Source organism: Arachis hypogaea, chromosome 6 (genome assembly GCF_003086295.3).
Source record: "Arachis hypogaea cultivar Tifrunner chromosome 6, arahy.Tifrunner.gnm2.J5K5, whole genome shotgun sequence".
NCBI lineage: Eukaryota > Viridiplantae > Streptophyta > Magnoliopsida > Fabales > Fabaceae > Arachis > Arachis hypogaea.
Window position 1 is genome coordinate 112,220,035 of NC_092041.1, and position 140,747 is coordinate 112,360,781.

A 140,747-nucleotide genomic window follows, 5' to 3' on the forward strand; every position below is an offset into this window, starting at 1 on the left:
TGATGTATTCAAAGATACCGCAGTTCAAGTTTCACGGCATGGGGCACTAAAGACAAGTCATTATCCACAATTTTCTCCATACTCACATGAGAGAATCAAAATGATTGCGACCACATAGATTTCATATTTTTCCTTCGAGAAAACAGGGGACCTAATGTGCCCTTTTTCCATTTTTCAGAAAAAAAAATCCTTCAAAACTTTAGGTTAAAAAGAGTAATGATAAAATAAACTGCTTTCTGGTTAAAAAAATATTGACCTTTAGATTTTAATATTTATATATATTACAGTTAGAAATTAAATTAATTAAGGCTAGTAGCTAATAGCAATATTTTTTTTTTTCTATTGCGGGTATTTAAAATGATGGCCAAATAATAGTTTTCGAAAAATAGACATATCTGAAAATATTTAGTAGTAAGTAGAATAAACCAAAAGACATGTGAATTGTCCATTGAAATACCTATTTCATAGTTGCAACTTGCGATATAGACAAAATTATAGTTCATAGCCAAAGAAAAACAATAGAAGGTAGGCAAATTTGCATGAGCATATAAAAGGTTTACATTTTTTTTTTATTTACGTTCAATCTTAAATAAATTTCTACAATTAATTATACACATAAGTTAATAAATAACTAGAAATATCTTAATATTAGATTGTAAAAAAATATCCTTATTAATTATTATTCTTTCCTATATTTTACTTTTTTATCCAATTATTCTCTCTCTTTTTTAAAAATAATAATATGGTTATTTAAGTTATCTAAGTTTTTAAATAAGCATTTAGTTAGAAATGAATGGTCTTTATAAATTTTTTTACGAGGAATATCATATGACTGATAGAATTTATTACATTTTGTTTTTGTTAGCAATTAGTCATCAATATTAAAATATGTGAGTTAAAAGTATATTATTAGATTACTAAACTAAAAAAATTAGATTATTAATAGCTAAAAATACTAAGAAAAAAATAATAAATTTTACTGAGTCTTACATTTTTTTCTTTATTTTTTAAATGTTTTTCTGATACACTATTGATTATGCAATATTTTTTTTTTGTTGCGAGTTATCTGTTTTCTTGCTATGATGACCCATGTGATCCACAATGTAATTCTCTTATGGAATCATAATACCTTTGTAAAAAAATTTAAAAAAAGAATTATTTAAAATTGAATGTAGTACCTAAACTTAAAATGCCATTTACTAAATGAGCACGAAAATATATGGAATCAAGTTCTCTAAAATAAAAAATTAATAAAATAATAGAATAATTAAATTAAAATAGTAAAATCTACATATAATAAAAATTATAAATTTAATAATAATTAACTCTTTCCTTTATCATTTTATTAATTTTCTCATTCCAGAGAATCTTCACTCAAATATACGAGAGTGACACTAGATTACCGCAAAAAAAAAAAAAATTGTCCATAATTTGAGGCTGGCTAAGATTTGAAGGAAAGGAAAAAAGAAATATCTTAGATGTTAAAATTGTTGTGGGCCCATGTGCATAACTGGTTGCCAGGTTGTTTAGAAAAAGAGTGGCTTGTCTTTGATCCAAAACTCCAACTACAAAAACCCAACCCTTCCATTTCACTCTCACACACACACTCACTCATAAACACACCATTTTTTCATTCTCCCCAAAAATCACAAACATGGCAAGATCACAACAGAGATACCGAGGTGTGAGACAAAGGCATTGGGGTTCTTGGGTCTCTGAAATTCGCCACCCCATTTTGTAAGTGCACTTTAGTTAACTTGCATAATATCCCATGCAATTCTAAATTCCAAATTTTTATGTTTTTAGAATATATTAAGAGAAAAAATCTAGAGAGTCAGCAACTTTTGTGTTTTCTGATCAACACTTAACCATCAAAATAAAAGTGAGTGATTTTTATCATTAGATGTAACTCACACTATTAAAAATACTATTGATGACTAATTGATGGTTACAAAATATCAAAATTGCTGGTCTCTTAGCATTCCTCTGTATTAAGATTATTAATTAATTTTTTTATAAAAAATATAAAATTTAAATTTTACTACTAATAACTTTAACGTGTGTTAGCTAAACTCTCATTTTCATTGTCTTTATTTTTTATCTATTAGCACCGAATTAGTTGAATATAAATAAACTTGTCTATTTTTCAGTAGAATTTTGGGAACTTTAAAAAAAATGAAAAAAGTTCATGCAAGTAATATATTTTTTTCCCTTTAAATGGGAATTCTAAAAGAAAAAAATGATTATTTATAATTAATTTGCAGGAAGACAAGGATATGGCTTGGAACATTTGAAACAGCAGAGGATGCTGCTAGAGCCTATGATGAAGCAGCTAGGCTTATGTGTGGTGCAAGAGCAAGAACCAATTTCCCTTTCAATCCTAACACTACCAACAACAATGTCTCTCAATCTTCTTCTTCAAAGCTTCTCTCACCAACTTTGACCGCAAAATTGCACAGATGCTACATGGCTTCTTTGCAATTAACTCGGCAACAAGATCCTCAAAGGGTAAATGATAATCATAATAATAGTAACTACTCCAAAGAACAAGTTAGTGAAAAGGGTGATTCAATTGTGTCATCAAAAAAGAGAACACATGATGAGGAGGAAGAGGTGAAACAAGATTCAGAGGCCAATTGGGTTGTCAAGAAAGTTAAGGGTATGGACCAAATTGGTCCACAGTTCAAGCCACTTGAAGAACATCACATTGACCAAATGATTGAGGAGCTTCTTCATTATGGCTCTATTGAACTTTGTTCTGTTTTTCCACACCAAGATATTTAATTTAGTAATCACTAATCAACCTGTGTTTTTTCTATTTATTTTATCTCGTATATTAAATTCATATATTTTTATATCACTGAGTGATATATGGGATTTGTATAGTGTAAATTTTATATTTCATTCGGTAATATAAAAATATTTATTAAATTAATATACGCCATAAAATAAATACATAAAAAATATTCTTAGTAGATAAAACAATTGAGTATGATTTGCATTCTGCTATAATCCCAAATCCCAAATCATGTTGCAATCTGTAAAATTTTTTATGTTTTTCTCTTGCCCTGTGTTTCTATATGATCATGACATGTTCAATTTGTTTAAGCAAGGAGCATTTGTTTGTCAAAGGGGCACGAGTTTTTAGAAAACTTGCTCTGCCCTTTATGTCAAAGATTGTAGAATTTTATGCCCTCAAATCTCTCTTGATTCTGACACAACTGTTTCTTAGTCCTTATAATGTCTTTTTAATACTACTTTAACATGCATATTAAAAAAGGTTATACTACGTGTACATCAAAATTAGTTACCAAAATTAGCTACCAGTATAAAATACATGTTAAAATATAAATACACATTGAAAATAAATTAAATCACACATGTATTTATATATAAATACATTGATGACTGATTTTAGTGACTAATTTTAGTGTATAAATAACATTTTTTTATAAAAAATTCGTTAGAGTTGCATCATTTTACAAGTTATCTGTTGTGAAAGGGGAAAAAAACTCTACTTAATACATTATAAGTTGATAGAAATTATTAAATAAAGGTAAAGTTAATAAAAATCTAATTAATATTATATTGAAACTAGAAAAAGAAAGAGATTGTTTTTTCCAAAGTTAGAAGTGAGATTTAAACTCGGACCTCTAAATAAGTATGGAGAGATTATGTCATTTGAATTATAGCTCTTCCGCGCGCTCACCCATTCCCAAGCACCCAACTTCGCTTCCGTCCTCATAGTCGCCTTCTGCGAATTGGGTCATGTCCAAGAAGCTCTTTCGGTGTATAGAAACGTCTCTTCTTTGCCTCTCTTGAAGGCTCGCAACGTGCTTCTTCACGCCCTCGTCAACACCCACAGATTTGATTCACTGTCGGAGGTCTATGGGGACATAGTGTCGCGTGGATTCTCCCCTACCGTTGTGAGCTACGGCATTTTGATGCAGTGCTGTTGCAGCCAAGTTGATTCTGTTGGTGCACGCAAGCTATTTGATGAAATGCGCCACCGCAAAATTGAACCAACCGTTGTGGTTTACATTATTATGATCTGTGTTCTTTGCAACGAGGGTCGAATGGGAGATGCCGAGGGCGTCTTCCGTTTGATGAGGGAATTCGGAGTGGCGCCTAATTTGAAATTTGGTGGCTGGTAGCAGTAGAGGAAGACGAAGGATGAGGGTTGTGAAATTTGGAATTTGGGGAAGAAGATAGAAGGGGTAATTTGGAAATTTTATTAAAAAGTCAACGAAAAATCACGGTTTGGGTACTATTGTCACACGAAATTCATCTTTCATGGGTACAACGTTAATTTTCTTGTTTGATGGGTACTTTTGTCAGCGTTCGCAAAATTCATGGGTACAAATGGTAGTTTTTCCTTTTAATTACAATAGCTACTTTTGCAAAAATGTTTTTATGTGAAAATAGTAGTATAAATAATTAAACGATTTCGTTAGGTAACTAACTCCGAGTGTAATTAATTAGAGTCAACTAATTGAAAAAACAGAAGGTCTGTTATAAAAAAAAAAAAAAACAATTCTCTAGTTACTATCCTAATTTTTCGAATTTCAAAACTAGAAATACAAAGAATTGAGTTGAGTTGGCTTGTGTTGTAGTTGGTTCTCTAAATTTTTTCATAATTAAATAATTCAATAAAATATATTAAGTTAAATATATAAAATTATTTAACAGCTTATAATACAATTTTCATTTCTATCCTAAGAGACTTTCAATATTTATCTTCATGACTCAGTATGTATAGTTCCATTTCTTTTCCCTTTTAAATTATTTTATTTTATTTATTTACTTTTTAACCAAGTCTCACTTCTTTGTGGATCTCACTTGCTTTTCATATTTTTCCTTCCTCACTAATGTGAATAGTTTAACACTTATATTTCTTTTCATATCTAAACCTAGTTATTATCTTTACAAAACACCATGCATTAATAAATAAAAATTTGTTACTTATTAAAATGTTTAAAATTTCAAATTACACATAATGTATATTTCCCTAATTATTACCATCACTATTCATCATTTTTCTTGAAATATTCTGTGGTTGGTAGCGTACAATTATGCACTATATGACTATATGTACATAGAAATTATTCTCATTACCTAAAAATTTAAGAGAATAATTGTTTTAGTTTTTTTCGGTCGTCTTTCGAGTCAGTTGACGAGCCTTCATTAATTGTCAACAAAATTATATAAAAAATAAATTCAACTTTTAGTGTTTTAAAAAGACAAAAATATCCGATTATTATAATTTTTTTTTCCCTCAAAATTTCAACTTCTAAAAATTACCATAATTTTGCTATAAATGTTCGTTATAATTTTAAGTGTATCAGTACTTATTATTTAAACTGAGTTTATTATTTTAAATTATTTTCATTATAAAGTACAGTTTTTCTTGTGTGAGAAAATACACACGATAAAATTGGAAGAGTCATTATTAACATCGCTATCATCGTTTGTTTGCTCAAAACGGGTATATCCCTTTTTTCTCCATGCTTAGGTAATTATATCCGTTTAAGATCTAATAGTTATAATATGCGTTTTAGAAGTGAATATGTCGTTTTCATGCTAATTAGTAATTATTACAAGGTTACCTAGCTAGTGCTATAACTTTCATATTTTTATTCTATAAATTTAAGTTATGTATATATATATATATAAATGTTAGTGTACGTAATGATTTCGTTTTTTAATCTTCCATTTAATTTGGTGCATGATCTACGTAGATGAAAATGATTAATCTTTTGAGATGGTAGTGTTGTGTATGCATGAAAGTTAATTATTTTTGTCCAAGAGATACCAGTTTATTGCATGTCACAATGCACATAAAAGTTAAACTAACTATTTATTTATTTATTTATTGTTTACCATTTCAATTTCGTACTATTTCAGTGTTTTGTTCAAAAATCCCCTTGCATGGAACTTTTTTGACTAATTTAGTTTAGTTGAATGACATTAATTAGTTCAAAGTTTGTTGGTTTCCTAGTCATTATCGATAAATCACATTATTTAATGGATTCCGCTAGGAAGACAATGGACTATTTGTATAATGTGTATTGAGTTACAAAATGAACATCTCTCATACTATTTAGAATAATCATCTGAGTACTAGCGATAATAAACATCTTCCCAAAAATTTAAATTGATTTTGTGGTTCACCAAGGCTCAAACTCTTGACCTTTCAAATCTTACGCTTTAATACCATGCATGATACCACTCATCCCAAAAGCTTCAGTTGATGGGAAAAGGTAACACTAATGATTATATCTCTAATACTCTCTAAACTTCTATTGTACATATTGTATAAATATTCCATTGGCTCCTCATACTTTCCCTTATTTAATTTCTCCAGAGAGATCCTATTGATTGGGTTCAATTCATCAAATGAGAAAAATAAAATTAGGTAATTCTTGATTCCTGTCACATACACCGGCAATTCTTATCCTTAGCAATCATGACTAAGACAAAATGTCACCCAACTCCTACATTATGCACATCTAATCAACTTTATTCCATTTTTTTATTTTTATTTTATCATTATAGTATAGCAACTTAAGAATAAACTAAAGGATATATAAAATGTTTAGGTATTACATTTAATATATAAAATAAAATTTAATTGTATAAATATATCTAAAAAAAATAAAAATGTAAAGCCATGATGACATGCATACATGATACATATAAGAGTACATTATTAGTTTATTACATGCATGTAGTTCCTTCGATCCTTTAACATTGAAAGTTTGGATTGATAATATAAAATCTTGGGTAAAATATCACATGTGACTTCTCCAAAAATCATTCTATCAGTAAAATAAACAAATAAATAAATATATATTAACCTTTTCCAAGATTTAAATTATATGGCACGTAATATTCTATGCATTTTATACAATATAACATCGACTTTTCTTATTAACATAACATCATCAACAACTTTCAGTTTTACCGACGGACCAATCCACGGCTAAAGCGTCGATAATCAATAAAAATGTGTGTCAAGGTCTCATTGATAAAATTCAACCATACCCGACGCTATGATATCATCGGTAACAATGTAAAATTACTGTTATTATTATTAGCGACGCATGGACCGTCGATAAAAATAATTAGTGTCGGTAATAATAATTAATAAAATTTTAATTTTTAAAGTTCATCGGTAATGGTTTAGATGTTGTTTTTCTCGGGCACCTTAATTTTATTATAACCAAATATTTAAATAACTTATAGAACCAAATAATATCAAATTAATTAATTACTAAATAAATAATAAACAAACAAAAAATTCATTACAATAAAATCCAGATATTATCTATCATTAAGGACATATGCACTATTTGACAACTACCATTACAATAAAAATAATTTTTAGTGGTAATAATATAGTAGTCATTGTATATTTTATTTAATTTATATTTTTATAATAATTATATATTTTTTTGCCAATAAAAAAGTATTTATTAGTAATTGTATAATTATTATTAAAATCTTTTAGCGATAAAACATAAAATGACTAATATTTATTTGTTGGTAAATATATGAACAACTATTTTTATTGCTGTTAAAAATAAAATAATTGTCATGGTCAAACCTTCGATAAATACAACAAGTTATAACTTAAATGATATAGTCTTTTCAGTTTCATCTTCACTTAGAAATCTCGTGTTCGAGTCTCACTACTTTTAAAAAAAATATAACGCTTGAAAAATAAAATAAAATTTTAATATTTTACTGACAGCCCAAGATTTTACCGCGTGACGGCTCAGCCATGGCTAATGAGCCAAACTAATCGCGCCCTTGGTAATAAGCGTTGTATAGTAGTACAACCTCAGCTCCCGTCTAATATATTGTCATGTATATTTAGGAAGGTGCATATTTTTATAAGAGTCCCACTAGGGAGATAATGAAGTAGGTATACAATGGCTACAATAGGTTGTTTATTGGGCCCAATTTAAATTAAAAGAGTAAATTAACTCTCAGTAATCCTAATTTGTAATGGCTGTTTAATGTACCCCTCTACCCATTTACTTCTATTTTGAATTTTTCTCCAATTACCCAATTCCTTTGGTTCCACGGTTTGTCTCCCCCATCCAAAACCCTCCCAGTCGCTGCACATCCCTCTATCGACCAAAACCGCGTGCGCCAGAAGCAGCAACCCCGGAAGGCGACCCGTCCTCGCGAGCGTCATTCATCGCCGCCCTCAAGTCCCTTGCCCTGTTGCCGTTGCACATCTCATCGTAACTGCAGCCCAGCCCCTGCGCTCGATGCCTCTGTCCCGAACTGCAGCCAAGGGAGTCGTCCCCCCCGAACCGAACAGCTGCGCCACTCTCCTCGCGTCGAAGCCGTCGTCTCCAGCATACACGTCGCACTGTTGGCAGCCGTGCATCCGATCCTGGAAGATTACCCACCTGCTCATCGACCATTCACTGGAACCACACCGAACAGCATCGCCAGCATTAGGCTAACCATCCAAGGTAAGTGGGTTGAGTTGTTTACTTTTCGAATATTAATCGCTGTTGCATGTTGTACTGTTGACAGATTTTTGCTGCTGATATGAGTGTTTATACTTACCGAGAAAGCATTAGGTGCAATTTTAGTATCCTAGAGTATGTGAAATATAATGTTGGTTGAGATTGTTGCATCATGATCATTTAACTTTAGCGCGGAAATGGTCGAAAAAGTTTGGTAACCTTGTATATATAGAAGAAGTTTATTTTTAAATTTTTTTCACGCCCCGTACCTGTGCATGTAATGTGACGTAAACTAACTGACCATTGTTGAAATTTGGTTGATATTTATAGAATGTTTACTTTAGTAGGGTATTGAATGGTTAGTCTTGCAATTTTTTTTTTAGTTTCAATTTCGCATGCACAATAATTTCCAATTCTTCTTATATTGCATTTGTTACTTTAGCCAGAGAATTAGCTGAACCTTTTATTATTGGTGTGTAATTAAAATTAAATAGTTTTCCTATCAGGCTTGGACCACTAGATTTTCACACTATGGACGCCAAATTGTATTAAGGGGACTTTAACAAGGGAATATCTGCTATCTGGATATGACGACACGGTTGAGGGTCTCGAGGTGCATCATTATGTTCTGCTATTTTGTGCAAATCAAATTTAATTATGTTTTTATTTTTTAATTTTTGCTCATGGTCCCAGCTGCATGAGTATGAAAAGTATACAATATTCACTAGTTTTTGTGTGTGCCTCAGGAAGCTAGAGAAATCGCACTAGCCCAGGTTCAAGGTTTTAACAAGACAGGCGTCCTTAATTGCAACGAGGTCAATCCCCTTTCGATAGTTTTGTTTGCACTTTCTTCCAGCAGTTTTGTCTGTTGGAAATTCTAGGATTTCTCAATCCCAAGATCATCCATATTAAATGATTAAGAAATAAATAACTGAGAGCGAAAGTGTACCTGAATTCGTGAACATGATTGACAGAATCTAGTTCTTTGATCTTCCTCAACCAAAACCTTCTTTATTCCTAATAGGGTTGAATTGCAACTCCTTTGATAGAAAAAGAGTTACGGAGGTGACTTTGATATGTTGGGGGACCAAAATTCTGAAGTCACTCTTTATATTTGATTATGGTATTCATTAAATCCTAAAGTCCAAATAAAATAGTATCTCTATTTTTATTCTCACTTAATTCCAAATCAAAAGTAATAATGACTTATTCCATAAGCATTTATAAAATAAATGAGATAATCTATATAAGTCCTATAATATGAAATAGCAAATGTGATTATGATCAATTATATGTATTTCCCATAAATAGATTAGGAAATTATAATTTTCTAACAGTCTTCTGCATGGGCTATACATATATATATATATTCCTGAGATAATTAATCACATCTTATAAACTTTATGCGTGCATCTAAATGATATTTTCCTTATTACTTTAAGAATCTGGTCCATCTCAAATATCAGTTATGGAATTATCGTAGCTTTTGTTACATTAATGTCGCGACGAAATCACGATGATTACCATACTAATATACTCAACGACATAGATCAGATTTGAATGAGAAAATTCAAAAATTACATTAAAATGATCTCATGTATACTTATTTCTAACTGGTCCAACTTTAATACCTTTATGAGATCATAAGCCAGAGTAAACTAAATACTTTATTGGTTCTTTGATATTTCTCAACCAAAGTCTTTTTTATTCCTAATAGGGGTGAATTGCAACTCCTCTGATGGAAAAAGAGTTACGGAGGTGTATTTGATATGTTGGAGACCAAAATTCTGAAGTCATTATTTATATTTGAGTATGACACCATTAAATCCTAAAATCCAAATAAAATAGTATCTCTAGTTTTATTCTCATTTAATTCTAAATTAAAAGTAATAATGATGACTTATTCCATTATAGTATTTATAACAATAAATGAGATAACCTATATAAGTCATATAATATGAAATAGCTAATGTGATTATGATCAATTATATGCATTGACCATAAGTATATTAAAAAATTATAACTTCCTAACACCGTCTGCGCTTCCTTCTGGTAATTCCGTCTGTGCTTCTTTCCGACAATTTTATCTACACTTTCCTCCGGCAGCCCTATCTCCACCGCGCCTCTCTCTTCCATTATCCTCCTCTATGTCGCACGTGCCTCCATGCACTCTCTAAAGATCACTGTTTACTCTCTCTCCCTCAAACACAACTTTTTCATAAAAGTGCTAGTCTCTAAACTTTTTCATATTTGTTTTGGAGGTGGTAGTGTTTAGAAAATATATGATATTTTAGATGTTTTTTTTTTCTCTTGAACAAATATTAAGGCAACAATGTACATGTTGGGGATTGTGTTGCTCATGGTGTCCCATCTTTATCAGTGAAGCATTCATGATTATTTACCTGCATGCATTGGGATTGATTTTGTTCCCCACAACCATCAAATAATAAAGTTGGTTAGCCTCATGATTATGTTATAACTTTTGAATCAGCTAAAAGAAAAAAGGTTGGTTATTTATATCGTGGCATATAATTGATGAGGTCTTTCATCATTAGAAGTTTGAAAATCTTGAGTCCTATTGTGTGTCCCCCCCGTCACATTCCTCATTTTATGCTGATGTCATGTCCAACAATTATATAACCGAGTCAAATTATTAACACCCCATATAAATATAGATAGAAAAAAAAATTAAAGCATTATTGTTGTGGAATTTCCTCCTTTGTGCTAACAAATCCTGTTGATTAACTAGAAACATTTACCTTCTGGTGAATAGGAGGAGGGACAAGTACTGTGTATAAGTTAATACTAATAATTAGTTTTGACTTTTGATGGTAAAATTGAGTAAGCTGATGTAATCAGTATACTTGGATTATATATGAGCCAATTTGAATTGGTTTATAAATGATTTTTGGGTAAAGTATACTTTTTGTTCTTAAAGTTTGGCAAAAATTTTAAAAATACTCTTAAGTTTTATTTTGTTTCAATTTTGTCCCAAAAATTTTCGATTTGCATCAAATATACTCTCGACGGCTAAATTTTCAAAAAAATTAAGATCAATCTAACAATAATTCATGAAAATGATGCTTAATTTTCTTGTGTTGATGATTGTTTTTATGAAATTATTGTTGAATTAATCTTAAATTTTTTGAAAAATTAGCCGCCAAGGGTATATTTGATGCAAATCGAAAACTTTTAGGACAAAATTAAAACAAAATAAAACTTAAGAATATTTTTAAAACTTTTGTCAAATTTCAGGAACAAAAAGTATACTTTACCCATAATTTTTTATTTTTAACGTATAAAAAATGATAATATTAATATTTGGTCGATATAATTTTTAAAATTAATCTGTGACTTTTAAAAATTTATTTAAATATTTATAGAGAAATTACAAGAAGTGATTTTTTTTATAATAATCTTTTTTTATCATTCTCTTTTTAAAATAAATACTTTTATTTGTAATTAAAAAATTAAATATAAAATAAATAATTTATTTATAAATTATTTTTAATATAAATTTTTATGTTTTAATTTTTTTAAAAATAGTTTAATTAAATTATTTATCTAATTAAAAGAAAATAGAAATAGATAATAGATTATTAGTAGAAGGAACATATAATATTTAAGTGAAAATTCACGTATAGTTATTTTTATGTGAAATTAATAATTAAAAATTGTAAAATAATTCAAAAGATTTAACTAAATTATTATCTAAAAGTTGAAACTATCAACTTTACAACCAAAAAAACAAAACTTAACCTGAGTTTTTACCTAATATTTATTATATATATTACCACTTTCACTAATAGTTTTTGACAGAATTTACACTAAGGGTAACATTAGAGCAAAACTAAATAAACACTCGCTTGTCACAACAAAACTAACATAAACTCAATATAATAGATTTTTGTAATATCAAGTACATTATTTAATAGCTTTTGCGGCAAGAAAACTTTAGAAGTCAAGTTAGTTTTAAAATAGGATTTTTCAACAAAAATACAAGATTGATATTCTGTACCGGTGATGAAATTCAATATTCGCCGCTCCGATAATTGCTACATCTTCTGTTGTAAGAATAAAATCTTTTATGGAATTCCTTCTCTTATGAGGTGATTAAGCAGATGATGACGTTCCATTGTTGATTCAGCATATTGATTCTTCAACTGCAAATAGCTTTTATCATCGCAACTTCATTGAAAATTCGGCATGACGCAATAACATAGCTAGTATGGTTATTAATCTTTAGACAAAGAAAACTATATAGTGAGATAATTTTTAGTTAGTCAATATTAGTCTATTTTTTTAATTATAAATATTTTTTTTTAAATTTAAAATTTAAAATTAAAAAAAATATAATTTTAAAATTTAAAATTTAAAATAATTTTAAAAAATTAGTCAATACTAGCTGAATCTAACATTGCTCTTGAATAAATAAATGAGTTGTAAGGCTCTTTATTATTTTGTGGAGTTTATAGCCAATATGGTGATGACCTTTATAAGAAACTCCTTTATGGTCATGGTCAAATTAGTCAAACAAAAAATAAGTGATGTATGTTACAAAAAGTTATTTTGATACTCAAGTTAATATATGTTACATAAATTCTTCCATATATCATTGATTTTATAGTTGAAATTATCGTGTAATTAAGTTGAATTATAGTTCTTAGAGTCCGTTTAGATAGGTTCATAAATTACTTTTTTTTTATTTTTAATTTATAAAAAAGTATAGTATTAATGTCTAGTACAATTTTTAAAATTAAATTGTAGCTTTTTAAAAAGCTATTTTAATGTTTATGGAGAAGTTAAAAAAAATGACTTCTCTTATAATAAAAAGCTTTTTATCATTCTTCTCTTAAAATAAACACTTTTAGAACTAAAAAATCAAACATAAAATAATTTATTTATAAGTTATTTTTAATATAAATATTTAATATTTAAGTTATTTTTTCAAAAAGAACTTAATTAAGCTGTTTACCCTACGAGAGAGGGAATAGAATGTCTACCAAAAGTTTTTGCCATACTTTTATTTTGCAGCACTTTTTAATTTCTTTTTCCATGAGCATTTAAAAATTCATCTTTTATCATTTTGACTTGTCATAATTGTTGTTATATTAATGGTACTTTATTATTATTTCGCAATACAATTTTAATATATGACAGATAACATTAAACCGAGAGGAACAATAATTTTTTTTTATTTATTTTTACTTTTTCTATCTGTAAAAATAGAGAGAAAATAAAAAATACATTATAGTTTTACTGGTATAGCCATCAAAACCATACAAATATTGTTTTCTCAGTCTCTCATTACAAAAACGATATTAAATGCATAAATTAGTAAATTTTTGTGTCCTGATTTAAGTCTGTAAATAATAAACTTTTAATTTAAATAAAAAATTCCTAACAGTTGAGGACATTATTATATTTCAAATAGTGTTTGGAAGCTAGTGGTCTTGATTATTTCATGCATATATAGATATCAACGCCGGATTAAGTGGGCAGTTTGGCATAATAAATTCATGTACCCTATACCACCCTAGCTAGCAATGCAGATTTTTTTTTTCAGATCAAAACTATATTCATAATATGTTAAGAACACATGCATTGTCTTGTACGTCCAAAATGTTGAATGTTGAACTGTTTGAGGGAATTATAGATGTCATAAATTGTCCCTTTCAAATGAAGCATATTCCTTATGAAGGAGGAAAAAACAAAAACACAATCTGTATGTTACATATGTCAATTTTACTTCTGTGTTCCAATTATTGATGATGCTAGCTAGCGGTGTCTCAAACTTTGTAACCGAACCGATGTATGCATATTTGAAAAGTTAGAATTAGGCTCTTCATTAATGACTAATGACTTAATGAGTGTATCGCTATGGGAGTAAGATACAGAAAGAAAAAAAGGGAAAAAAAAAAAGGTAATAACTTGAGGATTTTAATATGCACCACCAACTATGACGGGTTTAGCCGTTTAGGTTAATTAGGTTTTTGTTTCAACTGGGTTTAGAGCGGACATATAGAGCATTGCTACGGATTTACGTTGAAGATTGTGGGGGCAAGTGCTCCATTGAAATTTCATAAAGTTTTATGTAGTGTATGAGATAAAAATTTATTTGTTTTCAATGAATAAATAAATGAGTTTAAATTTGATATACTAACTATATAAAACGTTTTATACAATTGTATAATTATATCTATTTTTTTGAATGATCATTTATGCAGTTAATGTGAAAAATAGTTACTCTTACTGATATAGCATTGCTTAATTGAATGTACATGTAAAATTATTTTACACTGATAGTGCATCAAAATTAAATTATAGATAAATTTGACTCTTTAGTCTATCTCCCGTCTTCACAATGTATAGGGAGAAGATCTCACTATCTAATACCGAAGATAAGTGCAAATAGAAGCTCTGTTAGAGTTTCTCCATAAAAAACTTTCTTGTGTGAGGCATGCGAGGAGGGTTCGTGAGCGAGGATACTTCATGCCCACATGGTTCAAGAGAAGAGGAGACACATAGTTCGAGAGAAGAGGAGGAGGGTAGATCACTGAAGAAAGGAAGGAGGACTACCGGAAGAAAAGTATTTTTGGAAAGCAGAGTTCTATGTCCACAGAAGATTGGATGATTGAGGAACAGGCAGAGAGTGAAATACAGGGAGAAGTTGTTGTGGAGGGTTGCTCAGTGACAGCTTCTGCAGCTCCAGCTAGTAGCACCTATTCTTTTGCGGATATGATGAAAGGGGGAAAGAGGATAAAGAAGGAACTAAGCCCACTATGGAGGGAGAGCCTAACCTTAACAAAACAGAACAAGATAGTAACGAATATGATGATGAAGTGATAATAAAAAAAATACCTAATGGCCTGTATAATTTGGTGATAGGAGAGCACATCAAGAGGGAGATTAGAGAAGAATGGTAGAACTTGTTAATTGTAAAACTCTTGGGGCGTAGAATCTCTCTGAATATTATTAGAAGGAGACTGGAGGTTATGTGGGGTAAGTAAGGCAGTTTGGAAGTCATTGACTTAGGTAATGAATTTTTTTTCGTTCATTTCTTTAACTCTGAAGACCTGGATCACACGCTAATGGAGGGTCCTTGGAAAATTTTTTATCATTATTTGACTGCTCAGTTATAAAGACCAGATTTTGACCTAGCATCAGCCACAATCAATAACATTGCTGCTTGGGTTCGTCTCCCAGGATTAGCTATTAAATACTATCAACGTTTAATTTTAGAAAAAAATGGAAATATAATTGGCAGGACTATTAATATGGATAACAATACTGCTAATGTGATGAGAGGGAAGTTTCCATGAATTTGCGTTAAAGTATATTTAAACAAGCCTTACATGATCAATGGAAAAAAGCATGCAATTGAGTATGAGGGTCTGCACCAAGTTTGTTTCTTCTACGAAAAAATAGGGCATGAAAAGGCCAGCTGTGCCAAAAAAAAGAATTCTGAAGCAACAGTTGCCAAGGAGGCGGGCATTGCTGAAGTAGGCAAATCCTTGGGGGACAGAGAAAAGGGATGAGAACAATTGTGAAAATTCTGAAAAGGATAAGGGCAAAAAGGTAGCAGAGAAAAATGTGGAGTTATACGGACCATGGATGATTGTCCAAAAGACCACACGTGGCAGAAAAAATAAAAAATCAAGGGATAATAGAAATGTTGGTAGAGAAGGTATTGGCAAGGACACTGCAAGCACAATTACAGGTAATCCTTTCAGATTTTCAGTTTTGCGAAATGAGAAAACAAATGCAGTGGAGGTATAACATCATGATGTGGCTGAAATAAATTATGCGAATGAGAATAAAAGGAAAAACACAGCTGCGAAAAAAGGAAAATTTGTCCTTATTGAAAAAAAAAACAAGCCCACACAGCAAAAGACCCAAATTCTTGAAAAGGCCCCACAATCAAAGCCACCCTAAAAAGATATCACCATCATGAAACTTGACCCACATCCAACCAAACAGGACATTACCCTAAATGTCCAATCTTCTTCACCCCCTTTTCTTAACATAACCAAGGCCACTACTTCCCTCACGTCCCCCTAAACAAAGCTATCACTAAGCCACCACACTTTCAGAAAAATTGGGTAGAACCCAATTCACTAAGTTTAGAGGCCAAAATCCAAGAGACAAGATCCTCATCTGGGCCAGCAGAGAAAGGGGTAAACCCTGATCCAAAGCCACCAGACGAAAAGGTAAAGGAGAATGATATGTAGGGTGTGGTTCATGAAGTGGACCAAGATGTTTCCTAAACTTCACATACCGTGGAGAAAATGGTTTACTATGTGTTAGGCTTCTTGGGTCTGTTTTTCTTTCCTATTTGTTTTTTGGACCATGAATATCTTTGTCTAGAATGTAAGAAAAATTGCGAATATGAAAACGGTTCGCACCCTGAAGGAGCTCAAGAGGAAGCACAAACCTAACACTATTTCTCTTATAGAACCCAGATGCAGTGGACAGCGAGTGATGGAGATAACAAAAAATGTAGGGTGCCGATACCATTGCCTTGTGAAAGCAATTGGCTTTAGCGGTAGTATATGGAATGATGCATCTGTGGTGGTAATTGCTCTTGTTAAACAACCATAATTCATTCATCTTGAAATAAAGTATGATGGTCATGATGTCTGGTTCTTTACTGCAATTTATGCATCTCTTCAAGAAAGCACTCTAAGAAAACTTTGGAGGGGATATTAGTAATATTGCCAATACTATAAATGGTCCCTAGATGCTAGCGGGTGACTTCAATGAAATAGCTAATCTTTCAGAAAGAAGAGGTGGAGGGAGTGGAAACTAGCAAGCTTGCAGGAAGTTCTAGAATTGGATAAATAAATGCAACCTTCTTAATTTGGGGTATGTGGATTCAAAATTCACTTGGAAAGGAGGAGAAAGATCTGGTATGGAGAGGGTGCTAAAAACACTAAATAGAGCCATTGCTAACATAAATTGGCAAATGAAATATCCTGATGCTAGAGTTAAGGTCTTGACTCGATGTAGCTCCGACCTTCACCCTCTTCTCATTAATATGGAGCCGAACGCAGTTGATATTGGAGAAAAACCTTTCAGGTATGAAGTGATGTAAAAAATTCATCCTGATTTTTGCAACTTTGTTAAGAAGACTTGGGTGGAAAACCCTTCCTTTTTCTTGCCTAATAATCTAAATAATTTAGCTGGGTGTTTGAAAAGTTGGGATAAGAATGTGTTTGGAGATGTGTTCAAAAGGAAAGACCGTGTCATCAGGAGGCTGAATGGAATACAAAAATCCTTAAACTATGGTAAGAACTGTTTTTTTTTTCAAGTTTGAAAATGAATTGTCCGAGGAACCGGAATCAATCTTAAAGTCAGAAGAACTGTTATGGCTCCAAAAATCAAGGTAGATGTGGATTATAGATGGTGACAGGAACATTCGTCTCTACCATGCAAAAACATTGTGAGAAGAATGAAAAATCGCATCATCAAGTTGAGAAACAGTGATGGAGAATGGTGTGGTGAATTTTGGTGCATTTTGGATTTGAATTTTGGTGCATTCTGGATTTAATTTCAGTGAATTCTGAATTTAATTTCAGTGCATTCTGGTCTTAACTTGTTTTAAATTGAGTTTGTTTTTGTGTCATCATCATTAAGAAATTTCGATGCATTCTGGATTTGAACTGTTAAACATATAAAAAAGACAATGATAATGACAATAATGATAACAATGATGATAATAAAGATGATAGAGGAGGAGGAGGAGGAGGAGGAGGAGGAGGAGGAGGAGGAGGAGGAGGAGGAGGAGGAGGAGGAGGAGGAGGAGGAGGAGGAGATCGAAGAAATTCAAATGAGAAAAGGAGAAGGAGATGGAGGTGGTGGTGTGGTGGTGGTGGTGACGACGATAACAAAGGAGAAAGACGAGAAAAAAAATAGGAGGAGGAGGAGAAGAAGATGATGATGATAATGAAGAAGAAGAATGAGGATGAGGATGAGTTTTGAGTTATCGTTTAGTAACTTCAGTGCATTTTGTATTTAATTTTGGTGCATTCTAGATTTAATTTCGGTGCATTTTGGTCTAAACTTGTTTTAAACTGGGTTTGTTTGTATGTCGTCATCATTAAGGAATTTTAGGGCATTCTGGATTTGAACTGTTATACATATAAGAAGAAGACGAGGATAATATCAATAACGATAATGATAACGATGATGATAATGATGATGGAGGAGGAAAAAAAGGAAGGCAGAGATCAAAGAAATTCAAATGAGAAAAGAAAGAGGAGGAGGATGAGGAGGAGGAGAAGGAGATGGAGGAGGTAGCGTGGTGGTGTGGTGGTGGTGATGACGACAATAATGAAAGAGAAAAATGAGGGAAAAAGCTGAGAAGGAGAAGAAGATACAAGAACAATCACGGGTAAAAAGAAGAAAAACACAGAATTTAAAAAAAAAAGTCCACAAAAAAGGAAACTGTAGTGGCGTATTTAGTAGCATATGAATGTCAATTAGGTTATACCAGTGTAGTTGGACTTGGTTGAATAATTAACTTAATTATAGAGCATTATTCTAATAAAAAATATTAATTTCATAACATATCTTTTATAATAATAATAATAATAATAATAATAATAATAATAATAATAATAATAATAATAATTTGTTAGACTCACTATGTATTTTTAATAACGGCAATTAGTTATTTTAACTTATTTTTCTTGGAAAAACAAGTTTTAGTTTTATTTATTTATTAAATAAATCAGGCCAAATTAGAGCAAATTTAGGGTAAAAATTAAAATAGATCATGTCTGTCAGTTACTAGTTGTAGCCAATATGCGTGAGAGGATGGTAACTAGCAGAAAGTAATCTTAGTGAAAAGGGTCTCTCAATTCATGTCACGGGTACAAAATTTCATTAAAAGGCATTCCACTAAGTTGATTGTTACAGAATCAGAAGTCACATAAAAAAATCAAATAAACAAAGGCAAGTGAGGGAGTCAAAGGTGATGTGTTCGTTTAAAGAAAAAGTGGTCAAAGCCAATCATACTGCACCCAATGATGGTGTATTTGTTGAATATCTTCAGTTGAAATGACAATTATAGTTGGCACATGTTGGATCAAAGCTCACTGGAAGGCTAATAAGTCATATATAATTGATAACAAGAGTTTTTAATTTTCTTGTAAGTATTTGAAGAGCAACAAAAAAAAAAGTTAAATTAAGTGCACATAAAAATAATTTTTTTCTATTCATATTTTGTTTTTTAGAGTAAATGTCCATTTTGATCCTTAATCTTTTACACAAAGGATTAAACGCTTTTCAATAATTAGAAATTACCCAAACGGTCTTTACCTACCCAAAAAAAAAAAAGATCTTTGTATCCTTTATAATCGGTTAAAAAAAAAACGTAAAAGTTGATGTGTCAGTGAATCTTCTAAAATTAAGACAAATTGATTCTTGCAGAAATCTCAAAACGACAATGTAAAGAGCAAAACTTATGTTATTCAACAATAACAAAATCTCAAAACGATAAAATAACTATTTCCACAAAGTTTATGATCCACCCCTCCACCCTTTCGTCCCTTCTCTGCCACCTCTGGTGACTACATTCGTTTCTGGGAGGTTTGCAAATCCTCCATCAAGACCCTCTCCCTTTTCAACAAGACCAATAAAAATATGTAACTAGAGTGTTTGTAAAAATGCTTTAACTAAATTTGATGGATCACGCACCTTCCATGTCTAGGAAACAAAAACCAATAAAATCGTTAGTTGTACATTAACCAGAGAAATCGACGGCAACTCTTTCAATTCCTCCGAACCTCTTGTGGCGGATTCAACTGAGAGAAGCGCGTGAGCAGGTCGCCACGCCGTGCCTCCCCTTTCGGTCTCTCCGTCCTCATTGCCAATGCCGTGGGATTCGTTGAGTTCCGTGTACGGGCTCAATTCCACCCAAAGTCCCTTTCTCTTAGAAGGATCGTATGACGAACAAAGTAGGGAAGGACACAGCCCATAACTATAATCATATCTATAGGCTTTTCATCACGAGCCTGAGGTTCTTCACGGTTTACGGACTTTTCATCACAGTCCGCAAACCTTCTTTAACAACAGCAAGACCAACGAGTTCTGCGCCTTTCTCACCGTACCGCCTTCTATTGGAACGACATTGATCTTAAACACATTGAAACCTCAAGTATCGAACAAGCAGGATTTGGGGTACATGGCTATGATCTTGAGGTTAGTAATAAAGTTGTGATATTGCTTGGGCTTTGCAGAGTTCTAGGCACATTTGTTTTGCTAGGAATGATGCTCAAGCTCTGATTTAGGAATTGCCTGCTATGGCTGGACCTAATGGGATTGATCCAATATTTATGTATTCTGTTGGGATTTTGTTCTTTACGTTGTTGGTTTTAGGGGTGTAAGTTACCGAATCGGACCAAAAAATACCGCAAAATTGAACCAAAAATTACAACAACCGAATAAAAAATCGAAAAATCGGTTTTTTTATTTTTTGAATTAAACCGATCGGTTCAGTTCAGTTTTCGATTGGTTTGATAAAAACCGAACCGAACCGAACTAAAAAAGATGCTGCATAGTGATTCTTTTTACTGATTTACCCTTACTAATTTAACCTAGGAATAAAACCCTAGATCTGCTGAATACCCTCACTTTCTTTTCCTTTCACTGGCGCAGCCACCCACTCACCCTCACTCCCTCACAAAGACATCCACTCACCCACAAGCCACAGCTCACTTCCATCTTCCATTCTTCCTCCTCCATACGGCCATGCCTAAGAGAATGAGAGCCTGATAGAGCCAGAGAGCGTCGTCCATTCATCTCCATCACAGGCTCGCAGATGTAGCAAAGAGTAGTGCCGTCGTGTAGCCAGCAGCATCGTCCAGTTCGCGTCCTCGTGTAGTCCTGAGTCCACGCCGTTGTCCAGTCATAAGCCGTCGGAATAAACCCTAAGTCGTGGCAAGAAACCTTAAGCAGAGCAGCAATCCAGTCACCGAGTAGCACTCTAGTCGTCGAGCCCTCTCCTGCAAAAAGCACCTGAACAATGTCTTCTTCGGAGGTTAGAATTTGATGTTCAAATTTTTATAATTAATCAAAGGCACATATATTAGTTAAATTCAGAAATCATTATATTGCCATAGTATATCAAATTTAATTTGTCCCTGATTGTTGTTGGTGGTCTCTTCTTAATTAAGAAGATGAGTTTGATTTTTAATTTTTGTCTCTGAGGGTTGTTACTGGTTTACGCGTAATTAGAAAGACAAGTTTGATTAAAATATTGTCTCTGATTGTTGTTGCTAGTTTGTGCTTAATTACAAAGATGAGTTTGATTGAAATTTTTTCTACAGAATTTTTATTGTTGTTGCTTTTACTGAAATCTGTACTCGGTGAGTGATGATAACAATGTATGGTGATCTAAAATGTGGGTTACTATCTATTCTTTTTATCTTGTTTACCAAACCCTGGTCTTTGTTTTATCCAATAAAAAGTTAACAATCTTTCTTAGTTTCTACTAAATAGCTTTAATTATTTGGTTAATTTGTTTGCTGACATGGTGTCTATTTGCTTCTAGTAAAACACAGAAAATAGATTTTTCCCATATTATGCTATATATATATATATATATATATATATATATATATATAAAAGCCAACTCAAACTCAAGAAGTAATTGTATTTTTCTTTGAAACTCAGAGTGCCTTTTCTTTGTTTTCACATGGACCATGTGATTTTATATGTGTGCCTTTATTTTATATGATTTTATATGGTTGCATATATATGTCTGCCTTTTCTTTGTTTTCACGTGACTTATAATGCTTAAGTTTCACAATTTGTTGTTGTGGATTAATTTGGCTGCATATATATGTTTCAGAATTTGTTGTTGTGGCTTAATTTGGCTGCATATATATGTTTCACGTGATTTTATATGACTACATATAATTAATATGTTTCACAATTTGTTGTTGTGGCTTAAATGTTGGAAACGATATTTTTTCACAAGTTTGAATGCTAAATTTGTTGTTGAAAACAATACTTTTGGTGCTGTTGATGAGTTAAAATGCTAATTTTTCATTGTTATGTTTGTATATATGCAGTCAACAAGCAATAAACAGCCCAATGAACCGACGCCTGAAGTTGGGGGTGAAAATGTTGAGTCTGTGGTACGTTTTTCAATGGACAGCGGCGTGCTTACCAAACCCATGTCCCATCCTAGATCAAAGAAGAGGAAGATTGATTCAACTAATGTGGGTGCAACTCCTACAAATCCAACTCCAAGCACTGTGGAAACTGATGAAGAGGATGGCAAGGATGATCCCAATGAAGATAACAGAAAACCTTCTAGACCTAGATCTTGGACTTGGGAACACTTTACAAAGGATCCTAAGTCCAAGCCATCACATCCTAGGGCTAAATGTAATTGGTGTGGTGCATCATATGCATGTGACTCTCATAGAAATGGTATAACTAATATGCGTTATCATTTGTTGAATCAATGTAAAAAATTTCCTAGGGAGTCGGGTGACCCTAGTCAAACAATCATTACCTTCCAACGAAAAAAAAAGAGGGTGAAGGGGTATTTACTGCAGTTACTTTTGATGCTGAAATGTGTAGAAAAGTCCTTGCTAGGATGATAATTGTTGATGAGCTACCGTTCAAGTTTGTTGAGGGGGAGGGATTCAGATTCTATATGAGTATTGTGCAACCTAGATTTCCACTTCCGGGAAGGATTACTATTGCTAAGGATTGTTGGAATCTTTATACTAGTGAGAAGAATAGGTTGAAAACTATGTTCAAACAACCAAATCAATCTGTTTGTTTAACTACTGATTGTTGAACTTCTGTGCAAAATCTGAATTATATGTGTCTCACTGCTCATTACATTGATTATGATTGGAAATTGCAAAAGAGGATTATCAATTTTTGTCTTATTAAAAACCACAAAGGAGAAACAATTGGTAGAAAAATTGAGAGATGTCTTTTCGAGTAGGGGATATCTAGAGTGTTTACAATTACTGTTGATAATGCTAGTTCTAATGATACTGCAATATCTTATCTAAGAACTAGAATGGAGGATTGGAATTTACATCCTTTGAAAGGAGAGCATTTGCATGTTAGGTGTTGTGCACATATTCTTAATCTTGTTGTTAATGACGGATTGAAAGAGATGCATGAATCTATTAGCAAGATAAGAAATGCCATTAGATATGTGCGTGCTTCCCCTAGTCGCATGAATAGGTTCAAAAATTTCATTAAGGAAGCTAGGATACAAAACAAGTGTACTGTTCAACTCGATGTTCCCACTAGATGGAACTCTACATACACCATGCTTGAAAGTGATTTGAAGTTTTAAAAGGCGTTCAAGAGGATAGGGGAGAGAGATATAGAATATGCTCTAATGCAAGGTAGTATTCCGAGGAATCTTGATTGGGACAATGCAAAACACTTTATGTAATTCTTAAAAATTTTTCATAGTGTTACAAAGAGTGTGTCTAGTAGTTTGCTTGTGACTTCTTCTCAATATTTTCATGAGTTTTGTAAGATCTTGCGAGTGTTCAAGGCTTCTTGTAGTAGTCGAGATCCATTACTTGGGAGTATGGCTGAGAGGATGAAGCTTAAGTATGACAAGTACTGGGGTAACATAAAAATATCAATATGATAATTTTTGTTGCTGTGGTTCTTGATCCTAGATACAAGTTGAAGTTTGTGAACTTTAGCTTTGAAAAGCTATATGATAAGGATGATGCTGATTTTTTGGGTGCAAAAGTGAAAAAGACCTTCTCCAAGATGTTTGAATGCTATGTGAATGCAAATAATGGGGGTAGATCTTTTACTTCAGTAATAATGGATGGTGCATCAAATGTGGGAGTACCTGATGGCGACATGGCTGGTGATTTTTTCAAGGAGGTGCATTTTCATGAGATCATCAACAAGAATGAGGTGGATTTATATTTGATGGATGGTTTAGAGAAGCCTCGTGATCAAAATACTTTTGACATATTAAATTAGTGGAAGGCAAATTCTAGCAAGTATCCTATCTTATCCCAAATAGCTAGAGATGTCTTAGCAATGCCGGTCTCGACTGTTGCTTCAGAATCAGTTTTCAGTCCAAAACCGAACCAAACCAAACCGATTACACCCCTAGTTGGTTTGGATTTTCTTCTAGGGTCGATTTGTCATAATTTTGGAAGAACAAAATTCTACATGAAAAATCCACCGACACGTCAACACTCTACCCTTTCTCAATCGGTTGCTAAGAGTACGAAGACCATTTTCTTAGGTGGGTGAGGATCACTTGAGTAGTTTTTAATTGTTGGAGGCGCTTAGTAATTCGTCCAAATGATTAGGAATCGAAATGAGCATACTCTTTTTTTATGATTTTAAATGAATAATACATTATTAATAATATATTTAATCTTATAAATTTTTTAAATTAAATACATTATATTTATTTAGCTCAATGTATATTTAAATTCATATCTCATAATTATAAAACAATTTTCACCGAATAAAAAATTCTTAATCTATACTCTTTATAATTACAGAAAACGAAAAATTGGAGCTTTCTTTAATTTAAATAAAAAATTTAACTTTGAAATATGACAATATAATTTAATTTGTAATTATGTGCTTACTATTAAAAAAATCGTACCTTTTTTTTTAAACAGCAATCATCTAATTATAAACTTATCTAAAATATATAAATTTTATTTCAAACTTTATCTAATACTATGTAATGGATTCATCAAATAATTACAATGAAAAATAGAAATTAATCTGTAATTATTTTTATGTGAAGTTAATAATTCATAATTTTTAGATAATAATTTAATTATATTTATTAAATTATCTAATAATATTTATCATTCAATTTTATATAAAAATAACTATATAAGAGTCTTCATCACTCGTTACTCTCTTGTTTTCAAAGATAGCATTCATTAATATGAATAAGATTTCGAGTAGAACCATTTAGATAATACCCGGATACAGGGACTAAGACAACTGCTCCTATGTTTTTTTTTTTTTTTTTCGTGTACACAACTTCTCCTATTTTGTGACCAAGAGAAAGGGGTAACGGCTAAAAAAATTGTAGTTAACTATTGCCCAATAAAGATTTTTGGTCGTTTTCTCAACATGATATATGTGTGTTTTGGTCGTATATGTGTCTTAAATGCAAAGCCGAAAAGGGTGTCTTAAATGCTATATGGGCTATGAAAACACTTCATGGGCCAAATTAAAAATGATCTCTTAAATCCAGATTACTTTGACCCAAAACAATAACTGGAGTATTTTAGGCCAAAAAGGATTTTACCCAAGGTCCAAAAGATTAAAAAGGATTGTTGTAAATTCAGACTACTGACGAAAAACAAAATTAGACCAAATAAAATAAGACAAATGACACCCATACCAACAAAATAAATCAATCAATGCATGATGAAAACAAAATATTTGACGACCAAAAAAAAAAAAATATATATTTGAAAACAAAAAAGAGAAATGTAATTCTTCGTACTATGAGTCTATGACCCAAATAATTAAGGTCATGATGTAGAAGAAACTGATCCACCATTTTTGAGCTTGTTCACACCAGAAAGGTCAGACCAGAGTCACTTAAAAATACTAAAGACATGGGTGAGTCTATCCAACTTATTCAGCGATATCACAATTCGTATCCGATCCGAATCCAAAAGCAAGTTTTTGTTCTCTACCACTATTTCAGATATTACTTACATATCAGTAATTTTCGTAATATGAAATAATTTTTCATGCAATAAGGGAAGTAACTACCCATTACTTACCATAAAGGTTCTATAAGTAATGATTAAGTTATTATTTTCTCCCACAAATATTTCATCAACTGAGGTATTTCTTATTTAAATTTATCTAAAACTCTGGACTTTTTATTAAGTCCAAATTATTTATTAAAAAGAGTGTTAGAATTAATAAATTTTGTGATTTGTAATTAATAATTAGTTATTATTAATATTTTTAATAGTGTGAAATTATATCTAATAGTATAATATTATTTATTTTTTTTTACTGATTAAATAATGTTAGCTAAATTTTAATAAAAATATTAATCTCCTAAATTGTCTCATTTAGTAATCTATTTTAATATATATATATATATGTGTGTGTAATTATTGATAGAAAATAGGACTATCAAACGGGTTAGCCTAACCCATTTAAGCCCGGCTTGTTAAGTCCGCTTTATTTGCGGGCCATAATTTTTCAGTCCAGATTGTTTATGGTCAGTTCGATGGGTTAAACGGGCCAATTCGTTTATCTTTTTATTTTATTTTTTGAAAAAATATTTTGACAAAAAATATCACTTTTAAGTCAAAAATCTTAAATAAACAATATTTTTTAGTTGATGGGTTGAATTTTTGGGCCAAATCGAAAGAAATGCCGGCTAAAAGTGCTACTTGTTTTGTAAAAAAAACTTTAAACGAGTCACCCATTTAGTCTGTGAGCTAGCCCGTTTAACTCCTCATTTTTTTTTGGGTTAATTGGACTCAGCCCATTTAACCCAAATTTTAAACGAATTTAATTTTAAAAGTAAAGCACATCTATTTAAATGAGTAAATAAGCTGACCCAATAAATTTGACCCTAATAAAAAATCGTAACAAAAGATACGAACAGCAATTTAAATCAAAGGAAAATAAAGTTGAAAGTGCAAACTGTCAAAAGCAACAAAAATTTAAAAATTCATAATTGATAAATAGTATTATAGGAAATATTAAAGGCACACCACCATGGTCACTCCTATCACTATCACTGAAATATCCACAATTGTATCTGGTAACTATTTTCTTTTTTTTCTTTTTTAGCTACTAAGCACTTTATTAATAGATAAGACAATTGGCTAAAAATTTTTAAAGTTTTTACATACTTAAAGCGATGATTAAATTTTAAACACTCGATTAATGTTTGAATGAAATCATTCTATTCCACCACACTCCTACAGTTTCTCCCTCGTTTAAGAAAGTACAATACAATTAGTGATGAATTAATCATGCAAGGTAAACAGTGGAAAAACAAACAAAAAAGACCACAGAAGAGGTTCTTTCAATTTGTTGCCTAATATCACCCTAACACACACTCACATCACGCACAAATTCAAGGAAATGTATTCGATGCATAGTCATTATCAATATTCACCATCCCCTACCAAATATTTTTTTTTTTTAAAAAAAGACCAATAATTGGCAATTATTCAAGCAAGAAGCTTCTCTCATTTACCATGAAACGCGTACCTGTTTTTAGTGATTGGTTGAACCTGTCATATTCTATCACTTCATGCCATATATATCATATATTCATTAACAGATTAATATTTGTTTGTTATAATAATTAATGTATGTATTCAATCAAAACTTTTTTAGAATGACAAACCACGTGTGCATCCATTCTTTCGGTTTCTTTACATTCTTGATTACCCGACAGTTCATGCTTCACCCTGTTCTCTCAATTATATGCACGCTTGTGAGTCATTTCTCAAATGATGTTTATCATATTTGCAAGAACTAATCAATTTAAGTTGATTTAGTGGTTAGTTTATTAGTCAGTTTAAATAAGTGTTGGGATTCGAATCTCATATAACAATCTGTTAACCAATAATAAATTCTTAATAGAGCTCTGATCTGCGATAAAATACTTCTTAGCGTAGAGGATATCGTGAGAACTTAAAATAAAATCCCAAGAACTATTATGTATTCAATATAGATTAATATTAATGAAGTGAATATAACATCAACTGCGGGGATAGCTCAGTTGGGAGAGCGTCAGACTGAAGATCTGAAGGTCGCGTGTTCGATCCACGCTTTATAACAATAGTTGTTATAATTTTTTTTTTTTTGGCAGCAATAACGTATGATTGAATTGCTGGATTGTTTGTAAAGCCTAACGTAGCTCTCAAGAAATGAACCAGCTGGCTGGCAAAGAAGACAAACTATATAAAGGGGACAACCTCTTCAATCTATAATAAATCAAAATTCATCCTGTCAAAATCATATATATAGTGTGATCTTATGATTACGTGACTTTATATGGAGGGGTCGCAATTCAAATCCAATCTTAGCGTGTGTATGTCTGTATATATACAAGTAGAATTATTTTTCACACGACGTTAGGATTATCTATAAAAGTAAATTAATTATAGTTAGTTATATTACATAAAATAATAAACAAATGACACAAAATAAATAATAAAAAATTAAACATCAATAAATCACATAAATTGATTATTATCCTTTTCTCTATATAAATTGATTATTATCCTTTTCTCTATATAGGAGACAATAATGTTATTTGGCCAACAAATATTATCATTTTGACAAACAATAATTTATATCATATTTATAAAAATTTGCACACATGAAACATATATTTTACATCTATATTTATTAGAGTTTATGGTATATATAAATTAAGAGTAAATAACTTTTTCAGCCTCTGTCTTTTTTTAAAATTGACAAGTCGTCCCCTAACCTTTAACAAATGACAAATCGACCCCTGTCTATTTCTTTCGTTAGACACATCGACCCTTCTGTGGCCAATAGACAAGGATTAATGTGTCTAACGGAAGAAATCGACAGAGACCGATTTATCTAATGAAAGGATTGATGTGTCTAACGGAAAAAATAAATAGAGACCAATTTATTATTTTTAAACGTTGAGAGGGCGACTTGTTAATTTTCAAAAAAGACAAGGTCAAGAAAGATATTTACTCATAAATTAACACATATTGCGTCCACATTTATTAAAGTTTGTACATATACATTAGTACAATTTATTTGTTGAATATAATTTGATTTGTGCTAAAATTATTAAAAACTGCTAGCTCCAGAATTTTCTGTTAGGAAATTAAGTTCAACGATTTAGTTATTAACTAATTAGCTAGTATTGCAAATGTAATTATCAATATTTATTATTTTTATTGAATTAACTTTTTTTTTATTTACATACTAAATTAAGTTTAAAAATATTATTATATATTTTGTTTAACAATTTTTTTTAAATAAAAGAAAAAAAGCTAATTTATATTTTTTTTAAATAAATATAATATAAGTATATAACAATGAGACAAATAATATATAATTTTAAAAAATATTTATAGCCTTATGGGGTACCTTCTACCTGGGTCCGTCCGTGTCCGATGATAATTTTGGGTGGAAACAAAAAATGAAAGAAACATTAGAATGGGGATATGGTTCAGCATGTGATGTGATAGTGCTCACACCGAATAAGACAAGGTCCACTTGTCCAAAATGCATGTTAGTGGTTGTGAGAAAAATACACAAAAGAAGAAGATATTAACTATGATTTAAAATGCTTTCTGGATCTGAACTGGTTTAACTTTTGCTTTTGGAAAAAAAAAAAGTTATTTTAGATTTGTGATCAAGAATTATAGTCATGTTTTACATATGTACATGCATGACACAAGGCAAAAAAAATAAGCCATTTTGGATAGTTGTTCATTATTAGTAAATATGGTTGTTGCAACTTGTAATGTCTCGCTCTACTTTATTTAATTTGATCTTTTAAAAAAATTTGCTTTACAAAGTTCAGCTGCACTACATCACACAAAGTGATGCGTGTGTCAATTTGAGATTAACTTGAAACATGAATAAATTTCATGAAATCAATTTTGTGCGGAATAATGATTTAATTTGTTACTCAATAAGAATTAATTCCAACTTAATTACTCGATGAATTATAAATACTAAAATCTTATTTATCATTCATTCTTAACTTGTAATCATATTTAAGAATCGCTGAATCGGATCGGATCGACCGATTCAACTGAAAATAGGGTAAATTAGTGGTTTGGCCGGTTTGATTTACAATACAGACCGCTTTTTTGAAACTCGAACCAAGAACTTTGTGCAAAAACTTTATCATTTTTGCCACTAAACCAGACATTCTTCTACAACCATACACACTAGTTCATATGTGTAAAATTAATTATATATATATATATTAAAGTAATAAACTAATGAAATTAATATATAATTTATTTAAATTTAAATAATATGAAATATTAAACATTAATTTTTATTTTTCAATAAATATTGTATTATAATTTTATATATTTATTTAATTATTACCAAATTAAACGATTCGACTACTGATCCATCAGTTGAATCACTACCCAATGACCTAATAATTTTACCGGGTTGATTACCGGTTCGATTTTGATAACTATGCTTCTAATCAATAATTTTATTAGTCATCACTCACCACCATTATTGATTTAATGATCAAACAATCATAGCATTAATGATATGATATTCTTCAATCCCGTAATATCGATATAAAGTATTTTTTATTTCTCAATAAAAAAGAATTCATTAAGTTCCATCTCATATCTTATGTTTTTATATTTTTATTCTAATATTTTATATTCATAATATTATTATATCTCTTAAATATTTATTGACTTGAACATTAGATTATCTTTTGTAAAAAAAAATTATTATAAAAAAACTAATTTTTAAATAAATTTTTTAATGATCTTTTTTTAATTATATTTTTTCATTACATAAAAGTAATTTAAGCATAATATGTAGTTATTGAATTGGTTTTATTCATACATAAAAAAATAATCTTATAATTTTTTTTGTAATTTTATTTTTAATATGATAATTACAAAAAAAATAACAATATTAACAATATATTATAAAATTATAAAATATCAATAATTTATAATATGTTTAGCTAAAAAATTATCACATATCTTATTAATTAAAATTAGTTCTTTCAAAAATTTTAAAAATTTAAAAATAAATTATAAACTATTAATTATTTAAAAAGCACAATACCCATATAAAATACAAGAAAGAAATATCAAAATAAAAGAATAATTGAAATAAATTATGATGAGAAAGTAAGGTAATTTTTTTTTTTTAAGAATATAAATTAAAAAAAATGAGTATTTTTTATAAAAAACATTTAAAATATACTATGTAATTATCAAAACATAATTATGTAAATTATTATTAATATTTTATATAATAATAATATCAAAATATTAAATGTGTTAATATTGAAAGAACAAATAAATTTTAAAAAAATAAATATAAATATGGATATATAAAAATTAATTTAAAAAATATAAAGATTTGAGTATATAATATTAAATTTTTTAAATAAATAAAAAATATTAGTAGGCTATATAATAATAATTGACAAATTAAATCAACTCATTACAAAATTAAAAAAATAATACATATAAAATTACTAAATTATATAATATTTATTATTTCGTTAAGCATATATCTCATATATAAATATAATTTCTTAAAATTTTTAAAAAGTGGAGATCACTATTCTCCTCTCTACATCCGTCCTTATTTGCCGGGACATACTCACATACCACATTTTTTCGGTTTTATTCTAAATACAATTTTTTTAATTCTATTATAGAACTGCAAGTATTTATCTATCCATCTTATATAAAAACAACAAGATTAAATATCTATTTGTGCACATATCTGTTTCCTCCATTTTTCTTTTAGTTTATTCTCGCAAAATGAATTGATTCTTTCTTTTATTTTGTTTTTGTTTTCTTGTGATGGTTTTGATCAAAGTATCTTACATTGATGTGAAATTAATTAATCTCATAATTAAATTGATCTATTGTGATAGATATTTTTGTACTTAAATGTTCTAATGTTTAGTTACTTTGTGCATACTGCAATTAGTTTGGTGCTGCTGAGACCTGAGAATATGATTCTTCATTTTACTTATATGGTTTTTTGATGGAAAGTTAGGGTTTCCCTCATTTTAGATACAGATAAAAGTAGATATATAATTCTACGTGCCATACTAAATATTTAAATATAAATGTATAGTATCATCTATATAAATGGAAAAACTTACAAAAGTATTGGTGTAATGGTAGAAATACCTTACAATTGTAAGACAAAATTGATTGGTTAAAGGTGTTATTATTTCATGTATTAAAATCTATAAAATAAAATATTAGATCTAATTGATAGAAGATAATTTATTTTCTATTTTTTGGAGAATAAATTAGTGAAAAATGTTATATGCATGATTTTTTTGTGTACATTTTTTTACAAGCTTTTTATTTTTGATATTAAAAATAATTGATAATAAGATATATAAAAAAAAGTGTGCAAAAAAGGTGTATATAAAAAATTAAAAAGTGATGCAAACATCATTTTTTTCTAAGAAAAAATATATATTTAAATATATCTCATAATAAAAGAATAAAATATGATCATAAGACGAAATCAATCTAATATCAAACTGGATTAATAAAAAATTTTAAAAAATGTTATGAACTAATACTTTTATAATGGAAAAAAGTTGAGAAATTGGCTAAGAATGACCCAAGTAGTAGGGGTGGCAATGGGTAGGGTAGGGTAGGGTTTGGATCCAACCCTAATCCTACTCACGGGTTGAGAATTTTCTAACTCTAACCCTACCCACTCTTAATCCGCGGGTACCCGACCCTACCCGCGGGTTATAAAAAATATACGATTTTATTATACAACTTGATGATAATTTAAAATATAACTGATTTTTATGTAAAAAAAATTGAATTATCAATTAATGATTTTTTTTAGTGGCTAAGCATATTTTACATTTAGTGAGAGAAGTATTTAATTCAACATCCATTTAAAACATATTTTTATATAAGTATATAACATATACATTATATAGAGTGCGGGTTGGTCGAGTAGGGTTGAGTCTCAACCCGCACCCAACCCGATCCGCACGAAAATCCTATCCACACCCAACCCTACCCGCTACGGATCGGGTTGACAACTCTACCCGATCGGGTGGGGTCGGATTGGGTACCCGCGGATAGAGTATATATTGTCACCCCTACCAAGTAGTGTAAGGCAAGTATATATAAAAGAAGGATGTTAGCCACTTAATATTTTTCTAAAATTAATATGAAATATGTCTAAATATTGTATTATATTATATTGATATATGATGTTCTAAATATATTCTAACAATAAATATCCAACACCAATAATTTTAACAAAAAAATTAATTACCCTTAAAAAATACATTATTTCTTTCTAAAATCTTTTCATTGTCCAAACACACTCTTTAAGCTAAGGTTATCTTACGCTTTTCCACCAACAACTTCAAAGAATATATTCATGCGTGCCATATATAAGATTCGTTTTAACCAATAATCTTAACTGAGACGCAAGATTAATTAATATATATAATTTTGGAATTTCCACGAAGAATACAAGTTAGTTGAGAAGTGTTTGATTCCATTTTATTATATCTTGAATGAATACCCCCATAGTGTAATGTTACTCCCGTGGCCGTGAGTACTATGATGGACCCCACAAGATCTATGTCTACTAATTGAGCAGAGGATTTAATTTTAATATATAGCATATGACATTATCAAATTAATTAACCAAAGATGAGCTTTGTTGTTAAGTTAATTTATTAAAGAGAATATAAGTAGATAGACTGAAATGTGTGGTAAATGAACCCAGTTATATATACTATTACTAGACTAAAAGTTATTATTAGTTTGCACTTTCAATTTTAAGTAAAAACTCAAACTAATCCTTAAACTTTTTTTGAGTGACTACTTTAGTCTTTTATTTTTGTTTATTAATTGTTAATTTCTAAACTTTGATGGTTTGAAGTAGGGATGAAAATGTATCTTTTTTACAAATTTAAGAAACAATTAATACTATTTTTTATTACTTAAAAAATAATTTAAACACACAACTAATAATAATTGCATCTTTTATACAAATATAAAGAATATTTAATATATAAATATTATGATTAATAAAAAAAATAAATTAATATTAGTGTATATATATGCTATTGTATGCTATATAAATTATTATACAGATCTAGAGAAAAGAGAGGTTCAGAGAACGACGGACATAGTTTCAGTTGACACACAAATTATCATGAACTAAGAATATTCTCATGAATACGACATATTACATAAATATAAATTGTGTAAGATAGAGATCATGTGAACTGAGTAAATTAATGGCTGATATATAAATGATAGAGTAAGTTTTGCATGAGCATAATTGGACAAACCTAAGAGTGTGATTTTATTTTATTTTTTTTGAAGTAATATGTGATGAGATCCACAAAAGATGAGTATATAATATTTATTAAATAAATTTGCTGGATCGAGTCTGATTTTTTTTTTATTGTTATTTATATCCTTAAATTTGATGCGTTAAGTTTGTATATGTGTAAAAAATGTTTCTATGATATATTATCACTTTAATTTAAATTTTGCCAAATTAACTTTATGAAGGCCAAATATATACACATCCTTGTATATATATATGTAGACACCTATGAAGCACGGACATTTTACTGAGTTGTCGTGTCCACATGTTGGATACATTTGGGACATGACACTCACCGATACTCGACCGACACGCGTGTCAGCTGTGTTCAACCGTGTCTTAATAAAAAGTAAAAAATTATTCTTTGGACACGTTTAGACACACCTAAATACCATTACGTGTCAGCGTGTCCAGTCTTATTCTTAACATATATTCTTGAAATAAATTTAGATATAGTATATATTATTATTTATTAAAATAAAAAATATTTTAAATACTTGATATAATTAAAATAAGATATTAAAAGTAATTACAAAAATTAATTTATATTTTATATATATGCGTGTCCCCACATCTTATAAGATTTTAAAATTCGCGTGTCGGTGTGTCCCGTATCGTGTCTCGTGTCCGTGTCAATGTCCGTGCATCATAGGTAGACACCTTTGTGCACTAATAAACATAACCTTTTCCTATTGAAACATGACTACTAATCTACTATGTCAAATTTAAATTAAAAATAGCGCTTAATTAGAATGACAAACTAGATATCTACGTATCTAGTAACCGGGAAATAAAAATAAAAATGATGACAACGATTTGTTACTTTTTTATTTCAATTTAAATTTTCATATACTATATATAATTATAAATACACACACGAGGCAGTGGTCAACTTTATCTGTCCGTTTCTAAAATCTAAAGCCAAATAAAGATTTACTTCTAGTTCTTATACAGTCTCTCACTTATTACTTGTCATGAAACATTGAAACATTTCCTTCGTTGTCTGGGTAACTGTTTGTGCCTGTTTTTTTTTTAAAAAAAAAAAAAAAAACCACAGCCACTGGACAGTTAAACGTATAGGTAATTAATGTTGTTAAACTGGTTTAATTTTTGCTTAATTTGATGTTCCGATCCATTGATATATTGACTTGATTTGTTTCATTTAAGAAATCCAACAATAGGCTAATTTTTTTTATATTGATTAAATATATGTGTAATATATTATTATTGGAAGATTAGGTGTTTTTTTTATATGGTGTTTTATTCAAATTGGACGGTCCGATTTGTTTGAAGAGAAAAATAAACTACAAATCGAAGGGTCCGATTTGTTTGGAAAAAAAATAAACTACAAATCGAAAGGTCCGATTTATTTGGAAAAAAAATAAACTACAAATCGGAGGGTCCGTTTTGTATTTTTTATTTTTTTTATTTTTTAAAATAAAAATCGGACGGTCCGATTTTAACATTAAAAATTTTTTTATTTTCGAAATTACAAATCAGACCGTCCGATTTGTGATTATTTGTTTAAAAAAAAAAATAAAACAAACAAATCGATGCATCCAATTTATACATCTCATACCAATGTGAAACACACCTCTGCTCACAGCTTCTTGTTATACACTTCTCTCTCTCATATAAAAAATAATAAGCGCCAACAATACCTGGGCAGTGGCAAGTGTGGATTGGACAGTACCTGGAATTTTTATTTTCTTGATACGATTCTTTTACCACTTCCAAAAATAAAACTTTTTTTAACGGTGTTTTTTTTAAACAATTCAATTAGGTATCTTTTAAAAATGATACAATATTCATATTTTTATTACAATAATTTAAAAAAAATTAAAATAAAGAGGTCTGCTACACATACAAGTCTTTTTGACTTATAAATTGGCACAAGTCCAACAAAACACACGTCCCACATTCAAAAGTAAATAAATGCACGTTATTCAACCAGTTCCTGTTTCCAAAGCGTGCTACTCACCATGCATTATGAACGACTCTTCTTCTTCTTTCTCCATGAAAACAAGTTTCTTGCCAAATTTGAAGATAATGGAACTTCAGAAATATACCCAAACGATTACAGAAATGCACCCAAACGATTACAGAAATACACCCAAACGATTATATAAATACACCCAAAGATTACAGAAATACACCCAAAGGATTATAAAACTACACCCAAAGGATTTAAGAAATACATCCAAAATTCGTTGAAGTACACCTTATGCATAATTCAGAACTCTTTCTCTTTCTCCTCCTCATCTTCTGCTACTTCTTTTTCTTCAAAAACGATTTCAGAGCTTGATATCAAAAAACAATGGAAATCGAGAATAACGAAGAAAGAAAACAGAGAGAAAAGCACGTAAATAAAGAAGGAGAAAGAGAAGGCAAGAAACGAAAGAAAAGAAGAAAAAGAAGAGGAAGAGGAAGAAGAACGTGTAGCAAGAAGAAGAAGAAGGTGCAGGGAAAACGTACAGTAACGGTTCGAAGCGCGTTAATATAAATGACTTATAAAGACTTGTATAAAAAAACGCTTGTATGTGGAGAATTATTATAAAATAAACACATCTAAAAATTATGAATAGATTTATTATTTTTTTAAATTAAATACACATTTAAAATACAATCTAAATAAAACTAAAATTTAAAATTTAAATTTTAAATTTCTGTTTCAGATTTAATATATTTAATTATTATTATATTATAATTTAAATACATATCTAAAAATAAAATTATTTAAAATTCAAAATTTTAATTTTAAAATTATAAAATAAACTTTAAACCATCTAATTATTAACTAAACCTGTACAAAACACTCAAAGAAGTCATCCTCGGGGCACATGAAAAACCTCAGAAGCGCACATCGAGAAGTCATCCTCCGCCGTCGTTCATCCGCGCCACCTTCTTCTTCCGCGCTCATTCTCGACGCTGCCTTCCTCCTTCTCAGTGCTCATTCACAATGCCACATTCCCCTTCGTTAACACTCATCTTCGTCGCCGCCTTCCTCCTCCTCGTTCACCGTTCATTTTTTTATTGTTAACTTTATAATTTTAGATGTGTTACAACTGTTTTTTAATGTTTAAATTTAAATTTTAGATTTATGATTTTGGATGTGTTTCAAAAATATTTTCTGTATAATTTTAGATTTATAACTTCATAATTTTAGATGTGTTACAATTATTTTTTAATATTTAAATTTAAATTTTAGATTTATGATTTTGGATGTGTTTTAAAAATATTTTTTGTATAACTTAAAATTTTAGATGTGTTACAATTAAAAAAAAGCTACAATTAAAAATATTTTAGTTTGTGTATATAATTATATTCGACCATTCATCAATATAAAGTCGTAAGACAGATCCTGCATTTTATCATCAAAGATACAGTAAGTAAGGGATTAATTTTTTTCTAAATGTACTGATTTTGAATTTTTTTTTTCTGCAGATACAAATTGGAATATTGTAGCAAAATAGAAGAAAGAAGAAAAATGTGTTAAAGAAAGAACAAACGTAAAAGAAGAAAATAATAACTAACTATGAAGTGGGTAGGAAGTTAAAGAAATTTTAATTTTTAAAATTTAAATTAATTTTAATTATAAATGTGTATCCTACAAAATAGGAATATGTTTTAATTAAAAGATAATTAAATAATATTAAAGATTGACCAAAGGCTGAATTTTGTTGTACAAGTAGCATTTTCTTTTTCTAAAATGTGGATTATTGGGGTGTTATTCTCAAATGTGAAACCGTTTAATTAGAGAAGTAGAAATCAGACCGTCCGATTTATTAGAGGTACATAAATTGGATCGTCCAATTTCTAGAGGTACACAAATGGGATCGTCCAATTTGTGAGAGGTACACAAATCGGACCATCCAATTTATGTTAAAAAAATTAAAAATCCTCCGATTTGTGTACTTTTCACAATTTTAAAAAATACCAAAAATTATAATATTAAGATATATCACTACTTTTGCTTCCATAAAAAAAAATAGCCCCAAAAATATCCATATATACAACTCTTTTATTCATTAAAATTAATAATAGATAAAATTAACTTAAAGAACTCTACTAATTAATCTAGAATCATGACTGGTCCTAAACTAAAGATCAATGAACATTTAGGGTTACACTAAGTAATACTTTTGTTTTTAATATTATCAAAATTGTAAATTTAGGTATAGAAAATAAAACTAATTTTAAGGGCAATTCACTTAATTAAATCGTTTCAACCTCAATATTACGTAAATACATTGTTTCCAAATCCAATATGTAATTGCATTGTTTCACGTATCTATATAAATCGCTACTGGCAGTAGCGGTTTACAAGTGTATAGAAACCGCTACAACCAGCCGCGGTTTACATGTAATAGGGCTAAGTCATAAACCGCTGCTGCCAGCAGCGGTTTATGTGTGTGCGTGTGTGCTAGTAAACCGCTAGAGCCTATAGCGATTTACGTTGAGGATGATGAATGGGGCTGCCTATATAAACCATGGAGGGGCCAAATGTGGAGAGGTAGAGTGTTATTCACAAATGGAGAGGGATGATAGTTTTGTGGCTCTGGTTCACTGCTCTGGAAAAATTCAAAAGAGCAAAAGGCATGGTGTGAAATTCACAGATAGAGAACCGCTTAATATTTTTATCAGATCGTCGATTATATTGGCAGAGATTAAGCTAAGCATATTACGGAAGTTCGGTACCTGTAGGACGAAGTGGGTAAAAAAATTATTTTACAAGATTCAAATAGCCGTTGTTTCAACTGGTGTGAGATATGAGACCTTCATGATAGGGTCGGATGAAGACCTGCAGGTCTTGTTTCACTGCAGGCGTAGTTTTCCGGAGGTGAGGGTACCTGAGCTGCTTGCGAAGTTGGAAGATGGTGTGGATAGCTCTGGGGCATCGGCACCGAATCCTCAGTCGACCACAGTCGGTGGTGCCTCGACATCGATGCCTGTGATAGCAGCGGCAGTTCCGATTCCTGAGCCCGAACATGCTGGGGCTGTTCATGCATATGTGGCTCCTGTTGTGCCTGATTTTGAATTTGATGCCGGTCCAGATCGAGTTGAGAATGCACTGTGTGACAATGATTCGGATGAGGAGCCGGTCAATATTGGTGGGGACAGTGATGATGATATTCCAAGAGGTACACATACAACCCATTGAGGTTCCGATTCTAGAATACAAGAGTACCCTCCCCACTTCTCTTCTTTGAACTTGGAAGCCATCGGCCAACACCAGAATGTAGATGCAACATTCGATGGGCAGGGGATGCATGATGGGACACCTATGACTGAATTTCAGATTGGCCAATCGTTCCAGAGTAAGGAGGAAGTTGTGCTGAGCGTAAAAGATTACAGTATTCGGCGTGGAGTTGAGTACAAGGTTATGGAGTCAGACAATCTGAAATACCAAGGGAGATGCAAGGAGTTTGATAACGGGTGCACGTGGTTGATTCGGATAGTCGTGCGGAAAAGGAAGAGCACATGGGAAGTTAGGAGGTACAACGGACCACACACGTGTATGGCCACATCCACATCCATATCGAGCGATCACAAGTAGCTGATGCGTCGGTGTCGATTAAGGTATTGCAAGAGGCAACGGAGGCGACATATGGATTCAGGCCTAGTTATTGGAAGGTGTGGTTGGCGAAACAGAAGGCAGTATCGCAAATATATGGCGATTGGGAGGAGTCGTATGCGGATCTGCCTCGATGGATCCTTGGGGTCACATGCACCATGGAAGGTTCCGTTGCTCTGCTGAAGACCTCCCCGGTTAGAGTGGGTGACCAAGTTGATGAAGATAGAGTCTAATTTTATCGCATGTTTTGGACATTTCCTCCATGTATTGAGGCATTCCGCCACTGTAAGCCGCTCGTAAGCATCGACGGAACACACCTCTATGGCAAGTATGGCGGGACATTGTTGTTGGCGATCGCTCATGATGGTAACTCGAATATTTTGCCTGTTGTATTTGCACTCATGGAGGGGAAAAATGCAGAGTCTTGGTCATACTTTCTATCTAATCTTAGAAGACATGTTACTCCACAGCAAGGTATTCTCATGATCTCTGATAGACATAACGGCATCAAGGCTGCACTAGAGTCCCCCTAATAGTAATGGGGAAACCACCTATCTCCACCCCTCCCGTCCTTAGCATGCAGCCAGTCTACGTTCAAAGCATCCTCGGGGATATGCTGCACTCCACCCAGCTGTGGAACAACCCTGTCAACCTGATGCCACTCGATGACCGTAAAGTATATCAAAGTAGTGACCGCTCGCCATATGCGACTATGCTCCTCTGTAAGTATCTCGGATGGACCACGGCAAGTACATCAAGCGCGGAGTAGGGCTCCCATGCAATCTGAAAATTCAGAACTCATCAGACATTACCACAACAAGTATATATCTAGTCACAACAAGAGAGCAAACTAGAAACGAAACCCTAACTAGTATAATACTTACATCACGAGCGGTTAAGCGATCCAATGCAAGCCGATAGCTTATGACCCTCTGGTCCTTGCTATCGTTCAGAGGTAAGTATGCAGACCACCTAATTGTAAATCATATGAGACACAAACATAAAAAACCGTCCTCGGAATTTTTAAGCATTAAAAAAACATAACTCATACCTGGATGCCAGCGGGAAAGAGAAAACCTCAAACCCGGACGGCCTCAAAGTCGGAAACCGCCAGAATATCCAACTCTGCAGCAACTGGAGGAGACCCACAAGGTTAGTCACATTTCTGTTCGCTACCCGACACATGCATCAGTACAACCAAGCCAAAGCGGCCGACCCCCAGCTATACCTCCCCATGTCATCAAGATTTGCCACAAATGGCAACCACCGTATATGTACCCGGTTCGCACTCTTGTCCCCAAATAACTGAGTCGATAACAGCATCATGATGTAGGCACGTGCGTAGATGCGGACAGTCTCCTCGGTCGCATCTGGTGGTAGCACCCTAAACCTCTCGTGGAACCATGTAAAGTGTACTGTCATCTGCTTGACCTTATTCGATGGAGGCCACTCACTGAATAGGTCCTCAAACCACTCCCAAGCTGGTTGGCCACCCTCCATGTATTTCTCAAACTCACCAAGGCAACCACTCACAGCCTCCCCATCCACAGGCAGTCCTAGCTGAAATGCCACGTCTTGCAATGTCACTGTGCACTCTCCGAAAGGCATATGGAACGTGTGCGTCTCAGGACGCCACCTCTCAACGAACGCGCTAACCAATGGCTCATCCAGCCAGAACCATTGGCTGTTTAGCCTGGTCAAATGGTACAATCCAACCCTCTCTAAATACGGGATGATCCTTTCATGCATGGGCATATTCTGTTGCCGTCTCACACTGTATATACACCTAGCGGGCTGCACAAAACATGAAAGAAATACAAGGTCCAATTAAATTCTCCTATCCATAAAAAAATTCCCCTATCTAACAATAACAAATATCTTAAACCATCAACAAATGATGAACCGGTAAACAAATTAATCTATGAACCCTATATAACTAAGCCATCGAAAAACATGTAAGCTTCAAATTATAGAAACTAATTACGATAGTAAAAATAACAACACACATACTTGAATAAATAACAGCTAGAATTATAAAAATATTATAAAGCTTTAAAATAAAAAACTTCATATCATACAAATACACTAACCGAACTAAAATAAACCACTAACGTCAACTGTCCCTTTCCCTAAACTAAACTAACAACATGTAGAATAACATTCATTGAAGGGATTTGAAATTCAGCTAACTAGTCATATTTATAACTTAACAAGAAAAATTCAAAACACTAACCCAAATTGATTAAACTAACATCCTAGCATGCGAAGCCTAATTTCAAACTAGAGGGAATAATCTATAAATTCTAGTTCGTCTACCTTACATACAATTTTTCTAACTAACAAATACTAAGCCTTAAAAAAATAATTATTAACTAACCTCGTCACCAATAGAACCGGCAATATGCGCAACACCGTTCAGTCGGTACAAGGTCCTGTCTGCCATGATAACTCGCCAGAAGTCGTTGCTGAGATACCTCGGACCCGCTCTCAACTTGCTCTGACCTCTCTCTAGAATTTTCTCTCTCTAAAAAACGTCACAACCCCTCCAAATGAATAATCCGCGGCTACCACCACGGTTTATATAGGTAGCCAATTACACATAAACCGCTATAGGCTCTAGCGGTTTACGCACGCACACCAACACACGTAAACCAACCGCTGCTGGTAGCAGTGGTTTATGACCAATGCATATTCCACGTAAACCGCGGCTGGTACCCGCGGTTTATGACTTAGCCCTATTGCACGTAAATCGCGGCTGATTGTAGCGATTTCTGTACACTTGTAAACCGCTAATGTCAGTAGCGGTTTCTATAGATACGTGAAACAATGTATTTGCGTATTGGATTTGGAAACAATGTATTTGCGTAATATTGAGAGTGAAATAATTTAATTGATAAAATTACCCTAATTTTAATATATAAGAAAATAGTATTTTTTAAGTTAAAAAAATCATAATTATTAAAATAAATAATAAAAGTATACTTAAAAAAATATAAAAAATAAAAAATCAAATTTTATTCTCTCAAATAAAAATTTAAAATTTAAAAAATTTAAATTCATTTAACTTATATTATATATTTTAATAATAAAAATAAAAAATATCTTTAATTTGTTGAGAGTTGAAACTATATTACGACCCTTAAAACATACATACATGCACAAAAGGAGTCAAAGTGTATTAATGTTTTAACAAGTCTCTCTCTCTCTCCTGGTTTCCCTGGCACTATTAAAAAAAGCAAATACCACATTCCTTCCTTCTTTTCTCTTCAATTTCCATGCCAAAATAACCATAATAAAACATTTTAAAAAATAAAAACCCTTATATTCAACAAAATCTCCAATTTTTTTTTTTTCAAATAACAAAAACCAGAGATAATGTCCTTCCTTTCATGCTTCCACCTCTCAAAAACTTCCGACGACTGTCCGCCGCATCCACCGCTGCGGCAGCAACTCTTCTTGACAACGCAAACCAGCTACACATACCAAACCGCCGCCGGCACCGTCACCGTGACATGGTCTCAGTCCATCTTCGGCCGGTCCCTCCAGCTCCATCTCCACAACCACCACCCTTTCAACCCTCCCACCTTCAACCTCCGCATCAACGCTTTCCCTTTCTCCTTCCGCAACAAGAAGCGCGGGCACAAATCTCTCTCTCACAACATAAGAATCTTCTGGAACCTCTCCAAAGCCAGGTTCGGTAACCGTCCGGAGCCTGAGTCTAATTACCTCCTTGCCCTCACGCTAGACGACTCCATCGCACTCCTCGTCGGAGATGTACCGCTCAAAGATGCATGCGCCACGTGCAAGGCACGTGATCCCGAGAACCGCCAGGTACTCGTCACCAGGAAAGAGTACGTCGACGTCGACGCCAACGGTGTCTCCAACAGAGTCTACTCCACGTCGGCAACGATCGCCGGAAGAACGAGAGAGTTGGAGGTTGAATATCACGGCGGCGGCGGCGACGATAGCGAAAACTCGAGGCTTCTGTTTAGTTTCGACGGTGAGGAGCTACGATGGACAAATCCAAATCCAAATCCTACTTTTCAAATTTATTTACCACTAATTTTGTATGTATTTTAATACTGTATTCGTAATTGTACAGGAGAGAAGGTTTTGGAAGTGAAGAGGTTGAGGTGGAAGTTTAGGGGGAACGAGAGAGTGGAAATTGGTGAAGGTGGTCACGTGCAAATCACGTGGGACGTTCATAACTGGCTATTCAAAAAGGAGGAATACCAACACTACTACAACAACTATAACAACTCCTACAATAATAAGAATAAGAATTATTATTATAACAATCTGGGTAAAAGTGATGATGGTCACGCCGTGTTTATGTTCAAGTTTGAGGAGGACGAGGATTTCGGGGAGACTTATTGGAACGATTCGGAATGCGGGAAAACTGGCAAGAGTTTATTATTGTCATCGTCGTCGTTTTCGTTGTCGTCTTCGCTGGGATCATTCGGCGGAAGCTCCTCCGTCATGGAGTGGTCCAATCTAGAAGAGAGCGAGTTGATTGGTCCCGTTGGATTAACTCTTCTTGTTCATGCTTGGAGAATTGGAATTTGATCGCCGTTACTTTCTGTATGTTTCAATCACCTCCTTCTTTCTTCTTGCATTTCATTGAGCAAATTACTTATTGGATTTTCTTTAATTCTATTACTGTTTACTAACACAAGTTTAGAGATGGTTAGGATATAGATTTTTACGTTGACCCATTCGTTCTACAGAGATCATGTATTATTTTATATTGATCTTATGTACTTTAATTTTCTTTTTTTAGATCAGCATATGTAAATTGTAATTTTTCTTTTGCACAAATTAGTGAAATTTTACATGAAATGAATTGCTGAGGGAAATTATGCGTGTTGTTAGGCAGTGTGCGTTTTAAGTGTTCGATGAAATGAGTGAATGAGAGCTTGATAGAATTTTTCATTTGGTAGCTAATTAAGCTTCGTTTGCAACTTCGCATGAGGATAAATGGTTACTAATTACAATAAGGTTGGTTGAATAGTCCAATTAATATTCAATTGTTAAGTCCAATTCATTCAAATTGTTAACATTAGTTAACATCATAAGATATTGATGCTGTCATTTTCAACAAAAATAGAAAAAAAAAAGAAAATAGAAAATAAAAAACGTATTTACTAATTTTTAAATGGCGATTTTGATGATCAACACATACTTAGTCAATTAGTAAGTAAGTTCGTCTTTAGAATTGTAAAAAATCGAAGAAAAAAAAACTCATCTTGAAAGAGACAATATGTGAATTTGTCACATCCTTGATGAAGAAAAAAAAGTTCTAGTGACATGTGGAAGGTTGAGAAAACACAAATTAAGACCTTGCTTGATATCTTGATGACTAATGCAAAAAGTTCATTGGTTTTAGTAGTGATACATGATATATCAAATTTGAGTTCTGAAAATAGAAAATTTTAGGAGATATAATTGCAATTTTTTAAACCGAATTAATTAAATTGTCATAATAAGATGTGAATTTTTTTTTTTCTTTTGACAATCTTGATTAGGTTGGAAGGATGAGGGAACACAATTAAAGTGTGTGCTTGATTGGCTACAGAGAAAATTTGATGTGGCCAAAGGGGCAACATGCAATTCGTAGTTGCTTTGCCTAACGGGTCGGTTGTTTGTAGGTTGTACTATACCAGTGGGCTTAATTTGGTCCACATAATTTTTTTTTTTAAGATAATGTTTCCATGGTCAATGTTGTGAACAACGTAGAAGAAAAGAAATAAATACCTTAGCTTCCAGAGATATTTATTTGGGCTGACTGAAGCATTTAATTTTTAGTCAATGAAATGAAGTAATGAACATAATCTATATATTTCTTGTCATTTTGCTACATCGTCAGAAATCACAATAATGGTGCATTTTTTATTTTATAACCTTTTTTCCTCTGTTTCTTTTTTTTTTTTAATGTTGAAAGCTGATTTTAATTAGAATTTATTTTTTTAACTTTTTAACAAAATAGAAAATTGATTTATTTAATATTTTGATTATTTTGTAAGATTATGCTAATTTGTAATAAATGTGATTTGTTTAGTAGAATTAATTAACTACTAATTTCCTTAAAACAAGTATGTATTTTGTACTGAAATTTTATAAAAAAACTTTTAAAAATTTCCTAATATTTAATTTATTTTAATTTTTCAACTAATATTTTAAATATGTTTTAATTATATCGTGGAGTTAACGTCATTAACGAAAATGCTGATATAATAATCCTAAGTATAAAATGATCACATTACTTATTGTCAACATCTAGGGATATATCTGAAATAATTATTAAATATTAAAATTATTTTTATTTTTTTTAATTTTTAAAACTATTTTGATTAAATAAATAGTAATCACCTTGTGTTAGCAAATTTATATTGGTGCCAAGCATTTTATTATTATTATTATTATTATTATTATTATTATTATTATTATTATTATTATTATTATTATTATTTGTTACATAGAATTCTTTATTGCGATCGGGTGTAATGTGTAATTTTGGAGGGAGCTGTATGTATGTACTATCTGATCTGTATGTACATCATTTATAACATGAAGAGACATGTACCATTATTATCGTTAAATAATTTGATTGATTTGACTAAAATTTCATCTAACGATTTTTAGTTATCAACTTCACGTGAAGTTGACTACATCCAGATTTTCACATTTTTTAAAAGCTTTTCTTACAAAATGTTGAAGTTAATTGAAACAAAATTATTGGAACAAATAAGTCTGATCTCATATCATATGTGATTGTAAAGGAAAAAGGGGTGGCCAAGTTTTTTTAGTTTGTTTTCATACTGTTGTCTTAGAGTAGTATTGTGACGAACTGATTAGAATCATTACTAGATATTTATTTTGAAGAGTCGATGGACTAAGGTCATCAGGTCAATGATTGTTTAAGAGAAAAGTTTATATGGATATGGAACTTTTTATAGTGTATTATTTTCGCTCTTCTCCTAATTATTTCCTTCTTTTATTTAATGTACGGTGGAAACTCACGTACAGTCAACTTCACGTGAAGTTGATAATTGAAAATCGTTAGATGATTTGGCTGATTTGACAAAATTTTAATCTAACGACTCTCAGCTATAAACTTCACGTGAAGTCGACTGCACCTGAGTTTTCATCTTAATGTATACTTATTTTGGACCAAATAAAATTTAGAAAACAATCTCACCTAATTAAGATTGGATGTCGTAATAGATGTTTTATAAAATCTTTTATTCATGTTCGTTTTTTTAAAAAAAAAAACTTTTATGCTACCAAAGATCGAACTCAAAATCTTTTAGATATAAAATTCTAAAATTATATCATGAAATTACTCATTTTAAAAAATTAAATTAATAGAAAAATATAATATTAATAATTATATATCTAATACTTACCTTCTAAACGTTCCAATTCTAGCGAAGCAACATAAAAAAAATTATCACAAGTGCATGCAAATCTTAGATCAAATCCACAAAAAGAAATCGTAATTGCTCTAAGAATTAATTGACCGAAACAAAATTCAAGTAGAAAAATATTTAATTGTCATAAAATTATTTCTTTCAAGAACTTAAATGAATAGAAAAAAACATAAAAATATTTATATCTCTAACATGAATTTTAAATAATAATTTTTTTATTTGAAGTTTGTTTAAATTTTTTACATAGACTTCTTTTTTTTTTTCTTTATGCAATTTTTTTTCTTTTGAGAATAATAATGATTAAATTTTAAATTTTTTGGTCATAAAAATTCCGATATTATATCATAAAATTACATTTTTTAAAAATTTAAACTAATAAAAAAAGTTAGATAAAAATTATATCTGTATTGAAAATTAAATTAAGCTTATCAATTGATAGTAACCAAATTGAAGAATTCAACTTGAATTATAATCACTAGAGATTGTTAAAAAATATAGAAGCTTTAATATATATGACATGATGACAATTCATATCTAAATGTATAAGAGAAGCATAAAATGAATTCATCAATATTGATAAGAGTAAGAAAATTATATAAAAGCCAAAATTGAATCAAATTTAAAAAGTCAAAATTAGTCAAATTACAAAATGATAGTTAAAATTTGTCGCTAGAATTTATTTTAAATATATTATTATATTATTATTAAAAGAAAATTATATATTAAAATTATATTGTATTGTTATTAAAGTATTTATGTGAGTGAACAATTCTGACTGATTCTTGCAATCTCTAGCTACTTTCTTTACAACAGCAAAAATATAATAAAATTCTGTTCAAGGACCTTGCCTTGCATGCTTCTGTACTCAGCATGTACCTAATATTAATGTTTTGTTTATGAAAAATGTTTTTCAATATAAAAGGACAAATAGGTCCCTGACCTTTTGTTCCGCGGACATTTTTGTCTCTGATCATTGAAAAATACTTTTAAGTCACTGACCTTCACAAAATTTGGACGGATCAGTCCCTCCGTCCAAATGCCTCCGTCAGGGACTGATCCGTCCAAATGCCTCCGTCAGGGACTGATCCGTCCAAGTTTTGTGAAGGTCAGGACTTAAAAATATTTTTCAATGGTCAGGAATAAAAATGTCCGCGAGGCAAAAGGTCAGGAACCTATTTATCCTTTTCTCCAATATCAATATCAACATCAATATGTTCGTTATTCCAAATTTTGGATAAAGGGTAGACAGACATGATAATAAAATGGGGTTGAAAGGGAGAAATTATTTTGCATTTTAAGGGAGTTCTCATAATAGTTCAGGCGAAAATGTAAGAAGACGTGGAGAAATTTGAAATCCGAGCTCAATTTTCTAGGGGGTTAACAATTTTGATGTTTTGTAACCATCAATTGACCATCAATAGTGTTTTTAATGATGTGAGATTACATCTAATGGTGAGAGATCACTCACTTCTGTTTTGATGGTTAAGTGCTGGCCAGAAAATACAAAAGTTGCTAGTCCCTAAACTTTTTCTTTTTTTATTATAGAAAATTCTGTATATAAATAGGATAAGAATTCTGAAGCCAATGAGGCTTCTATTGTGTTACAATGCACATGCACTCCGAAAATTTTTAAAGGAAAAGATGAATTGCAAATGAATTTAAGTATTTGGATCTTAGTTTAATTTTTGTCATTTATGGTTCTACACCTTATTATTTCTATTGTCTTTGAATTCCTACAATTTATCATTTTGCCATTTACTATGCTCTTTCCAGTGTTATATTTCTGCTATTTTCATGCATATATGCATATTTTAATACAAGTTCTACATTATTCATGTTCAATTCTTGCATGGTTTTTATTACTAATTATAGCATGTTTAAGTTTCTTTTATTACTATGAGTAATTTAACACTCATGTAAATTCTTTCTGCAACTCACAAAGAATAGTCATATAAGCAGCAAAACATAATATTTTGGTTTCTCACCACATTTTTGAGTTCGACAGAATAAAAACTTCAGTCCGACAGAATAAAAACTAATCTATGACAAATTTAAACTCCATTTAATTAGGTGTCTAGGTGCCTGTCGTTGGTTAACAAATTGCGGCATACATAAGGTGGGATACGAAAACCCTAACACTTGAAAAATATTATATTAATATATTATGATCACATTTAATTTACCTTAATTATTATTTTTAGATTTTAGAGTGATCTCCATTCTAATACTCAAACTTACACGGTTACACCAAATACATCGAGACAAAATGGCACATGCCAATGAAAATATTGAACGACTTACAAACTATTAAAGAATTGAGTTATGTTAGGGAGCTAATGGAGTTATAAAATGAACATCTCTCATACTATCTAGAATAACAATCTGAGTATTAGAGATAATAAACATCTTTCCAAAAATTTAAATTAATTTTGGGGTTCACCAAGGATTGAACTCTTAATCTTTCGGATCTAGAGCTCTAATACCATATCATGATACCACTCATCTTAAAAGTTTCAACTGATGGCAAAAGGTAACACTAATGATTATATCTCTAATACTCTCTAATCCTCCGTACAAATATTTCATTGGCTCCTTATACTTTCCCTTCAAGAATTAAGTAGAAGTGAGTAAATATAGCTATTATATTATGCTTTCACGTGACGTTGCATCATGCAAAGTTCAAAGCACGAGAAACAAAAATGGATCATAGGATAGGAAGTTGCTTATCCTTTACGAGTGTGGTACAAGCTAAGATACAACCGAGAAGTAAACAAAATTTGAGGTGTATACACAACACATTGCGTTGGCTACTCTTATAAACGAAACTTTTTCAGACAAATTAAACTTGTTTTAATAATTAGTGACGTTGTTCATTTGATATTGAATTTAATTAAGGGTAGTTTCGTCTCATGAATTATTTGGTGATCTAAATGGCTTTACAACTATAAATGAATAACTTTGTCTCCCACACACACACACACATGGGGAGAAAATATTTTAGGATTAAAATATGTGACCTTCAAATTATGAAGCAACAACCTTAGCTTGCAGTTGTAGCAAGGCTGTCTGTCTATGATCTGTGCCTATCTAACGAAATTTCGTCCAAAAGTTGAAGTGCAATCAGATATATAATTATTGATATGTTTAATCTAATAGTTATAACATATCTTATTAAATATATAATAAACTACTCATAGGTTCAAGGCCTATGTTGGACTCATCCAAAAAAGTAAAGAAGCTATGAACAATCATGCTAATCAAGCTAATTTGTTGTTCTTTTAACCTTTCATGATAAGAAGAGTTGAAAAGAAGGATCCTTCAAGATAATTGGAACTCCAATTTGATCCAGAAAAGCACAATGTTGAGATATTTGAATCTGTTACATCTCTTTTGCATTATATTTTCACTTGAGCAAAATGTACATTATCCTCCTAACAATGTACACACATTAACCCTATTAATCAAGACTCAGAAGAATAATTAATGTAAGCATTGAGCATTTCTAAATGCACATTAACGAAGCAACCATTCCATGCCATTTTTTTATACAGGAAAACAGAACATATGGGAGAAAACAGAGAAAATTGCTTCCTTTCCCATATTTGGTTGCTCACATAAAAATTCTAATAGCCTACAATTTCCAGAGCGTGATTCCTGTTCTGTCTGAAGTCTTTTACTTTACCTTAACCGTTGCCATTGGCGAATCGTTTACTAAAGACCCAGGAGCAGTAAGGCTATGTCTATGGCCACGAGACACCGAAGGAGGAGAGGACAAAGCCGGCTCAAACCTGCAGGATTGAGTTCTCATTTTCTTCTTTTCTGCTTCCTGCGGATTGATTCTTGTGTCGTTTAGGCTTGGCGGCAGAACACAGTTGCAGAGAAAACCTTCAATTCAAAACAACATTTAAACCATTAGACATTATCATAACTTTCCCCCTCTTTAAAAAAAAACATATGTAACACCAAAAGTACACATTAAATCCAGAAAATGCAGCATAAGAGAAACAATGAGTGATTTAGAGATACAAGAATTTGAAGTTACTATGAAAACCAAAGAATAATCTGAAAAGCATACATGAAAATTCAGGTGCAATTTACTTCCTTCATGTGAATTTGATAATTAAAAACTGTTAGATGACAATTTAGTCAAACTTGTCAAATCTTTTATCGACTCTCAACTATCAACTTCACCAAAAGCATAACATTTATGATTCATAACCATAAAATTGCATAAATTGAAATGCAAGAAATAAAACATTACCAATTCGAGCAAGACGATTTATCCATCGAGGGATGGAGCGTCCTGTTAATTTGAGACAAAGATCTTGGCAAAAGTGGTTGCAGTTCTTCTGGATAAGATGATAGGTGTTCCCTGAAAACTCTTGGGCTAGCTTCTCCATCAAACACCTCACATCATTTGGTCCCATGTCTGTGTTTCCAATGAAAATTGACTTCCTGAAAGTGAATCCAGGACAGTGCCTAGGCTCCACTTCAAAGATTCCCGTCGTGTCTCGTTCGTGCGCTCCAAATCCATATTCAATACCATGAACTAACATCAAAATTCATCTAGTCAACTACCAAACCAAAAAATTACTCATATAATCACATACATAATACAATTAATCATCTCTAAGATCACTCATTCAATTCTTTTCGCTCAAACTATAACACTCACATCAGAATTCAATAAAATAAGCATTCATTTTCATTTTCACCATAAACTATAAAAAGCACATGGATCTGTAATGAGATCCCAGATTCTCAAATTAAAACTATACTTTAATTGACACAATACATTACAATTCTGAATAACACAAAAAAAGAAAAAAAAAGTTACCTTGAACACCAGAATGGTAAACTCCAAGGCCAAGCCAATAAGCATAACCGTTAATGGGCGTAAGATCATAGACATTAAGGTAAACTGGAAAACCGGGTTTTTTCTTCCGTTGAGACGATTGAAGTTTAGTGCACAACATTTTGTAAAATATATTAATTTGATTTTTGTTTATTATTATTATTATTTTCTCGTTGAAACGGAATTAGTTACGGTTAACGGTTAAGGTTGTTATGGGTTTTATGGGGATGTGCGTAACGTAACGGTTAAGAGGGTTGAAAGGGAGAATTTAGAGAACATTCAAGGGTATAATGGGAACCCCAAAAAGATAAGGGGAAAATGGAAGAAGAACCCTTGAAATTTTTCTCTGAGGAACTTTTTCAGAGATTCTTCTTCCTTCTTCTTCTGCTTCCCATAACATGCTTTCTGTCTTTCTTTTCTTTTCTTTTCTTTTTACATTTTTCTCCCTTCGCTTTCGGAGCAAGGGATGATGAAGAAGGAGAATCTTATGTTAGTGTGTATGCTTTTGTTTCCCCACCTTTCACTTTTCCTTTTATTGCTTATTTATATTTATTTTTTTTATAGTATTTCTATTAGGTGGATACTACAATGAAGATGGCAAAAATATCTTCTCATGAAGATGCTTTGGTTAAAAGTGTGGTTTATTTATTTAGCCACACTTTAAACAAAAACAACACTTTTATAAATATCAAAATCTAACCATACAATCCATCATCCAAAGGTCAAAAAGAAATATACTCATATGAAGACAATTATGCCATCTTCATTGTAGTATCCACCTTTCTATTATAGTGGTATATATTATTATGATGTCTATCTGGATATATTGAATTGATTTGAATTAGATTTGTATTTATTCTTATTTATCATATTTGTATTCCCACTTTTTATTTTTTTGTGAGGACAATTGTATTTGTTGGTGCTGTGCTGTGGTGCATGGACAAAATTAGTCAAGGAAATAAATAATTTTGACTTTCATCAAAATTGTCAAGGAAAATACATGTACCGGAAATAAAGGAAATTGAATGGTTTGGAAAGACTAAAAAAAATAAATAAATAATAATAATTGTTTCATTTTACCTTATTCCACCAATATTATTTTACATTTTTAATAGTTTTGATAACCACAAAATATTGCTATGTAGAAAGTAGAAACAATGTTTTTCAAGGGTTTAGTTACGATATGTTAATTGAAAAATTAAATTTTTAATGTATTTATTATATATTTATTAAAATAAAAAACTAAAAGTTTTTATTCATAGTATTAATTAAACGGAAATAGATCTTTATAATTTTTTTAATAATTAAAGGAATAAAGTGTGATTTTTCACTATTAATTTTAGGGATAAGTATTATTTTGGTCCATAACGTTGAGGGTCAGAATCGAAACCATTTCCAACGTAATTTTTTGTTTAGAATCATCCTTAATGTTTTTTTTCGTATTAAAACCGTCCTTTTAATATTTTCCGAACAAAAATACCCTCTACCACCACCAGCACCTTTACCTCTATCACCACCAACACCTTTACCTCCAGCACAAAAAATAACATCAATGAAATCAACACAAATTCAACAAATCAAGGAATCAGAAATTCAACAAATTCAACAACCAAATCAACACACAACAACAATAAAATCAAAAAACAACAAATCAAAATCAGAATTAAAAGTAGAAGTAGAAGCAGTCACAGGAGCAGAAGAAATAGAAGCATAAACTCAAGTAGAAGCAGAAAACAGAGGACAAAACAAGGAGCAGAAGTCAAAACAAGAAGAAGAAGCAGAAGCAGAAGCAGTCACAGAAGTAGAAGCAGAAACTCAAGCAGAAGCAAAAAGCAGAAGTCAAAGCAAGGAGCAGAAGGTGAAGCAAGAAGAAGAAGCAGATGCAGAAGCCGAAGCAGAAGAAGAAGCAGATTTAGAAGAAGAAGCAGATGCAGAAGCCGAAGTAGAACCATCGGCGCTTCTCCGACGGCAGCTTGTGGACGAATCGGCAGCGACGGCTCAGCAGCGTGGTCTCCCAATGACGACGCGACGGCAGTAACGAGCCCTAACAGCGCTGACGCATCTCCTTTCCCTCTTTTCTTCTCCCCCTCCCCCCTCCCCCCTCCCCTTCCCGCTCTTCCTTTCCACTTTCCCCTTTCCCTCCTCTCCCCCCTTCGTGTATCCTTTTCCTCCCCTCGCTCACACCGCGTTCTTTTTTTTTTTTAATATTAAAATAGGGGTAGTTTAAGAATAAAATTATTTTTTAAAAAAAATGACGATTTTAATATATAAAAAAATCACGTTGGGGATGATTTCGATTTTGACCCTCAATGTTAGGGACCAAAACAATACTTATCCCTTAATTTTATAAATAGAATCAAGAGAAAACATAAAAAAAAGTATTGAAGAGTTAGATATCACATTTTATTTTTTTAATTGTTAAAAAAAAATTGAAAAAATGTATTCCCATCATTTTAAATTAGTTTTTATTTAAGATGAAAACTCACGTATAGTTGTCATCATGTGCAGATGTGCGGTTAATAATTTTCGACTATTAATTTTACATAAAAATAAATGTACTTGAATTTTAAGTAACTCTTTCATGGTTAAAATTTATCACAGGATTTTTAATACAATTTATTGAATTTTTTTTTTTTACTTTTCAGCTTCAAATTAATATACCTAATTAAAAAAAGTTCAAAGAAACTAAAAAGTCCACACTTAAGAATTTAACTTTGCCGTGTTAGACGACGCATGCTTTTAAATTCGGCATGAATTTTCTGTGCTTATGACCAACTTAATTAATAAAGAAAAGAAAAATACTAAGGAGAGGTAGTGGGAATTTATTATTTTTTGTTTTTATTTAGTTATTAATTTAATTTTTTAATTTAATTTTATTAATCTATTAATCTAATAACATATTTTATTTTATATTTTTAAACATTAATAATTAACTAATGACTGCCAATGAGTTATAGCTCAAATAGCATAATCTCTCCATACTCAATTAAGAGGTTGCGGGTTCGAGTCTCCTATCTTTGATAAAAAAAAAAAAACTAATGACTAAAAATAATAAATTTTAATAACCTTCTAATATTTTTCGTTAATAAAAGCATAGTCCAAATATATTGTTTAGAGGCAGCATAGGCCTACACATGCATGTAATATTAATTAGTTAATTACGTTGCTTGTAACTTGAGGGAAATTATATTATTTATCTTTGATCAAATATTTACGAGTAAGGGACTAATGTAGTGGAATAAAATTTTTTAATCTCAAAAATATTTATGGTACAATTAAGATTTAAAAAATTTTTTCAGTACAAACAATCAATCTGAAGAACCATTTTAAAGTTTAACTCTAGAGGTATATTAAGGACTAATACTTTTTATTAATTTTAGCTAATATTTTGGACTAGCACCTTATTATTTCTCAATTTACCTTATAGCTATATTATCTAAAACATGGTAGAGCAGAATGAGAGACATGCTCAAACAGGACGTTGATTTCATGCATTCTTTGACTCAAAGATGTTGGAGCACAGTAGACATGCAAGAAAATTAAATGAAACATGGTCCAGCTTGCTCAAGAGAAACAAGGTGATAGAGAATGGTCACGAAAAAAAAGACCTTTGCACAATTTATGGTTCAAACTTATCTTATGAGATTCAAAAAAGTCATATATCTTTTTTCTTTTTAAATTAACACTTTTTTTTATATATAATAGGTCACGTTTTTTAAATATTAATTAATGACTTATTTGTTGCAGTGACCTTTCGGATCTAGCGCTCTAATACCATATCGTGATACCACTCATTCCAAAAGTTTCAGCTGATGAGAAAAAGTAACACTAATGATTATATCTCTAATACTCCATAAACCTCTATTGTACCCATTGTATAAATATTTCCCTTAATTTTAACATTACCTCATAATTTTGATGGATTATATTATCTAATATCAAATTTTCTAAAACATATTTCTAATAATTAGAGGGTAAAACTGAAATACAAATTCACATTTCATCCATAAATATTTTCACCAATATTTTCCCGAACCAATCGTACCATACCTTTAATGATTTCTGCAAGGAGAGGATACTAAAATTCTAAAAACCCTCCATCATGTGTGATGATGCACTGATGGAGCATGAGACATGGTAGAATTATTATATTATATAATAATAAAAAAAAATTTAAGTGTACCGACTACCGAGAATTAATATATTATATATATTTTTTATAATTTAAATTTACTGTTAAAACAACTGAAACACGGTATTTCCATTACACTTAAAACTCTTCGTATAATATATACCGTACTCATCTTCAAGAAAAAAAAACAGAAGGTTGTATTATTGAATTGTTATAAGCGTGGATGTCCGGGTTTCAAACACAGACAGGACCTTATCTGCCAGTTTCATCATTTTGGGATTTGTCGTACTCAAAAGTGATGGGTTCTAAGTTCCCAAAATAATGACAAGTCCTCATCTGGGTTTAAAAAGCTAAGATTGGAGAAAATGCTTTATTTCTACTTTTCCTTTCTTCCTATTCTTTATATATATATATATATATATATATATATATATATATATATATATATATAATGTCATCATTTTAAGTGCCAGGATATAAAATGGATAAAAGCCTTAGCACATTTGACAATTAATTAAGAATTCAATTATCTTCGATAATATGATTGTATATATAGAGAATATACGTCGTGTGACTGGAAATTTATATCCTCTTAAACAAAGCTTCAATCTCAAAATAATTAATTACTAATATAAATGGTAAATACTTTAAAAATTAAAGTAAATAAAATGGATACATTACCATTCTTATCATCATTTATGTTTTATTTGATAAAATAATAAAGGATGGATATGCTCTGTTTCATTATAAAGTTGTGAAATATATTTTAATATATTAATTTAATTTCTCTAGTTGTTTATAAGAGATATACATATACCTCATAAGCTTCTTTCTAACTTTTAATTGTCATATCTTTTAATTTGGTACCAAATTAAAGGAATCTATGCTTTAATTTCTATCTTTCTTTTTCCTTCCACCATTTTTCTCTTTTGCTTTCTTGAAGAAAAAAGTCACATGCTTTTTCTATAGGAACAGGAATAACTTTGTGGAAGTCTATTTTACTAGTGTAACACCATAAGATATAGTGGAGATGGGAAAAAGTTAGTTCATTTATGATTTATGTCTATTTTTATTTTTATTTTTTTCAAAAATTTAATGATAATAATATTTTAATTGTTCATATACCCTAGTCGTGTTCCATTATATTTCCAGAATATACTTATTATGAAAATCTAGTAGCATAACTTTTTTATTTATTTTATTTCTTTTCCTTATGCATCTACCAGAACATCCTAAATAGAACAATTAAAGCTTGAAATCCATCATCTTTGTCCCCTTTCAAATATCACTGAAGTTCATATTAACAATTACACACTGAGCAATTTGTAGTAATTATCTTGTAAAATAATATGAAATGAAGCATAAGTATTAAGCACAGGTAAATATATGTACAAGACGATAACTCAAAGCTACCATCAATAATTGATGAGAACAATGTTACATAAGATTGAATGTTTTACTCATAAGAAACATTAAGGTAGTATAGAATTGCATATTCATTAGTTGGTTCAGGATTCGGTGGTTCAGGAATCTTTGGACCACTTAGTGGTCCAAATAAAAAACATGTTTTTGGAGTTTTTTTATCAATTGCTACGTAATTTTTGAACTAATTTTAATTATAAATTAATTCTATATATTTTATTTAATTATAAAAATAATTTTTTATTTTATAAATTATTATTTTATCAATTATCTATTATATTTATTAACCATCAAATACAAAAATAACAACCAATTATATCCTCCATTCATCCTAATAATTCCAATTGATTAAAAAATTAACTTTGATCTCGTTACATTCGTCCATGGCTTCCAAATCGTGTTTCCTTGAACAATCGATTGGTTTTTCAAAACAATCGATTGAATGATAACTCAATCAATTGGTTTACACTATATCACAAAACAATCGATTGAAAGTTGTAAGGTAGAATGGTAAAAATCTTAAACCAATCGATTGTTTATACTTTCCAATCGAATGAATGTCTCAAAACAATTGATTGAATTCACGAAAACAACATGGATTTGCCAAATACAATCGATTGGAAAGTGATGACATTGAAGTTTTAGCCAAATTCAATCGATTGGTAATGTAATCCAATCGATTGGAAGGTGATGAAGTTGAATGTTTTGCCAATTTCAATCTATTGGTAATGGAATATCCATCTACTCAATCAATTGGTAATATTCTCATTTTTCAGAATTCTGTAGGATTTTGCACAATTTATTCTATTATACTTTCATAAATCACAAATAGGTTGTACAAATTCTCATTAATCCAATTTTTTTTTTCAATCACCATGATCAAGATCTTATTATCTTCTTGCACCAATATCAATGTATTAACATAAGAAAAATTTTTATCACTTAACTTAAATCATTGATCCTGTAGTTTGGTCTAGTTTGGACGAAGGAAATGTATTTCTACTAGTATTAATTAAATCCGTGATACTACATGACGAAATTAAAGCCATGGACGAACGTAACGAGATCAAAGTTAATTTTTTAATCAATTTAAATTATTAGGATGAATGGAGGATATAATTGGTTGTTATTTTTGTATTTGATTGTTAATAAATATAATAGATAATTGATAAAATAATAATTTATAAAATAAAAAATTATTTTTATAATTAAATAAAATATATGGAATTAATTTGTAATTAAAATTAGTTCAAAGACTACGTAATAATTGATAAAAAAAATTCCAAAAATATGTTTTTTACTTGGACCACTAAGTGGTCCAAAGATTCTTAAACCACCGAATCCTGTGCCTCATTAGTTTGTTAAAAATATCAAAGTCAAACTTGTTACCTTCTAAGAATTTTTTGTCTTATGAATCAATGATATCAGTGAAAGTTTTTGGGTTGCATTGCTCAACATTATTATGATTTTTTTTGGTATCATCTATCAAAATTGGCCCTCTCTAAAATCACGTTGATAAGCCCATAGTTACAGATCTAGCCAAGTAAAAGTCCATCAATATCTATTTCAATACCAATAAGAATTATTATTTATCTTTTTAGATGGACTATTAAATGGTTAACAAAAATATATATCAACACTAAATCAAACATGTCACAAAAAAAAAAAAAAACAAAAAAAAATTCAACATTAAGTGGTATTACAAAATAGAAAAGTATAGGATACCAACATATTATCTGCCAATTTTTGCCAACTCTTATTTATAATTGTGTTTCATGGAAGTGTGTTCGTGGATGTGTCTAATAATTAATATATTTTAAATACATATATAAAGAGACACATCCAGAAAATATATCTATAAGAGTAAAGTATCGTTTTTGTCCCCAACGTTTGGGGTAAATCCTATTTCTGTCCCTAACGTTTAAATCGTTCTATTTGTATCCCTAAAGTTTGTAAAAGTGATTCAATGTTATCCTGCCGTCAATTACACATCATGAACGCTTTAGTTTGAGTTTTAAAAATCTCTTCTTGAAGTTAGAATACAAATGTCTGGGATGAAATCGATGATCTACTCCGAAAAATAGATCATCAAATGTTGAAACTAATTCCTACAACATTTATATAATTCACTTTTCTAGGGACATAATTGAATCTAAACACAAATAGTGGGTATAATATTAAAATCGAACACATCCAAATGAGATCTAATTGAGAATGAATACATCCAAGTGAGAATAATTGAAAAATATAATATGATTTGTTAGTATAATTGATAGTAGGATAACATTAAATCACTTTTATAAACGTTAAGGATGCAAATAGGACGATTTAAACGTTAGGGACATAAATAGGACTTACCCCAAACGTTGGGGACAAAAACGATACTTTACTCTATCTATAAAGACACTTCTATTAAATATAGCTATAAAAAAGACATTTTTATTAGACACATCCACGAACACACTTCCATGAAACACAATTATAAATAAAAGTACACAATTATAAATAAAAGTTGGCAGAAGGGCTGTTGGTAACGTAGCGAAACCGTTACAAAATCTATGAAATCCGGAAAATCTGGTTGAGTGCTTTATCATCAGGGTCTAGGAATAATCTTGAAAATTTGGCTGCAAGGCTGGTAAAGTGTCGGACATTAGTGTGCTTCGAGTTGAGTTCTTCGCCATATGATGCTGGCGCCGGACAGGTAATAACTAAAGAGGCTGACTTCCAGAAAGTGGAGTGCGAAATTAATTTGGAAGAGGAATTTTCTTTGGCGCAGTTTTTTTTGTGTTCCTATTAATCATATTAAAAAGGATATAACTCGATAGATGATGGTTTTGATGAGGGTGCCAAAGGACTCGAATGTGATTAGAGAAATATTAAGGGATTTTCTTGCATGAAAGGTTGATTGTGTTTGTAGCTTTGTGCTGCTTTTAACCATGTTTATTTGTATTTATTTTTATTTATTAATATTTATTTTAATCGAATATTATGTCTTTTATTAAATTTTAGTTTAATATAAAAATATTTATTTTTTTAAAATATAAAATTAGTGTTTTATATACGATTTATAAGAGCAATTTTAATAGAATTTTTTTTTATCATTCTTTACTTTTATATTAATTGAATTGATTTAAATTAAAATTTGTATTGGATATAATATTTAAAATAATTATTGTATCAATAAAAAATAGTATTATTTAAAAAAAAATCAACAAAATGTCGCCACTTGTATAATTTATTAAACTTATTAAATAAACATTGTAATATTGTTATTTTAATATTATGACAAACATTCAATCAAAATATAGTCTCTCTATATTTACCTATGAGGTTACGGGTTTGAGTCTCCTTATATTTGATAAAAAAAAACACTCAATCAAAATATACTCAAATAAATAAGATATACTCAGTTGTACTCTTATGTTTTATTATTATATATTTTTTTATTATTTTCTTATCAATTTAGTAAAAAAAAAATAGAACCCATTTAATAATTAAGTTGAGTTTTATTATGTTTAATATTATATTTTTTTATTCATATAATATTTTAAATATATAATGTACTTTTTTTAATATTGTCATGCTTAATTAGATAATATTTAAATATTATTTTTGTTAGTGTGCAATATTTTTTAAATATAGTATATACTTATTATTTTTTTAATTCTATATTTTTATTTTCGTTAATTTTTGTAATTTAATCAAAATTATTAAAAATAATTTTATGATATAATTTACATTAAAATTTAAACTAAATTGAGACACAGTATTAAAATGATAATTTTTCGTTAGGTCTGAAATCAATTTAAAGAAAAAACTTTGTACTTACAAAATTTCCATTTAAATCTTTATTATAGAGCATAAATGTTAAAATTTTATTTTGAATTTTTGATACTTAACTAATCAAAAAATTTACTTTATTTTATTTAAAAGATAAAAGAGAATTTAAAATTTTCAATTATTTTATTATTTTATTATAATTTAATTATTCCAATCAGATTGACAGTCTTTAACAACCCTAAAATCTAAAGCCCTAAACCCAACAGCTAACAGTTGAGTCCCTTCTTCCCCTGTTTCCCGGGCTTCCAGAAGGTCAGAATAGCACCTCTTCCGAATCCTCCGTTCGTCGCCACCTCCGACCACCTGCTCCGGAAGAGCCACACCTGTCGCTCCTTGAATCCTATTCGAGACCTTCGTTCTATTTTCTCTTGTAATCCCCAATTTCCAGAATTGTAAATTTGAATGAATTAATGGCTGGCTTCATTAGAACGCTTCAAAGAGCGCATATTTGGAAATGGAACTGTCATTCATCTTCTTCTTCGTCGCTTGTTAAAACAACTCTGACGAATTGTCGCTCTGTTACGTTGGATTCTGGAAGAAGAAATTATGCAGCCGAGGCAATTACCAAATCTCCCAAATCGCTCTTTGAATCCAACATCTTGCGAATACTTGGAAACGAAATGGAGTATCTGGTCGAGTATACTCCTCCAAAACAGGTTCTCACTCTCCTTCAACAATTTTCTAGCGAAGAAAAGAAAATCTGCAATTCTGGCATTTTAGCGTTACTGTTAATGCTCTTTAGATTCTGTTATTATCAGTTATTTCTGTTATTGGTCTCTTACCTGGGGAAGCGTGTTGGATATAGAATCATTCATGTGTCCCTTTCCAACGGATTAAATTAAACTTCTAGGAGGAATGGTTTCTTGACATAATGTTTATGAGCATGGCATATAGTGTGAATTATCAAACTGAGCATATATTGGATGCTGCTTTCACAATAAATATTTGAAATATGATGAAATATAACTGGCAGCTGTTGAATTGCTCCATAATTTGTGTAATGCTATTTTCTTTCTCATTTTCAAATAATTGTTGTGTGATTTAGTAAGTACTGGATCATGTTTCCTAAAGAATAATGTCTTCCCCAAATTTATGCAGCCTACGAGATTCAATTCTTTTGCAGTTGAAGAGCGATCGGGTGAGCAGGTGGTAGTGATGAGGGGTAGGTTTGATGATCGGGAAGATATCAAAGTTGAAGCTACCATGTTTGATGGGTGTGAACATGTTCCTGTGGAGGACAGTTCTGCAATGAATGTGCGTCTTCACCTTAGTTTACTTGTGGATATATCAAAGGGGGACAGTGGCAATGAGTTGGAGTTTATCTGTTCAGCATGGCCAGATTGTTTAAATGTGGAGAGAGTTTACATATTAAGGCATAAACAGATGTCAGCTAGGCCTTACCTGGGACCTGATTTTAGGTTTGACTTACATTTTTACCTTTGCATCTTCATGCGCATTATTTATTTGGTAGAGTAGAATCTGGCTTAACTATGCAATTATTCTCATGCATTCAAGGGCAAAAAGTTTCATATTCTCAACTATGTATCTCTGCATGAAATTACAAAAATTTAGTTTTTTAATTTATTTAGTTATTCATTGTCGATTTGTTGATGATTCTTATAACATGTTTCATCTGATTTCAGGAGCCTAAATCCTAAGGTTCAGGAAAAGTTTTGCGAGTACTTAGATGCAAGAGGAATAAATCATGAGCTCTCTAAATTCTTGCATTATTATATGTTGAACAAGGATAAAATTGAACTTTTGCGATGGATGGATAGACTCAAGTCTTTTGTGGAAAAGTAGACCGGTAAGCTTGGCAGCTAAAAGTTGATATAAACACTTACTTTTGCTGTTGTATGAATTAGTTTCTTGAGTTGAAGTTCTTTGATATTCTTTTGTTTGTAGTACTTGGCATCAATTTCTTTGTTTGATGTGAATACACCCTCGGGTGGTTAAACTATAATATTTTGCATTTGTGATTGTAATCCCAGTAGTTTAAAACTTTGATGATTATATAGTGAACAAAGATAGAATTGAAATGACTTAATTTAATTTATATTATTTGTATTATTTTCTATTTAATAACATATCTAGAGAAAAAAAAGTGTGGATTCATTATTGAGGTTGAGAATTGGTTGTAAGCTTTGAGTACTCAATGCCATACCAATATACCTTGTGTTAGGCATTAAAATAGTGTTGTGACTTCTATCTTCTGGTGATATTGCATCTTGTTTTGGCTGAATAACTTTTATCCTCACGATGATAATCACGTCTTTTTGCTTCGACTGTATGTGTAGTGCAATTGCATTTACGTTTTGAGTACATAATCTACTCTATATTCTTTATTGTGCTTGATTAGTGATATATCCACATCAGATCTGTTGATATTGGTGAGAAGATGGCATGTCTTGAAGGCCTTCTTTCCTTTTTATGTTAATGTTAGCATAAAATGAGCAAAGCTTCTTCTAAAGTTGCTGTTGCTAACTTGTCTGAATGAATAGTGATTTATCTGGAGAAATAGTTGCTAATATTTAGAAACTATCCACCTCAAAGAATATAGATTTGAAATTTGAAATTTTGGTGCCTTTTGCATCTAGCATTCTATCCTTTCAAAAAAAAAAAAAAAAACGAGAGAGAGATCAAGCCAACCTACCAAACCAAACCCATGTACACCCTTATATCGTACATGGGTGTAATTTTTATATGTGAATAATTTTAGTTTTGGTGTGTAATAACATTATGTGGTGGAATCTTGTAGTGTGATATGTTGGTGAATGTATTGACATAAGTTTTTGTAGGGCCAACTTGTGTTGATTTTTCATTAAGATACTAGAATCATGTGAGGTTTGAACTTAGAAGTGGCTTAAACATGACCAGGTCTATACATCATTTTTGTTTAGGAAATATTCCGAGTGATGAAGGGAAAGTCTGAATAAAAGAGTGAAATTATTTGTGTGAAAACTATTATATTATTTTAAATATCTAGCTCATGGAATTTTTGCACGTGAATATTGACCGGTCTTAGTTGTAAGAGTCATTTATCTTGGTAACAACATTTGATTGGATATTAGTATAGATGTTTTGCACTAACAATATATTGAAATTAAATCTCTACTTGAAATTGCATACCCATTGTTCTTTACACAAAGTTGCATAATTCTGTTATGCAAAAGTGGGACCAAGTCTGAAATCATGAAAACATCTAACAGATTGTGGAGCCAAGAAACTTGTAAAACATCAAGCATGAATTAAACCATGTGGGAAAGGACTGCATATCCAGTTGCCTACAACTAATGGTAATGCACTTATTTTTTGGTTGGATGCATTATGAATTTGATGCCCCAAAAGTTCCCCTTGGACACACTTCGCTGTGCCATCTCAGCAACCACTACTCCTTACTCCTTACATCTAAATATTCGGGAGGCACTAATGTGCCTGTTCTTTCTGTGGAATTAGAAATGAATCAACATAGGATGCACCACTTTACTTGGTGCTGTTGTCTTAATGCGTATTTAGGTGCTGGGCTCTGTTTGTCATTGGTCCTTATGGTGTTATAATGGAGTCAATTCATCGAATTTTCAATAAAAGCAAATAGTCCTAATCTTGTATGTTAAATCCCTGGCGTATTAACTTCATCACTGAGAATAGCTTTGGATACCTCAACCTCTTGGCTATAGTTTGTACTTTGTAGTTAACTAGTTATCAGGTGTATGTTTGTTTTGAGAAGTTCTAATTAACTAGAAATTGTTGGGGTAATTTTGAACAGAGAAATCAAGAGGTTGTTGGTTAAAAATTAGTGGTAAACCTTGTTTTTCAATATTAAAGATCATGGTATGATGGTGAATTGGTGATAGTGAAGGTGATGTGGTTGGGACTTGGGGTGCTCCTTACTTTGTAGGGTGCATCATACCCTTGAATTCATTGGGTCCTATATAAACGACCTAGATTCTCTAGCATGCGTTTAGGGAACACAATAGCCTTTTTCCATAGTTTGACAAATTATTTATTGGGATCAAGCGGCTGTGAGGAGCAGAGTTAAGGAGATTCAAATTAACGGAAGTGGTTAGGTGTTCCTAAATTGAGAAGGTTCAAATTAACAAACTAAAAGATTAAGGTAAAATGGATTTGACATCACATTTTAACTCAAATTAAGGCATTGGATTTGTGGGTCTATTTAAATATATACTATTAACTTAATCCAAATTTAACTATAACGTCGAAGGGAAACGTTTAACTAATCATAGAATATTTTAGTCTCCTCCCCCTTTTGGATCGAGTATGTGTACAACATTTTAAAAAAAAAAAAAAACTCACATGAAATTCCAAAGTTGTTTAGTAACTTTGTTGATTGTCTTGATTCTTCAAACGTCTAGAATTCCACCCTTGTTTTTCATGTAAAGAAAAAAGAAAAGTATTTTTTAAACGAATTTAATCGTTTTTATTATCCGTATACAAGAGAGTTTTATATTGATATTCAGTCATATAGTGTTGTAACACAAACAAATTGAAATAGTATGATAATCACTACTTTTATATATGTTACAGTATATAATTATTTGTTGGTGTCTAAAAAAAATTATCACATAGAAATATAAATTCTGTCGATATCTCTCTTGAAAGGTGTAAAGCATATAGCGTTAGGTATCTTGACTTCATTTTGGGCAACTCAAATCCTGACTTGAAGGTTCTAACTCATTTCAATATATTTAACTAAAAAATAGTGAGTGATCTTCAAATCATGAATGAAAAGAATCTGAGTATCTTTTGTACCAAAGCATCGTCTATTCTATAAGCTAGAAGCCAAACAGTCCCTTAAATCTAGGACCAACATTTAGTATTAGTTATCCATGCGCTTGTGAAAAGTACTAAAAGGATCAGAAAAAGATAGATTCTCATGTGGTGACACTAGCATATATATCACTATATAGTAAGAGTCATTATTTAAATTTTAAGCAACAAATATATATTCTTGATCAGTGGTTTAAATTCTTAAATTTAATACCTACATGCTACATATGAAAAATTTGGGGTTAAGAGAGATGTATTTCTAGAATCTCAAATATTTTAATATAATATTTATTGGCCTAACGTAAAGAATTAATAATAATAAAATGAATAAATAAAGATAAGTCATGCTTTTGGAACAAAGCATGTGTAAAATAATTTGTACTATCTGATATTTTGCTTGCAGGTATTATATAATGGGACTGACATCATGGCAGGTTTTGATGACTAGCAGCCACGTTTGGTTAATATTATTTAAACACGGATACTTTGTCCTTAGTATGCAATTAGTTGCAGTTGTTATAATGTTATTAACATTTGTTATTATACAATTACATATAAGCACACAAGGATCTCTTCCTAGATTTGAGGCCACTGCATTGATAGTGACTTAGTAGTTGGTACTTAGTACATTAACCTCACATAGGACAAAAATCTGTTCCTATTATTAAAACCTGAATAATAGAAAAAGCTGTGTTTTTCTGATTTTTCCTTCAACAGGTTTGGACAAAGAAATAGTCTCATTTTTTTTTCTTCATTCTTTTTCTTTCATCATATAATAATAATAGTTCAACTAAAAAAGACATATGTTAAAGTTATTAATTGAAAAACACATAATATTTAAAATTTTAATATATTGAAAAAAATAAAAAACTTTTATTAATAATAATCTTAATATAAGTTCTTAAAAATTCTATAATCATAATAATAATAATATAGTATGTTTTATACTTTTATTAGTGTTATCCAGTTCCTAACCCACTAGCTATTTTGGTCTTTGTTATAACAATGACAATATTTAAAACGTTTATTAGTGGAGTCGCCTTGCCATTGGCTCCTGTCTTTTTATTCTGGTACATTTAATAGGAATCTTCTTGTCCCAAGATAAACAAACCTCTTGAATCTAACTATACATTAGTGAATATTACGATATTATCTCCTGATGCATAGTTGAGAATCTATGATAAAATTACCTGTGATTTTGAGTTCGAATCTTGAGGATAAAAAAAGAGAAATAAAACAGATAGACAATTTCTTGAGTAAATTTAGTTGAATTTTCTGTAATAATGGCCAAATTTTGATGATAAAGACCAAAAAGAATGTATGATAATCAAGAATGTAGCACTAAATGTTTCATTTCATGGATATAAATTAGGTAGCTAAGGTGCTAAACCGATCAAGGAATAATCGTATGATGATAGGAATTTAAGAATATCAATTTGCTTAACTTGTTCTTGTATAATTCGTTTTAACATATCTTAATTCTCTTAACGGCTAAAAGATCTATCACATGTTATTTATAAAAAAAATTAGATAGAACATCTTCCTTGAGTACTAAATTTCAGTATAAATATTATTCTCCAAGCATTTTGATTTTGGTTAATGGTTATATTCATGCCAGCTATGACAATGCACTGATGTAGTGACGGATTCTCTCAAATCAATCTTATATATGGGAATTCGGGAAAAACCAATTTGAAAATAGAATCAGTTATGTCAGTGGCAGATTCTAACTTCAGACATGAGATCAACAAGACTACAAGAGTATACATAAAAACTTGGAATTGAAAAAAAAAAAAAGTACCCTTTAATTATAGTGTTCACTTATCTAATTGAGATGATGACGAAAAAAAAAATCTGAAAAAAAGGACTTAGAAAACATAATTAAAAAGCTTCGATCACTAATACACCTTGTCTAACTCAACCTGAGAAAATATCTAAAGCCATTGTAACTGGTAATGAACTTTTGATCCTCCCAAGAAGCAAAATTAAATATGCACAATAATATTTATATCACACAGTGAATAATTAAAAAAAAAATTGACAAAAAAATTATCTTAAGACTCCCTAATTGATCTAACTAATTAAGAAAATATAGTGAACATGAACTGGAGAATATAATTTTAATTTACCTAAATTTATAAGAATTTACGAGTTGACTTGAAAATTTGATAACATCACTTAATTAAAGCTTGAGAGACAAATCAAGGTGCTTGATTTCATCTTGATGATGACGATGAGTTCCACTACTAAGAAAAAACCCACTGATTTCTTTATTTGGCGATGCTGAATTCATCACTTCAAATCTTCCGACGCTTCCTCTTGACGCCGATAATGCCGAAGTTCGATGAAAATCCGCCATAGCCAGTCTTGCAACACCGGGTTGTGGATCAATAAGGGGTCTTGACCAACCGTGATGGTGTCCATTGTGTGAAGGTTTGTGGATCATTGCATGAGCTTGAATTCCGAGTCCTCTGTTGCCACACGCGCCGCCGTGGAGCGGCAGAGACGCTATGCTGGCGGCGGAGGCAGCATAGCGAAGTGGAATCATTCCAAAGGCAGGTGTAGAGGACAGTATTTGCGTCCCGAATCTGTGGCCTCTCTTGGCTATCGATCGCTCCCTTTTGTGAGCGTTTTGGTGTCCGCCAAGTGCTTGCGAACTGTAAAATTTTCTCTGGCAATAATTGCAAGAAAAAACCCTCATTTCTACGTCGGAAGAAGATGAACCGTCACCAAAGCAATTCGGTTTGTCTGGTAATAATGACGGTTCTTCTTCTGATGGAGAATTATTTTTGTTATTGGATAATGAATCCATATCCAAACAAGTTATGAGGTTGAGCTCGGGCGATCCGTCGTCCAGATCGTCTTGGTTGCCGGAGACATTCAAATCCAATAATAACAAAGCATTATTGTTATTACCTATGTTTGTATCGTTTTCTTCTGCTTCTTCGTCTTGCAAAGATTGTTGATTCTTGTGTTGTGGTGTACATGGAGTTGGAGGAGTAGAGAAGAAGTGTTTCTTGTTGGTAGGAAGTAGTGTTTCCATGGCTTTCTTGAGAGTGGATAAAATAGAGGGGGAGACAAATAATGGTTTATTTGGTCTTATTATTATCCTATGTAATATGTATGTTTGGATTTGGAATAAGGATTATATGCTCAAGTCTTTGTTTTGTCAAAATAGTAAATTTGATGTACACCTACACTTTTGACTATCTATAACACTTATATGCAATGCTATAGTATTTAAGTAAGGTGTTTGCTATCAAGTATAAAAGTTTAGTGTTTAATTGTCAAAACATTAAATACTTAATATTTAATTTAAAAAAAAATAAGTTAAATAAAGACCAAGCACTAAATAATAACCCTGATAAAATTGTCCTTTCAATTATATAGGGACTTTTTTTGGAGTTTAGCTTGGCAAAACACTAATAATAACTAATAATAAAAAAGTGTGAGCTTCGGTGCGATGGATTAAGAAAAAGAAAAGTTTAGGGATAAAAAATTGTAATTTATTGTAGCCAATATTTTTAATAAGTAGTCTAATATTTTTAATTCAATAGTCTAATACTATATTTTTAACTAATATTTTTAAATATTATCGATCGACTACTTATCAAAAATAATAAATAAATATTGACTCTCTAAAATACAATCCTAATAAAAATGTAAACTTATGACAATGATGCATGGTTACGAATTTAAATTCTAAAAACAATCTATTCACATAAAAAGGTACCATATTATTATCCTATGTACATGCAAAATTTAAATAATTTAATAATTAATTTTTTATATATACGTACCATATCTATTATATATATCTAATTTTACAACCAAAATGTATCATATATCACTTTCTTATTACAATTAGAATCAAATCTTTTTCTCCAAAATTAAGAAATTCTCCTATCTTTACTAATTTTACAACCAAACGTGTCATATGTCACTCTCTTATTGTAATTGAAATTAAATTTTTCCCTTCAAAATTAATGAATTCTTTCCTCCTCCTTACTAATTTTACAACCAAAATGTGCCACATGCCACTCTTTCATTGCAATTGAAATAAAATATTTCCCTCTAAAATTAAAGAGTTATCTCCTCCTCCATCTTCCTTTCTCTACTTATCTCATTCCTTCAACTACTCTATCTATTTTATATATCATTATCAATATCAATGATTAATTACTAATTTAACAATCAAAATGTGCAACATGACATTCTTTAATTGCATTAAAATTAAAATTGAAATATTAAAATTGAAATTAAAATATACCTATATTATGTATCATATATTACTATCTAATTTAATAATCAAATGTGTCACATGACACTCTCTTATTAAAATTGAGAGAAAATATTTTTTTTCAAAATTAATAAACTCACTAAATTTTCTCATCTACCTCTTTCTATTTTTTTATTTCTCTCTACCATTTTTACTCTATATATAATTTATATTTTATATTAATAATTTGACAAATCAAAATATGTCATTCGGTATTTTTTATAATTAAAATAATTTTTTTTTCTTCTAAAATTAACAAACTCTCACTCTCACTCTCATTTTTCATCTTTATCTTTCTCTCTATTTTCTCTCATTATCTATTTTTTCTATCTTTTATGTTCTACAGAAAGCAAAATTAATTAACAAAATAATATAATTCAAATAAAAAAATATTATTATTATATATATTTTTTAATTTATTATTTAGGTTTAAATTTTCAACGCTTATCTTTCTAATCTATATTTTTATTTCTCTTCTTTCAAATATTTATTACATATAATTTGGAGAGAATACTAATGTTATAATTAAAAGTTAGAATCAAGATTCAATTGTTTAAAAAAAATTAATTTTGAGTTAATTTTATAACTATCAGTATAATTTTTTTATACTAATATCTAATTATATTTTTATATACACTGAGAAAAAAATATTATTTTTAAATAGCAAGTATAAAAATTAATTATTTCTATTTGTAACACCTAATTAAATGTAAAAGTATACACGTTAAATTATTTTAAATTTTAGATAATGAATGTTAAAATTAATTATTAATAAAAAATTAGACTTTTTCATATAAAAATAATAACTAAAAATTTTATTATTTGATTTTTTATCTACAAATATCTTGGTCATTTTAGTTAGAGACTTTTGTCATCCTACGACTTTTTTCTGTAAAAATAGTTTGATTTTATAAATCTTTTATGCCATCCATAATCTATACTGTCAGAATAAAATAGACCATAATTTTAAAAAATTTATATTCCCGTAATATTATTACGAGTAAAAATACTAGTTTGATATTTAAATCTTAGTAAATAGAGTCTGGTATATTGAGTCGTTATTTAATTTTATCTTAGCACATTATTAAAGGTGTTATATATCTATTTATATATCAATAATAATGTTATATATACACAAAAAATTCAGTTATTTATTTAAAATATATGTTAAAATATAATATAATATTAAAATTAAATAAAATAATATATATTTATATTTGAATAAATAATAATTAATTTAATAACTAATTTTTCATATACATAATAATTTTATATATGATTATAATTACCCATATAAATGAGGATCAATCATTTTTTGAATTTAAATAAATTTGAGTATGGTTACACCATTGTTTTTATTAATTATTTTATTCTTATACTTACTCTATTTTTTTTTTATATAGTAAGATTATTTGTGAAAAAAATAATAATAATTAATGTTGCCTAATTTGTTAGACTAACAACTTTTTTTAGACCAAATTATATTCTTAAAAAAGGACAAATGTTTTGAGGCGAAGGGCATAGTATTTTCCTAATAATCAGGATTTGCATGCAGCTAGCATATCCATGATGAGAACTGTGTCTACTACTATATATTCACTGATCATACACATATATAGCATAGACCAAATTGTGGGGAACAAAACTGTTTACTATTTAGTTAGTGATGGATGGAGAAGGCCTTTGGGAACAACTTAGGATCATAAAATAAAATAAAAAAAATTAATTAAAAGGAAAAAAAAAATGATGAAGTGAGAGCATCACGCGCGTCCCCTTTAAATAAAGTAGGTTAATGAAATTATTATTAGGGAGACAAAGCCAAACATTGTCCATGTTACACCAAAGTCACCAAACAAAAACTTTGCTATGTACTTGAAAGTCCATCAACAAGGCCATCGTGTCCCCAAGCCTGTCCCATTACATCTTTTATTTTTCACAAGAAATTTAATTAGCTTCCTCTTTAATTTGTTCACGTTGTTATTGTTATAAACTTATTTATCTTAAAAATTTAAGTTATTATGTAAATATAAATAAATGATTATATATCTTTTTATCTTTCTTCACACAAGATTTTTTTTTTTTTTTTTTTTGCATTACGTGAATTTGTATATAACTTTTTCTTTTCCAAAAAAATTATTTTATGTTAAAATTCTTTCTTTTGAGATTTAACAAGAATTAAATTGTAATTTTTTTTGTTATAAAAATTCTAATATCATATCATAAAAATGTTTATGTAAAAAATTTAAACAGTAAATAGAAGTATATTTCTATCTTTTTTCTTCAATCTCCATAATAATGTAATTCAATTTTATGTTATTATTACAAGAAATAACATTTTTTGACATTGCTGATGAAAGTGATGGATCATATCATCCCATATTTACAAACATGCTATATATCTTTGTAACATCTAGTTAGTTGAGAATCATGTGTTAACTGAGAAGTTTAATGAAATAAGTTAGTAAGGAATTTTTGAGACAGATTTCTCACAGAAGTTATGAATCTAGAAAATTTAAGTCAAGAGGGATTTTTTATTTTTATTTTTATTTTTTAAAATGTTAAGCTCTTTTAGATATACCTACATAGATTTTCCCTTGATTGTTGTCATTTTCTAAAATAAATAATAAAATAGAATTTGTAGACCTTTTATCAACGGAAAATTTCATAGGAATTTACTTCAAAAAAAGGAAAACGGTCACTTCCAATTTTCATGTAATGGAACTATACTGTTCCAAATTCAACTCATGTTTCCCAATGATATCATGTACGAATTGAAGGAAATAAAATTCTTCTCTTTTAATTTGTCAACATGGAAAAGGGCTCCCAAGTTACAAAGTAACAGCTTTATTTAGTATCCTATTCCTAGTACTCCACTTTAACAACTTTATATGTTACTTCTACTACTGAAATTACAACCATTACTTCACATCTTTCCCACTTGTTCTAAAGGGTCATGACCTATAACTAACACACAAATATTTATTTTTGTTGGGTTCAAAATTGTAAAATTTTATCTAATATACTTTATAGGTTGAGTTTGAGTTATGTTTTTTATTAATATTGATATATATTATTTGTTTTTATATATGCAATGCAAAATGTCTCTTCACTTCTTTTTTTTTATGATAATGCTAGAAAAACAAAAAAAAATAATCAGAATTTATTTTATTTAATATTTATTAATTAGTGCAGTAATTAATGAATACTAAATAAAGTAAATTCTGACTGATTTTGGCTAAATTTTTTTAGTTACCAAATATTTCTATTCTTTTATTAGTTTTGAGTTGAGACTACTTATTAGTCTAACCTGTCTAATCCAAACTTTGTCTTATAATTTAGTTTAATATTTAAAAAAAGTTTATGAAAAATAAGTTTTTTTTTTTAAAGATGAAGCCTCTTAAAGTATTAACTTTTTCTCTTGTAATATTTTTTAATTTGATAGATCAATAATTAATTTATCGTAGATGTGATCTCTATTTAAGAGTTGTTGTTTGCCAATAAATTAATACATATACAAAATAAAATTTAAATTCTAATTATTATTTAAATAGACTAATAAATTAAGTATTAGACGAATTTAAATTGATTTTTTAATTTTTTATTAATTTGATGAAATTGATAATGAAAATTTCCATTTAATTTCTACAATGCCTTTATAACCATGTGATATGCTGACAACTATGAGAACATCAATCACATTCTAATAATTCCAAAAGAGTGAACATAAACTTAGGTATACTCTCGGATATTGTGCTTTTGGTTAAGTTCTTTCTTGTATTATAGCTTCTTTCCAATATTCTAGCTTTCTTTCTTTCAATCTTCCATGTTGCGGAAACTAACATTGGCCCACAAGTAATTATACATAATATATATAATAAATTTGAATATCTGAAATAAATTTAAATTAGTCAAATTGTTAACTCATTTGTCTATTTAAATAATTATAGAATTTTAAATTTTGTTTTATATATGTAATATTAACTAATAACAAACTCTTAAATAAAATTTGGATGTGTAGATTAATTGTTGACCAATTAAATTAAAAAAAATCATAGAAAATACAAAAAATGAAGATTTGGAAATTAGAGAAAAGAATTTTAAAAAGTAGAGGGAAGGAAAATCCAATGTGATATTTTGTGTGTACCATATATAGTGGCATAATAAAGGGACAAATGGCCGACAAATAAAAGAGGAAACCAATGTGGAGTCCCTCTATTGCCCTTCATATATAGTGGTATATATATATATATATATATATATATATATGTTTCAGTAAAGATTTAATTTCGCATTCGTCTTTGAGGCTACATGATTCAATTTATATTTTACAGTCTATCACTTCTAAAATGATTTAATTTAGTCTTAAGATTATATTTTGTGATTCAATTTACCCCTTTTATATTTTATATATATAGGGATTAAATTAATTATGGGAAAGTATGAGGAGCCAATAGAATATTTATACAATGTGTACAATGGAAGTTTAGAGAGTATTAGAGATATAATTATTAGTGTTACCTTTTTCTATTAGCTAAAGCTTTTGGGATGAGTGGTATCATGCATGGTATTAGAGCGTTAGATCTAAAAAGTTAAGAGTTCGAGCATTGGTAAACCCCAAAATTAGTTTAAACTTTTGGGAAGATGTTTATTATCGCTAGTACTCGGATGGTTATTCGAGATAGTATGGACATATTGTACAAATAGTCCATTGTCTCCCTAGCGGAATCCATTAATTATAAAGCCGTCTTAAACATTCACAAGGAATAATTAAGGATAATTAATTATAAGTAAACTGTAGTTTAATTTTAATAGGTTTTGTCATGCATTTATATGGGGTTTAATTAGTCATGAAGAAGTACTTATCTTATATATATATTTAATTGTGTAGTGTATAGTTTTGGAGATGTTTGGTGAAGCTTAATTATTATTTATTTAGTATTATCAGTATAATAATAAGAGGATCAAGTGTCCAAGTTAAACTGTCGGATTAGGTATATAACTATAGATATATACACACAATCAAGTACAATGATTTTCTCCATCCCACTAAAATATTTGTAGAGTTGTGTTCATACGAGCTTACTGAACTACTTTCTTTCTTCTTTTGGATTTTATACGCCTTTTTTTTTTAATTTTAATGATACGAAATTGATATCTACTAAGCATACATGTGAGTTTAATTTTGATAATTTAGTGATACTTTTGTTTACTTGCCACATAAGTTTAGATTTTTTATTTGCTAATTAAAAAAAGTTGTGTATCTATATTAACCAGATATATTTAAGTTACTATTACAAATGAATTTGTGTTTAGAAAAGGGTAGCATTATTAGTCAATAACTAAAAATTTTGGTTGTCATATATTGTTAGTATAAGATAACCAATCATATATTATTTAATAGATTATTTAAACAAATAAATTAAATTAAATGACTGTTTAAATTTTTTATATATACTAATAGTATATTAAAATATTTGAAATCTACAATTAGTGATATCTTTCGATCGGACGGGCTTATTATATTCGTTACAGATCGGAATTTTATTTAAAGGTTTATCGTTTGCCAATAATATCATTTTTAAAATGTCATTTTAACCAACAAAAAATTCGTCAAATATAATTTAGCAATTGATTTAGCGGCTAATTTTATTCTGATCCTAGAAATTCTATATCGATCGCTAAATCAGTCATTATTAGTAATCAATTTTTTCAATCGCTAAAATTGATCGCTATCCTGATAATTTTTTATATGAGTAAAGTATCATTTTTGTCCCCAACATTTGGGGTAAGTCCCAAAATTGTCCCTAACGTTTCAATCGTCCTATTTAAGTTCCTAATGTTTCAAAATTGACTCAATGTTGTCCTGTCGTTAGGGATCCGTTAACAGAATTGACGGCGGGACAAAATTGAGACGATTTTGAAACGTTAGGGACTTAAATAAAACGAAAACGTTAGGGATAAAAATGATACATAAAAATAAATTTTAATTTAATTTTATCTTTCAATAATATTAATTTTTTACTGTATATAGTATTCAATTATTTTTTAATTGCATCTAAATAAATTACACTTAAAATAAAAGTAATATGACTAAGTGTAATTTACTTAGATGTGATTAAAAAATAATTGAATACTATGTATAGTAAAAAATTTGATATTATTTAAGGATAAAATTAAAATTTATTTCTATATATCATTTTTGTCCCCAACGTTTTCGTCCTATTTAAGTCTCTAACGTTTTAAAATCGTCTCAATTTTGTCCCACCGTCAATTCTATTAGCGAATCCCTAACGGCAGGACAACATTGAGTCAATTTTGAAACGTTAGGGACTTAAATAGGACGATTAAAATGTTAGGGACAACTTTGGAACTTACCCCAAACGTTGGGGACAAAAACGATACTTTACTCTTTTTATATTATAATAAATGAGTTACTACATGTATAAAACGATATTTAAATATCTGACTCTTATTTAAACAGAACTAATCATTAGACCAACCCAATTTATTTTTCAATTAGCTAGTTAGTTTGTCAAAAAGGACAATGATGTTTTGATTCAATTTCGGTGTCTTATATATACACAAAGATACATATAATATAGTATGATACTAATTATGCTTACCATATTCACAAGTCATTTTAGGCAACTTTGATTACAAAATGTTCCAATAACCCCACCTTAGCTTAAAGTGATTGGTTTTAGAATATAAAGTGAAAGAAATTGGATTGGGAAAACAACTCAATGAGTCCATGTTAGTATATTGTTAGATGTCTAATCAATTCATGGAACCAAATCTCTTTATGAGATCTCTCTGTCTCTATTATTAACTCTTCCACATTTGAATAAAGTCTCTCAAAAAAGAAAACCACAAAGTTCCAATCCATACCTTCTTCCTTTAGGAGCCACATCAAAGTACTCGAAAGAAAGATGACAACTATAATGCTCTTCTCTTTCTTTCTTTCTCCTTCTCTTCCAACTATATCCACCCCACATCATAAAACCATGTAATGAGTGGTCTTCAAAATTATCTATCTCTATTACATATTTTACTTTTTTTTTTTTTTTCATTAAGCTACACATTCTATTTTCAAAAATGGCACTTCAACCTTCAATGAGCGGGTGTTTAGTCCCACTTAACTTTAAAGGATGAGTGAAGTATTGTTTTTGTCCCCAACGTTTAGAGTAAGTCTTATTTGTGTCCCTAACGATTAAATCGTCCTATTTGTATTCCTAACGTTTATAAAAGTGATTCAATGTTATCCTACTATCAATTATACTAACAAATCAGATTATATTTTTCAATTATTCTCACTTGGATGTATTCATTCTCAATTAGGTCTCACTTGGATGTGTTTGATTTTAATATTATACTCACTATTTGTGTTTATATTCAATTATGTCCCTAGAAAAGTGAATTATGTAAATGTTGTAGGAATTAGTTTCAACTTTTGATGAGCTATTTTTCGAAATGGATCATTGATTCTATCCCAGACATTTGTATTCTAATTTCAAGAAGAGATTTTTAAAACTCAAACTAAAGCATTCATGATGTGTAACTGACGGCAGAATAACATTGAATCACTTTTACAAATGTTAGGGATACAAATAGGACGATTTAAACGTTAGGGACACAGATAGGATTTACCCCAAACGTTGGGGACAAAACGATACTTTACTCTTAAATGATTTATAATTGAAATTGAAATTCAAAGAGTTTGCAGCTTAAATGTAATTAAATAGTTTCTAATTTTTATTATTATAGAAATAAAAAACTAAAAATAAGACACATATTATTAATAAACACTTCTATTTTTCGTTTACATTTAATGTCTATTCTTTTTAGTAAAAAATTTAAGCAAATTCGATACTGATTTAAGATTTAGTTTTTAGGATTTGGCATTAATATAAATATACAATCATCCTGTAACTAAGGTTATAGAAGTACTTGTGAATAAAAAATTACTCATTAAAATTATCTCCATCTTAGTTTTTTTACTAAGTATACCAAACATCCCTTTAATCTGACAACAATAATATCTCTAATCAATACAATACTTTTATAAATATTATTAAGGACATAATAAGCACTACTTAAAAAAACATAGTGAAGTAGTAGTACTTGTTAAAATCTATTAGAAATATAGGCTAAACACAAAACTTATAAAAGAAATGGTATGAATATAAACAATATCACTTTCATAATTAGTAACTACATTTTGTAACAGAAATATTTGGTAACAAAAAAGAATTAACCAAAACAACCAGAATTTATCTTATTTTAGTATTTATTAATTATGAATAAATTATGATTGTTTTTTATTTTTCTAACATTATTAATTTGTAAATGGTATTAAATATCAAGTATTGTACACTCTCTCCACAAACATATATTCTGACTATGACAAATCAAAACATAGTTGTTAATATAATGTTGACTTGGCCACTAGCAATATCTTGTGCTTTTGCTTTCTTTCAATATGTGATCCTTTTTAAACCTTAATTATTTGTTGTTCCATACATATGTTTTATGTATCACACGCTTCTATCTTCCTCAATTCACACACACACATCCAAAAGGTCGTTTTCCCAATAGGCTCATACAGTTTTATTTGCTTTATGCATGCAATTTGTGTGTGTATGCTATTTATCATCATATAAAACGGGGGCAAACAAAAACATACAACTGCAGCTTATTATATATATAGAGAGAGTGTGGTTCATATAATAATAATAATAATAATAATAATAATAATAATAATAATAATAAATGCTATTTGTCCCAATTAACGGTGTACATGAATTGAATCTGCATTTAAAACACCATATTGGATATTAAGATTTTAGAACACCAAATCCATATATATATATATATATATGATGCATTTTATTTTTTAAAATATAGAATTGCTTTTAAATTTAAAAAACATACTATTGGACATGTTTTACAAGTATAAAAAAAAAAAAAACTCATTTGTAAGACTATCAACAAAGTGAACACTCACAAATCTAAGCATAAAATAAAAAGTGAGACAAGAAAAGTATAAACATCGTCCAAAAAAAATTACGAAGCAAAGAAAGAGTATTAACAAAAATGTTATCGAAGACAGAATATTTGTAGTTAAGAAAGTAAAGGAAGATATGAAATTCTGTTCTTAGATGAATCAGAAATGTATTTGTAGTTAAGAAAGTAAAGGAAGATATGAAATTCTGTTCTTAGATGAATCAGAAATGTATATATATATTCGTATTGAATGAATGATAAAAAAACTAATGCTGAGTAGAGAAAACTATGCTACTAAGCTAGCTCATATAACTACATTATGTTTTGCTAACTGATTTTTCGACTACATTAAAATCTTAGTCAATTTTAATTATTAATTTGATCTTTTTTTCTATCATCTTCTCTCAAACTCAAAGATACTTTTAGAGTTAGTTTGAGTTTGTCCAAAAATTGATTAAAAGAAGAAAACAGATAAAAACTTAGTAAAGATATTTTTGGAGTGAGTTTGAATTTGATCTACACCTCTATTATGTAGGTTTAATTTAAATCACAGTTTTAGAGATGATCTATAAATTATTATTAAATATAAAATTATTTAGAATTTATGTGGTTTAACAATTTAAACTTTTTTTTTTAAAAAAAAATTTATGATATAATATCAAAATTTTTATGAATAAAATATTTAAAAATTAATTTTTAATATATTATTTCTCTAAAAAATAACACCATTTACATAATCTATTAGGAGAGATATAGCTCATGAAATAAATACACATTATTCACTATTTATATTGAGCTAAGATATTGATGTTTTGCAATATTTATTAAGTTTATAAGGTAATTTTATAATTTATCACTATTTATATTCAACATTTTCCAAAACAAACCCTAGAGGAAACTAGAAACAAACTTGGTGCTAACTGAAGTTCAAAAAGGTATATACTGTAAATTAATTAAAGTTGATCCATTGAGATAGAGCCATGATTACATTAATTTCTTCCATCATGAAGTTGAAATGCATAGATATGATGTTGTGGTGGTGGGCATCATAATCAATTTGTTGGAAGCTTTGTTACTAAGTAGTTGAAACCATGCCCCACACAATTCTCAATAGGAATTGAAAACCCCATTTTTATCTGTCTTCTCCTATGAAATCATGAGATATTCATTGAGTTCCAACAGTTCAATTCTATATAATTATTAAAAATAAGATCAATTTTACTTTATTCTTTTCAGATTAATAAGTAACATCATTATATATTACATAGCACTTTTTTATTATTAAAATACAACACTAAGTTTTATTTTCTAATTTTTTTTAAAAGACCTAAAACAGAAAACTCTCCAACTAGCAAGATAAATTAAAGGTTCAAAATAGGATTAATGATATCTAAATATACTTGCTTCAGTATTTAATATATAATCTTTTTTTCTCTTCTTTCTTTTTCTTTTTTCTTTTTTGCTTTTTATTGTTTTTCTTTCTTCTCTTTAAAAAAAATTATTTCAAATGTATTTTCATGAGTTAACCTATCACAATTTAGTTAAAAAATTAGTTAGCAATAGTCACCCAAAAATTAAAAAAATAGCAAACTTTTTATGTCCACACAAATAAATTATGTTAATATAAGAAGACAAAAAATAGTAAAAAATTATCTTATTTAATATTTATTAATTATTATAATAATTAATAAATACTAAATAAAATAAATTCTAATAATTTTTGATTAATTTTTTTAGTTACCAATTATTTCTATAAAAAAATATTGAAAAAGATACTTACTTTTTAAAAAAAAAAACTTATTATGTAAGAAAGGTACTTACTTTTCTAAGATATTTATAGTTTATTAGTGACATTTAATATTTAATAGTCTATTTTTTTTCTAGAAAAAGCATATAGAACGAAATACAGCTATCAAAAATCAACCTAAGGCCTAGTCACTTTTGGTTTTTTCTTTTATGGACTCAGCTTAGTCTCTAGAAGTAGCCCAATAAACATCAATGCGAAAGGGATTGAATAAAATGAAAAGTCCAACAGTATACCAAAAAAAAATGAAAAGTCCAACAAGACTTGATCTTTTAAAGACAAGAAAAACCATTATGGGTGCAAATTGTTTACGTGTAATAAATTTGGTTTCTCATGTTGTCATTTGAAGATGTTTATGACAATGAATTGATCGAAAATAAAAGAGAAGAAAGTTCCTGACCCAAAAAAAAAAAAAAAGAAAAGAAAAAAAAAAGTTTAGAAATGTGAAAGAATGCAGCTGACATCTGGCTCAAGTAGTAAAATCATATGTCTCTTAATATATTATATTTAAGTTAATTATTTTTACTGAATGTACGTATAAAACTATTTTAATCTGATACTGCATCAAAATTAAATTCTATTATAAAACAAATTCATTATATCGACTACATATATATTGCATTTTATTGTTGATTGACGAGGTAGACCTTAACATACTTGATCAACAAAATATCTAATTTTTATAAAAAGCATAAAAAGAATCTAATCTATATAATAACCAAAAAGAAAACAGGGTTAATATGATCAAGTATATTCTCAGATTAAGAGGATGCACCTCTTTTGGTTGGTAAAGTTATTAGTGATATAATATGTAACGGTGTAGAAAATAGCTGGATCTAGTAGAATTAGATAATTAAAAATAGAAAAGAAAAGAATTTATTGGGTAAAAAAGAAATTCGAAGAGAAAAAATATCTTAAGACATTTTACGATTCACATATTTCTTTTCTATTATAATTTTTAATATTCAAACCTATTTTTACATAGTACAGATACAATGTTAGTAGAATTGTGGTTGATACCTATGGAATAATAATATTTAATTTTCATGTAAAGAATATTTTTTACTTGAAAGTTGAGACTGAAATATCACTCTACAAATTTTCATAGCATCATTCGTCTACTTAATTAGCACTTTATGAACAGAACAATAATATTATAAACTAATATAATTTCGTTATATATGAAGATGGATGGAATATAATCCGAGCAATATTATATATATTATTTATAAGATAATGGCCTTGGAGTTACAATGAAGGTTGCTTGTGAGGGTGTTGGTAATTGTTGGTATCTTCATAGGGCCAACAACAATATAGTAATTGACATGTTATTATGTCGTTAAGCTAAGAATTTTGATGAACCGCCTGGGGAATTTTAGATGTTGCTATTATATTAAAACGCATAAATTCTTATTCAATTCCTATGTGTTCATAAAGTAAGATATTTGTAAACTATTTATTGTTTGCCACATTGTGATTTGTAAGAAAGTGATGCTAGCTAGCCAAAAAATAATTATAATATAGAAATGTCATGTAAAAATTTTTATTTTTTTTATAAGCAAGTGATATATACTTTCTTATCATTTATCCTTTTTATCACCTACTATTTTGCCAAAAAATAATTATAATATAGAAATGTCATGTAAAAATTTTTATTTTTTTATAAGCAAGTGATATATATACTTTCTTATCATTTATCCTTTTTATCACCTACTATTTTACTGTATATTTGGAGTTATTAATGTTCTTTCCAAAATTAATTTCAGTTTTTCTCAAATTAAATCCCTAACATCTCTCAATCACATTATTATTCATTAAATGCAATAATTTTATGCAAAAATTATAGAAGTTAAATTAAAAAATTTTAACAATTTCTGCTATACAACTTATATTTTATATATAGACTATTAAAAAATAAAATATAAAATATAAAATATAAACAAAAATTTAAAAATAATTATTAACTCGTCATATTAAAATCAATAAATAAGAATACATATAAATATTAAATAAAAATATTAAAATAATTAGAATCATGACCTACTAGTGGACATATGAGATAATTTGAAAAATACAATAAGACGTATAGTTTAAAATTTGATAATATTAATTATAAAAATTTATTAATTATAGACATCATAGCTATGAAATTATGAATATTATGAGTATAAATTATGGATGTTATTAATATGAAATTATGGATGTTATGTATATGACTTTATGGATGTTATGAGTAAATTTATCAATTGAATAAATTAATTTAAGAATTTGACATTTTTTTAAATTCAATTATGATAAAATTTAAAAACATTTGTATTAACTTTATAGTTACTTATGCAATAACTAAAAAATGATACGTGTATGGATGTAATATCTAATAAATATGAATTTAATTTTTAGATGTTAGTTGTATGTAATTATGGATGTTATGTATATGAACGTATGAATATTATGTATATGAACATAGTAGTATAATATAATTATAAATACACATAAAAACACAAAAAAAAATCGGTTTATTACCATACCTCATCAAAACTAGTGTGATTTTTCATATCCTCAAAAATTGGTTGATTGACAACAACCTCGTCGGGTGAGTCCGTCTGTTGTTCAAATTCTTCATCAGTACCTTCTACCATAAGTACCGTATTAAGGTCGAATTCAATTGCCATATTATTTGCAATGATAAAAATGACTTCTTGTAAAATTTTTTGGCCTATTCTGAATTTTTAATTGTGCTTGCAATGGTATTAGAGTTGTGAATTTTGAACGAAAGTAATTGAATTAATGAAAATAAAACCATATTAGGGTAGCTTTCAAGTTTTGTATTTCCATTAAATGATGATAAATGACTTAACAAAAATAAAAAACTAATTACAATTAAATCATTTAATACAAATTATCATTACCGTTCTTTATAATTATTATTAGTTTTTATTGTATTCTTAAATATAAAAATTAAATCATAAAAAAATATTAAATATCGATTACAAGAATGTCTAATAGTAAGAAATATGATATTATAATTAATGTCATTAATAAATGGGGCTAATAAAAATATAATAAGTGAATTGATAGAAAAGTGAGATAAAAAATAAAATTGTTATTAAGTTATATAAATAAAGTAAATTATAAAAAAATTTTAACTAATTATCACTGAAATTTTTTTGTCACCAAACTTTTTCCTTTGTTAAGAGCAGCAAGACACACCTATGCTAGACAAGTTAATTTTATTAAAATAGTTTTTTTAAATAAGTATAAATTAATTTGATCTCTCAACAAATTAAAAACTCAATTTAATCCCTAAAAAATATCAATGTAAGTTTAGATGGTGTATATTTCTATTAATTTTTGAGAAAGTTTACGAGCCAGCAGTTTTATTAAAATTTGGCTAACATTTAATCAATAAAAAAAAGTAAATAATTCTATACCATTAGATATAATTTCGTACCATTAAAAACACTAAAAATAACTAATTGATAACTACAAATTATAAAACTTACTAACTTTCTAACACTCCTTTTAATTTTTTAATGATACATCATTAATAACTGCTGACATGTAAAATAAAATTTGAGTTATAATAGCAGAGAGTTCTTCCAAACTCAAAAACAAATGTTGATGGAATTATAAATAGGTTGTTTTTGAGTTATAGAAAATGATGTGGTATTGATCCGTTTGATTGTTGATAGTTATAACGAAAATGACAACGGATTATACTTTTACTGTGTTCATTGTCTTGTGTTTTTAGTTGTATTTTATATTTTTTTTTTCCTGCTTCACTCTATTGTGCTAAGCTTTTTTTCAACAACAACAACAACAACAAAGCCTTGTCCCACTAATAAGTGGGGTCGGCTACATGAATCAAACAACGCCATTGTGCTCTGTCATGTATCATGTCTATAGAGAGACCGTTTACATGTAGATCTCGTTTGACCACCTCGTGGATGGTCTTCTTAGGTCTTCCTCTGTCTTTCGCTCTTTGTCCATCTTCCATCTCATCCACCCTCCTGACTGAATGTTCTATCGGTCTTCTTCTCACATGTCCAAACCACCTGAGACGCGATTCAACCATCTTTTCCACAATGGGTGCTACTCCAACCCTCTCCTTTATATCTTCATTCCTTATTTTATCCAATCACGTATGACCACTCATCCATCTCAACATCTTCATCTCTGCCACACTCAGCTTATGTTCGTGTTCCCCTTTAGCCGCCCAACACTCCATACCATACAGCATAGCCCTTTAAGTTTTAAAGGCACTTTTTTGTCGCATATAAAACCAGATGCACTCCGCCATTTTGACCAACCTGCTTGAATCCTATGATTTACATCCTGTTCAATCTCTCTATTATCCTGTATGATACACCCAAGATACTTAAAACTTTTAACTTTTCGTAGGATGTTTTCTCCAATCTTCACCTCTATATTGGGGTTTTCCCTTCTCAAACTGAACTTACATTCCATATATTCCGTCTTGCTATAGCTTATGCGCAGACCATACACTTCTAGAGCTTCTCTCCATAACTCCAACTTCTTATTTGGGTCTTCCCTTGACTCTCCCATAAGGACGATATCATCGGCAAAAAGCATGCACCATGGCACAGGCTCTTGGATGTGCTCTGTGAGTACTTCCAAGACTAATGTGAAAAGGTATGGACTTAAGGATGATCCTTGGTGTAATCCTATACCAATAGGGAATTCCTCTGTCACACCACCTTGAGTCTTCACACTAGTTATGACCCCATCATACATGTCTTTAATTGCCCGAATATATGCGATCCTTACTCTCCTCTTTTCTAAAACCTTCCATAAGACCTCCCTTGGTACCCTATCATACGCTTTTTCCAAATCAATAAACACCATATGTAGATCCCTTTTATTACTACGATACCTCTCCATCATCCTTCTTAATAGGTATACCGCTTCAGTGGTAGATCTGCCTGGCATAAATTCAAATTGGTTCTCTGTTACTTGTGTCTCTTTTCTCAACCTCCGTTCTATCACCCTTTCTCATAACTTCATAGTATGACTTATAAGCTTAATCCCTCTATAGTTTCCGCAACTTTGTATATCCCCCTTATTCTTGTAGATAGGTACCAATGTACTCTTTCTCCACTCATCAGGCATCTTCTTTGACCTTAAAATCTCATTAAAATGCTTGGTTAATCAGTTGATGCCTTTTTCTCCAAGACCCTTCCAAACCTCAATCGGGATATTATCAGGTCCTACTGTCCTGCCATTTTTCATCTGCTTTAGAGACTCTTTTACCTCAAAGTCTCAAATCCTTCGATAGTAGTCAAATTTTTGGTCTTCTTCCCTTGTGCATAATCGACCAAGGCTCGGAAGAGTCTTTTGTCCCTCATTAAATAACTCGTAGAAGTAGTTCTTCCACCTTTCATTAATCTTCTCCTCTTGAACCAACACCTCTCCATCCTTATCCTTTATGCACTTAACTTGATCCAAATCTCTCGTTCTTCTTTCCCGACTCTTTGCGATTCTATATATACCTTTTTCTCCTTCTTTCGTGCCCAAAGACTGATAGAGACCCTCATATGCTCTTGTTCTTGCTTCACTTACAGCCACTTTTGTCTCTTTCTTAGCCGCCTTATATTTTTCCCAGTTATCTGCATTGCGGCATAAAAACCACTCTTTAAAGCATTCCCTTTTTATCTTTATCTTTTCTTGTATACTCGCATTCCACCACCAGAACTCCTTGTCTCTTGGTCCTATTCCTTTAGATTCACCAAAACTTTCTTTTGCTGTTCTTCTAATAACTTCTGCCATCTCCCTCCACATCTCTTCCGCGCTTCCATTCCCATCCCACTTTGCCTCTTCTCCTACCCGTCTTAGAAAGCTTCTTTGTTCCTCACCTTTCATCCGCCACCACCTCGTCCTTGGGTTCTTCGTATGATGTCTTTTCCTCAACTTTTGCTCAACGCGAAAATCCATGACGAGCACCCTATGTTGTGTTGTCAAACTCTCTCCCGGGATAATTTTACAGTTAATGCAAAATTTTCGGTCGACTCTCCTCAACAAGAAGAAGTCGATTTGAGAGCTTGTCATGCCACTCTTATAGGTTATAAGATGTTCGTCTCTCTTTTTAAAACATGTATTTGCGATGAAAAGATCAAAAGTTGAGGAAAAATCCAAAATAGTTTTACCCTCGGCATTGGTCACCCCGAAACCATGGCCTCCGTAAATACTCCCATATCCAGTCACTTCTCTCCCAACATGGCCATTTAAATCTCCTCCTAAGAAAATCTTATCTCCCAAAGGTATGCCTTGAACCAAACTCTTTAGATCCTCCCAAAACATTATCTTGTGTTGTTCGTCCGAACCCACTTGCGGTGCATAGGTGCTAATCACATGGAAAGCACCTCCCTCTACCACAAATTTGATAGAGATGATCCGATCTCCCACCCTCTTGACATCCACTACGTCCTTCTTCCACTGCTTATCCACAATTATTCCAACCCCATTCCTATTCTTCACATTTCCTGTATACCAAAGTTTGAAACCAAAAGTATCCAACTCCCTAGCCTTTGCACCAACCTATATCGTTTATTGTAGGCACATAATGTTAATCTTCCTCCTTGTCATGGTGTCCACCACCTCCATAGACTTTCCTGTTAGAGTGCTTATGTTTACATTAGTATTTTTAAGAAGTTGAAATATCTTGGTGTATGCAACGAATAATTAATTAATAACTTACAGAAAAACTAGTTGGGAGGTTATAATAAGGATGCTGAGGTTAATATTTCTAAAACCAAAAATATATATAAAAGATGCATGTAATTCTTTTAGTATGTTTTCCTTTTAAATTTAAAAAACGAGATATTATTGCATAAATGCATAATGTTTGATTCTTCATGGAGATTAATTATACTAACCCATCAATTCATAGGGACACATTTTAAATGATAATCTGATAATTAATTGTCATAACAAAGGCTGATATGCAGCTTTATAGATGGATTAATCAGAATCCACTTAAAGGCTCCATATAAACATGCATGCATAATATATGTTTTTTAATAAGTGTGCTTAAAATATTAATAAACAAAATCCTATTAAAAGAAAATTGAAGGTACATATACATAACCAAGTTGCTCAAAAAAAAAAAAAAAAAAAAACTGTACATGTGACCAAGTTGCTTTCATTTTTGCTGTTGGATCTTTGACTTTTCTATAACATCCTGTCTTAAAACCTTTATCGTACGGTTATGATATTTAAAAGAAGATAGTCGTACACTACATTTTTGTTTATTGTTTTATATTTTTTAATACATGATAACTGATTTAGTTATTGATTTTTTATATACTTATAGCATTTTTCTTATTAAAGACAGAAAATTTTGTAGCTCGAAGTATTAATTAACCTATTTAAAAAAGAAAAATTTATTAAATCAAACTCCCCTCGAACGAAGGAATTGGTAAAATAATAATATGAAAAATTAATTATTATTAAATTAAAATAATGAAATTCATATATAATAAAAGTTATAAATTTAATAATAATTATTAACTCTGTTTTATTACTTTTATCAATTTTATCGTTTTAAAAAATTTAAAATTCAATTTATTTATTGATTGGTTTACTTGAAAAGAAAAAATTATTGAATAAATCTTGTGGATAACATATTGTCCAGCATAAAAATCCGATTAGAAACAAACTGTCGGTCATCTTGCCACTGAGTTTTAAACCTTTTAAGCTATGTGGACAAATTGAATGGACCAATTGATTAATTACATTGAAATACACATCAACAAATAAAAAATATATATTACTCACCATTGTCATGAAAGTATTTATTCAACAGTTTAATTTTTTGGTGACTTCAAAAAAAATAAGCAACAACTAAAAAAGGAAAAATAACCAAGAAACTGTTTAAGAAAGACAGTTTTACCGAATACTATTCTTAAATTCCTTTTAAGGTAATAAAAGTTCTATTTGAGAAGAAAGGGTCCTCATTACAATTTTTACCATGATATCTGCTACTATATTTATATCTCTCAAGATCAACTGAAGATCAGCACGCTATTTTTAAGATATCATCTCGGATTTTTAACACAAAATGATCAATAAACCCAGAACAATCATGTAAATTTTATTGACAATAGTAAAAGCCTCCACACAGTCTGTCTCACATATAATGTCTCTTTGTCCTGAGTTTCATGTTAAAAAAAAACCTCTCCAAATAACAAACAACTCTCCTTATAAAATACTACGATTCTTAACAGTTTAATTTAATAGAAAGATATATAAATATTTATATTTATAATATGTTTTCTATAAGTCACTTTTCAATTTGTATAAAATTTGTATAGACTTTTGTTTTATTTGTCATATACTATTTTTTTTTTAAATCAACAAATATTGTACTAGTCTAAATATTTTAATCACAAAAATTTTAATTATATATTATAAATTTACTTATTTCCGCAATTTAAACTAATAAAAATATATAAATTGTTGTATCTCAAACCGTAATGTAATGGTTGAAGCATCCATCGATGACCTAGTGCCAATAACCAAATCGAGTTTAATAATAAATTAATAAGTATAGGACATGAGTTTTGTGAATATTATTATAGGTTAATGATATCCTTATAATGTGAATAAGTGGTGGGCACATAACTAATGCACTAAGTTGCAGCCGTCGCACTAATAAGAAAGATAGTGTTTAATTACTCAATTACTTTCCTCCAATCACCAATTCAGTTGACCTTTTCCTTCCACAGTGCTCAAACCATCCAGAACATATCGTGTTTGCTTTCATTTTTTTTTTTAATTTTCAACATTATATAAAACAAAATAATAATTGTTTTCCATTTTTAAACGCAATACCACCACAAAAAAAAAGAGTGAGTCTGATGTATTTACAAAAAATATTAGTAATCGGTTATGGTATAAGTCTTCAAATGTTTTTTTTATGGAGTCGTATCGGAGTCTTGTTTATTGTGGAGTCATATTCTGTCTTTCTGTAAATAAATTGCAAAGACGTTAGGTATTGATTGTGTTTGGTAATAAGTATTTGTTTTTGTATTGTTGTATTATCATATTTGGGTGTGTTAATCTTTGTTTTGATTGTTTTTTTTTTAAATTTAAATTGTTGTAATTTTTGGATTTATAGTGTTGTAAATACTGAATGCTGACTTCATTTGAGTGCTAGGGGTCAATAGATTTTGTGAATTGTAGTCATTAATTAACCATTAATAATATATTTAATAGTATAAGATTTCATCTAATGACAAAAAATCACTCATTTTTCTTTTACTAGTTAAGTACTGGCCAAATTTTAATAAATCTGCTGGCTTCCTAGACTTTCCTTTCTTAGAATCGAGAATTTTACAAACAATTCAAAAAAAAATCTTGCCGGTCAATGTACCAGAAAAGAATAAAGGGGAAAATAATGAATGTCCATAAGCGCCTTGCATTAGCTGCTGCATGATATTATAAAGTCAAAAGGATCTCTTTACGTCAAAGTAATCAAACAAAAATAATTTATTCTAACCAATAATAAGAGATTATTAAGTTAACCCTTGGCAGTTCACATGCTGTAGATAGGATCATAATAGTTAACAATGATATTGCTGTATGATAGGTACGTAATAAGAAATAAGAAAATATTGAATTTATCTAGGCGCAGTGGACCTTTAATTAATCTAGACGTTTTTGACTTTTATTATATTGTTTATCATGTCCAACTTTGTTTGTCTCTGTTTGTTTGACTCGTTCCCAACTCCTAAATATGCCACGCTCCAAGCCCACTCTTCACAAAAGTGTGAACCACAACCCTCCAATTGCAATAGCCATTAGCCATCATATATATATATATATATATATATATATATATATATATAAGAATAATGCAATAATTTATCATATTAGAGGTGATTTAACAAACAAACTATAAGTAAATAAAGTTACAATTTTATCAACAACTGTATTATTTTTTGGGTTGTGACAAAAACTTTTATCGGACAAGTGGTATAAGAATAATTTGAATAGTTGGAATATCTAGCCTGACACAATATATATAAATGTCAATGACCATGACAAGTTTGTTATATATATATATATGACCAATTACCCAACTTGATATACATTCTTTTAATAATAACTCCAATCATGACAACAAGCATGGTCACATTTTTCACAACCCTTTTGGTTATACTCATGAGTTTCCAAACTGAATCATTGCAACATCCAATTCCATCGCCATATTATTCAGGATCAGTTAAAGCTGGATATTGGCCTTCAGGTAATTCCCTCTCACCTTCTTCCATTGACACAAGGTACTTCACACACATCTACTATGCCTTTGTAGAGCCAGAACCAAACACCTTCAATCTCATAATCACATCCTCCGACCAAAACTACATACCTCAATTCATCAATGGTTTAAGCAACCGGAACCCTCCCGTCAAGACCATATTGTCCATCGGAGGGGGTGCCAGCAATGCTACCTTATTTTCTTTGATGGCTAGCACGGTAAAAAGCCGTGCAGCCTTCATAAACTCGACAATCCAAGTGGCCCGTCAATACGGTTTTGACGGGCTAGACTTGGATTGGGAGTTCCCTGAAAATGAACAAGACATGGCAAACCTTGCTTTGTTGTTCAAAGAATGGCACCAGGCTGTGGTTTTGGAAGCCAAGGTTCATAGAAGGCTACGTTTGCTTTTGACCGCAGCTGTGTACTATTTTTTTTTGGGTTTACACCAGGGTATCCATCAGGCCGGAAGCCCAATGACTAATCCCTCGGGTACTGCAGAGGCACACAAAGTGGGCGACCCTCCCAAGCAAGCAAGCTCCATTCCCATCCTCCAGTGAGTATCGAACCCGGGAGAGATGGTTAAGGGACACAGACCCTCATCCATCTGTGTACTATGCTCACACAATTGTACTTATTGGGCCTGGCCCAAGGTCTTATCCGGCCCAAGCTATTAAAGATTACTTGGATTGGGCCAGCCCTATGTGCTTTGATTACCATGGTGCATGGTCCAATTTCACTGGCTACAATAATGCTTTATTTGATCCTAAGTCCAATATAAGCACCCAATTTGGTCTCGGATCTTGGATCCAGTCCGGCGTCCCGCCCTCAAAGCTGGTTTTCGGGTTACCGCTTTACGGGCGAGCGTGGAAGCTCCAAGATCCGAAAGTTCATGGGGACGGAGCGCCCGCAGTTGGAGCAGCCGATGGCACGGATGGTACTATGAATTATAATGATATTTTGGAATTTAATAAAAAGAATAAGGCTACAGTTGTGTTTGATAGGTCAGCTGTGTCTTATTACACTTATGCTGGCACTACTTGGATGAGCTATGATGATGCACCTTCCATGACAAGGAAGGTTCAATATTCTAAGTCTTTGGGATTGAAAGGATATTTCTTTTGGCAAGTTGGAGGCGATAAGAATTGGACTATGTCAAGACAAGGTAAACCACTTACACCATGCTAATTCTTTTTGTTATGAAATATGATTCTTATTGGTTTCTTTGTGCTCTAAATATGGTCAAATTTAATAGATTAGATCCATAATTCTGATATATTTTTTTTCTTTGGCAGCTTCAAGTACGTGGGGACACTGACGTTCTATACCAAGTTTATTAATATGAATTTTATGTTATTGTTTCTATCTAGCCAACTATATTGTGTAACTTACTGAAAATTCATGTCACTATTCACGTGATCATATTATGCAATGACAGATTCAGAACAATAGGTGTTATGGTGCTGCCCTTTTTTTATCGAATAATGATTATTATAATATCAGATTCATATCGTGCTACATGAAAGAGAGCTTTAGTACTTGAAAGCTATATTTCTATTCTTTTTGGTAATCATGGTAATACACCGAACTGTTACGGTTTTTGTAAAAATAACGTGCATAAAATTAATTCTTAAATGGAAGTTTGATGTAAATAGATTATTTAACAACACGAAAGGTTAAGTTTCAATAACTTTTCTACAGAATGACATAAGAGTATTGTCGAAATATATATAATTGTATATAGAATAAAAATATAAACGAATTAACCTGTAGTTCATGTATATAATAGTCATACCTTAAATTTTAAGATTTTGCTTGGTTAATTAAATAGAAATACTAGACAATCAAATCTTTTTTTTAACCAAGTCAAATCAAATCAAAATTCTGTATGCGTATTTTGTCCGTACATTCCTATATCATTGTCATATATTAAACTTTAAGATGATACTCTTTGTTTGGTTAACTAAATAAAAATATTAGACAACAAAATCTTTTCTTAAGCGTATTTCTTTTTCTTCTTCCTTCTCCTCTTCTTTCATTATCATTATCACATCCTCTTCCTCCATCATCATCATCCTCCTCTTCTTTCTTTTTCTGCAATGTCATAATCATCGTAGTCTTCTTCAAAAATAAGAATTTGAAAAAAAATGCGACATTCTATTTTATACTTTTGCATAATTCTTTTTTAATCTTGTCGTCATTATCTTCATCTTCTAAAAAAGAATAAAAAAAAACTGCAACATTATGTTTTGAGTCATGTTTAAAGAATTTCCATGTTAAAACTAAACAATTCCTATGTCACAAATAAAAAATTTTGGTATTATTTTTTTATAATTTTTCCAAACAACTTGTTTTTATAGTTTTTTTTCACTCTTATTGTTTCACTCTTTAAGAAGAATAAAAACAAAAGAAAAATCAATCAAAAAAAAATTAGGCAACTTTTTGTTTCATTCTTCTATTTATCCATAATAACCCCAATAACTTTTGAAGAAAAAATACGATTTAATAAATAATTCATAACCTTAATAAATTTCAATATCAAAACTAAAAAAATTTCTACTTCGGGATTATGTGATTTCATATTATGTTTGAGTGGTTTTTTTTTTTTTTTTGGAATTTAAATCAACTTAGTTAAACTTGATTGATAAAAATATTTAAATATATAGCAAAATCCTTAACTAAATAAGATTACACTAAACCACTACGACTTCGAGTTTTCCCAATCTTTGTAAAAAGGATAAAATAACAGCTAAGTACAAGATATTTGATACATTAACATAACTTACTGATTACGAATTTCAGAAATTATTTCCTTTATCTAAGAACCATTATTACTTGTATTTTTAAAGATTTTAATTAGAATAAATCACAAATTGATCCACAAACTTGGCCACTTTCATCCTTAATCTTTATTTATTAGTCAATTAGTCCCTAAACTTACAAATCGATAGACAGGCACTAATAAGCAAAGGTTAGGTATTAAAGTGGCCACTGATAAAAATTTTGGCACCAATTTGGAATTTTACTCTTAATCATATCTATTTAGGCAAGTGAATTATATATATATTTTTTTTTGGTAAGTGGCAAGTGAATTATATTTCTGAGCGCTGCATTGCTATTTGCTTGAAAACCCCAGCCCAAAAAGCAGGTAATAAACATAAATTACCAGAACCTAATCAGAGACCTAACTTAAAAAAATAAAACACCAAGTCAGACAAAAAAGTACAAGGGGGCAGTGGCGGCATTCTGTCACCGCTCCTACGAAACCCCCGTCTCAAACTATCTAGTATTTGATTCATCCAGTGTGTTGAGAAAGGAAGAGAAATGGGAATTTACACTAACATTAAACTTAAGAGTCAGGTTGCTCGGACTTCATGGGTGCACCCGACGACGATGCACAACTTCCATTTTGCAGATAGAGGCTGTTCGCAACCATTGAGTCGCTAACCAAGCCGACATCCATGTCATCAAAATTGAGCGAACCTCTGACCTTCCGGTTGCTACAATAGAACCAGACTAAATAAGAACAACATATTTTATGGTAATAACAAGATTCAATCATCAATAACTCAAGGAAAGCATACCCATTCAAACGATTATTGATGGCGGTCAGGTCTTTTGAAGGGCTCTGATATGCATGAGTGCTCTCCCCAACACATGCATAATAGCTTTTTGAGTTATGTGATATTAGAGCATCCATCTGCACAAACCATTAATGAACACATTTTGCTATTAGGTTGATGTCTATGGTAAATATGCTACCACATCAGGTAAAATGCAGTGGATCAAGGGAACATATTGGCGGTTGGTGTTCCAGTGTTTTTGTTGGATCTTAAGAGGAAAAGGGAGGGATGGAAAGGGCTTGAAGAGTAAAATAACTCTATGTTACTCATGAAATCATTCCCTTCCCTCCATTCTCATCCATCCAAGATCCCAATTCGCCAATGTACCCTGGTGAGACTCCGGAATTGGATTTGGATTTGAACAAGGAGTATAAACCAACGACCCAACAGAAGTTGCAGAACACGACAAAAACTAATAAACTACCCAGCATCATGTAATTTTAACAAATATGTTTAATGAAGAAGCCAGCCTTTATCTTCAAACATGCATTCATTGCATTACAATAATTTTTTCCACCAAAACAGATTTTGTTTCCTTAACAGTGGTTTCTAGTCACAAACTTGTCGCACATAGACATCATATCAATCTGTGATCTAAAAAAGTGACTGGGAAAAGAGTTGAATGCATAATACCGACATAATTATTCAACACACCAATAATTGTAAAAAATCAAAGTCCTCACATGCTGCTTCATTTTACAGCATGATGTCAGTAGACTGTATACTGTACAGCATTAAAAATTAAAAGATACTGGAAAGAAAAGGAGTCCAAAGAGGAAAGCCATATAGCCAATAAATGAACAAGTACCTTGGATGATCGTAGTGGAGAGACATATACATTGCGTGTGGCAGACACCTTTTTTGGTGACATATCTGGAAGACTTGGGAAAGATGATATTTTAGGAGATCCAGGACATTGAGCTAAAAGGCCAGCAAAAAAAAAAAAAGGTACACAAATCATCAGATTGAATTAATATGCCAGATATAAATAAAACAATAAAATAAAAAAAAATCATATACCATCATTTTTAACATTCACTTCAGGCATCCGGCTGTTTTTTGTAGTGATTTCTGCAGGCCCAAGTTCTACTAGAAGTGGTTTCACAGTGGGAATGAATACTTCATTGTAGAATGCAATGATATCCACATGCTCCTGTCCTCTTCTCTGCTTCCATCCAGATCATTATATAAGGTTATGATTCTGAAGGGATAGTTCATGTAAGCATCAAATTTTAGTTACATACCCCATTTCGGCGTGTCAATGACCAATCCACAAATACATTGCGAAAGACTTGTGGTTTGCACTGTGGTTGCTTTCTATAGTTGTATATGATCTCCTTGAAAGTTAGATTCAGTTGAGAAATCTGCAAAACACCACAGGATGAGAACATTGGTAATAACAGAATAAACACTGCAATTATGAGTTACTAAAACAAAATGGAAACCTTAGCAACTCCATAAAAGCAACACAAAATGATTTGGTCAATATGGCGGTTGAAGAAGAGAGATGTCCGTTGATTAAGGATTTGCTGGAAAAGACAGTATACATTCTCCCTTATCTGTTGTGATAACTGTAACCTTTCAACCATGCCACTTATTCTGACTGCTCCCAACTTAATAATCTGCAAAAAACAGAAATTGCATACAAGATGTAATGCTTATTATAATGGTTTGGTGAAGCAACCAAAAAAAAGTCAACCTTAAACACAGGGTAGCTGCCCTGTCATCATGAAACAAAAAAGATGGGGGCTATGCAATGATGCTATTCCAAAAGGCATTTGGTTTGTAACAACGACAACAACAAAAACATCCTGAAATTCTAGTTGTCACATTGAATAAGTAGGGAGCACATGCACAATTGTTACAGCATTTTCCTTTCAGCTCACTGAATTAAGGAACCTATGTATCTACATATGCACCTTTGTCACCAATTATTAATACATATATAGCTTGCTTACAACTCCTTGTTAACAATTAAAGTCAAATACCTTGCCAAAAAATATATTAATCCCAGTTTCTGCACATGTTTCTCCTCCACCTCCTGGATTTGGTTTTGTTGGACTGCAGAGAAGAAACAGTCAGCAAAGAGAAACAAAAAGAAGACAACAGATAGTGGTAAAATCTAAAAACTTGAAAGGTGCTGCCAGTGTTTACCTGGCAAATGCTGACTGTAGAGGAGGTGGGGGTAGCTTTGATTTAAGATTGCTGAAGGGAAGAAGGCGATCTTTCACTGGTGAAGCAAAAGAATTTCGATACTCTGTACAGAGTCGTTTTGGTGACATTGTATCCCCATTCTGAGCTGAAATCAATTCATTGACAGATATCTTACAATGAAATTCACTAAGAGCAAGCAATAATTTTATGGAACATCACAAGTAACCATAAGAACTCTTAAGGACTGATGAACCACAATTATATGAGAACAAGAAAATGTGACATGAAATCTTCAAGCTATGAAAATAGAAGTATTACTTGGTGACGTCTCGAACTTAGGCAAGGAAGGCACAGGAGGCAAACCTCCACAAGAGAAATTAATATGCATTGCAATTTCATCCAATGATGGCATTGGTTCAGCTGATAGTCCGAGACGATTTATTTCCGCAGCAAGTGAAGGTTTAGCGACAGCTAAAGAGTTATACATCGATGAACCCTTTTCCCATACCATACTCTCCAAGAGTCGTTCTTCCAAGGAATTCAAATGTCGTCTTAATTCTCTTGGGAGAGATTCTTCATGTCTAATGAAACTTTCGATCACCTTGCTAAGATCAAAAGCTGTAATTCCAGTCCTCTCCAATACTGCAGGGAACAGCATTGTTACAGTCTTATGAGTTGCCAGAACAAGTTCCGCAGAACAGGCAAGCATACACCGATGGAACCTCTCATTAGTTAGTAGTGATGTTAAATTAGTTGCATGTAGTATTTGGGATTCTGCTCTGCACATTGCTTCCAATACCCTATAGTATAACTTCAAGGCCTCCAATCTACGTTGCTCTGCCCAAATATTGTCCATCAGGCTCGCACTTTGCAGGCTTCCAGTTACACATCGTTCTCCAAGAGGACTGCTGGGAAATATTGCCTGCAATATGATCTGTGCCCTGCGCACCACATCACCTGTGACATCCCTGTCACATGATGTCAAGAAACGCTCAAGCTCTTGTGATGGCTTTGATGCAAGTGGTGATATGAGACTACGAAGCCACTTTGCAGTAGTCATTGCTGTGCTTACAGGAGTCGCTGCCATCTTTGAATTTACACTGCCTGGAATGCCATTAGCATGAGATGAGGGGGAGCGGTGGGGCGAGAGTGGACTTGTAATAGTCTTTACGGGTGATGCCATTGTATCAAATTTCCGCTACAGAGCACAATAATAGATAATTAGGTATTTGCAAATATATTGCAGAAGTAAATCTCAATTTTTCCCCCTTCAAACATACCTTTACACCACTTGCAGAAACAGAACCCCCAGACAAACTTCCAGAAGCTAACAAGCTGTCATCTTCATTGATGAACAGCCTTTCATCTAATTCACCCTTGTTGCGAATCATGTCATCATAATCTTTCTCCAAGATATTTAAACTGGAAGGAAGAGATGACTCCTCCATCAAATCTCTAAAATAGGTCAACCCATCTGCAAAACAGAGGATAGTAAGCACCAGTTAATGACATCATCTATTCTCCTGATGCATAAAAGTTTATATATGTGTGTATGTATAAATCGAAATAAACCTCTATCAAAATTCTCCAGGTTTTCAGCTTCACATTGAGATGCCAAGCAAGGTTGCTTCTTCAATATATTGGCGATTAAATTATTGGTTTTCTCCATGGTTTTCTTCAATTCATCTTCTGAATTGTTATAAATATTGCAGAGAGACGCCAGGAGGTCCACACCTTTGTTACTCTTCTTAACTAAGAAATTTGAACAGGAAGAAAATCAGAATAAATAGTTTACACACCAAAATAGGCAGCACAGGACAAGAGAATGGATAAAATCAAATAAAATAGTGGGATGAGAGGAGAACAGCTATTACCGAAGCGTGAAGAGTCATTAATGTTGAAATTTCGAAATCGCGCAGGAACATGAATAATCAAGATTGCCTATAAAAAATAGATAAAAGCAAGTAAGACAGTTGCCTTCCTTTACTCGAAAAAGAGCCTAAACAGAACATAAAGGAGCAAAAGTAGTTAACTAATACACACTGCATATCATGAAAACCCTCAAAGGCCAAGAAGCACTTTAATTTTTTTTTTAAAGTTTTACAAGTTCCAACAGTTATCTTCATACAACACTATTGAAGAGAAAATGATATGAAACAGTGGCGAAGAATGAAGTAATATCACAATCTAACATACCAGGATAGAAATCAAACCATTGGTGCAAGTCACCAAATCTTTAAAACGGCTAAAAGCATGTACACGAAGTGCCAAGAAAAGTAACCATCCAAAGCGATGGTAGTCAGATGCTTGAACAGCCACAGATGAGTTCTTTTCAACATTATCCACTGCCACAAAGAACTCTCCAAATACACGTTTATAGTACCTTACATCATCAAATTTATAGGTCAATTAGTTCCTCCCTTAGTCTCCATTGTAACAAAAAACAGTTAATAATATATTGCCACTTAAGACAAGAATAACATTATTCCCAGTTTATCTCTACAGGACTTATCTTTTACTTTTATATCTTAGAAAGGGTTCCTTATCGTCTTTTTTTACTACTTTCTTTTCTTCAAAAAGAGTGAATAATCTATTATACATTGGTAATTTAAGGCATTAAATGATGAAACGGATGTAAATGATGAACTACTTACTTGCTAAGAATCTTTAGGTGAATGGCATTTGCATGCATCTCCTTTGCCTGGTATAGATGTATGAAACAGAAATGGCTTAGAAAAACTATTTCTAAGGATTAAAAAAGTGAAAAATTGAACAAATATAACCCTTATTCTCTGCTTAGTCATTACCTCAAGCCTGCTCTCCCAATCTGAGCCATATATATTACTTAAAATTGGACCAGCCTTAACAACAAACTGAGGCAGCTCTTTAAAAAAATCTGCAATGCTGTTAAACACAAAAAATGATAACAGTGAATATTGGAACAGACTATAAACTTGTAAACCAGAAAGGATAGTGTAATACTTGAGCTTTGCTGCTCTCAATATACCGCACAAGGTAAGCCCAGTGTTATCCATCTCTTGCTTCCCACCCGCCTCATTTTTCTGAGTCAATTTCTTAATAGAGTATAAAATAAAAGCAAACCAATACCGCTCTGCTTCTTCAGACTGAAAAGAATTATAGAGCCTCATGAGTTCAAATAGAAAACTTCCTTACAAGGTATATGTTATACTAATGGATGGTGTCCATACATTCCCCATTGATGAAACATTTGCCTGTAAAAGATGTTTGGTTCCTGCAAGCAGATTCATTGCTTCTTTAAGGCTTTTCTCATCCAATACTAGTCCATTCTGCAATTGGAAAAAAAATTCATATCAATATATAGCATTTAATGATCACAGATCTCAATTTAAACACGACTCAAGAAAGCCTGCTTACTGCACACAAATAATATATTCAAATACATCTATTTAGATCAAGACTATCAATCCAATGACAGCCTTCTACGAACAAAAATGAATTGAGAAATAAGCAAATGACGTCATCATGTGTCCGAGCCCCTCTCAAACTTTCTTCCCAAGCAACATAAAGTGAATGATAGGAGTCAAATACAGTGGATGACCGTTATACCCAACGCGTCATAGTTAGTCATCAAACCATTTAATGACTAAGTTATTAAATGTTTTTAGTATTGCGCCGTTGCTTTCATTGAATTCGAAAACGACGAACTATATTATATTGTATAATAAAATATTCAGGTGGATCGCGGCGGGACACATCGAATGACCTGATCTTGCGCCAACGACGCCATATCTTTATATCTTCCTATCAATCAGTAAGAAATCATTGAATAGAATATTTTCAGCTGTATCTCCCCTTTTTTATTTAAGAAAATCGCGCAACTTCCGGGAGTACATTATAAAATATTAATTTCTAAACTCGACATAATTAAAGAGTGTAACCAATTTGGGATTTCAGTTTTCTTATGTCGTACATAAGGGGAAAAAGGAGAAAGCTCCACCTATTCACAATTAAGACGTGCCCAAGGATTCAATAAGAGCTTACATAAGTACCTTACTTGTAACCTAAGAATAAAACTAAGAAAATCTCGGATGCTTTTCATTCAGCTACTTCAATCTTTATTCCCCTAAGGATAAACCCTAAAGACCCTATGTTTGACTCAAACAAAATTACTAGTATTGAGGCTTTATCCAACAACAACAACAACAACAACAATAATAATAATAATAATTAAACAACAAAATCAGCAAACTCGGAAGGTTTGTAAATGGACCTTGCAAAAGTGGGCGAATCGAGACTCAGCTTGGTCGCCATCATCAACGGCTGGAACGGAAGGCTTTGGTTCTTCTTCCATGTTCGGTGTAGCTGGAGGACTCATGCAAAGGGTTCTATTTGACGCAGATCACGCCAGAAAGGTAACCCTAGTGCAAAGGAAGAAATAGAGAGAGAGAATTAGAGTGAGAAAGAGATGAGATAGAAAGGGCTAGCTTAGTAGTGTCTTCTATTATGCTTCAAACAAGTGAAATTATAACGCATGTAACATCCAAAAATATCTTCCTCTACTAAAATTAAACATGTACAAAAAGACAGAAATCTTAATCTAAAAGTCATATAAAAAAAAAGGTACAAAAAACAAAACAATGAATTAGCTTCTTATTTTACATAAAGTAACACAATTACAGCAACTCGAAGAAATGCAAGTAACACAACTTGAATCAATGAAAGTAAAAAAAAAAAGAAGGAATAATCATCGGCTAACAACTCCCAACATAATCACAGATCTGAAAGGACAAACAAACAAACCAAAGAAGGAAGCCTTACAGTGGACTAACAAATTGTGGATATGTGTCGGCGGATTGACTCACGGCGGGGAAGAAATAACAGCGGCGGTGGAGAGTGGTGGACGTCGCGGTGGTAGCGGACTGTTGTGGAGGGAGGACTGAGGAGAGACAGTGAGAGAGAGAGAGATTGGGTTTTCTGGTAAAAGAAAAGCCTAGGGTTTCATTTCACTCTCATGTAACGTAAATTTTTCTTTTTTTTTTTTGGGGATTAATTTTGTCTGTAAAAGTAAAGAAAAAACGTATATGCGTTGTTAAGATATCCCGCCAAATTGGTGTGTCCCTACGAGATTTTCCCGCCAAAACGTAGTCTGATGTGGATGAGGGTACTTTAGTAATTTTGGTTTGACCCGGAATGTACGACAGTCGCCACGAGCAGCATGAGTTACTTGTTTCTTCTTCTTAATTCTTATCTCTCTTTCAGCAATCCTGGAAAAAAGATTCCCTTTTATTTATATTCATTTTTTCTCGAGAGTTCGGAGTTCTCTGATTTTTACGGACTGGATCTCTCTTAAGATTTTTGTTCAGCCCTCTAAGTTGAAGGCCCAATTTCTTTATATCATGACCCTTTCCTCTAGTAAAACCGAGTCCTGATCCATTCAAGCTATGAAAGAAAAATTTAGGGCCAGTAAAAAAAACATAGAATATGCTAAAAGAATTGGACTTGTTCAAAATCAAACAAAAAACCCGTTAAAAAAAAGAACCAAAAATAAAAAACATTGATTTTCTAGATACCATAGTTGTTAAAACTGGACCAGAACCGATCAGGTTACTAGATCATTGGTTCAGCCGGTGGATCACTGATTAAACTAGTTGATCCGATCCTATATAAATAAAAAATAAAAAATAGTAAAAAATTTAAAATTAAAACTTAAAATACATATTTTCACTAATATTTTAAGAATATTTAGCTATTCTAAAACAATATGAAATAAAAATAATAAGTATTTTGTTAATTTTATCCTATCATAAATATTTTTATTTTATTGTTATATTAAAATAATTATTATTTTTAAATTTTAATAATTTATTAATTAATTTATATCTATTATACTATTATATACTATAAATATTTATTGAAAAATAATATTAATAGGTATTATATAATTATGAAAAGAAAAAATAAATGAGTTTATAATTATTATTAAATAAAAATATAATTAATTTAAGAATGAGTGATTTTATAACTAAAAATAAATTAAATTAAATAGAAGTAAACTATTTAATAAAAAATATCTATATATATATTATAGTTTATATATATTAACAAGAAGAATGACACCTTGGTGGCTTTGAATGGCATTTTTCTTACTGATATAAATAAGATTTAATTTTTGTATCCACAAATCTAATATGTATATCCATAAAGTAAATAAAAAATTATATTATGTTATGTTATGCTTAAGAAAATATTATGTTATGTTATGTTATGCTATGTTTAAAAATATATTTTTTTAGTTTATATATATATATATATATATATATATATATATATATATATATATATAATGGCATTTTTCTTACTGATATAAATAAGATTTAATTTTTGTATCCACAAATCTAATATGTATATCCATAAAGTAAATAAAAAATTATATTATGTTATGTTATGCTTAAGAAAATATTATGTTATGTTATGCTATGTTTAAAAAATATATTTTTTTAGTTTATACTAACTATATATATATATATGTATGTATTTTTTTTTAAATATTGTTTAATAGTGTTTTAGAAGTAAATAAGTATAAAAGAGAGGGAAAAATAATTTTTTTCGCTTTTTTAATTTTAAAATTTTTAGAAAATTTTGTATTTTTTTAATTGGATATATCTAATATCTTATTTGAACCAAAAAATATAGTTATTAGATTCGATCCGATAATTTTAGTGCCGATCACATCTAGAATTTGGTCATATCCAAATCCAATCTGATCCGGATACATCCGTGCAAAATTTAAAGAGATGCAATACATAATAGATTTAAAAATATTAATACTAGGTCTCATTTTAAATTTACTCTTATGTTTATTTTTCCAACTTTATACTCAATATTTTAGGAAAGGTTAAAATGAAGTAACTTATAAACTAATATAAAAAGGGTAAATTATACTTTTTATCTTTTTTTTTGTAATTTTTTTCAAATAAATTCTTAATATTTAGTTGCATTTAATTTTTTTAATATTTTTAATTTGTGTCAAAATTATTTTTGAATATTAATTCCATAGAAAATATTAGGGACAAAATAAAAAATTTTTAGGAATAATTTTGATATAAATTAAAAACGTTAAAAATAAATTAAATAAATCAAAAATATTAAGGACAAAATTGAATAAAATTAAATATTAAAAATATTTTAAAAATTACAAATATTAAAAATAAGAAATATATTTTAGTATATATAAAATTTTGGCAGATAATAGGAGAAAAGTTTGATGCATGAACGAGTTACTGAATAACTACAATACATATCTAATATTTTAACAATAAAATTTGACTTCTGACTCACAAAAGATGGAACAAATGCATGTCAAAGCGAAATATATTTTTCAAAGGTATATTTTATAGGTCTAAATTTCACTTATTATAAAATTTAAACATAAAAAAGTGGATTATGTTATGTTTTATCTCTACTTTTAGTTAAATTAAATATAATTTTTATAGACACCAATTTTTTTTTTTTATAAAAGTCGAATTATAATATTATATAATATTGTGTAGGGACACTTGTCCCCACTAATTTTAAATTTTATGTTACTAATATAATACATGATGAGTAGTGTTCATAACATATGTTTACATTAGTCTAATTTATTTCACTATATTGTTTGAAAGAAACATTAGTTTAACTGTTTAAGTAAAGAGTAACTATATATATTATTGTATTCAATTAAACTTTTTTGTCTTTTATAATTTTTCAAAAAAAATCACGTTTATTTAAAAATTAAAACTAGTTCAATATAATAATTTTTGTCCTAACTATTAAATATTTTTAGATTCAATTACTATTTGCATCTGAAAAATAAAATAAAATACTCCTTATCATGTCACTCATAAGAGTGTGAGAAGTAGTGATTACAGAAAACTAAGTGTATCCATCGGAGTATAGTACTGTGGGATAAAGAAAAAATGAGCCTCTAAAGTGAAAAAAAAAAAAAAAACTTGAAAATGGAGAAACTATATAAGGTATATATGCATGGAATAATGTATAATAATCTATTGACAGCGTTATTTTATTGTACAACAGTCTCTATTGACAGCGTTATTTTATTGTATAACAGTTTCATATGGGTTTACAGAATTTTAACTCAAGTTTTTACCCTTTTTTTTTTTTTTCTTCTTAGATTGAGTCAAATTAAATTCTCCAAAATTTTATGTGTAGAGTTGAGTAGACACGCAATCCTAATTGATAGGAAAGAAGAAAAAAGAAAGAAGAAAAAAAAATGTATACATGTCAATTAAACTCAGTTGTAAACATTTTTATATGGCTATAATTTCTCCTTATCATTTGTGTTATTAATTTTTTCAAACTAGTCCATATCCTGCAAGTTATAGTATTCCATATACATTATATCCGTTTTCCTATTTTGTGGAAGTATATGAGCATGCAATAATGTCAAAAAAATATTTTTTAAGGTTTTTTTTGAGCTGATTTCCATTGTCAAATGAACTATAAATTGATAATTTAAAATGATTGATTATTGTTATTTAAATAGAAGGTTACCATAAACTTATAAGTTAAATTGTATTTTTAAATATTCAAAAATTTAAATGTTTACAGACCAAAATATCAATGATCTATTTATCTTTTTATCTAAATTTATTTAAATATATTTGTTTTAATTTTTAATTTAATATAATAAAAATGGACTAAAAAATAATTTAAAAGATACATAATTGTATTATTCTAAGGATCGACCTTCTACAGTGTAAAAAAAGCTTTCACTCTGATCACTGACTTAAAAAAAATCACTATTTTTTAAGGAAAAAAAAATTAAAATACTATTTAAAAGTATTATAAATAGAGAAGTAATAAAAAAATAATTTTTTAAAAATTTTATACATTAGAAATATCAAAATAAACTTTTCATAATCTTTCCATTTTTTTTTTAAATTGCTAACAATTTCTGACTATGTTATAGCTAGCAAATTTACGTTTGATGTTTGTATAATTGGTGATTCATGACGTCCAAAAATAAGTTTTTTCATTTAAATAAAATAAACACAACCTAAAATTACTTGATTTTTTTAAAATAATTTTCAAAACGTAAATATCCTCTTCTTAATAATATATAAATCGTCCTCAGATTTTAAGGATTATATAATATATTAACCATGACACTCTAAAACGATTTATGCACAAATACTTTAGGGGAATTACTCATAAATCGCGTAAGGGTTCACAGGTTTATACATTGCTTATAAATCGAGGAGTTACGTGATTTGAGGCTAAATTATATAGGACTAGCACGATTTACGTGCGAAGGCTAACTCTCATTTCTCTGACGCTAATCATGTTCAACTTTAGGGATTATCCTGTCACGATTTACCTTCAACTAGTTAATACAGGAGAATTAGGAAACCCCATAGATTTATTCTTCCTTAACTTGTCAATTACATTTTTTAGATGTAATTTGAAGTATTATATATATCTATATATTTTGTTGAGATATGTTATATTTAAATTTTAAAATTTTAAAATAACACGGATACTTTTATTTATAATTTTTTAATTTAAAATTAATTTATAATTTTTTAATTTAAAATTAATACAGTACATCAATTTTTTCACTTAAAATTACTCATTTAAAATAGTTAACTTTTTTAAAACTGAATAAATATAATTAATTGTATGAGTACAATAATATGAATATGTTTATTGTTATTAAATTTAATTAAAATTTTAATTTAAATTATATTTATTTAAATTTTAACTTAAAAAATATACTTTTTATAATTTTAATTATTAATTCTATTAGAAAGGCCAAATTAAATAAAAAAAGAGTACTGACAAATTATAATTAGAAGAGTACTAAATTTTTATACATAAATTTAAATTTTTTTAAAAAAATGAATCAAAAGGGTGTTAATTAAAAAATATAATTTTGCATAATATAAATTCACGTCGTTTTGAGTAACATAAATTTAAGTTTTTATAAAATTTATATTTTTTATATAATTTTTTTCTGTCATTTTTTTCTTTGAGTTTGTATAATTTTCAATTATTTTTTTATAATTTTAATTATTAATTTCATTAAAAAGATCAAATTGTATTGTATCAATTTATTTTTAAAATAGGATGTTGATGTATATAATTTTTATTGATATTTATTTTTATATTATATTAAATAAATACTCTTTTAAAAATAATTGATATATCTACATCTATTTTTAAATAAATTAGGAAAGAACACATTTATGGTACAAATGACACAGCAAAACATAGAGATGAACAATTAGAAATTTGTATAAAATATTGAAACAATTGAATAGCTTTCTTTGAGAATTACAACTTCTTTCTATCACAAGGAGATTACAATAACACTCTCTCTTGACAAAAGGAGAACACACTTCTCTCTATCATATATAGGAGAAAACTAATCAAAAAAATATTATGTAATTCTATCTGGATGACTTGATTGAAATGAATTAAAGAAAAACTCAATTTATATGCGAGTCTCTTCAATATGAACCATCTGTTAATTATAGGTATATAATTATTCTCTTTTTCAACCATTAAAATTCTAAGGTTATAAACTAAGATTGTTTATTACCTTTCATTTTATTTAGTTATTATTTATTTATATATTTTCTAAAATTAGCTTTACTATTTTTTCACAATCTCCCACTTAAAGCTAATTTTGATAAATTTTTAAAATTCATGTTGCTCATGTATTCCATAGGCCCTATGAGGATCTACACCATTCAAACTTTTCTGTGTTGATTGGTTTTGTCATGGCATCTGCTAGGTTATCTTTCGTGTGAATCTTCTGCATATCAACACTTCCTTCTTCTACTACTTCCCGAATAAAGTGATATTGTACTCCAATGTGTTTTGTTCTTGAATGAAAGGCAAGATTCATTGCAATGTGCAAGGCACTCTGACTGTCATAATACACATAAATCTTATGTTGTTTGTGCCCGAGTTCTTCTATCAACCTTTGGATCCAAATAGCTTCCTTGCATGCTTGTGTAGCTGCCGTATATTCAGCTTCTGTAGTAGATAAAGCTACGACAGTTTGTAATTTAGATAGCCAGCTCACAGCTCCTCCTACAAGCATGAACACATATCTTGTAGTAGATTTTCGTTTATCAAGATCACCTGCAAAATCTGAGTCGACATATCCATTGACAATGAATTCCGATCCTCCAAAACATAATGCAACATTCGAGGTCCCTTTGATGTATCTCAAGATCCTTTTAACAACATTCCAATGCTCTTTACCCGGATCTGCCATAAATCGAATTACCACCGCAACTGCTTGAGCAATATCTAGCCTTGTACAGATCATGGCATACATAAGGCTTCCCACCGCTGATCCATACGGTACTCGAGACATTTCCATCCTCTCTGCTTCACTATTAGGGCAAATACTTGAGGATAATTTGAAATTTATAGGAAGTAGGGTTGAAATTGGCTTACATTCTTGTATATTGAAGCGTTGCAAAATTTTCTTCAAATAATTCTTTTGTGATAGCCAAATCTTCCTATATTTTTTGTCTCGGTAAATTTGCATCCCTAAAATCTTGTTTGCTGGTCCCAAGTCTTTCATATCAAACTCCCTAGCCAACTGTGCCTTCAATTCTTGGATTTGATCTTTGTTGGGACCTACCACCAACATGTCATCCACATACAACAGCAGAATGATGAAATCATTATCACCAGACCTCTTGTAATAAGTACAATGATCTGAACTAAGTCTGTTGTATCCAAGGCTAATAATGAAAGAATCAAATCTCTTGTACCAACACCTTGGCGCCTGCTTTAGACCGTACAGAGATTTAGTTAACCTGCAAACCAAGTTTTCTTTTCCTTGTTCTTCAAAACCTTCTGGTTGGTGCATATATATCTCTTCTTCAAGTTCTCCATGAAGAAAAGCAGTCTTTACATCTAATTGCTCTAGATGTAAATCAAATGCAGCACACATAGCCAAAACTACTCTAATAGTAGTTAGTCTCACCACTGGAGAAAATATTTCATTGAAGTTAACACCTTCTTTCTGAGCATATCCCTTGACAACCAATCTTGCACGATATCGTTCCACCTGATCATTACTATCTCGTTTGATCTTGTAAACTCATTTATTACCAATGGCTTTCCGACCTGCTGGAAGTTCAACAAGTTTTCAGGTATGGTTTCTATGTAATGCCCCAATTTCTTCTTGCATTGCTGTCATTCACATAGAAGCATTTGGATTACGCATAGCCTCTATAAAAGTTGTTGGTTCTCTATCTTCTGTCAAAAGATAATATGCATCATGGTTTGTCAAAACATAATTTGAGTGCCATGATGGTATTCTTCTTTGTCGAGTGGATCGACGAACTTCTATGTCATTGGCCTCTGCTTCTTGTTCTCCGTGCTGTGGTTCTGCTTCAGAAAGATCACCTTCTCTGTATTTTTCATCTATTCGAACAGTGGTTATCTCTTTAACAGTGCTGTCATTTTCTTGTTCCTTTTGCAATTCATCTTCTGCAAATATCACATCTCTACTGACAACTGCCTTGCGGGCAGTGGGATCCCACAGGCGATACCCCTTAACTCCGTCAGCATAACCCAAGAATATATATTTTCTAGACTTTGGGTCCATCTTTGTTCTTTCCTGGGAATTGTACATTACGTACACAGGAAAACCAAATATATGTAAAGAAGAATAATTAGGTGGCTTACCTTACCACATCTTCATTGGTGTCTTCAACCCAATTGCAGTTGATGGTGATCGATTTATCACATAACAGGCGGTTTTAACAGCTTTTGCCTAAAAAGACTTAGCTAAACCTGCAGTTTGTAACATAGCTCGTGTTTTTTCTAGGAGAGTCCTATTCATTCGCTCTTCTACACCATTTTGCTGAGGTGTGTATGCAACCGTGAATTGCCGTTGAATACCTGCTTGCTTGCAAAATGTTAGAAAATCACCATCGACATATTCTCCTCCATTATATGTCCTTAAACACTCGATCTTCTTTCCAGGTTCAAGTTCTAGCTTTGCTTTGAACTCTTTGAACATCGCAAACACGTCTGACTTCTTCTTGATCGGGTACACCCATAGCCTCCTAGAGTAATCATCAATAAATGATACAAGATATTTTGCTCCTCCTAGGGACATCTCTGGCGATTCCCACACATCAGAATGAATCAACTCCAATATGTGCTTGCTCCGAGCAATTGATCTACCAAACGTCAATCTATGTTGTTTGCTTGTAACGCAGTGCTTACAAAACGGTAAGTTTACCGATTTGAGCCGGAGAATGAGATTACATTCTACAAGAATCTTCAAGTCTCGTTCTGACATGTGGCCTAGTTTGCAATGAAAATTGTCCTAGGTGTAATTGTTAATATATAAAGCTGTGAACTTTGACACGATTTATGAGTTATTTCCCTAAAACATTCATGCGTAAATCGTCCTAGGTGTAATTGTTAACATATGATACAAACTGCGTTTGTTTTTGAGAAGAGGACAAGACAAGACATTGAGAACAAGACAACGGAGACACAAAATTTTGTATTCTTGTATTCTGTTTAGTGATAAAGTATAACAAATTATGAAAATCCAATTTATTCACATTTTTTTATTTGAAAATTTGAGAAGAAAAATATAATAATAAAAAATTTTAATTATAAAAAATCAACAAGAATAATAAAAGAAAAAATAAAAAATAAGTTGTATTTTTTGTTAGTGTCTCTGTGTTCTTCCCGTCAAAATAGACACAAAATACACTAATTCAGTATTTACACAATGTCTCTGTTCATATTTTATCTGTCAAATACGATTTTGTGTCTTGGTATACCTGTCCCAGTGTTCCATCTCTAAAAACAAACGCAGCCTCAAAATCCTAAGACGATTCATATATTATTAAAAAAATGTATTTACGTTTTAAAAATTACTTTAGAGAAATCAAGTTATTTTAAATTGTGTTTATTTTATTTAAGTGAAAAAAACTCCACAAATAAAAGACAAATTAAATGAATAAACATAGAGTAAAACTCAAATATTTCATTTCATAAACCGAATTTACGGAGAAAGAGAGAAAAAAATATTAATGGAGATACAAGAGGAAGGAAATTAAAATGCCTCATCATGAATTTGTTAGCAAGAATCATCTAACAATAAATGAATAGATACTGCTCCATTATTCCAAGAAAATTTAAACCAACGTGGCCTAACCCTAATAATAATAATAATAATAATAATAATAAAAAGAAAAACCCGTGAAGATGAAGGAATCCTTAAAATTTGTCAAACAAAGTACAAAACAAGTTGTCATTGTGGTAATAATAATGATTATCTTTCAAGCGCGTCCACCTCACGCGCCTAACATTCCAGGAAAAAATTGAATTCCATGATTCTTTCTATTTCTATTTCTATGTTGGTTGTTATCTAATTGTGTCCAAAAGTGGAAAGAGAGAAAGGTCAAATTAATTCTCATTCTCCATTATTCCACTCTCTATACTCTTTCATATTATTATATTTTATATATTAATCCATTATAATACACAAATAATTATATAGTTCAAGATTCGTTATCTTTCTCATTCTATAGTTACACTCACAAAAACAACTTTTTTCTCTTAATTCTATTTCTTCGTATCAACGATCTTCTTCCATAGATTCTGTTCTGGTTAATAGGTTCAAGTTTACACCTCTTCTTAGAAAAAATGGCAGTGATGGATGAAAAAGATCATCATTTTCCTAAAGGAATGCGTGTTCTTGCTGTTGATGATGATCGAACATGTCTTATAGTTTTGAAGACTTTACTCCAAAAGTGTCATTATCAAGGTTCACCTTTTTCCGATCGTATTCTTCTATTCTATATATTAGCAAATTTTATCATAAGTTTTGTTTGATATTTGAATTCTAAATGTGTGCTCATCTGAAATTATTATCCATGAAGTAAAGCAAATTTTTGTATTGATAATCTTGGAAACGTTAGATAATAAGGATCCATCTATTATTCAATTAACTAAATTGATTTTGGTAGTGAATTTTTGTTTCTGTTGTTATAGCTAGGTTTTTATGATATTATTCAGAATTTGTAATTTCTTATTTCACCGTATCTAATTAACAAAGTAATGTTATTCTGCTTTGTATTTTGCAGTAACAACCACAAACAATGCAATAACAGCATTGAAGCTATTGAGAGAGAAGAAGAACAAGTTTGATCTGGTAATCAGTGACGTTCACATGCCAGACATGGATGGTTTCAAGCTTCTTGAGCTTGTTGGACTTGAGATGGACTTACCTGTCATAAGTAAGCAAGGCTATATCAAAATCTTTTCCATTATTTTTGTCTAAATTTTGTTGATTAATTTTATACTTCTTAATTGTTTTATAAACGTATTATTTGACATTAAAATCAGTCATCATATATTTGTGTAAAAATAATGTTTATTTTATATTTTAGCGTATATTTTATGTCAGTGTAGTATAATTATTTTCTATTTATTTATTTATTTGTTTGGAGAATACATATATATGTGTTTGTTGTTTTGTTTAGTGTTATCTGTAGATGATGATCCAAGAGTGATGATGAAGGGAATCATGCATGGAGCATGTTTCTATCTGGTGAAACCTGTTAGAATTGAGGAGCTGAAGAATATTTGGCAGCATGTAATTAGGAGGAACAAGAATGATTCCCAGGAGCCAGAAAAACCTAGTAACAACCACGAAAATCCTGATTCAGATCAGAGTTCAAAGGCAAATAAAAAGAGGAAGGAACAAGAAGAGGAAGAGGAAGAGGAGGAGGAGGATGAAAATGACCATGACAACGGTGATGATCCGTCGGCGCAAAAGAAGCCTCGCGTGGTTTGGTCCGTCGACTTGCACCACAAATTTGTCACTGCCGTCGAGCAATTAGGCATTGACAGTAATTTCTCCACTCTCTCCCTATGCTGTGTTTATCAAGGTTTTAAAAATTACTTGAGTGAAAAAATTATTTTTTTTATAAAAAAATTAACTATATTTATTAAATTTTAAATACGGTTGAATAAAATAATATAATATATTTATTTATAAATATATGATTTTTTTTAAAAAAAATCTATTTGATTATTTTAAATCGATTAATTACTAAAAAATCGTATTGATTTTTGTTAGGCATTACTTTTGAAGTAAATAATGGTTTATATTTAGTGCTTCTTTCTTGATCAATTCTAAATGGAAGAATTGATTTTGGAAAAAAAAACAAACATGATCTGTTGGAGTTTGGATCCTCTAAATAGCTTTTTTGCTACAAGATCCTAATCAAACAAAATATCATGTCATGTTCATGTTTTTGTTCTTGGTTGGCAGAGGCTGTACCTAAAAAAATTCTTGACTTAATGAATGTTGAAAAGCTTACAAGGGAGAATGTGGCAAGTCATCTTCAGAAATATAGGCTTTATCTGAGAAGAGTGAGCAACATGTCAAACCAACAACACTCTAACATTGGATCAGCCTTCAGCAGTGCAGACACATCATATCTGAGAATGAATCCTCTAAGCGGAATTGGACAATTACAAACACTCAATAATAACTCTGGTTATGGCTTAAGATCTTTTTCACCTTCTAACATGCTTAATAGATTCAACACTCCTTCAGCCCTCAATGCTCATGGTTTCAATTCCAATGATACCCAATTTCAGTTCCCATCTTCCGGCTTGCTCGGCCGCGGCCGCAGCAATAACAATCAGACTTATCTCTCCGGAGGAGGACTTAATTCTGTTCCAAACTTGAGCACTATCTTTGATTCTAAACAGAGTTTTGTTAGACAGAAACCAAGCTCTCCCATTTTGGGAGTTTCCAACAATGGTTTGATCTTGGAACAGAATCATCAAGGTGGAATCTATGATAATATTCCAAATTCTGTAGGATCTTCTTCCCAAGAACAAATTTCATTCCCTTCTTTACTTGATCATCATCATGGTAATAGTTGCAACAATGATATTTGGTCAAATGAATGCAACACTTTGATGAATTCTTCAACTTTTCAAGGTGGGAATCTTAGTGGTGCTTCATCAATCACTTCACTCTCTAGCCAATCCCATGATTCATTCACTGATTTGAATTTCCAAGGAGTGAATTTCACCAACAATAACAATAGTAACAATGTGCAATTTCAAGGGTGGAATAGTAACAATAATAACAATAATCAGAATGGAAATTACCATGCATTGAGTGGCCTTATTGATCCATTTTCAAATTCAAGCTTCAACAGAAACTTGGATTTTGATTTTTGTGATGCATCGCAAATGAAGCATGATGGGGTTATTGATTTGACTGAAGATTCTTCACTGAAGCCACATCAGTTGTACAAGACTCGGAACACTCACATTTCTAATAATGCTGGTTCCTTGGAAGACTTTGTCAATGAAATTATGAAACAGGTAATACACTTGCCATTTTTCTTCTACTTTTACTTTTAAAACAAATCATTTTAATAGTTTTTTGTTATTTTCATTTCTTTCTACTAGAATTGGTTATAGGCACGGATAGTTGTTAATAAGTTGGTTCAAATTCTATTTAAACTAAATTTCAGTTTGTTTAATAATTTGTTCTAAGATTTAGTTTATTTGGTTGTTATTATTATAGACATTCTTCTTCCTTGTCGTTCTCGTCCTCTTTTTCCTCTTCTTCTACTGCAATCATAAAGAATATATGTGAGGTTAATTTGGTGAGTAAAGTTAAGTAACTAATTTTTTTTCAATTAACATTGACTAACTTTTCTAAAATTATTTTATTTATATTAAATTTTAGATTTTAAATCATAAATTTTTAACTCTAAATCTTAAATTATAACCCTAAATACTAAAATTGACTAAGTTGACAAACTAAAAGTTAACTTTCTATGCTTTCTCTTATTTAGTCTCTAAAAAATTTGCGACAAAAGTCTTATTCTTTTGAATGATATATGTTTATATTACTTCAGTATTTACAATATTTCTACTATCACTTTAGTTCCTTAAGGTAGCGTTTGGTAGAGAGATAGAGACAGAAAGACTGAGACTGAGAGACAGATACTAAGAGACAGAGATTGAAATAAATCTTAGTATTCTGTTTGGTGCAAAATTGGAGACAGGAATTGAAACAAGAATGAAACTCTAATTTAATTTGCACAAAGGGTAAAATTGGAATTAATTAATTAAAATGAGAGTATTTTAGGTATAAAATGTTATTAAAGTTTCAGTTTCCATCTTTAAAAATTTTAGTCTCCTGTGTCCATACTTTTTGGAGGTACTGAAATACTGAAATTTTGGAGGCAGAGACAGAAATTTTAGTACCAGTCTCTGAACTAACAAACACGATACTGAGTCTCAGTTTCTCAGTCTCTGTCTCAGTACCTCAAAACAAACGCTACCCAAGTTACTTAGCTTACAAAAAGATATGTGGTTCTATTTTATTCTTGTATATCTTATAAAATCATCAACTTATTTAGTATCATGCATTTGTTACATAGCAAAGTCTAGATGTTAAACCTTCTCTAAGAACCAAACCATGTCAAAAATTTTCAATAGACTCATCACATATCTTTCAGGAACTAAATTAATATTATTACATGTATTTTTGAGATACTAAAAATAGCTAAATTTTCATTTTCTGTGACACAGAAACAAGACAAGATAAAATTACCAGAAGGAGACTTCTTGTGTGACAATTATTCTACTGGTGGAACATCTATGTGAGACCCACATATGTAATGCAATATCATAACATGCTTGAAGAACTTGGGATCGTGACAAATCTTTTATTATTTGCCCTCTATTATATATTTTTATGTTTCTTAATTTTTTGGGACAGATTCAAGATTACTTAGTTTCTTTCTTCCAAGAACAAGGGATTGAGAATTGCGTTGTGATGTATGTTATCCATGCATGGGTGGGTCAACATAGATAGAGGCATTATGTTATTAACAATGTTTAATTTTGTGCAGACATGCTTTTTTTCCATACCCAATTTGTTAGTGGTTCAACAAGCAAGAATAAGAGTATAAGACTATTACAATAAAAAAAAGGGCTTTCCGTACTAAAATGTAAATTCTTTTTTGACCCACGAAAAGCAGCATTATTAGTTTATTATACCATGGTAAAGTGCTCCCGAATTGTTCCAAGGTGTGTACCATGGTGTTTATAAATAATACATGATCTAATTTTTTAAAAGGGTAAAATATAATTTTTGTTATTGAAATTTGTTAAAAAAATTAAAAATATACTTCTAAATTTTATTTTATGTCAATTTTGTTTTTGAAGTTTTCGATTTGTATCAAATATATTCCTAACAGCTAAATTTTCAAAAAGTTTAGGACTAATTCAAAAATAATGCATGACAGTTATTTTTAATTTACTTATATTGAAGATTATTCTTGTAAAATTGTTATTAAATTCATTCCAAAGTTTTTGAAAAATTTGCAGGAATATATTTGATGCAAATCCAAATTTTTTGATAAAATTAAAACAAAATAAAATTTAAAAATATTTTTAAAATTTTTAACAAACTTCAAGGAGAACAAATATATCTTATCCATTTTTTAAAAAGAATAATAAATTTCATTTGTCAACACTCACATTTAGATAAAAAAAAATTATAGACACCATAAAATTGTCTTTGTTCAAAATTTAGTCTTTGTTTTAATTAGATTTTAAATATTTGTTAGAATTTAAAAATTAGAAATCTATCTATAATTATATTTTTTAAGATAAATTCGGCTTTTATTCATGATTTTAAGAATCGAATCTAATCGTTGTTGATTGAAGTGAAAATAAGTTCAAATTAAAAAAATGATATTAGTCAAAGCAATATGATTTTTTAAGTTAATTTATTTAAAATAATAAAAAACCTTTTTAATATATATATCTTACATAAATATAATTTTGATCTATGAATTTTACAGAAACATTTTTTTTCGATAGAAGAGTAAAAGAATACTTACTCATTAATAATCATTATATTACGTAAAGCAACACATTAGAAATAATGAGTATTAACCCCCCAAAGCCATACCCATGGCCATACTTTGTGTTGCCTCATGTGTGATGTGTCTCCTGGTTGATATTAGAGAGTTGATATTTGGCTTGAAATGTAGCTGCTGCAAGCTTAAGATCTGTGTATCACGGTGGATTAAAATCCTATTTGAATATGCGTGCTCGCAATAAAAACTGATTTGCACTTGCTTTAATTTATTCAATCCACACGCACATATATACTATGGGAAAAATTTCAAGTGTATCGAAACACTGTGTTCCATTTGTTTTAACCGTTGATTTTAATTAATATATATTATATATTTTTTTTTATAATTCAGATCAACGGTTAAAACAATTGGAACACCGGTATTCTTGATACACTTAAAACTCTTCCTATATTATGATACATGGACACCGACACAAACACAACACACGACATGACATATAGACGTATGAATTTTGAAATATTATAAGACATGAAAACACAACATATATATATATATTAGATAAATTACAATAATATTTTTATATTTTATTGATATTAAAATATAAAATAATTTTTAATTATTTTTATTATCTTCTTTTAATTATATAAAATATTTAAAATACTTTTTATTTTAATAAATAATAATATATATTATTTCTAAATTCACTTCAAGAATACATATTAAAAATAAGACTGGACATTGACACGTGCATGATGGTATTTAAGTGTGTTAAAGTATGTTCGAAAAAAACTTTTATTTTCTATTAAGACACAATTAAACACAACAGACACGTATATCAGACGAGTGTCAATAAATGTCATATCCAAAATATATTCAACATATAAATACGATAACTTAACAAAATGTCCGCACTTCATAGCATATATATAGTTACATGGTTATTGTGATATCACCATGCATCAACCCTTTGTAAAACTGCTCGGAACTTTCGAGTGTGAGAGATTTGTACTAACTACTAAGTTATATGTAATACAGGAAGAGTTTTAAGTGTACCGGGAATGTCGATGTTTCAGTTGTTTTAACCGTCGATTTGAATTATAAAAAATATATAATATATATTAATTAAAATCTACGGTTAAAACAACTGTAACATCGGTATACGGTGTTTCTCGATACACTTAAAATTTTTTCTATAATACAACAATAACGTTAACTATCTTGTCAATCTCTTAAACTACTATAACAAATACAGATTTTAGCAGCGATAAAAAACTATTATTATAAACCAAAAAACCCATTTTTAAAATTTTAGGTAACATTTTAACAATAATTTTTGAATTATTCTATGTACCACCATTATCAATAACAATAAACAACAATTTTTTTATCTAAAGCAACGACAATAAAAAAACCGTTGTCACAATGACAATACAAAATATTGTTACACTTACATTTGTTATTCTAACAAACAAGAGTAAATACTTAACCCGACTCTTGATAATTACCTCGAGAGAATAACCAGGTCCTTAACAAAAAAAATATCATTTCTAGCCCTTAATTTTTATTTTTATGGGGTTGATTAACTTTTATGCCAAAAAAATCATTTTTTTTACACAGAAACTAATTAGTCCCATAAAAGTAAACATCAGGGACCGAAAATAGTTTTTTTTTTTGTTAAAAGTCTAATTATCTTTTGTGGTAATTGTTAGAGACAGTTTAAGATTTTTCTCAACAAAACAATGATTTCATAATCTTTTTTAAAGAACGATTTTTATTACTGTTTATAATTATACAACAGTTTAGAATCATAATTAGATAGACAATGATTTTACACCATTACAATTATGTTACTAATTTAAACAACAATTTTAACATCATTATCTTTTTGTTGATGAATTTAGATTTTACACCATTAATTTTTGTGTTTTTTTTAAACAATTTTAATACTAATTGTCATTTTGTAACTGTTTTTAACAACAGTTTTAATACTATTACTTTTGTTTTGTAATTTTTGGCAACATTTTTTTTGTAATTATATGTTTTTTGTTCCCCATGATTTATTTTCTCATGTTGTATTGACATTAGTGTTTCAACTATTTTTTTAAATTTAACATCAATAAATAACCTTAACTATTTAATTTGAATCAATTACTAATGAAAAGTTATAGAATATTTGTTATCAAATTTTATTTATAAAATATTCTATAAGATCTACACACATTATATCATCGTTACAAAATATCACAATACTAATTTCAGTCATAATCATTTTTTATTATATTATTATTGTTCAAAATACCATAATAATATAGTAAATAATGTTATAATTAAATTTTTGAATAATTATTTTGAAAAATAAATATTATGTTTTTCATTCTAAAATTTAGTAGCTAAAAGTTTATGACAACTGTTTTGTTGTGTATTATAAATTAAATATTTTTAAAGAATGATTTTTATGTATACTATAAGTTAAGTATTTTTAGAAAATAGTGATTTTTATGTGTATTATAAGTTAAGTATTTTTAGATAATATGTTTTATGTGTGTCTTTTGCATAATTATTTAAACAACACTTTACAATCATTGCTTAATAAAAAATCATTGTATCAGCTTTAAACCGTTCTTTACAATAACTTAAAAAATAGTTTTATTTTGTTGTTATAAAAAAAATAAAAAATTGAATTTAGACAATAACACTATAAAAATCATTGTCTATAACTATCTAATAGAACGATTTTAAAACATAGCAATATTTAGCATTACTAAATCTTATATTTATTGTAATAAACATACTACAATATATATTGCATACGACATCTTTCAGTACATTTAAGATATATTTTAAAAATATTTATAATTAAGACAATTATTCACAAAAATATATTTTTTATATGAAAAATAATAACTAAAATATTTACACATATTATATTAAAGAATTTAATTAAATACGACAAATCATCAAATAATTTTTAGTTATCATCATCAATCTTCACATAAAACATTGTTATATGTGTAATCAGTTTTATTAAATGAGGATATTTTATGAAAGAAAAAGTATAGGGTACCAATATACTATCTACTAACTTATTATCAACAATAATTAATTATTATATTTTAAATACATGTATAAGGAGATACATCTAAAAAATACATTTATAAAGACATTTCTATTAAACACAGCTATAAAAAAGACATTTTTATTAGATACATCCGTAAAGACACTTTCATTTTATACAGTTATAAACAAAAAGTTGGCAAAAGTTGACAGAAATACTGTTGGTAACGTAACAGGATTGTAAAAAGAAAATATCTTTACACAAAGATAATATTATGAACCATTAAACATATCAAATTATTTAATAATTTACAATATTATTTTCGTGTGAAGATATCTTCATGGGTATATCCATCTTATTAAATATCCTAAAAACATAGAAGTTTCTTTTAGTTAGGTTAAGAAACATTGGGTAAAAGCACTTAGGGTTATTCCATCTTGAAAGCCGATCCTAAGGTCAACACCACCAACATCAAATGGACTCTGCATGAAATAAGCAACCTGAGGAACAGGAGTGGCAAGTGGAGAAGCATAAGCTGCTTTTCTTCCATGAAAGAACTCAATGTTATGGAAGGGCATTCTCGTCCAATCACTAACAAGAGTTAGTTCCTTAAGTGGAGGCAGAGAATTATTAGAGCCTAACTCCAATGCATCAATGTATGATTTGACATAGCTATGGTTCACAGCATTTTTGGCTTCTCTTATTTTCTCAATGATCAATTCATGGGAAGAATGGTCCAATAATTGTGACACAGACATCATAAGTGAGGCAAGAACATAAGCATTACCACTGAAGCCTTTTGGTAATGGAGGCACCATCTTGTTCCTTGTGTCCACTGCAAATTGAAGGCATACTACCTTCTCTTTGCTCAGCCCTAAAGCTTTTGTCCTTGCCTATAATTAAAATATAAAAAAAAAAGAACATAAAAATGTTGTAGTACTCAAAATAATATAATGTTTAGGTTCACACCGAATATTTAAATTAATACAAATATGAATAAATTATTCACATATTTTAATTTTAATAAAATTTAATTATTTTTATTAGAGATATAATTATTTATATTGTCTTCTTCGATTAGCTTAATCTTTAATTAGGATAAATGATTTATAATATGGTATTAGAATTTTATATTCAAAAGGTCCAAAAATAAAAGAAGAAAAAAATGTCTATGCAAAAATCTACAAACACAGAAAGAATCTCTTACTCAAGAGAAAATGTTAGAGATATAACCATTTATATTGTATTTTCAAATCATCAGCTTAAATTTTTGGAAAGAGTGATTTCATGATAATTCTAAAAGTTCTTGAAAATTACTTTTATAGAATAGATTAGTCTGATATTTTCAAAAGACACATAAATAATTATATTTTTAATATTTTTAATTCATAGTAGTATAATTTGTAGACAATATATATATTTAAATTTCCTCTGTTTTATGTGTTTAACATATTATATCATTTTTCTTAAAAGCGTTAAAACATGAAAGAATAGTTTAATACTTTAATTAACTCTTGTTAACACCACCACAAAAAGTTATGTGATTAGATAATAATTAAAAATAAAAGAGCTTTATATTCAGAGTGTACTCAAATAGTATAAACTCATGACATTTAAAAAATATTTTTCTTCATTAAAGTATATATTTCTATAACTTCTGTCCCAGTTTATTTAATATTTATTTAGTTGCAGGCCCATCAAAATGCCTTAATTGAGATAATAACACAAGAAAGAATATGAATTGTCGCTTGTTACATGAACAGTGGACCCCTTGCCTGTTGCATGTGCTAATACTTTCAAAAACTTGCCAAATCATGTTTATGTCATTGTGTGTTTAGATTCAACAATTATAATGGTGGGTGCACACACTTACTTCCCTTATATAAGTAGCAAACAAAAGAGGTCAAGAAACAAATAAACATTCATATCAGCTAATCAGATCTTTGTCACACATTTTTTTTTAATATTTGAAAATGTTTCATTAAAAGAACTCATTATTAGCTAAACTTTAATAATAATCAATAAAGAAATAGATAAATAAATAATTAACAACAAACATAAATTAAACATTAACTAACTTACCTTCCAGAGATGAGCTGTAAGAACCTCAAAGGTTGAGAATGGAAGAGATCCTGTCTTGATGGAAGATAAGTACTTCCTTTTCAAGTTATCTATCATTGCAGCAGATAGATGATAGGTCTTAAGAACCCACTTCTCTTGATAATTATTTTCGGAGGGTTCATCACTTCTACTTTGAAGTAGTGTAGCTGCTGCAGTTGCTTGCATTATGAGTTGATATAAATGTTGTACTGCCATAGCCCTAATTGGTTGATTATTATGCTCATCATGAGCATAAAAATTCGAACTTGAAGGTAAATTCAGAGACCCTTTTGAAAGTTGTTGCTTATTATTATTACCACTACTTAGAAGTATTCCCCTCTCATGCACTGGTTTTGGAAGCTCAAGAGGCTTAGCTGTAATAGCCTTCATAATTTCAGAATTTGAAGCCCATGCATACAAGAAATCATAGGTTGCTGGTCCATCAAATAGTGAGTGGCTTGTTCCAATGCCAATTGAATACCCTCCACAACCAAATTTTGTTACCTGTCAGATTATCATAACAATTTTGTTAGTTTATTTCTTATTAATTATTTTATTTTTCATTTTAATATAGTATCAATTATCATTAGTGTAAAAGTTTAGCATATTGTTATATAAACATCTATTATATATACTGTCATATATATTTTTGTTTTTTCTCGTATCTTTGCTCAAGCTGTAATCTTAATTAGTTATTTTTTTAATTTTTATAATATTTATTAGATAAGTCATAAACTAATAATTCAATTCATTACAAATATAAACTCCACTATTTAAGAATTTATTTCTGTCCAATGTATTACTAAATACATAAAGTATAATTCAAATTTTTAACATTTATTTAAATAAACAAGTGAGATGATCGTTAAATAAATTAGTTTGTTAGGTAAATAGTTAATATATATTAGAGTGTGGTAGAAAAAACAAAGAGATATTTCTACAATCCAACAAGAATAAGATACCGTTTGTATGAATTGCTTTGAATAGGTTAAAAATGTGAAGGAGCTAATAATGATTTCACAAAATATTAAGGTATACTATACATACTATATACTTAGGGCACACATAATTCAGAGGGGCCAGTTTGATTTCTCCTTGTTAATTAGTCCTTACCTTCATTTTAATTTTCAGGGTCTGAGTTGTACTAAAATTTAAAAGAAATTAAAGACAATAATACGGCTAAAGCCAATTAAATTTACGAGGCCAAAAATTCTGTCTATCCCTTATTATTGGTGTGCTGTGTGTGAAGGAAACATGACCCATGTATTAAATTAAATCACAAAGGAAAAACCCTAGCTTTTGCTTGCATAGATCAAACAAATTAAACATTCTCGTCAATATTTATAGTATATAACTTTTCATGGGGAAAAGAGTTGTTTTACTACTTAACATGGATTAGAAGGAAAGTATCTAACCATAATAAGAATGTTTTCTTTAAAAATCCCATAAAAGAAGTAATTCTATCAACATGGAATTTTCATGCTCAAAATTTATATTCAAGAAATTGATATATGATCTCACCTGAGCAACAATCAAAGGCATGTTTGAGAAATTGGGATCAAAATCAGGCTTATAAACAAGATTCTCGAAGAACTCATTGTACTGAGAAAGATCCCCAAGTTGTGAGATTCTAGCTTTGGTCTCAGCCTCCACAAGAATTGCACCTTCATTATTGCACCAAAGATTGAGCTTTCCATCACTTTGATTATTATTATTATTATTATTATTATTATTAGGGTTCATCATCATCATCAACCTTCCAGCACCCGGGTACCACATAATCAAGGTCTCTTCCAACCCAATTTTCAAGCTGTTGAACACTGAATTGAGGGACAAATCGTTCTTCATCAAGTTGTTGTAGAAGAACACCAATTGCATAAGTCTTGGACACTGCCTATCCAAATTTGAGAGGCTTAACACCCTATGAGGTTGTTCAATCTTTGGATGCACACACACAACCCTTGAAATTGAAACTGTTCCATTATTTTCATCATGTGGTGTAGCCATGATTGAAATTGGAAAGTTGTAAATTTATGTGAAATTACAACTATATTTTGTATATAATTTCTTATAAGTGATGAATGATAGATTAGCTATATGGAAGGTGAAGGCTTATTACTACATATATAGGAAGAGATAGATTATCTTTCCTTAATTAATTAATCAATAATGCTAGGAAACTAAGATGGTTTTAGCCAAATATTTTTGGGTAAATCCAAAACTTCTTTGTAGATGGTGTTTATGCTAGGTATTAGGATATTTCTTTTCTTTGTAAATTGAATGGATCTGAATCTATTTTTTTATTTATCATGTTTTAGGCATTTGAAGAGGAAAGGAGGGTGAAGAGACGGAAGCTAATTGAATCAGTTTTCGTGATTCACGTTGCAATAATGATGAACGTATCTCCTCCTAATTTAAATGTAGTGAAATATTTAATAACTAATATTTTGAATCATAAATAAATAAAACTAATTATTATATTTATAATTAATTAAGTTATTCCATTTTTAATTGATTTAGAGTTGGTTACTTGGTTAATATACTTTTTCTTAATTAATATTATATAGTTTTGTTGGTAATTAATAAGCTAAGCTTAGCTTCTTGTAGAAGGTGTTTGTTGATAAGAATAATGTATGTTGATGCTAAATAATAATATTTAGTCATAATAACAAGGTAGAAGCGTATCTTCTTTATTAGCAAACTATATAGTTAATATAATATTTTGCATGGTACTGTAGTATATATGTTGTATGTGTGTAGAAATAAAAAAAAAAAAAAAAAAAAAGAAGTATGGGTGTGTAGCCGACTGTATTATCTGGCTCCCACTACACATTGAAATAGACCTATTACCTCTCTACATGTATTATGATATATGCTAACTCCAAGATGATTATCTTTCCTTTTTCCTTTTTCTTTATTTGATTTCTTAATTAATAGTGTTGCAAATATAATAATTTATGTATCTCGCACTTAAATTTTAAAAAAAAAATTATAATATAATATCAAAATTTTTATAATTTAAAAATTTAGAATTTAATTTTTATTGATGTTTAAAATATAAAAAATTAACATAAAATAAATAATACCTATAAAAAATAAATATTAAAAATATAATCATTATGAATATAAAAAAAATTATATTGACGTATAATTATATATTAATATTAGAGATATAATTATTTATGTATCTTTTTTTATAAAATTAAATTTAAAAAAAATATTTTATAAAATAATATCATAATTTTTATGATAAAAAAATTAAAAATATAATTTTTATTGACTAAAAAATCAATATAAAGGCAATAAAAGATAACTATATTTGTACTCATAATTTAATAATCTTAATTAGCTAGATAACAATGTCTACATACATATACACACATAAAAAGTGAAAAAAAAAAAAAGAGAAACGGGATTCTTATTTAATACATCAATGAGATGCATAAACTACAAAAAAATGTATGATATACATATAAAAAATTAGTTATTATATATTTATAAATAAATATATACTTCATATTTTAATATATTTTTTATATTAATATTTTAATTTTGATTTTAGTATAAGATTAATAATATAGTAGAATAGAGAATAGTAATTAATTTTGCAAATTGAAGAATATTACTGTGGATGAAAGCCGTTATTCTTTCTATGAGACCCACAATATATACATCTAATTAGAATATTGAATAATGAATAGCATAGCATATACATCTTCCTTGCGACATTAATGAGGTTTATGAACGTTAATAAAGTTCACAGAAAACAATGGGACCTAAAGGCATTAAAGGAACTTTCTTTTTGTTTTGCTTTGAGAATGAAAAAGATCTGCCTAGTTGAAAGAAAGCAAAGCAGGAGAATGTGGATTTTTAAAATAAAGCCTTGTTGGAAAAAACAGGTTAGCATGTCTAAGGAGATATATTACTTATAAAATATAATTTCGATACATTATAACAAATTTTATATATGTATTTAATTATGTATTGTGATATAATTAATAAGAGTAGTTATTTTAAATATTTATTGCGTAAACAATAATTTAAAAAAAAATAGATGTAATTGATTAAATGATTATTAATAAAAGGTATTACACTAAATTATACTCGTATCCCTCATATCATATTTTATTTGATTATTTTTTATATAACATAATAAATACAAAAATTATAGAAAATATGTAAATAATATAAGTTAAAGAGATCAAATTAAATTCAATTTTCCACTTCATATAACTACTTTTGAAATTATTTTTCTAAAATAGTGCAAGAGACAAATATAAAAAATAAAGATTTATCTATCATGTGTTCTTAGGACTATCATGTGTTTTTATTAGGACTATCATATGTTCTTATATGTTAGTATTATAAAATAAAAAAATTTCGTTAAAAATATAAAAAATTTAAGTTTTTAATATATTTATTTTGTATTTATTAAAAAAATATTTAATTTTTTTTATTAATGATAAATTTATTATGTGTTCTTAGAAAACATATTAGATAAATAAAAAAAACTAAAGTATAAATTAAATTATTTCGTTTCTTTTTATATATAAGTATAAATTTAATAATAAAATATGTATGACAAAATAGAATGAGTATACAAGGTATTTTTGGAGATGAAAAAATTAAAGGAAGGGAGAATATTGAGGGTTAGGGGGAAGTTGTTGTTAGTAGGCATGGCATGCGTGCATTTGAAGGCCAGGCCTTGTTTTCTTGTCCCTAACTTTACCAGCATTTAACACATTTTCAGGTCCTTAGCTTTTCACTTTCTTTTTCTTTCTTCATCTAATCGCATCACTCACCCTTTTATATATGTTGCCTTTGTATATATTATCATTAATTGTATGGTTTAAAATGCTAACCCTTCTTTTGGCGGTGCTAATTAAATTTTCATTCTATTATCAACTAGTGCGTATCTATATTTATAAAATAGTGCCCATTATTGAGGTCCAAGGGAGTGTATTCCTACTTTGAGCTTCTGAATTTTATTATTCTTAAAAAAAAAAAAACAAAAAAACATTGTGGCAATCAGCTTTTTTGAACATATAACTTGCTTGAAACTAATATGTACATTCGTTTTATTTATTTGTTGCATTGTTATATAGTATGACAAAAGTAAGATGCATGTATTAATCATTACCGTAGTTAATTACATGAAAATTATATTAGCTAGTTAGATATAGAGATATAATCATTTATGTTATATTTTGTTTGTCAGTCTAAATTTTTTGAAAAAGTAATTTCATAACAAAGTATCAAAATTTTATATTCAAAAGATCTAAAATTCGATCATTGATGAACTCTAAAAAAAATAACATAAGACAAATAAAAAAAAATCGATACAAAAATTCAAGTAAATCCAAAAAGAATTCTCTTGCTCAAAAAGCTTAGAGTGACTCTTGTTTGAAAAAAAATATTAAAATATAAAAATATTATTCATACATTAAAATTAGCTACTAAAATCAGCCACCAACATATTTGTGTATAAATATATATATGATTTAATTTATTTTTAATGTATTTTATTTTTCAACATATATTTTATACTGGTAGTTAATTTTAGTGACTAATTTTAGTGTACATATAATATAGTCAATAAAAATATAATTATTTATATTTCTCTCTCCTAATAATGTGCAAATAATATTTTTTAAATATTTTTTATGTAAAAATCAGAAATGAATCTCTAACATAAAAAAAAAATCACTAAATTAGCTATTATATATTTGTATATAAATATAATTATTATTTAATTTATTTTTAATATATATTTTATATTTTAACATATTTTTTATATAAATAATTAATTTAATAATTAATTTTTTTATACACGTATCGTTTATAACAGGCATGCATGGTTGAAAATATTAACGTTTTGAGTCTGTCATTCCACCAATTGAAATATCTATAAATAAAGCCAACCAAGAAAAAAAAGTTATCATACTCTGATAAATACGAAAAAAAAAAAACCTTACTATTCCTCATCAATCTAGGGGTCTTTTGAGACACCTTTGGTTAACTTGTTAACCCTTTTATTGAATTTTCTTGTCTTCTTATTATTATGCTTATTATATCATCAGCAATATATATCTTGGTAAACAGCATACAAAACATACAAACTTTTATATAGAATCGTTTAATCATAATGAGAAATTAGGTCTATTTAAAGTCAACACACATTTTTTTTACTTTTTATTAAAAAATAAACTCTCATACACAAATAGTTTTGGATAGATCAAAATAGAAGACCAATATATCAGTTTTAGTTTTGGAGTAGATATTTTTTAGGGTTTTTTTCAACAGATATTTTTAAAGGTTCAAAATCTCCACGTAACATAAAAAAAATTAAAACAAAATATGTTGTTATAAAAAAATTAGTAAGATATTTAATAAAAATAACGTTAAAGTGCTTTGTTTTAAAACTAATGATAATTATATTAAAAACTAGTATGTGGATTATGTCTTTATGTGAAAAAATTGATATAGTTGAGAATCATTAGATGATTTGACGGATTTAATTAAATTATTATTTAATAATTCTCAACTATTAACTTCACATAAATACAATGAAAGTAAGTGGATTTTTTTTTTTTGTTCAATTGTTTGGTACAATTTGATATTTTACTATCAATCCCGTTACGTTACCAACAGCATTTCTGTCAACATCTCCCAACTTTAATTGGGTTGGATTCCAAGCCCAATTAATTCCAAAAGCCACATCCCTAATTAATTAACCCAAATTAATCCTAATTTCACTAGTTTACCACACTAACCCTAATTCATCCTATATCTTTTTTTGTTACCGTGGACACACTCCCCCAACTCCCATATCCTTTTCCAGCGGCGCATACCCATCAACCCTGCCGTCTCCGCCGGTCGTCGCCATCAACGAAAGTCAACGCCGCCGGAAGCCCAAAAAAGCGCCACTCACGAGTACGCTCCCACAGTCGCCCAAGCGCCGCCGTCGCTGTTGCATGTCGTCTTCAAAGGTATCTTGAAGATGTATCCAGTCGTCCGGCATTCAACCCGACGCCGCAACCTAGTGCCGCCTCAAATTTAGTTCTGTAATGCACAGCTTGCTTGGCAGAACATGGGTGTGTGTGCTTCAATTCTAATTTGGACACCATCCAATTATCCTTCTGCCTATCAAACATCACGTACATCCTTGCTTTGCATTCGGCTATTGTTATTCTCTTTACCCAAGTTGCTACCTTCACTCGAGACTCCCGATAACCTTCACGACTACAGTGTATCAATTGGTTAATGGGTATATCTTTGATTCCTTCCTGGTCTTGTCAAAGTTGGTATTCTTAATCCTAGTCACAAACCCAACTTTCTTTGCATAATTACAATAGAACTCTTGTGCCTCTGCAACAAATAAATCTTAATCCTTCGTACGGGATTTCCTCTATTGAAATTCCAGTGTGATCCGACAACTGCAAATCTATTCAGAAAAAATATCATTCAACACAAAAAATACTAAACTAATTAATTTTCAATATCTCGCTAATTTTGTGACAAGAATAAATTATGTTTCACACCTCATGATTGATTACCGTAGCATTATCCTCTAATTGAATAACGTCTACAGATTCTTTTTCCTGGAATCGATAACCGAGTACATATCACAAAATAAGATAATCATCCACCATTCACACGCATAAAAACACTACCAACAACCACTTATCATTTTATAATACCTACTAATAAACAACCAAAACTAAACTGATATAAAACATCACTATCCATGATCATATCCTAAAAAAAAATTAATCAAAGCTGCAAACATTAGCTGAACATGGTGAACAAAAGAATAATACACTACAGCAGAGGCGGAGCATAGCGGCGTTTTTTAAAATGATTAGCGGCGGTTTTAAACCGCCGCAAAATCAAAGACCGGCGGCTCTCCTAACTGCCACAGTTATGGGCGCGGGGGTTATATTCGGCGTCGGTTTTTAATAACCGCTGGCATAACCGCCGCCAAATCAGTATTTCGCGGCGTTCGTTCAAAAAACCGCCGCTAAACGAGGGTGACACAATTACTGGCATGTTCACCGGCGGTTCCAAAACCGCCACAATTCAGTTTGATCTTTGCTTGATGCCGCTTGTTTTGCGGCGTTTTTAGAGCCGCCACAAAACGGTCCAGTTTTTCCGAAACATTCTCTGGCGGTTTGTAACCGCCGCAATCTATGCAAATTTTCCAATTACTTTGTTCGATTTTCCGGCTGTTCTAAACCGCCGCAAAATTAAGAATAATTAAAAAACAGGAAAATAGAATTTTTATTAAAAAAATCGTGTAATTTTTAATATCAGAACTATTTTGTTTTCTTTTTGTGGCTTTTTAGATTTTTGTAAAATCTTAAGTGTTAATATATTTTAGATTTTAGAATGTAAAATTGTACAAAAAATAAATAAATTATCTGCAAGCCAAAATAATATTTTCATAAAAATATGAAGAGTACAAATCTCTTGCAAAGAGTTGCATAGTCTAATTTAAAGAAAAAAAATACTTGATTCGATCCAAACACTATCTAATCCTACTATTATTGTTCACTCTTTCATTCGACGGAACTCATCCCTACAGCGATGTCTCCCGGCAACTCCTCACCCTGCCTTTGAAAAAGATAAATCAGAGCTCTCTCCATCGCCTGCATCTTTTTCTTATCTGCTGCTGCCTCGTCTTCCATCGCCTTCCTCTTCAACTTCTCGCTTTCCAATTCTGCCTCCAGTGCACACAACTTCCTCTGGGTCTCCTCTTCTTCGACTCTGTTGCCTGGCGCACGTGAATTCGAACCAAAGAGTTGGGTAGGAGTCGGACCGAAACCCACACCATGTACTCTACCCGGTTTCTCTTTACCAAAAACCTGAGCAATGGAGTCATTTTGAGACAACACTCTAGAAGATTCATCCTGTTGCTCAATCTCCTCAATTCTTTCCTACAGACACAAATTAGCAAATACAATCATAGCATTTACCGGTCTATGTCAATAAAAACTCAGTCAAATATGAGAGAAAGATATATGGTTCAAAAGTAATTTATGTAAAACAACTAAAATAACGCACGTCACATAGGATGTTGCTAACACTATAAAAAGAAATAAGGAATAATTTAAATTGATTTATTTCAATTTAAACCTAGCTGTCTCTAAATTACATAGAAGTTTAAACTCTCTAGAAATAACTGAGGTAAAATAGCAAACTTAATAAAAGAAACCAGTTTTGGAAAAAAAATTTTCCGTGGGTCCATTTTGAATTAGGATTGATAGAAACTCATCTTTCAATACCTTCTTGCTGTTTCTAACCCAAGTCCAAACCATTCAGCAAAGAAAAACAGAACAAAATATAATAGAGAACTAAACTATTAACGTATTTGAAAACATAATTTTACCGAAAATTTATGAGAAGTAGTACTTACACCAATTGCCCTTGCTTCCTCATTCATATAGGAGCCATCATTTTTCTTGTGCACTTTTATCCATAGCTCTTCTCTACCAATTCTTCTTCCTTGTTCTTCAGACTGTAACAACAACATTTACGTCATTACCGTATTCCACACAATCAAGAAAACTGAAGTCATATAGATAGTCCAAACAGTGAATAACAAGTGGAGTACCTCTTCTTCCATCCGCCGTGCGAAGCTTTTTGAACCGCCAGTGTGGGTATATACTTGTTTTGATCGATTAGTCGCGTTCTTCTTGCATTTCTCTTATCGGTCCATAAATGCCAAATTAAAGTCACAATTAGATACTGATTTAATAGCACTTAATGCTACATAAAATATAGCACATTCTACCAATGGTATACTGGATTACCTTCGTCTCAGGTTTGGCGCGATATTCTAGAAACTCTCTCCAGTGCTCTCGATCAATTCCTGGCGGACGGTGCTCGATATTCTGCTCAAATGTAAATGTTGGCTCGTAGAAGGCATTATACAACCTCAGCCTTGTTTCCTTCCAAGACCTTCCCATACTTTGCAAAATATATTTCTTGATACTACCTTCACTATCTTCGTCAAAATGAAAAATTTGCTGCACATATAAATGAACAATAAGTAGATTTGTTAATAAAATAAATTTGTTACAAAGGGGTTTTAAATCGTTACAAAGGGGATTTAAATTGAAGCAGATTTGAAAAATTTACTGCACATATATTTCATAATACAATTTGTCAATAATTGAACAATAAGCAAATTTGTTACAAAGGGGATTTAAATCTTTACCTTCACACATTCGTTATACACCTTGTTTTTAGTGGTAACCTTGTGCCAACTTTCCTTACCGATAGGAAATTTTGCGTAGTCAGATCCAAGCAGACCAAGCACCCCACTTAGCAGTCCAGCCTCGTCTCCAATTGGCTGCATTTCGTTGTTGAATCTCAGCACGATCCTTCTCCCATTAGGCCGTTCCATAGCCTCCCTCACGCTTAATCTTGCCGGCTTGACTGTGCCGTCAGAATCTATAAGCAAAATATAAATCCTTATGTGTGCATCCGTTGTTGAAAGTATGCACGAAAAAAATTATTTAACATAGCTCAAATCGATCATAGAAAAATTATAAAATACGTTACCGATTATCTTAACTGTCCAAAATTCTGTAGTCTTGCGCCTTTTACGACTCTGAGCTCCAGAAGCACTAGAGTGGTCGTCATCTTCATGATCACGAGATTCTACCTCTGGAGCATTAGCCTCCAAAAGGGTCTCCTGGCCTAGCTCCGAGTTGTGAACGCTATTTGCGCTCATTTGTGTAGCAGGCCTAGGTTCACTGCGCGGCGGACGAAATGGGCGGGAAGTTGGAGGGATGCCGTCACCACCAGCGGGGAGGACTTGAGAGTCAGCCTGGTGGGAACCTGAGCCCGAAGGTGGAGCGGTTAGAGGTTGCTGACATCCTGGTCCTGATTTTGGCTTTTTCGTGTACCGACCTTTCCTAGCCATCTAAATGCCATAACACCAGTGGACACGATAAAATCAAGTCAAATTAATATCCAATTAAAATAATTTTTGTGTAACCATGATCGAGTTCGAACAGCATTCATCAACAATTATAACAGAAAAAATCACTGGAGCAGAAGGTATATACATGTTTCATAATCTGGGTTTATAGTAGTCAATAGTAATGATTTGCTACAAGAATTTAAAAGATGCATTTGAACAATATTGCCCGGCACGTCAGAATAATTAGCAATGTGAAAAACTAAATTTTTGACACAGTTATCTAAATGCATTTACAAGCACAATACAAATGCACTAAAATTGGACTATTAAAAATACTACAAAGTCCTGACTAAGAAATCCACCAGCATAGATCTCTATATAAGCATAATTTGTCTGACCTATATATAAGTTACAAATATTTGCTTATCTGAAATAGCTAAATCTTGAAAAGTTAAATAACAAAATCTAATAGAAAAAATGTCCCTGTATGACCTAATTAATCATTAAAACTCTAGTATATATGGACCAAATTTTCTAATCTTATTGTCGTGTAGCATTATATCATACCACTAAAACAATAGTACTCACTCTTTTGGAACTGCCGAAATCCATTCTTCTTCACTAAGCAACCTTATTTACAAATGTGCCATTTTATTAAAAAAAGAAAAATAAAAAAAACAAGCATACTTTGATTATATAAAAAATAAAATAATGTTTCACCCATGACTCTATTTTTGATTTGTTCATTACCAAAGTCCAAACACAAATAACTTTTAATAATGTGTACCAATGGTAACGTGTAAACAGGGGAGAAGTTACAACACATAACACGCTTATTTGCTAACCAAGTAACTATTCCAATTTTATTGTGTATATAATAATTGGTTAATAACAAATTTTCAACCTATAACTGGGAGTTCTTAATTCCCAAAATCTCTACCCTTCATCATTTTTTCCTAATTACATTAAACTCCCAAGCATATCCTGAGTTGAAAAAAATGGCATATATGATAAATCAAGTTGTAGACGGCATAAATGCAAGCTTATGATGCATCCAAGTTCATCAAAACATATTAAAGTCAGAATCTTCATGGGTACATGAGAAGCAAGATAATTACAGTAGTAGTAATAAACCTATACTCCACCTCTCATCCTAAATTGTGAAAGTAAACACACCACTTGTTTCCCAACAAGTATTGACAGATAGCAAGAAGCAATAACATTAGAACATCACAAATGTATTTGAAAGAAATTGGGGTGGTTACCGGGATAGAGAGGGTGGCAGGTTCTGGAACTTGAAATGATAGAGAGAGCGAGGTGACCGGGAGGTTCTGAAACCTGAAAATCAAGGATGCGGATGAGCAGTACTCTTCGTCGACAACAAAGACAGAGCAGAATAGTGAGCTAGGGCTTTGTGGGTTTTAATGTGTATAAGGAGTGAGGAGAAGGGGTAGGACGCAGTAGCTGGGTTTTTTTGAAATTGGGTAAAACCAGATCCACTAGTTGTTATATAATGATCATAGCATTGCCCAAATAAAAAGAAAAAATTGTGAGACGCGGGAATGATTATAGCAAGAGGAAATTGAAACAATAAAAATATTGTAGAATAAAAATTTATTACCGCTTCTTTAATTTAGAAATATTAATAATAATAATTTTAATAATAATAGTAATAATAATAATAATAATAATAATAATAATAATAATAATAATAATAATAATAATAAAAATTTCTCTTTAATCCATTTTAAACCTTTTGTATTAACTAATGTTAAGTATATCCATTTTATAAGAAAAAAATATTTAATTTAAAGTAAAAATCCATTAGTACAAATTTTATTATTTATCATTAAATTTTATTTACCAAAATACCCGTTAAAAATTTATTCTTTTATTGATTAAATTGTATTTTTAATATAATTTAATAATTAGATTTTTTTTTTTAAATACCTTACAAGAATTTTTAAATTTTGGTAAATTATATTTTTACCAAAATTTCCGTTAATAATTTTTTTGTATTTTATTATTAATTCTTCAATATCTATAAATAAATTTTGATTGTTATATATATTAACAGTGATAAAATTTTTGTATTTAATGCTAAAATAATATATTTTACTATAGACTTATTGTCCATTTCAGGATCTATCCCATAATTTACAACATCCCTATTATCCTGGTTCTTGATCCAAATTTCTTCCCATCCATTTCTATCACATCTATCTTCACTATGGTTATGATATTTCAGTGGAGGAGAAACTTTTCCCAATTTTACCGCAGTTCATGGTGCAGCTGGTTCTTATCTTTCTATTTTGCAAAGGATTTGCCATACTTTCTATTTACTCATACTGTAGCATTTGTAGCATTTAACAAGATTTGAACTTAAATTTTTCACTAGTTATTATTCCCATTTAATTGTTTGCAAGGACTTTGCACTTAAACATAAGCATTCAACACCGTGAAATTGAAATAGTGACAATTTCATGGCAATTGAAACCTTTATTTTTTTGTGTATCTTGAATGATACACGTGTAGCAAAGATATTCTGCAATGCCTGGAAAATCAAATTGGGCTTGTTGATCATTTGGCATATTTTCATTGCCAACAACAATGAAACTGAATTTGTCCCAAAAAACTTTATATTAATCAGCATCTTGGAGTAGTCAAAATAAAAAAATGCAGAAATAGTTAAAATAGTAGACTAATGGTCTTCAATGCAGCATACTAACAATCCCTAAAAATAATATGAAGCGTTATAAAGTCACGACAACTTCAAAACACAAGTTTTCGGCATCCTATAAATTTGAAACCAAAATTTTCAATTATACTATTGCAATATCCTCAAGGGTTCAGGTATCGTGTCGCCCACATAGATAGGTTCCAAGCATTCTTCTTATCATGAGACATTCCACTATACGGATATTCATTCTCATCCGGCGTTTTATTGAGGTCATATGACAGCATCGAACCCTTTTGTCCAGCAGAATCAGCCTCTTCAGAGTTATCAGAGGAGACAACAGCCTCTTTCTCCACTGAATCCGGAACCACCTCCCCCGTTTCTACCGATGCCTCCTGAATCTGGGATCGAGCTAACCCTGAGAGGTACATCATAGCCAAATATAAGCACAGAATATCCAGAATCAGTGTATGAACATAATCATACTAATTAAACTACTAAAAAGTTGATAATCTTACGTTCCCATAGTCGTTCGAGTCCATGTTCTATGAGTTTGAATTCCTCTCGTGCTGCAATATCCAGTTCAACAACAAGAGTATTTTCATAGCGTACCTACACAACACACCACCAAGATAATGTAGAAAAACTTTTTGCAAGAACCTGAGATAACCATCTGTCCCATGCCCTTTATGCATATACACATACAGTGTGCTGCCCGCCTATAGTGCAATAATGTTGCCTTGCGGGAGCTTTTCAACCAGAACCCCAAAACAACAAAACCATATATTCACAATGCAACAAATCCAGAATAAGTAAAACGATAAAGAAAAGGAAAACTTTAATCATTTCAAAAAATAGCCTTAATCTCATGCTTAGCTGCATGTTCCAAAACATAGCCATACCAATTGAAGAAAGTTCAGAAAAGAAATGCAGCACATAGCTCAAAGATCACAAAAACCAACAGCTCAATCAGTAAACATCCCAATCTCCAGTTCCCATTCTAGTGCCACAAACTAACGTCAAGAGCAACCTTCCCCCAGGTACTGCAGCACCTCAACCCTGTACTACTGAACCAATGCAGGAAAGAATTGCCTCATTGCCACTAAAATTGCAGCCCCTTACTGCCAGATCACTACATGCTGCTGCAAGCCACCACTTCTCTTCCATATGTCATCATATCATATATGAATATGTAACAGCTACATTCAATCTGCTCCAATCTGCATGCCAGCACTGTTGCATTAGAGCAGCTAAAGGGCTGCTGGTTGTGCCAGGTTTCCTCCTCGAGCAAATCTTTTCTTCCTCCACATTTCATCCCCTACATTTATTCTTGTTCGATCCCATTACTTTCACAACTTATAGATTTTATCCAGAAGAGAATGCCCTTCTTGTTGCAACATACTAATTCTTTTATGCATACGGATATACCTTCCTAAATATCCTTCTAATACTTCTCCTTATAGTTAACACAACCCTTCTAAAACTTTTTGCAAGAGGGTCTATATTATATGATTGAGTACAACTATAAACTCTCTATTATATGCTATTATCTTCTAGCAAACATATCTCATCAAGTTAATCTTGCTATACAAAATACAATTAAACTACCCCGCCTCAAAGGTGATTCGCCTTAATGACTCAAATTTATTAACTCTAGAAAGCAAATATCATGGTTCAGTTTTATATACTTTAGATAAATAGCAAGGAAAATTTAAACTATTTTACCTTCACCTCGTCAAGTATTTCCTGTGATAACCATGTTTCCGTACTTGTTATAAACTCAAACCCAAATTTAGCCCGGTACTTTCGGTCCCAATGAAGCATTTCCTAAAATTTAAACATAACCATGTGAATATGGGTTTCATTCACGAATAAGAAAAGGATTTACAAAATTAAATCGGGCAGCGGCAAACAAACCCTCATCATTGATCCCGGGGCATAACGAATGGCTCGAAAGAGGTGACTGTGTCCAGAGAAGGCATCCAACCATGATTGTATACGGGACTCTTTGAACCACAACTGCCTTGCAAATGAGATTGCGTCCTCCAATGAAGAGAAAGGAGACGCATCTATCATCTTCTCTGCAAATCAACGGCTTCTGGAAATGAGAAAGAAGTCTCTGCTCTCCAATTTCCCTGAAAGTCAACGGAGATGTAAAGAATGTCCAAGGACAGTATAAATTTTAAATATTGTGAAGACCCAATTAGATAAGAGAATTTTATATAAAAGGATAAATTTTAAAGAATATAAGAAAACTCATTCCATTCAACCTACTGTCTAATGATATACTGTCTAATGATATGACTAAAATTCACTCCACTAAATACAACTCAGTATTTTAGGAATCGGCTGCCTCATCACAATCTTCAACCCCGTCGGTAATGGTCTCCTCTAAATCGCCGTCTCTTGTCAACCGCAGGCCTTCGACATCAAATTCAGGCAAGCTAGTCATACAAGACTGTGGATGAAGGTCGACCTCACAGTGTTCATAATCTTCGCCCATGTCAAACAAATCTCTTGGCTTCACATGGACTACTACACTCCATCCGCTCTCCACCTCATCCTCCACGTAGAACACAAGACGCGCCTCAGATGCCAAGATGTACGGCTCATCGTCTTCATGTTCACCGGTGTGAATCGGCATGGCAAAATTGACACAGGTGTGGCCCAAAACGTCTTGTCGGATGCCTCTCCCCGACGTGGTATCTGTCCAAAGACACTTGAACAAGACTACAGTGAATTGACCACTGTAGTTAAGCTCGATGATGTCTACTAATCTCCCGTAATACGAGACACCGCCAACAGCAACATTGGCATCCCGTTTACTTGCATAACTTCTAGTATCCGAAGTGACATAAACCCCGCTATTCTATGTTTTCATCCCTTCCTCCCTTGACATGGTCCTAAATTTAAATCCATTGACGTTGTACACCTGATAGCGTTTGGCCTGAGCAATTGGACCGCAGGCGAGCCATTGCAACTCGTTCGAATGATTGGTGCTTCCAAATGGGACCTGGCATTGAAATATTAGAGCCAAGAAAGCACCAAAGGGTAGTAGGATCCTTGGATTTTAGAGATTACCTCATGCCTGAGCCAGTTCAAAAATCCTCTGTGCACAACACTATCTATGTGAGACTGGGACCTTGTTTTACTTCGCAGTTTTCTCTTTGTGATGACTCTGTACTCACTGTGCACACAAAAAGATACTTCAAGTTCAGTACCATCAATATCAAATTGGCTCATTGTATAATTTTAGAACCCAAGCTCTATACGTACTCCAAGAATTTCTCTACAGCAATGCAGTTAACCAGTACATGACGATGTGCTTGAAGCTTTTCGGTTGGACTTAGTGTGAAAAATGAAGCTGCCCCGACTGTCTTTCCAACCTCTGGGAACATGTTGGCAATCTCGCTCGGTGGAGCATCGCTCGGACGGTCGTCAACGCGTGTCGGTCGGTTGATCCTAGTCTCCACGTTATCTAGGTATCTTGAACAGAATGTGAGAATCTCCTTGGATAGGTAGCCCTCTGCAATCGATCCTTCCGGTTGTGCCCTATTACGCACGTACTGCTTGAGACGACATAGGTACCTTCGAGAACATAACATAAATTACTAGGTGACAGATATCCTACTAAAACAGGCCGAGAAAGCCTAAGTAGATCTTTACCTCTCGATTGGGTACATCCACCGGTAGTGCACTGGGCCACCGAGACGTATCTCCTCGACCAAATGCACTGTTAGATGAACCATAACTGTGAAGAAGGAAGGTGGAAATATCATCTCCATGTGGCACAGAGTATGGACCACACGATCCTGAAGGAGAGGAAGTTGTTGAGGATCTATGGATTTACTACATATTAGTCGGAAGAAGGCTGATAAATCAGCCCAAGACGGCGGACACTGGGGTGGGCAATACGTGTTTTGACGCAACTGGCAACAGATGTTCCATTAGAACATGGCAGTCATGACTCTTCAAACCAAATAACTTGCGCTGTTTTAAGTCAACACAGCGAGAGATGTTGCTAGAGTACCCGTCTGGAAAGACCACATTCTTGATGGTCCTAAGAAAGACATCCTTCTGTGGGTTCGACATGGTAAAGACTGCAGCGGGATACTTTCCACCTTCAAGTGGCCACATATCATGCCTGATTCCCATCAACTGGAGATCTTTACGAGCTTTTAGGTGGTCTTTGGATTTACCGCTCTCGTTCAACATGGTGAATACAATGTTGTCGCACACATTCTTCTCTATGTACATGACGTCAAGGTTGTGACGTAATTCGTTGTTCTCCCATTATGGCAAATCAAA

General features: G+C 30.3%; 10 protein-coding genes and 1 non-coding gene across 13 annotated transcripts; 6 read left to right on the top strand and 5 right to left on the bottom strand.

The window, feature by feature from the left end:
• Positions 1-1,588: 1,588 nt before the first annotated feature.
• Positions 1,589-2,935, top strand: LOC112754195 (ethylene-responsive transcription factor ERF003). Its single transcript, XM_025801760.3, has 2 exons — positions 1,589-1,737; positions 2,265-2,935. Exons 1-2 carry the CDS (start codon positions 1,655-1,657, stop codon positions 2,782-2,784), a joined length of 603 nt encoding a protein of 200 aa, XP_025657545.1. The 5' UTR covers positions 1,589-1,654; the 3' UTR covers positions 2,785-2,935.
• Positions 2,936-28,234: 25,299 nt separating this feature from the next.
• TRNAF-GAA (transfer RNA phenylalanine (anticodon GAA)) lies at positions 28,235-28,304 on the top strand. The gene has a single exon. It is a non-coding gene; the product is annotated as a tRNA-Phe (tRNA).
• Positions 28,305-43,267: 14,963 nt separating this feature from the next.
• On the top strand, positions 43,268-45,014 carry LOC112755762 (uncharacterized). Its single transcript, XM_025804058.2, has 2 exons — positions 43,268-44,158; positions 44,261-45,014. Exons 1-2 carry the CDS (start codon positions 43,534-43,536, stop codon positions 44,722-44,724), a joined length of 1,089 nt encoding a protein of 362 aa, XP_025659843.1. The 5' UTR covers positions 43,268-43,533; the 3' UTR covers positions 44,725-45,014.
• A 5,913-nt stretch (positions 45,015-50,927) lies between these two features.
• On the bottom strand, positions 50,928-53,015 carry LOC112755763 (deSI-like protein At4g17486). Its single transcript, XM_025804059.2, has 3 exons — positions 52,426-53,015; positions 51,850-52,137; positions 50,928-51,473 (listed from the first exon to the last, which is right to left on the bottom strand). The coding sequence occupies exons 1-3, from the start codon at positions 52,562-52,564 to the stop codon at positions 51,262-51,264; spliced, it is 639 nt and encodes a 212-aa protein (XP_025659844.1). The 5' UTR covers positions 52,565-53,015; the 3' UTR covers positions 50,928-51,261.
• An 8,985-nt stretch (positions 53,016-62,000) lies between these two features.
• Positions 62,001-65,438, top strand: LOC112755764 (uncharacterized protein At2g39795, mitochondrial). Of its 2 annotated transcripts, XM_029294140.2 has the most exons (4): positions 62,002-62,493; positions 62,936-63,255; positions 63,481-63,644; positions 65,047-65,438. In XM_029294140.2, the coding sequence occupies exons 1-3, from the start codon at positions 62,248-62,250 to the stop codon at positions 63,638-63,640; spliced, it is 726 nt and encodes a 241-aa protein (XP_029149973.1). In that variant the 5' UTR covers positions 62,002-62,247; the 3' UTR covers positions 63,641-63,644; positions 65,047-65,438. The 2 variants fall into 2 exon arrangements, with proteins under 2 accessions (XP_025659845.1, XP_029149973.1); XM_025804060.3 differs by lacking the exon at positions 65,047-65,438 and having other exon boundaries at positions 62,001-62,493; positions 63,481-63,893.
• A 2,972-nt stretch (positions 65,439-68,410) lies between these two features.
• Positions 68,411-69,815, bottom strand: LOC112755765 (zinc finger protein 1). Its single transcript, XM_025804061.3, has one exon. It carries the CDS (start codon positions 69,666-69,668, stop codon positions 68,808-68,810), a length of 861 nt encoding a protein of 286 aa, XP_025659846.1. The 5' UTR covers positions 69,669-69,815; the 3' UTR covers positions 68,411-68,807.
• Positions 69,816-91,798: 21,983 nt separating this feature from the next.
• On the top strand, positions 91,799-93,436 carry LOC112755766 (class V chitinase CHIT5a). The gene is given in 3 exon segments (XM_072197707.1): positions 91,799-92,520; positions 92,522-93,152; positions 93,283-93,436. Coding segments are annotated over 3 exon segments (1,329 nt in total). The 5' UTR covers positions 91,799-91,845; the 3' UTR covers positions 93,306-93,436.
• Positions 93,437-95,149: 1,713 nt separating this feature from the next.
• Positions 95,150-103,013, bottom strand: LOC112755767 (retinoblastoma-related protein 1). 2 transcript variants are annotated; one of them, XM_025804064.3, is made up of 19 exons: positions 102,565-103,013; positions 102,017-102,164; positions 100,974-101,072; positions 100,747-100,889; positions 100,572-100,668; positions 100,419-100,465; positions 99,961-100,147; positions 99,639-99,705; positions 99,337-99,516; positions 99,045-99,238; positions 98,083-98,962; positions 97,765-97,909; positions 97,599-97,671; positions 97,056-97,232; positions 96,855-96,974; positions 96,631-96,775; positions 96,419-96,531; positions 95,572-95,687; positions 95,150-95,487 (listed from the first exon to the last, which is right to left on the bottom strand). In XM_025804064.3, exons 2-19 carry the CDS (start codon positions 102,119-102,121, stop codon positions 95,337-95,339), a joined length of 3,039 nt encoding a protein of 1,012 aa, XP_025659849.1. In that variant the 5' UTR covers positions 102,122-102,164; positions 102,565-103,013; the 3' UTR covers positions 95,150-95,336. The 2 variants fall into 2 exon arrangements, with proteins under 2 accessions (XP_025659849.1, XP_029149432.1); XM_029293599.2 differs by having other exon boundaries at positions 96,631-96,778; positions 102,565-102,847.
• A 9,436-nt stretch (positions 103,014-112,449) lies between these two features.
• On the top strand, positions 112,450-115,254 carry LOC112757826 (two-component response regulator ORR22-like). Its single transcript, XM_025806379.3, has 5 exons — positions 112,450-112,570; positions 112,890-113,042; positions 113,289-113,657; positions 114,083-115,155; positions 115,243-115,254. Exons 1-5 carry the CDS (start codon positions 112,450-112,452, stop codon positions 115,252-115,254), a joined length of 1,728 nt encoding a protein of 575 aa, XP_025662164.1.
• A 5,658-nt stretch (positions 115,255-120,912) lies between these two features.
• On the bottom strand, positions 120,913-124,910 carry LOC112754200 (brassinosteroid-related acyltransferase 1). The gene is made up of 3 exons (XM_025801766.3): positions 124,354-124,910; positions 122,815-123,336; positions 120,913-121,625 (listed from the first exon to the last, which is right to left on the bottom strand). Exons 1-3 carry the CDS (start codon positions 124,837-124,839, stop codon positions 121,125-121,127), a joined length of 1,509 nt encoding a protein of 502 aa, XP_025657551.1. The 5' UTR covers positions 124,840-124,910; the 3' UTR covers positions 120,913-121,124.
• An 11,693-nt stretch (positions 124,911-136,603) lies between these two features.
• On the bottom strand, positions 136,604-138,521 carry LOC112754203 (uric acid degradation bifunctional protein TTL-like). The gene is made up of 4 exons (XM_072198352.1): positions 138,357-138,521; positions 138,165-138,266; positions 136,958-137,051; positions 136,604-136,857 (listed from the first exon to the last, which is right to left on the bottom strand). Exons 1-4 carry the CDS (start codon positions 138,513-138,515, stop codon positions 136,604-136,606), a joined length of 609 nt encoding a protein of 202 aa, XP_072054453.1. The 5' UTR covers positions 138,516-138,521.
• Between the last annotated feature and the right edge of the window lie 2,226 nt (positions 138,522-140,747).

Excerpts from the sequence above, each read along its gene's own strand:
- LOC112757826 (XM_025806379.3), top strand. The coding sequence starts at position 112,450 with ATGGCAGTGATGGATGAAAAAGATCATCATTTTCCTAAAGGAATGCGT. Across the intron at positions 112,571-112,889 it reads CCAAAAGTGTCATTATCAAG|TAACAACCACAAACAATGCA; the intron begins GTTCACCTTTTT and ends TGTATTTTGCAG. Across the intron at positions 113,043-113,288 it reads GATGGACTTACCTGTCATAA|TGTTATCTGTAGATGATGAT; the intron begins GTAAGCAAGGCT and ends TGTTTTGTTTAG.
- LOC112755765 (XM_025804061.3), bottom strand. The coding sequence starts at position 69,668 with ATGGAAACACTACTTCCTACCAACAAGAAACACTTCTTCTCTACTCCT.
- LOC112755763 (XM_025804059.2), bottom strand. The coding sequence starts at position 52,564 with ATGTTGTGCACTAAACTTCAATCGTCTCAACGGAAGAAAAAACCCGGT. Across the intron at positions 52,138-52,425 it reads TTACCATTCTGGTGTTCAAG|TTCATGGTATTGAATATGGA; the intron begins GTAACTTTTTTT and ends TTTTGATGTTAG. Across the intron at positions 51,474-51,849 it reads AAATCGTCTTGCTCGAATTG|GTTTTCTCTGCAACTGTGTT; the intron begins GTAATGTTTTAT and ends TTTGAATTGAAG.
- LOC112754200 (XM_025801766.3), bottom strand. The coding sequence starts at position 124,839 with ATGGCTACACCACATGATGAAAATAATGGAACAGTTTCAATTTCAAGG. Across the intron at positions 123,337-124,353 it reads TGCCTTTGATTGTTGCTCAG|GTAACAAAATTTGGTTGTGG; the intron begins GTGAGATCATAT and ends ATAATCTGACAG. Across the intron at positions 121,626-122,814 it reads TTACAGCTCATCTCTGGAAG|GCAAGGACAAAAGCTTTAGG; the intron begins GTAAGTTAGTTA and ends TTTTAATTATAG.
- LOC112755762 (XM_025804058.2), top strand. The coding sequence starts at position 43,534 with ATGTCCTTCCTTTCATGCTTCCACCTCTCAAAAACTTCCGACGACTGT. Across the intron at positions 44,159-44,260 it reads GCTTCTGTTTAGTTTCGACG|GAGAGAAGGTTTTGGAAGTG; the intron begins GTGAGGAGCTAC and ends GTAATTGTACAG.
- LOC112754203 (XM_072198352.1), bottom strand. The coding sequence starts at position 138,515 with ATGATAGATGCGTCTCCTTTCTCTTCATTGGAGGACGCAATCTCATTT. Across the intron at positions 138,267-138,356 it reads CCCCGGGATCAATGATGAGG|GAAATGCTTCATTGGGACCG; the intron begins GTTTGTTTGCCG and ends TTTAAATTTTAG. Across the intron at positions 136,858-136,957 it reads ACTCGAACGACTATGGGAAC|GGTTAGCTCGATCCCAGATT; the intron begins GTAAGATTATCA and ends TGTACCTCTCAG.
- LOC112755767 (XM_029293599.2), bottom strand. The coding sequence starts at position 102,121 with ATGAGTCCTCCAGCTACACCGAACATGGAAGAAGAACCAAAGCCTTCC. Across the intron at positions 100,466-100,571 it reads ATTGGGAGAGCAGGCTTGAG|GCAAAGGAGATGCATGCAAA; the intron begins GTAATGACTAAG and ends CATCTATACCAG. Across the intron at positions 99,517-99,638 it reads TAATGACTCTTCACGCTTCG|TTAAGAAGAGTAACAAAGGT; the intron begins GTAATAGCTGTT and ends CAAATTTCTTAG.
- LOC112754195 (XM_025801760.3), top strand. The coding sequence starts at position 1,655 with ATGGCAAGATCACAACAGAGATACCGAGGTGTGAGACAAAGGCATTGG. Across the intron at positions 1,738-2,264 it reads GAAATTCGCCACCCCATTTT|GAAGACAAGGATATGGCTTG; the intron begins GTAAGTGCACTT and ends ATTAATTTGCAG.
- LOC112755764 (XM_025804060.3), top strand. The coding sequence starts at position 62,248 with ATGGCTGGCTTCATTAGAACGCTTCAAAGAGCGCATATTTGGAAATGG. Across the intron at positions 62,494-62,935 it reads AGTATACTCCTCCAAAACAG|CCTACGAGATTCAATTCTTT; the intron begins GTTCTCACTCTC and ends AAATTTATGCAG. Across the intron at positions 63,256-63,480 it reads TACCTGGGACCTGATTTTAG|GAGCCTAAATCCTAAGGTTC; the intron begins GTTTGACTTACA and ends ATCTGATTTCAG.